Source organism: Manis pentadactyla, chromosome 13 (assembly GCF_030020395.1).
Source record: "Manis pentadactyla isolate mManPen7 chromosome 13, mManPen7.hap1, whole genome shotgun sequence".
In the NCBI taxonomy this organism is placed as follows: Eukaryota; Metazoa; Chordata; class Mammalia; order Pholidota; family Manidae; genus Manis; species Manis pentadactyla.
In genome coordinates, this window is record NC_080031.1 from 57,622,068 (window position 1) to 57,737,879 (window position 115,812).

Genomic DNA, 115,812 nt, shown 5'->3' on the forward strand with positions numbered 1-115,812 from the left:
GTATAACACAAAATAGACTTTGAAACAAAGATTGTAACAAAATATACAGTAGGAAATTATATAATCATTAACAGTACAATCTAGCAAGATTACATAATAATTGTCAATATTCATTCATCCAATAGAGCTCCAAAGTATATATGCAAGGAGAGAGATTGACAGTAACAGAATAATAGTAGAGGACTGTAACACCCCACATGCAGCAATAGATCATCTAGACAGAAAATTAATATAGAAACAATGGATTTCAGTGACACATTAGGCCAAATACAATTAACAGGTATATACAGAACATTACACCCAAAAACAGCAGAATACACATTCTTCTCAAGTGAACATGGCACATTCTGCAGAATTGATCACATTGGGCCACAAAGCTAGCCTCAACTAATTCAGTCAGAGAAATCATATCAAGCATCTTTTCAGACCAGAATGGTATGAAACTAGAAATCAGTTACATGGAAAAAGTACAAACACATGGAGGATAAACAGTGTGCTATTAAACAACCAATGGGTCATCAAAGAAACCAAAGAAGAAATCAAGAATTGGAAAATAATGCAAATAGAAATACAACAGTTCAAAATGTTTGGAATACGAGAAAAGCAGTCCTAAGGGGAGAGTTTATAGCAATACAGGCCTACCTCAAGAAACAAGAAAGTTTTAAAATTAACAACCTAACCAAACACCTAAAGGAATGAGACACAAATAAATAGAAATCTATCACCACTACTGGATAGGAAGAATTAATATTATTAGAATGGCCATACTTCCCAAAGCAATCTACAGATTCAAAGAAATCCCTATCAAAATATCAGTGGAATTTTTCAATTAGCCAGAGCAAATGATCCTAAAATTTGTATGGAACCACAAAAGACCCCAAGTAGCAAAAGCCATCATAAGAAAGGATAAAACTGGAGGAGTCATGCTGCCTGATTTCAAACTGTACTATAAAGGTACAGTAATCAAACAGTATGGTATTGGCACAAGAACAGACCCATAGATCATGGAACAGAATAGAGAGCCCAGATTTAAACCTACACACACATGGGTAATTAATATATGATAAAAGGCAAGAATACAGAATGGGGAAAGCACAGTCTCTTCAATAGTGGTGTTGGGAAAACTGGACAGCTACGTGCAAGAGAATGAAACTGGGCCATTGTCTTATACCACACATAAAATAAACTCAAAATGGATTAAAGACCTAAACGGAAGACCTGAAACCATCATACTACTACTAGAAAACATAAGCAGTACACTCCTGAACATCACCATTAGAAGTTTTTTTCTGGATATGTCTTCCCAGGCAAGGGAAGCAAAAGCAAAAAGAAACAAGTAGGACTGCATAAAAGGGAAACGCTTCTGGGGAGCAAAGAGACCATCAGCAAAACAAAAGCCTACTGGGTGGGAGACTATGTCTGCAACTGATATATGGAGAATGTGGGAAAGGGGGATTCCTCACACTGCTGTGGAATTACAAATAGGTACAATCACTATGGGAAACATCATGGAGGTTGCTCAAAAAACTAAAAATAGAAATACCATATGACCCAGCAATTCCACTTCTGAGAATCTAAGCAAAGAAAATGAAACTATTGATTTGAAAAGATATAGACATCCTTATGTTTACTGCAGCATTTTCTTTTTTACAAATATCCAAGATGCGGAAGCAACTGAAGTGTCCATCAATAGATGAATGGATAAAAAAGGTGTGGTACATATACACATGGGAATATAATTCAGCCATTAAAAAGAAAGAAATCTTGCCATTTGCAGCAACATGGGTGGACCTATAGCATATTATGCTAAGTAAAATAAGTCAGTCAAAGAATAATATATCATTTCACTTAAATGTGGAATCTCAAAAACAAACCAAACCAAACAGAAATAGACTCATGAACACAGAGAACAGACAGTTGGCTGCTCTGGGAAGGATAGGGAGGATGAAATGGGAGTGACGGATGGAGAAATGAAAGCTTCAAATTATGAAATAGTTCAGTCATGCAGATGGAGGTACAGCATAGGTAATAAACCTCCTACTGCTGTGGTATCTTTGTATGGTGTCAGATGGTAACTCCAGCAGTCATGGTGAGTATTTAGCAATGTACGAAGTAGATGAATCACTAGTTATACATCTGAAAGCAATATTATATTATATATAAATATTCCAATAAAAATGAAATAAAAATATATATCACACAATCTTATAATGAGATGTCAAGACACACCCAATTACAGAAGAAAGGGATTTGTGTTGTATGTTTTTAAATGAATATTATATAAGCATATCTTATTTTTAATTATGTAGTTAGAAATTGAGACTAATATTTAATGAATTTTACTGATTTACACATTTTAAGTAGCACTAATTGCAATAAGCTCAGAAGGTTGCTCAATGGGCTTAACACAGAACAGATCACACAAAGACGATGTTTTTCTTGCCCTGTGGAAGGCTGGCAGCGAGTTTGCCCTCCTGTCCTGGACACTAGCTAGTTTCAGGGAGGGGATAGCGTCCTTTGATGGCATGGGGGAGTGCAGGTCAAGATACTTGTGATGGTAGATTTGATGTGTCTGCAGGTATGATAGACACTGGCATGTACATGTGGGGCAGAAGGAAGCCCTCCCCAGAGCATGTGTGGTCAGGTAGCAAGACCCAGGCATGGGCTGTGTGACTGTAACAGGGGGACAGAGAGAGACTGTTTGCCACAGTTCAGGCTGGGATGTCAAGCATCAGTAACAGTTTATGAGGCCCTCATGCAGCTGAGACATTGTGAACCTGGAGATGCCGCCCTTGATTCCTCCCCCGGTCAGGAAAGGGCAGCTGACAGGCTGAGGACCAGGGAAGGCAAGGACCACATCGGTGTTTTTGCCTTTGCCCACAGTGAGGGCTGCACATGGTCTTCCTGGGGACGATGGCCTCAGGGAGAGAGGCTGCGCTGCCCTCCCGTGCCTGACACCAAGGAGGAGGTAGGAGGCCCAGGTCTGGGCGGTGCCCATCTCCCAGACATCCCTCGGGGGGCACAGCATAAGTCCGTGGTCCCTCCTGCGTGAGGGACACTCACTGCCCAGGGCCACCAGCAGGATCTCTGCTCCCCCACCCAAGTGTGTCCTTTCCTCCCCTTGCAGTTCCCCTCAAACCACCAACCCCCCGGGGAATGCGGAGGGAGGGAGGAAGGCAGAGGGCAGGGGCGGCCTTCCTGTCCCTGCTGCAGGTGCCTCGGGTGGAGGAGGGACTGAGCCAGGCCAGGCGAGTCTCCTGTCCCATGTGTGTGAAGGCTGTTTACCAGCCCAAGAGGACCGCTGCTTATCTGAGTGCGGCCAGGAGAAGGGAGTTTCCTGAACCATTGTTTCCCTCACCCAACAGGAAGTGTCTGCTTTGTCTCTGTGCATTTCAGGGGCCACACCTATCTCCGTATAACTGCGCCTCCCTGCAGAGCCGCACCCTAAGTGGATCAGAGGGTTCATTTTGCAATCACCACCAGAACAGAGCCCACCGTCACGTTCACAGGACAAAGAAAGGACCACACACACTTCCACTTCCCATTTGCTTGTGTAGTTAACTGGCCTGCGGAGGGTTTCCTAGACAAACTGTCTCAAACCCGCTGGTGCCCACACCAACTTGGGGGCTCTGGACTGCCGTTTTATGCCACTCCTCCTTCCCTGCAATCTGTCCCTGCTTGGTTACCCAGAAGCCCGTCCGGTCTGACAACGGTTCACGCGGAGACCTGGTGTCAGCTCCTGGTTGAAGGTCCAGGCCTTCCCAGTGTTGGTGGGTGACGGGACCCCCGGGAACGTATCACAGGAGGAGTTGAGGTTTCTTGAGAGGATGGGAGATGAGAGGTGGGGGGAATTAGGCTCTTTCCTGGACCTTTTTAACTCTCCTGAGCTTGCTCCCAAACCATTTCAGGTCTCTAGGAGAGAGATTAGGCCCAAGAGAAGAATGGAAACCTAGGAAAAATTTCAAAGTGTGGCCCAAAGTGCAGTTGGAAACCTTTCTAGGCCTCTGGGGGACTCGTTCCAGCCTCACCACAGGTTCCCACCCAGTGAGGGGAGGAGACGCCTCTGCAGAAGCTGCCGACGTCCAAAGCGCCGGGGAGGGTTTGCCTGCAGAGACAGAAGCTGTGCTGGTGTCCAGGGTACCCTCACCCGCGTCCTGAGGAAGGCCCCTGTGCGCCCCAAGGGCCCAGGACCAGAGGTCTGACTGTACACTGTGGGTATGCATGCAGGGCATGAGGCCCTAGACCATGAGGGCTGTGGACGCTCCAGACTAGAGAGGTAGAAGGAGCCAAGGGCCTTGTCTCAGCTGCAGAGCTCTGTGCAAACGGGCAGTGGGGCTCCTGCCGAGCACCTACGTCCCTCTCCTCATCATTTCCAGGCCTTCCACAGTGTTTTCGCTCATGGGTGTGAAGATGGGTGTGAGGCTGCTGAGCGTGTGGTCAGTGGGGCTGGGTAGCAGGTGGGTGAAGTTCCAAATGTTCTCCATGACCTTCTGTCTCCTGCCCTCCTGGGCCTCTCCTGGGCTCTACTCCTGTTTATTATTTTCATCCCTCTCCCCAGTCTCTTCCAAACTCTCACCTGTGATGTTCATCCTTCATGATAAATTTAACACTTAAATTCCAACCTGAAGCTATAAAGTTTTGAAACGGTAAATAAATAAGGAATTCGTGCATGAGAACCGACATAATGTGTGCATGCTTAGTGTGTGTACATGTGCACCCAAATACATGGTATTCTCATGATCAAGCCGTTATTCTGTGTGCATAGATAGGTGCTATGCTCTGGGAATAGAAGCAATTAATTTCCCTTTCCTCTAAAGATAGAGATCTTGATGATATCTTCATAAATCATAGGCCTGATCCTAATACTGACTTAGCAGCAGAGGCCTGTCTTTGTGCAGCGTGAGGCATACATTCAGGGGCAGCAGATCCCTGCCCACGGCTGCTGGAGCCGCTCCAGACCAAAGTGACTCTCACAACAGGGTGCAGCGGGTGCCCGGGGAGCCCTAGAGTGGGTGGGGCTCTCTGTCACCCACCACCAAGGGCCTCATCACTGCAGGTGTACCTGAGACTCAGAGGCATTTCTTATTTTACTCCTGAGAGCTGGGGAGGCTGTCAGTGTGTGTTCATCTGCATCCACGTGTGGTTGTGAGGTTCATTCTGAGCTTGCACCTCGCAGTTCATTCTCCCGGGAGCACCAGGCTCTTTGGTTCCAGCCTCCTCCCTAAGGATTTCTCAGCATTGATTGTCCTCCTAGTCAGACAGAAGATATTTGCCTGGTGTCCCCAACCTATGGCAGGAGGGACAGATTCAGGTCTGAATGCAGACAAAAGAATGGCATCGATTGGAAAGAACAGAGATATTTTCCTTTTAAAATATTTTAATTATTTGCATATAATTATGATCACCTGCACACTGAACAACCATCCCAAGAAATAGAACATCTCCAAAAACTCGCACCTGCTTGTGTGTCCTATTGACTCCATGCTCGGTCACCAGCCCTTAGGTGACAATCTCATGAAGTATTTGTTTACCATGTTTACAATTCCTTTCCTTTATTTGATGCATCACTTACAGATGCATGCTTAACATTATATTGATTACGTTTTCTTGAAGCTTTATTTAAAGGGTTTTCCAATCGCTCTCAATTTTTAGATTCAAGCTGTGCTAAAATATTCAGTCCTTTCTTACAGCTCTGGTTCTTCCCTTTCAATGCCGCGCAGCTCGCTGTGTTAATCCCTCTCCGTCGGTGGCTATGCCGTCCTCCCCACACCAGGAAGAATGCTGCCAGGAGCACACTACCAGGGGTCTCCTGTACGTTTATGTAGAGTGACTCTGAGGAGTGGATTGCGGGCTTCTAAGGTGTTTGCACATACAATATACCAAGATTAAGCTGCATTGTTTTTCAGTGATGGTTCTCGTTTACATTCCCAGCAGCCCTGCTTTGCAGACACTACAGGTGTCTACAGTCTGACCAATACCCAGTATTGTCCAACTTCTTAATCTTTCCAATTGAAATTATGGACAATCTCATCTCATGGTGCACAGATGAGCACTTTCCTCATTATTAATGAAGCTGCTAAACCCCGTGTATGCTTTTAGGACATACATGTTTCTTTTTCTTAAAAAAGGCATGTTCATGTCATTTGCCCACTTCCATACTGGATTGCTTCACTTTTTCTTAGAGATTTCAAGGAGTTTAAAACAGAATTATGCTTGCAGAATGAAGGCGGATGGGGTGTTGACACCATATGCAGTCAAAAAGCCAATGTATAATTTTCATTTTCCAAAATGTAGCTACTAACTACCTACTGTTGACCAGAAGCCTTAGCCTTAATGTAAACAGCCAATTAACATATTTTGTATGTTGTATGTATTTTATGCTGTGTTCTTATGATAATGTAAGTTAGAGAAAAAAGTATAATTTAAGAAAATTATAAGGGAGAGGAAATATATTTACAGTAATGTACTGAATTTATACATAATGTAAGCTTATGTCATCTGTTTTCAGCATGAGTCTTCTGTCAATATCTACATTAATATTCTCTTACATGATACAAAACACTGTAGTTGTCAAACATATGACTGACACTAGACATCTGAAATGGAAAGATAATGTGAAGAATAAACTCATATTTATTTGCAGATATTCATTCATATATAATTAAAAGCAGAAACAAAATGATTGCTTTATGGTAACCTAGTATAATCAATATGATTGACTCCCTGTGGCGTAGTCTATACACTATTGACCAAATCATTACAAATTTTTCATTGTATACAGTATTACAGTCACATTCATTATACGGTATTAGAGTCATTGTTACATTTTTTAAAAATTGCTCACCTATGAGGCTGATACACAGCTTGTTCAATTAGGAGAGAGGTATACTCTAATTAAAAGATGAAGTAAATTAATTCTTTGATAGCAAAGTTATAAAACAAGAAAGCTAACACGTTATTATATTATCATAGTTTTTATTTTTTTAATTTTTTGTTGATATACTTTTTATTGAAGTATAGTTGATAAGCAATATTATATTGGTTTCAGGTATACAACATAAAGATTCAACAGTTATATACATTATTAAATCTTAACCCTAATTGGTGCAGTTACTATCTGTCAACATAGAAAGATGTTACAGAACTATTGACTATATTATCCATGCTGTTCTTTCATTCCTGTGACTAATTTATGTCATGACTGAGATTTTGTGCCTCTTTATCCCCTTCACCTATTTCACCCACCCACCCTGACACCTCCCCCTTGGTAACCACCAGTCACTTCTCAGTGTGTATGAGTCTCCTCCTGTTCATTTTGTTTTGTTTGGCTTTTATATTCCACAAGTGAAGTCATATGGTATTTTTTTCCCACATGGCTTATTTCACTGAGCATAATACCCTCTATGTATATCCATGTTGTTGCAAATGGCAGCATTTATTATGGCTGAATAAATATTCCACTGTGTGTAACACCTCTTCTTTATCCATTCATCAATCAATGGACATCTTGGTTACTTCCATATCTTGGCTATTATAAATAATGCAGCAATAAACATAGGGGTGCATATATCTTCTCAAATCAGGAATTTTTATTTTCTTTGGGTATTTCCTAGAAGTGGAATTTGCCAGGGTTATAAGGCATTTCTACTTTTAGATTTTTGAGGAACCTCCTTACTGCTTTCCACAGGAATGCACCAATTTACATCGCCATCAACAGTGTAGAAGGGTTCCCATTTCTCCATATCCTCACCAACACTTGTCATTTATTGTCTTTTGGATAGTGGCCATTCTGACTGGTGTGAGGGGATGTCTCCTTGTGGGTTTGATTTTCATTTCCCTGGTGATTAGTGATGTGGAGCATCTCTTCATGGGCCTGTTTGCCATGTGTATGTTTTCTTTGGAAAAATGTCTGTTCAGGTCTTCTGCCAATTTTTTACTTGAGTTATTTGGGTTTCTTGGTGTTTCTCCTTTACCCAAACTATACCAGGCACTTCTCTCATCCAACAGCTGCACCCATGGCTGAGTCCCGTGAGGGCTCTGCGCTCTGTGCTGTGAGTTGGTTGATCTATTCATGTGCCTGCGCCATCTAAATACTATATAGCATGAACTAAATCTTATCTGTACAGCAAACCCTCCCATTTTCTTTTTGAAAGAAACTTTGTTATTTCCCCCATAAACTTCCTTCTTCCGTCTGCATGTGCCTCCTTGCTGTCTTGCCCTGTTTCCCCAAAGCCCCTCTTAGTAGTGTGACTCACTTTTCAGATATGCCCCTGTGACCTCTAGGGAGGGGTCTTCCATGCCCAAGTGTTGGTACTGTGGGGGTGCCCTGCTGCACTCCTGCAGAGGAAAGACAGGAAGACAAAGAAAGTTGTCTTTCCTCCCTTTCCGACAGGAAACGCTTCTCATTCAGAGGAGGCTTTGGAAACTTGATTACATTCTCCCTCCCTGTTCCCAGTGCTCCCCTGGGTGCATGGCTAGGTGCCTCCCAGGGCCCCTGGAGACTTGCCTTCTCCGGCCCTCAGTGCCTGTCAGCCCTCACTGCACTCTGCGAGCACCAGAAGTCACGACCCTTTTCCTAGAAATGCTTGTGCTGTGGAGAAAAATATAAACATGATTGTACCGCTTTCATTTTCGTTTCCTATAAATGTGGTCCCTCAGCTCTGGGCCTGTCTTCCTGAGGGTGGAGCTCAGTCAGAGGCTGTGCTCCTTCCTGCTGCTCACACCCTGGGCCGCACAGCCAAGGAGAACAGGGGCCGGTCCGCCCCTTGCTTACTGCAGCCACAGCGGGAGTACGCAGCGTCTGCGTTTCCCAGGAGAGGAGTGTTCCTGTGCCAGGTCTTCAGAGAGCACTTCACGAGATTCAGCATTTTCTGGTCTTTCACTGGAAACATTTGGATCTGACCTGTGACACCAGAGATTTCTTTTCTCTCCTGAGCTGGTGAGTGAGCACACTTTAACACCTGCAGTGATGGGAGGCTGGCTTTGTGCTGGGACGGCTGAGGGGCAGGGACGGCTGGTGGACAACTGTGGTTCGCTAGGGTGGCCAGGCCTCCCTCTCAGGGGGCTCAGAGAGTGAAGGATGGCAGAGAACTGGCCTGCGGCCAGGGGAGCAGGCCCCTAGTGATGCCTGGGAGGCCACCTAGCAAGGCTCCAAGGCACATATCTCAACCACCGAGATTCTTCACCCAGATCCTTCATCTGAAGGTGGAAATTGTTGTGTCATGTCCTTGCAAATCTATTAAGAGGAAATGAGAAGTATGTGTCCATAAACACATCTCACATTTTAATAATATGAATCTCCCACATTCCCACCAATTTCCACCTCTGCTCACATCAGTGGGTACACTCTCACTGGGTAAAAGACAAGGTCTGGAGATGCTGCAAGGAGCTCTGCCCCAGTTTTCCCACACTAATAATGCTGGGAAAAAAAACAAGTTTTAACAAAAGGCACACACAATCTATGGTGAGGTAGAATCTGAATAGCACAGGAATTAATGTGGTTGAAATTTGTTTAGGACATGGAATTTAGATGTCTGCATCCCTCATCACCCCTGCCCTGCATTCGGAAATCTTTCCTGTGGCCAGTTGTCCCTTGGGCTTCAATGATGTGCTTCTCCTCCTGTGTGGTGGTCACTCGCTGAACACACAGCTGGCCATCCTCCAGGGAAGGTGGCAGAGAGACCAGCCCACTGAGGCACTTGAGCTGCGGTGCTGGGCACACCCTTCAGGAACATGGTGAACGGGACCCCTGGATATGGAGGCAGGGGACACCAAAGTGTCTGGGGTGAGTCAGTCCACAGAGGGTAAACAGCTCCCTGCAGCAAGTGAATCTCTCCATTTGGGGCGACAGGAAGAGCCAAGGACCCTCTCTGAGAAAGCAACGGCTCAGCTTATGCTCCTCAGAACCTCGGCTCGTGCTTCCTGTACCTGGGGAGTCTTGAACAGTTGATGTTTGTGTGCATCTGCTATTTGCTGCCACTCAGACAGCTCCCTCTCCGTTTATCCATTTCGCAGGTATTTATTGATCACGTCCTTATGTACTTTTCTGGTCACAGCAGAAAAAAGAGGGGACGCAAGAGGCAAACTGCCTGCCCTGGTGGGTGAGGGAGGTGGGCAGACCAGAGGGGAGACAGACAAAGGAGCAAAAAAGAAAGGGAAAGCCATATTTTAGGGGAGGGGGAGTTTTGCATCAAGGTGCTGGTGGTGGGGAGGGCCAGGCAGAGGGGGCTGCAGGACTGGGTAGGGGGGTCAGGGAAGGCCCCTGAGGGGTGAGACCTGAAAGATGGCAGAGAGTGAGCCCAGGGGCTGCTTGGAGCCTGAAAAGCAGGGCAACAGAAGTGGGAACAGGTCTGGTCTGCTGGGGGCACAGCAGGGAGGTGATGGGAACAAAACAAAGCGAGAAAGGGGGAGGAGGACGTGCAGGAGTGCTGGCGGGGCACAGGGGCCTCCGAGGAGTGTGGCTGCTCTGCAGGGAGGTGGGAGCCCCTGGCAGGTGGTCCCAGAGCAGAGTCCTGTAGGTGGGTCGCTGGTTGCTGTTTGTGGTGAGACTGCCTGAGGGTGGGCCAGGGCAGAGGCGGCCGGGGAGGAGTCACTCTCCTCTACCAGTCCCACCAGGTTCCATACCTGGGTCCATGAAAGAGTCTGACAATGAGCAGATTAGCAGGAGAAAGGCACACAAACATCAATTTTTAAGGGACATGCATCAAGCATCACAGGAAAAATGTGAGCTCCCAAAGAGCTGTGAGATTTGGGAGCCCATCTGTCATTTTAATAGGAGAAGGGGCGGGGGATGCAGGCCTCTTGGAGGGAAGTAAATGTTTCTTCGGAAAGATGAATGCACCCTTGGAAAAGAAGATGGGAGACAGGATAGCTACTGAAGACCTTTGTGTGTGTGTGTGTGCGGACTTCTATTCTCTGCTCCTGTGATGATTCACTTTTCCATGCTGATGAAATCCTAGGGAGGGGATTTATGACAATTGAGTGACTTTTGAAGGATCTGCCTTTTTGCAAATACAGGGAGTTCAGAGAACTTCTCCACCTGCACTAGACTCTAGGAAGCTATCTGCAAGTCTCCCAGGAAGAGATGATGGTGGTTTGGATCAGGGCCCTAGTAATGGGAGTGGGAGAGGAGAACGGATTCTCTCCATAGACTTGGAAGGTCAAGCCAGAAGACTACGGATATGCAGCATGAAATGATGAAGAGTGTGTGGATGACCCCACATGCAAATGGAGGGTGACACTGCCATTAACTAGAAGGGAGGAGACTATGGGGGGAGGGGGAAGGGGCTCTGGATAGGTTTGGCCATGATCAGTTCCTCAAGACCAACCTAGAAATACAAAGGGAGATGTGGCATAAATGTTAGGGTGTGTGGGTCTGGATTCAGGGGAAAGTCCCAGGTGGAGATAGAAATGTGGGAGTTAGCAGATGAAGTGGGACAAGCTAATAACCAGGGAAGTGGATGTATGTGGGGGAGATTGGGTTTTGGGGGTAGAATGTGGTACCAGCTCCTCACCTCAACAAAGACTGAGGGCTTCAGTGGGAGCTTTGGGAGAGCAGCTTGGGGACAGAGAACTCTGTCATGACACTGAGAAATCAGAAGGTGAATGTCAGGTTAACAAGATGTGACAAGTAAACTGAAGAAGGAGCTGTAAAGAGTTTGCTCGGGGTGAAGGTGTGTGAAATGTGTGTACATATATCTGATCAGGACCATGTGCAGGAAAGGCCCCTTTGGGTCATCTCAATACCCTTCATGGAGGGCTGCCTGGAGGAGGACCAGTCTGCAGTGTGGAGCTCAGGGGACAGTGTGCAGTGTGCATGCAAATGTCTGAATGGTCTGTGGGTATGTGGTTCTGCAGGTCTTGGTTCTTCTGTAGGTCTCAGGAGCTGAGTAGGTGGAACAAAGGATGAGCCGCTCACCACTCTGAAATTCCCACGGGGAGAAGGTGTTTGTAAAGGGCTGCAGGGAAGGCTGAGCTCTCCCCAACCCCAGAATAGATAGTTTCTCTCCTAAGAAAATGACAGGAGTGCCCATTTTTTAATTATCTTGTATTTTTTGGCACTAGAGCCCACCTTAAAATGTCCTTCCCCCTATTCCATTCCTCCCCCCATGACAGAATACCACAGTATTTTTAATTTAATGTACATCCCACAGTTCATCTTCATTGTGCTTAGTAGTGTTTATGTGTATCCAGGAAAACTATGTGATAATGCATTCATGCTTATCTCTTAAAACGTCCACAAAATGTACTGTGCTTAAAGTCTGTTATAGTAAAAACTACATTTAGTGTTTGTTCCTATTTTCTGGAAGGAGCTCCTAAAGCCCTTGGGGTTTTCTGAGTGACAGATGGGATAAGGAAAAATTCAGAGATATTTCCTAAAATTAAGTGGTATAAGGGCTGTAGAATGGGGGAAAGAGACAAAAGAAGGTAGTCAGTCAATAGCCATGGGCCATAGCTGACCCAAAACTCCATATTCCTGGATGAAGTCATTTCAACAATTATCCAGAAGGTCTCCAAAACCACTCCATCTCTCCCGCACATGAACAGTGACTGACCATCCTCAACAACCAGTCCACAAGCCTTTTCTGTAAACTGACCGCCTATCCCTAGATTTTCCCCACTACCTGTTAGCCCACCTTCCTTATCTGATATGAATTTAAAGAACTTTCTTTCCTAGAGACCCTTATAAGTGTGCCCTGTTTCTGGCAGACTAGATGTCACTGTTAACGGACCTCGCTGCTGGTGAAGCAGTAACTTCCTGTCTCGGGACTCAGCCCTTTTTCTGGCTAGTAACTAAAGGTTCCATAAACCCTTTTACTTCAGAGATCTCTCGGCTTCTAGAGTTTTTGATTGTCAGGCATGTCTTTTGTATGCCAAGGAGATTGCTGGAGTGCGGAGCCTGCAGGGCTGCACAGCAGGGGCTGGTGGCCACAAAGACCAAGCCAAGGTTAGGAAGCTGGAACTTGTAGCCTCCTCTTTCCCTTCCTTCCCCCAACTTCCAGGGAGGAGAGGAGAGAGGAGACTGAATTCAGCCACTGCTAAGAAGAGAAATCAAATTGCAGGACCATAACCAGGTCACTTAAAGTTAGGGACCCACAAACCAAGGTTTACTACCTAGCCTAATTCCATGTTCAACACCCAAACTAGAATTTCCTGGAGGTAGTCGCCTGGAGACATTCCCCCTTAGAAGAGCAATCTTGTCTAAACAATGCATTCCTTGCTATAATGGTTTCCTTTCTGTGGGTGAAATGGAACTTTCTGACCAGGATTCCTGCCTGGCCTTAAATTTGCACATTTATGGAATGTTTACTGGCAGCAGAGCTGCTGGTCACTCATGGGATTGCTGGTCCAGGGTGGGGGTGGAGAGGACATGCCTGGTCCGCCTCCTCCCCTCAGTTCCTGGTATGTAATCAGTCAGGGGTCCGCCAGTCACTGGGGACCTGCCCACAGAGCTCCACCCTGACCACAGTAACATGGTGAGCATGCACTGGGAAGAGAGAGAGCAGAGCGCTGGGGTTTGGAGCGAGGAGAGACTGAGCCAGGAGAATAAACCCTTTCATTCCTAGCCTCTCACCCTTGTTTACCTTCGGTCTTGTCAGATTCGTAGAGAATTTCCCTGGGCAGGGAACCCACTCATCCCAGAGCTACATTTCTTTTTCTGAGTTTTGGTTTGTTTTGTTTTTGTTTATTTAGTAGTTTTTGTTGTTGTTGATTTGTCTGTTTCTGCTCTCTTTGTCGTTAAAAAACCTTTTTGTATCATGTTGGAGCAACTCTGCTCGCTAGAGGGGATGCTGCCTGATTCATGAGTCATTTAATAAAGCCGATTTGATCTTCAGATTTGCTTGGTTGAACTTTGTTTCTTAATATCACCAAAGGCCAATGATTTACTCAGTCATGCCTGTGTAATAAAATTTCCATGAAAACACCAAACATGGGCATCTCTCTTTGTTGACATGCATAGGTTTATTTTAATCCTTCTGACATAGTAGTCAAATGTGTATCCTGTTACTTATTAATTATAAAAATACAAGGTATTACCTAGAATACATGCAAAGCTTCTGTAAAAAAAAGGGACCCAGACACAGAGACAGAGCACAGGGCAGCCTCTCTCCCCCCGGGACAGTGCAGAGGTGAGCTGACCACACAGCTGGGAGCTGGGCACCTCTCTGGTCAGCCAGAGCCCAGGCCCCGCCCATCTTCGATCTACACCCTCTCCACCCTTGTCCGCATCTGTGTGTTTGTCTCTAGTGGAGCAACCTAGTGTCTGGCCCTGCTCTGCTGATCACATCAAGCTGGTCAACATTTCTCCAGGTACCTCACCCGCTCGCCTCTGCCCTGGAAAGCCAGTAGTATGAAATCAGGTGTTTCCTTTACTGGAGCTCCAGTGCTGGAACAGGGCCTGGCACACAACAGGCACTCAGAGGAAGAATTTGTCTACAGAAGAATTTTTTCTAGAAGAAAGAAATAAAGGGAGGAATCATTTGGCATTTCAGATGTTTTCAACCCCCAGGTGATTGCTTTGAGCTTATTGAGACCCCCTTCATAAGCAGGTGATAGTACTGAAAATATTAACCCAATATTACTGAAACTATATTTTGACAAGTTACTGAGCCTTGGTATAAGAGGGGATGTTTTACTCCATAAATGAGAGACATCCTTAGACACAGTTACTCTCTGTTTAAGCAGTTAAATCGAGGGAGTTTTTTAAGTAGGGTAATTCCCAGTGTGTGCGGTGCATTTAGGAGCCATGGTCCCCTGGGGTCCAAACCTAGGAAAATCAGATAAGTCAAAGAAATACCAGTTAAGGAGACACCTTTTTAAGCCAGCGGCTTGCTCGGTGATCTTAAGGAATTGACTTTCACTTCCCCAGAAGTGTTAATCCAGGTACAGCAAGTATTTTTTGCCGCAGCAGATACCACCTTGTTCAGTGAAATGATAATCCAGAGCTATTCTGTTATTAAGAACAACTTTGGCCTGAGAGTCTAATGATCTTTGTTGGTCAGTTATTGTCTTAGCAAGGGATTCTGAAATATCTTCAAGAGTTAAGAAGAGGTTTGTGATCAGGGTTTGCATCCAGGATTTGCATCCCTGGAATAAATCCCACTTGGTCATGATGCATGGTCTTTTTTGTGTATTTTTTAATTCAGTTTACTAATATTTTATTGAGGATTTTTGCATCTATGTTCAGCAGGGATATTGGTCTATAATTTTCTTTCTTTGTAGTGTTTTTGTTTTTGGTAGTAGATGGATGATAGCCTCATAGAATGTGTTTGGAAATATTCCCTCCTCTTCTACTTTTTGGAATACTTTAAGAAGTATGGGGTATTAGCTCTTCTTTAAATGTTTGTTAAAATTCGGCTGTGAAGCCCTCATCCTGGAATTTTAATTGTTGGGAGTTTTTCATTACCAGTTCAATGTCATTGCTGGCAAATTGTTATGTTCAGATTTTCTATTTTTTCCTGGATCAGTCTTGGAAGGTAATAATTTTCTAGAAATTTGTCCATTTCTTCTAGGTTGTCCAAGTTATTGGCATATCATTTTTCATAGAATTCTCTAATAATTATTTGTATTTCTGTGGTATCCATTATGACCATTCATTTTTTGGTTCTGATTTTGTTTATTTTTTCCTGGTAGGTATGGCTTTTTTATTGACAAATAAATTTGTTTATTTTCTCAAGGAATCAGCCCCTGGTTTCATTGAATTTTTTTCTATTGTTTTTTCTTCTCTATTTTATTTATTTCTGCCCTGATCTTTATTATGTTCCACTTTCTATTAACTTCAGGTTTCATTGGTTCCTTTTTTCTAGTTCATTTAATTGTGTGTTTAGATTATTTGGGACTGTTCTTGTTTCTTGAGGTATTGCTGTGTACTTCCTTCTTAGAACTCTTTTGCAGAATTCCACAGAGTTGTGACTGTTGTGTTTTTGTTTTCAGTTGTCTCCACATACCATCTGATTTCCTCTCATGTGTTTGTGGGCTTTTTTGTTTTCTTTCTGTAATTTATTTCTAGTTTCATATCACTGTGGTCTGAGAAGTTGCTTGATACAATTTCAATCTTTTTTAATTGGTTGAGGTTCTTTTTGTGACCTAGTATGTGATCTGTTTTGGAGAATGTTCCAAGTACATTTGAAAAAAATGTGTGTCCTGTTGCTTTGGGATGGAATGTTCTATAGGTATCTGCTAATTCCATCTTATCTTATGTGTTATTCACTGCTTCTGTTTCCTTATTTTCTGCCTGGTTGATTTGTCTACTGCTATGAGTGATGTATTAAAGTCTCCTCGAATGAGTTACAATCCATTTTCCCTTTAATTCTGTAAGTATTTGCTTTACATATTTAGGTGCTCCTATGGTGGGGGAATAGATATTTATAATGGTTCTATCCTCTTGTTGGACTGACCTCTTTATCATTGTAGAATGTCCTTCTTTGTTTCTTGTTAATTTCTGTGTTTTGAAGTCTATAATTTCTGATATAAAAACTGTTACTGATTTTTTTCTCCCTATTATTTGCATGAAATGTCCTTCTCCATCTCTTCACTTTCAGTCTGTGTATGACTTTGGGTTTGAAACGAGTCTTTTGTATGCAGCCCAGAGATGGGTCTTGTTTCTATATCCATTCTGCCACTCTATGTTTTGATTGGTGCATTCAGTCCATTTACATTTACGGTGATTACTGATTGGTACGTACTTCTTGCCCTTTCGTTGATTGTTTTCTTGTTGTTTGTGTGGTTCCTCTCTGTTCCTTTCTTCCTCTCTTATACTCTCCTCTTGTTGTTTGATGGTTTTCTTTAGTATTGTGATTGGTCTTCTCTTTTTTAATTTCTTGTGTGTCTATTATAGGCTTTAGGCTTGTGGTTTCCATGAAGTTCAAGGATAGCTTCCTAACTATATAGCAGTCTATATTAAAGTTTTCATTCCCTCCATTGCATGTTTCATTTCAGTTACTGTATTACTCATTTCTCAGGGGTTCTTTTTCAGCTCTTCATCTCTTTGTTAAAGCCTTCCTGAGATTTTCAATACTTTTCTACAAATCAGTAAGCATATTTATGACTTTTATTTAAAATATTCATCAAGAAAATTGGTGATTGATTTTGTATATGGTTGATTTTACTCCTTTTGTTTTTGTTTTTAACTTTATGTTTTATTAGTAAGTGATTGGTTCTTTACTGTGTAGCTGGTTTAGTAGTGATTAATTCTTTTAACTTTCTTTTATCTGGGAAACTTTTCATTTCTCCTTCATTCTGAATGATAACTTTGCTGGGTAGAGGATACTTGCCTGTAGGTTCTTCCCTCTCAATACATTAAATACTTCACATCACTCCCTTCTAGCCTGTAAAGTTTCTGCAGAGAAATCTGCTGATGTATGACTGTCACTTTGAAATCTTTATCAAGAAGATTGAATTTCATTTAGCCCTTTTTCTGATGTCTTGTGTTGTAATCTTGTTTTGAACATATTCATCTGCCTCTTCATTTTGTCAGGGTTTCTGTGTTTCTTCCTTTGTATTAGATGGATCGTCTATGTTTCCTGGTTTAGAGAGTCATGGCTTTATGAAAGGCATCCTGTGGTGCTCAGAATCTCAATACTCTACTCTCCTGTGCCTGGTGGAGCCCCAGTTGCTGTTGGTGGGCAGTGAGCAGGGCCGCCTTTCTGTCTTCTATCTCTTTTCCCTGAGGCTGGCAGTTTGCCTCAGTCAGCCCTTCTGTGATTAAAGCAGTAGCTTCTGCTGGGATTGTTGCAGGCAGGGCCATCCTCTGCCTGCCCTGCATTTGGTGGTGCAGCTGGGTTAAGGGGTGGATGGGGCAGTCACACAGCTCCGAAACAGTCCTGCAGTGAGGCAACTCATGTGGTGGCAGGGTGTGCGGCTGCATTGTCTTGGTGAGTTGCACAATGGATGTGAGCCATGCAGGTCTGCCCTGGTGGCAGCAAAACTCAGCACCAGTCTTGGCCACCCACAAGGAGGAAGGAGCCCTTGGAGCTGACTCCTGCAAGTACCTCTCTAATTGGGCTGAGACGGGGCTGAGAAAGCCGCCCTCTGCCTGCCAGGTAGCTAAATCTGACACCGCTGGGCTAAGTAAGCTGGCAGACCAGAGGTATGCTGAAAGCATCTCATGGCTGAGCCCCCAGTGAGGAGCTGAAGTGCCTGGGGCTCCTGAGAGTGCTCAACCTATTGGGCCAAGGGAGGGATGGGGAAGTATCATCCACCTGCCCTTTCTCCTGTGGAGAGAGCTCCATCCAACCCTCACCCCTTGGGCACCCCTCCAGTTGCTGGCACATATTTCAAATGCTTCCTCTGGGTCTCAGCAGGACCAGCAGAGCGTGTTTGTCCTCCACAAGCAACTGGAGTGGCTCAGCTTCTTAGAGGGTTCCAACTGTCCCTGGTGTCCAGCCCCACTAATCATCAAAACCCAGTGCTATGTGGCCTTGTGTTCCCAGAGTAGAGCTCCAGGGCCAGGTGTGCAGAAGCCTGAGCCCCTCCCCTCTCTCTGCTTGGTTCCTCTTCCTCCTGACTGTGGGTGGGGATGGGCAAGGGCTGGGTTCCCACTACTTTGGTGCTCTGCCCCTTTACCCTTCTCTGGGTGGTCCTCTCTACTCCCCCAGGTGTAGGTGGTCTGCTCTGCAGTCTGCAGGTCGTTTTCAGGGTCAGCTGTATTTGCTGTAGTTGCTTGCTTGGTGTATGTGTGTGAGGAGGTTTTTCCCTTGCCTTCCTGCTCCACCACCTTTTCCCCTCCTCCACTAACACATATTCTTAAGTAAATGCATTTTAATCTTAGCCAGTTTGACCATTATTAAAATTCTTTTCAAAGATTCCTCTTCCATAACCTTGTACAACTTTCTCTTTTGTATGTGACTTTAATTTGATCAACAGAAAATGGCCAGTTTATAAACACTTTTTCATAGAGGTATCAGTAGTACACATTTCTTTAAAGATATTTTTCTTGAAGTAGCCGAATAAATTTTTGTAACATTTAACTAGGAATGAGTAGAGAGTAAATTATTACTGATAAGTACTTGAAATTGTGGAAACTAAAATTTAACTTCAGGGTTTGTTATAGTTATGGTAACATGATTTCTTATCTAAACTGAACAGATTTATCCAAGCATAGCCTCTAAATATAAAGACAGGAAAATGTTTGTTGGAATTGGCAAACCACCTCCTAGTTCAGTAACTCTAAGACAATGTACTTCTGTCTTGCCTTTAATCACACATACATACCACAAGGGTTTGATATATATGACTCCCAGGTCTTTTGAAGTATTCAGTAACTCTTGAAGTTGTATCATATCTAAATGAAAAACAAAGACATAAATGTGCCTACATACCTCTTGAGTATGAAGTAAGGATATAATTAACACCTTAATTAGTTTAGTGTTAATAAGTTTAGTATTAACTTATTAACACCCTGAAGCCTAATTTTTCACATCCTGATGGTCAACATGCATACATAAAATACACATACATGAGGAAGACAGTGCTATGTTTTAATTTTGAATATCTGGAGTCATCTCCCTTGTTTCTTGTATAGTTTTGTAACATATTATTTCCTACTGGATGTGACTTATAATTCTTATATTTTCAATGTTTTAGCTTGAGTGGAAAAGTGTGTCACTTTGTTCTATAGGTAACCCAAACCTCTCCTCCCACCCATAAATACAGTCTGCAGATTTGCTATGAAAAATTATTATATTTTTATTAAGGGTTGTTCTCTCCACTATCTTTTCCTGTAATATATATATATATATATATATATATTCCAGTTGAAACTGCATAGGAAATAATGACAACAAAAGAACTAAAAACAAAACAAAGCACCCCACCAAACCTGAAATCCAACTATCTAGAAAACTAATGAGGACATTTTCATGAATATCCTTAACAAACAGATACTTTACTGACATTTGTCACATAACTACACCTTTTGGGTCTTCTTCCATCAAAAGGACATAAAGACTTTTATCATCTTTTTTGAGTGTATGTTATTCTGTGTTGGTTCCGCAATTACAGTTTTTGAGTTTGCTTAAATGTTTTGAGTTTGTATGTTGATGATTTAGAAGAGATAAAACAAATTCAGGGATACAGAGTCAGGATATTGCAAGTGTAGAAGAGCGTGATTCTGGATCCAGTCATTGTGGGGTCAAATACAAGTACTGACACTTTGTTGTCCATGACCTTCAGCAAATTACAAAACTCAGAGTTTCTGCTTTTTCACCTACAAGATGAGGTTGTTAATGATATGTTTATATTGTAGTGTTACTGTGAAGATTAACTTTAGGCACTTGGAATACATGGAAATGAATGCATACCACCTCCTAGTTCAGTAACTCTAAGACAATGTACTTCTGTCTTGCCTTTAATCACACATACATGTGATAAATGAAAACTATTTTTGTTCTTAATATGGATGTTGAAGATGCTAAGTTTTAAGTAAATATGTATTTCAAAAGTTTGTGCGTGATATTGGTTTTTTTAACATATAGCTGATGTACGGTATTATAGTAGTTTCAGGTGTACAGCTTCGGGATTCCACAATTATATGCATTACAAAATCTCACAGCAGTTAGTGTAGGTACTACCTGTCACCATACAAAGTTATTATAATATTATTGACTATATTCCATATGCCATTTACTTTTAATACCTGAAACATTTACTTTATAATTGGTAGTTTATCCCTCTTTAGCCCCTTCACCTATTTCACTCATCTTTCTGTCCCCTTTCTATGTCAACCATTGGCTTGTTCTCTGACTTTATGAGTATGTTTCTGTCTTGTTTGTTCATTTATTTTATTTTTTAGATTTCACACATAAGTGAAAGCATGTGGTATTCATCTTTCTCTGACTAATTTTATTTAGCATAATACCCTCAAGGTCCATTCATATTTTAACAAATGGCAATAGTTCATTCCACTTTATGGCTGAGTAATATTTCTTTGTATATATGCACACATATTCTTTATCTCTCAAAGAATACTTACGTTGCTTCTATATATTGGCTATTATAAATAATTATAAATAATGCTGCAATAAATATAGGTGTGAATTTTTTGAGTTAGTGATTTTGTTTTCTTTGGTTATGTTTTCAGAAGTAAAATTCCTGGATCATACGTTATTTCTACTTTGAAATTTTTTAGGAAACTCCATACTGTTTTCCATGGTGGCTGGACCAATTTATATTCCTACCAACAGTGCATGAGGTTTCCCTTTCCTCCAAATTCTCATGAACACTTATTTCTTCTCTGTTTGATGCTAGCTAGTCTAACTGGTATGAAGTAATAGCTCATTGTTTTGATTTGCATTTCCCTGAAGATTAGTGATGCGGAACATCTTTTCTTGTGCCTGTTGGCCATCTGTATGTCATTGGAAAAATGTCTGTTCAGGTCCTCTGCCCATTTATAATTGGGTTATTTGTTTGTTTTTGGTGTTGAAGTATATGAGTTCTTTAATATTTTGGATATTAGCGTATTATTACATATACCACTTATAAATACATTCTCCCTTTTAGTACGTTCCTTTTCTGTGTTTTGATAATGTCCTTTGCTTGAGGAAAATTTTAGTTTGAGGCCTTCCTACTTGTTTATTTTTACTTTTGCTTCTCTTGCTTGGGGAGACATATTCAGGAAAATAATTGTTAATGGCAATGTTCAAGAGCATACTCTCTGTTTTCTTTCAAGAATCTTATTGTTTCAGGTCTTAACATTTATGTCTTTGATCCATTTTGAATTTACTTTTGTTTATGGTTCAGTAAAGACTATGGTTCAGAGTAAAGACTATGATTCAGTTTCATTATTTTGCATGTAGCTACCCAGTTTTCCCAACACCATTTTTTTAAGAGGCTGTCTTTTCTCCATTTGTATTCTTGCCTCTTTTGTCATATGTGAATTGACAATATGAATGTGGGCTTGTTTGTGGACTCTCTCATCTGTTCTATTGATATACATATATGTATCGATTTTTATGTTTTGATTTTTATAGCTTTCTGGCATAATTTGAAATCGGGGAGGAGTATGATATCTTCAGCATTTTTTCTTTCTCAAGATGCATTAGCTATTTCGGGTCTTTTCTGGTTCTACACAAATTTTAGGATTATTTGCTCTAGTCCTCAGGAAAGTGTCATTGGTATTTTGAAAGGGATCACACTGAATCTGTAGATGGCCATTTTGACAAAATTAATTCTTCCTGTCCATGAGCATGGGATAGCTTGCCATTTATTTGTGTCTTCTTCAGTTTCTTTCACCACTGTCTTATAGACTTAAGAGTACTGATATTTTATCTCCTTAGTCAAGTTTTCTAGGTTTTTTGCCAGATCACATGAACCTAAAATTATCTTGAATTAAGTTACTATTTTATTTCTGAGAACATTTGTAAATACTTAATTTATATAAGTGCTTGCTTTCTTTAAGTCGATTAAATAGATCTCTTTTACATATTAGCTTTACCAATATTTTGGAGGTAGAAAATACTGTATATTCCCAATACACTCAAAACATGCAGACAGATACAGATATCTTGTAGTTAATATTGTGGAGGAGATATTTAAGTTACAGATTTGTCTTACGAGGCTTAATTCTGGGCAAGAGCCCTTTTAATAGTTTCTACTTTTAAAAGCCCTGTTTCCTTTTTTTTTTTTCATTCCCAGAGAACTGTGGCCAGTGTTTATGTTTCAAGACATTATAAGATTTATAACTTTAAGGAACAGAGACAGAATGCAAGTTCCTCCAAGAAGTACTTTAGTATTTTAAGGCAAATAAATTCCAGGCATTTTGAAATAAACAGGGGAAGTTTAGGGAATGGTAAAGGAATAGGTGGATTTCTAATTGCCTCAAGGGCTGCATTTAAGGTTTTGTAAAATTTTTTAAATAAGGACACTAGCTTTTTTTTCCATGTTTAACTTTTTTTAATTGAAGTATTATTGGTATATGAGCTTATATTAACTTCAAGTATGCAACACAGTGGTTCAACAGTTATCCATATTATTAAACCCTCACCCCCACAAATGCAGTTGCTGTCAATATATATTACAGAATGATTGACTATATTCTCCATAATGTACCAACCTCACCGTGACCAACTTGTAATATGACTGAGAATTTTTGTGCCCCTTTATCCCCCTCACCCTCCCCACTCACCCACCCAATGGCCTCCGCTATGGTAACCAACAGTCACTTCTCAGTGTCTATTAGTCTACTGCTATTTTATTCATGTTTTGTTTTGCTTTTATATTCCACAAGTGAAATCATATGGTATTTGTCTTTCTCCACCTTGCTTATTTCACTCCATATATGTTCTTGCAAATGCCAGGATTTCTTTTCTTTTTATGGCTAAATAATATTCCATTGTGTATATGTACCATATCTTCTTTATCCATTCATCTAGTGATGGACACTTAGGTTGCTTCCATATCTTGGCTTTTGTAAATAATGTGGAAATAAACATAAGGGTGCATATTTCTTTTTGGATCAGGAATTTTGGTTTCTTTGGCTTTATTCCCAGAAGTGGAATTACTTGGTTGAATGGTATTTCTATTCTTTGCTTTCTGAGGAATCTCCATTCTGCTTTCTTAGTGGCTGCACCAATTTACATAGCCATCAACAGTGTAGGAGGATACCTTTTTTTTTACCAACAGTGTAGGAGGGTACCCTTTTCTCCACATCCTAGCCATACTTGTTATTTCTTCTCTTATGGAGACTGGTCACTCTAACTGGTATGAGTTTATATCCCATTGTGGTTTTGATTTGTATTAAGGACACTTGCTTTTAATTCCTTAAATAATTGGGTTGTAAGCATATGGTAAAAGATTAATATACACATCCACCTATGTTGGAATATTTATTTACTTGTTTATTCATTTATCTACTTACCTCTATATTTATTTAGATCTTAGTTTTCCCTTGGATGTCCAAGGAACTAACACACCAGAAAATCTCTCACAGTCTCATCAACTCTGAGAGGGACTCATAAGGGGCCCTCCTTCAAAGGTAGGTGTGAAGGGGGTTCCAAGGTCACCAACATGGCAGACTTTTGTTTATAATCATGCTACAGCAGTTCAGACAAAGAATACAGAATGAGTATTCAAATAAAGGAGGGCACAGAGAAATGTTAAGAATTACATAAGTCTTCTGTATTAGGTACCTATTGTGTCTTCTTAATTTTTTATCTGAATTTTGCAATGAAATTTCAATGAAGCTATTTTTCAAATTTTTAAGTCCTTCTGCTTTTAAATGCACTTCTTAAGTGGTTTAACCCAAAGGGAACATTCTCATAATGGCATTTGCAATTCTAGGATGTTTTTTTAATTAATATTTGCTGTTATTGTAGTTGTTCAAAGCTTCCATGATCATAGATTTTAGACAAAAAATAAGCATGTGTGCCAGAAAGTAGAGTGCTTACCTCTATGGATTTTATCAACCACACTTTTTATTTATTTATTGTTTTTCTTTTAGCTAAGCCTTTATCACATGAACACATTAGGTCTAGTACCAAGGAAAACAGAGCTATGGACAGGTGCAGTACCCAAACGACCACAAGGCCTCAAAGAACGGGGACTGTGGACTGACTGCAAGTGAGGGGAGAACTGCGGCTCCTACCAGCAGTTCACAGTGTGAAGTCTGAGGAGAAAACCAAGGACTAGGGTTGAGACATTACTGTAGACTGGAGAATGGAAGGCCCTGGGTGCACCCCAGCGATATCCAGTATGGACTAAGCTAGCAGACTCCAGTAAAGAGGGTCTGGGGACTGGAACTCGGTAGGGAATTAAACCAGCAACACCAGTAAATGGGGACTTCAGATGGGATCAGGAGAGGCTTCCAAACAACTGGGAGATGTAGCAGAATCAAGGGCTAAGGACTGGCTCTCTTTCAGAGCCTACTGTCAGTCTACACTTACCCATGAACAGAGGAGTGGGAGCTTGAATGCAAAGGAGTGCAGCTCAGCAGACAGGAAGTCAGTAACAGACCTTGGAAATGGTGACGAAGACAGTGGACTGAAAAGAATTCACAGGATTTCATGCCTGTGTTTCTCATCATCCCCGAATACCATCAGAGGTCCACTTCATATCCCACTGCTGCCACAGAACCTGTTAAAAACACAATTCAACCAAGTAAAGATGGAGACCTAACTGGCTTTGTGCATTGAGGAATCTGGCAGCATCCCATCTAGCAAGCAGAGGGGAGCACCAGCAAGCTTCAGAGAAAGGTTTATAAAGGCAGAGAGGGGCATTTAGAAGATGGATTTGTTAGCAGGAAAAGCATTGTTTAGGCAAGATCACCCTATTGGGGGGGAGTGGATCTCAGGGGATTTTCTCCAGGAAATTTCAGTTTGGCTGGTTACAAGTTATAGTCCACAGGAACTGACCCGTTCTTCCAGGTGAAGACACGGGTGAGTGCCCATGCCTTCCCAGCTGCTCCTCATGCTGGCTTTACCTTCTCCCTCAGCCTCCAGGAGACTGAGAATGGGACATATCAGCCAAAATCTGGCCTTCCCAGTGGGGGTTTCCTTTCTCAGGCCCCACCAGGCCAACCCCTAGGTTTAAAGAGGGCATGGGCATGTCCTAAATGGATACAATGTGCAGAGGCTGCTGCCCATGCAAGGAACAGACTGTTACCTCCAGCTGCACATCTCCAAGAAGATCAGAGAAGGCTCATCCTCTGTCAAGGTTCCGCCAGGAGAACTGTCCTGCAGTCTCTAAGTCCTCTCACCATGGACATATGCCCAACACCAACTTCTCTAAAATAGACCAAATTTAGGAAGATTTTCTGCTATGGACTGACTGTCTTCTCCTTTGAGCAGACAAGAAGTATATTTCATTTTTCTTTATTTTATTTGTATTTTATAGAGGTATACTTGACACGTAACATTAAATAGTTTCAGTGTACCACAAAATGACTTAATATTTCTATATATGGCAAAATGAGCAGCACATTAGGAAAAGTTGCACATTAATTTTTTGTGACTAAAATTTTGATTTTTATTTAATTTTTTATTAAGGTATTAATGATATACACTCCTATGAAGATTTCACATGAAAACACAATGTGGTTACTACATTTACCCATATTATCAAGTCCCCACCCATATGCAGTCACTGTCCATCAGTGCAGCAAGATGCCACAGATTCACTATTTGCCTTCTCTGTGCTACACTGTTCTCCCTGTGATCCCCCACACCATGTCTACTAAACATAATACCCCTCAGTTCCCTTCTCCCTCCCTCCCCACCTGCTCTCCCATACCCCTCCCCTTTGGTAACCACTAGTCCTTTCTTGGAGTCTCTGAGTCTGCTGCTATTTTGTTCCTTCAGTTTTGCTTCGTTGTTATACTCCACAAATGAGGGAAATCATTTGGCACTTGTCCTTCTCTGCCTGGCTTATTTCAGTGACCATAATGTCCTCCAGCCCCATCCATGTTGTTGCAAATGGTAGGATTTGTTTTCTTCTTATGGCTGAATAATAGTCCATTGTGTATATGTACCACCTATTCTTTATCCATTCATCTACTGATGGACACTTAGGTTGCTTCCATATCTTGGCTATTGTAAAAAGTGCTGTGATAAACAAAGGGGTGCACATGTCCTTTCAAAACTGAGAACTTGTATTCTTTGGGTAAATTCCAAGGTCTGGGATTCCCAGGTAAAATGGTATTTCTATTTTTAGCTTTTTGAGGAACCTCCATATTGCTTTCCACAATGGTTGAACTAGCTTACATTCCCACCAGCAGTGTAGGAGGGTTCCCCTTTCTCGGCATCCTCGCCAGCATTTGTTGTTCTTAGTCTTTTTTTGATGATGTCCATCCTTAATGGTATGAGGTGATATCTCATTGTGGTTTTAATTTGCATTTCCCTTATGATTAGTGATGTGGAGCATCTTTTCATGTGTCTGTTGGCCATCCGAATTTCTTCTTTGGAGAACTGTCTCTTCATATCCTCTGCCCATTTGTTAATCGGGTTATTTGCTTTTGGGTGTTGAAGCATGTAAGCTCTTTATATATTTTGGAAGTTAATGCCTTGTTGGATATGTCATTTACAAATATATTCTCCCATACTGTAGGATGCCTTTTTGTTCTGTTGATGGTATCCTTTGCCATATAGAAACTTTTTAGTTTAATGTGGTTTCATGTGTTCATTTTTGCTTTTGTTTCCCTTGCTCAAGGAGATGCATTCAGGAAGAATTTTCTCATGCTTATATTCAGGAGGTTATTGCCTATGTTGTCTCCTAAGAGTTTAATTGTTTCATGACTTACATCCAGGTCTTTAATCCATTTCAAGTTTACGTTTGTGTATGGGGTTAAACAATAATGCAGTTTCATTCTCTTGCATGTAGCTGTCCAGTTTTGCCAACAACAGCTGTTGAAGAGGCTGTCCTTTCCCAATTGCATGTCCATGACTCCTTTATCATATATCAATTGACATATATGCTTGGGTTTGTATCAGGGCTCTCTAGTCTGTTCCATTGGTGTATGGGTCTGTTCTTGTGCCAGTACCAAATTGTCTTGATTACTGTGGCTTTGTACTAGAGCTTGAAGTCAGGGAGCATAATTCCTCTTGCTTTATTCTTCCCTCTCAGGATTGCTTTGGCTATTCAGGGTCTTTTGTGGTTCCATATGAATTTTAGAATGATTTTCTCTAGTTTGTTGAAGAATGCTGTTTGGTATTTTGATAGGAATTGAATTGAATCTGTAGATTGCTTTAGGCAGGATGGCCATTTTGACAATATTAATTCTTCCTATCCATGAGCATGGGATGAGTTTCCATTTATTGGTATCTTCTTTAATTTCTCTCATGAGTGCCTTGTAGTTTTCAGAGTACAGGTCTTTCACTTCCTTGGTTAGGTTTATTCCTAGATATTGTATTCTTTTTGATGCAACTGTGAATGGAATTGTTTTCCTGATTTCTCTCTCTGCTAGTTCATTGTTAGTGTATAGGAATGCCACAGATTTCTGCGTATTAATTTTGTATCCCGCAACATTGCTGAATTCAGATATTAGATCTAGTAGTTTTGGAGTGGATTCTTTAGGGTTTTTTATGTACAATATCATGTTACCTGCAAACAGGGACAGTTTAACTTCTTCCTTGCCAATCTAGATGCCTTTTATTTCTTTGTGTTGTCTGATTGCCATGGCTAGGACTTCCAGTACTATGTTGAATAGAAGTGGGGAGAGTGGGCAACCTTGTCATGTACCCAATCTTAAAGGAAAAGCTTTCAGCTTCTCGCTTAAGTATGATGTTGGCTGTGGGTTTGTCATATATTGCCTTTATTATGTTGAGGTGCTTGCCCTCTATACCCATTTTCTTGAGAGTTTTTATAATGAATGGATGTTGAATTTTGTCAAGCGCTTTTTCAGCGTCTATGGAGATGATCATGGGGTTTTTGTCCTTCTTTTTGTTGATGTGGTGGATGATGTTGATGGATTTTTGAATGTTGTACCATCCTTGCATCCCTGGGGTAAATCCTACTTGATCATGATGGATGATCTTTTCTGTGTATTTTTGAATTTGGTTTGCTAATATTTTGTTGAGTATTTTTGCATCTATATTCATCAGAGATATTGGTCTGTAATTTTCTTTTTTTGTGGTGTCTTTGCCTTGTTTTGGTATTAGCATGATGCTGACCTCATAGAATGAGTTTGGAAATATTCCCTCTTCTACTCTTTGGAGAACTTAAAGGAGAATGGGTATTAAGTCTTTACTAAATGTTTCATAAAATTCAGCAGTGAAGGCATCTGGTCCAGGAGTTTTGTTCTTAGGTAGAAATTGAATTTCCAGTTCAATTTCATTGCTGGTAATTAGTCTGTTCAGATTTTCTCTTTCTTCCTTGGTCAGCCTTGGACAGTTGTATTTTTCTAGAAAGTTGTCCATTTCTTCTAGGTTATCCAGTTTGTTAGCATATAATTTTTCATAGTATTCTCTGATAATTCTTTGTATTTCTGTGGTGTACATAGTGATTTTTCCTTTCTCATTTCTGATTCTGTTTATGTGTGTAGACCCTCTTTTTTTCTTCATAAGTCTGGCTAAGGTTTATCTTTTTGTTTATTTTCTCAAAGAACCAGCTCTTGCTTTCATTGATTCTCTCTATTGTTTTGTTCTTCTCAATTCTATTTATTTATGCTCTAATCTTTATTATGTCCCTCCTTCTACTGACTTTCAGACTCATTTGTTCTTCTTTTTCTAGTTTCATTAATTGTGAGTTTAGACTGCTCATATGGGATTGTTCTTCTTTCCTGAGGTAGGCTTGTATTGCAATATTCTTTCATGTTAGCACAGCCTTTTTTGCATCCCACAGATTCTGTGGTGTTGACTTATTGTTGTCATTTGTCCCCATATATTACTTGATCTCTGTTTTCATTTGGTCATTGATCCATTGGTTATTTAGGAGCATGTTGTGAAGCCTTCATGTGTTTGTGGGATTTTTCGTTTTCTTTGTGTAATTTATTTCTAGTTTCATACCTTTGTAGTCTGAGAAACTGGTTAGTACAATTTCAATCTTTTTGAATTTACTGAGGCTCTTTTTGTGGCCTAGTATATGATCTATTCTTGAAAATGTTCCATGTGCACTTGAGAAGAATGTGTAGTTTGTTGCTTTTGGGTGTAAAGTTCTGTAGAGTGCTGTTAGGTCCATCTGTTCTAATGTGTTGTTCAGTGCCTCTGTGTGATAAGACCTTTTAGATCTACTCTCTTAGCAACTTTCAAACAGACAATATGGTATTATCAACTATAGTAGCAATGTTATACATTCCATTCCCATGAATTATTCATTTTATAACTGGACATGTTTACCTTTGTGTCCCCTTTATCAACTTCAATGGTGCCTATCCCCCATCTTGGGTAATGCCAAATTTGATGTCAACATCCTAAACTTTGGTTTATTTGTATAGGGTTCCACAGATAAATGAAAGCATGGTATTTGTCTTTGTTTGACTTATTTCATTTAGCATAATGCCATCAAAGTGCTCCTCCATGTCATCACAAATGCCAAGATTTTGTCCTTTTTCAACTGAATAATATATGATAATATTTCATTGTGCATATGTACCATATTTTCCTTATCTATTCTTCCATCAGTGGCACTTAGGTTGTGTTAAACAATACTGCACTGAACACAGGTAGGCATACATGTTTTGAAGGGGCTGTTTCCCTTTTCTTTAGGTAAATATCAGAAGTGGAATTGATACATGATATGTAAGTTCTAGTTTAAAATTTTTAGGAACCTCCACACCATTTTCCATAGTGTCTGCACCACTTCACATTCCCACCAAGAGTGCCAAATGGTTCCCTGTTCTCCACATCCTCGTCAACAGATGCAATTCCTGGTCTTTTCCACAAGAGCCATTCTGACATGTGTGAGGTGGTATCTCATTGTAGTTTGGATTTGCATTTCCCTGATTAGTGATGTTGGGCCGCATTTCATGTACCTGTTGGCCATCTGTAAATATTTTCTATTTACACCCAGATTGTTTATAAGGGATTTAGTTGTTTGAGCTCACTATGTGTTTTGGACAGTAACCCTTTACCAGATTTATGTTTTGCATAGAATTTCTCCCCTTAAGTAGACTGTACTTTCATTTACTGATTACGCATTTACTGATATGCAGAAGCTCTTTAGTTTGATGGAGTCACAATTAATTTGGCAACACTTTTGCTGCCTTTCCTTTTCATGTTAAGACACATGACATTGTAGAAGACTAGAAACCAATGCTGGCCAAATGGGATTCAGTTGGCACTTAACTCCTTACTAAGGCACTGCCAAGCAATGCCCAATGGACATGTGTCTTGGTCACTGCTCCATCTGAGGCATGTGTCTTCAGTGTGGAGAGGCCCAGGAACCAGGTCCAGCTCAGTTCTGCTTGGACTGATGGAGGTGACAGGAGATCCTGCTATGTGCAGAAGATTCTCTGGGCCCTTGTCACTCTGGGATCGGAATTAAGAGTTACAAGTTCTATTCCATCATTACGGGCAGGGTTTTCTCTTCTCTCAGATGGAGACACTAAAAAACAAGTTGTAACTCCAGGGTGAATATCCAGGGGTAAAATACCTTTGAAACCAAAGTAAGTCAAAGGCAGACATAAAGTGGGAGAAACCCATTTATTTCTTACAGAAAGTCCACTTCTGCTGCTCCATGTCTCTCACAACCCAGCTGCAGAAGAAGAGCCCCACCCCCACCCCTGCCAACGTCTTCAGTCCAGATACCCCCTCAGCTCGCCTGTGTAATTGCCTATTCATATGGACATGGACTACTCCTCTCCACACACTGGAAATGCCTATTGTATGGAGATACACTAAAGCCAGGCAAGAGATTCTGGAAATATTGCAATTTTACCCTCCGGCCACACCTCCAGAAATCTCACCTCACAATCTATTGGTTCCCCATCTTCCACAATGGCTTCTGTGTGAGAAAACTGGAGCATTGTAACCAGACTAATAACATAAAGTTATAATAATCTTCAAGCTGGAGAATTCAGCTAGGTTCAAAGTCCTCTGCAGATTAAGTCCATAGTCTACCCATTCCACAGGCAGTCAGTATTTGAGGAGGTAGGGAGGTCAGAGTAATAATCTAACAGCAGCTGCAGGCAGGAACACATCCAGGCCAAAAGAATTGTAGAAGAAAATAACTTTAAGGGCAATAAGCTACATGTTTTAATGACACCAGCATAGGCAAATCTTGTCCATTGGGTAGGATGCATGCAAGGAAGCGATCCTGTGATAGGACACTGGCAGGAATGGGATCTCGTCCTGATCTAGTATACCAGATTTTCAACCCCCTCCCTGTGGGAGTTGCAGATGGGTCAATATATAAGGCTACAGGAGATGCATGCACTGGCCATAAAGGCAAAACAAAACTTCCCCGAAAGATGAACTTACCTCCCAGTCATTTTGAGTACACTACCATGATCTTCGGGGCCACTCTGCTGTTACTCCAGGAATACACATGAGGCCAGCTTCCAGGCCTTTTCTGCAAGGTGCCAGAAGGGCTGGCCATCACTGGTCCACATGTCAAAATGTCCAGAGCCATGTCCATTCAACAGTGTCTCCAGTGTTTATTGCATTTGGGGCTGACAGCAGGAAACATTTGTGCTGCTGGACATATCCTGGCTTCAATAACTCTTCTTTGGTTTGTACATACAGTTGTATAGGAGAGGCAGCAATGTGTGTTAACAAACACTGATGTAATCATTGGGCTACATCAGAGGCAGGCTCTCATGCTAGCCAACGCACCTGAGCCAATGTGTCTGCTTCATCATTCCCTGGGGATGCCAAAGGCAAATGGCCAGTCACATGATATACGGTAACAATCTTAGTCTGACCAGAGGCCCATAGGTCTTTCCACAACTCTTGCCCCCAAAGCAGCAAGTGACCAACCGTTCAGTTGGCATGGTACCATATCGGTAGCCACAAGGTCAAGCCCCAATACACAGCCAAGCCATTGGTGCAGACAACTATAGGGGAGGGCTCCTGGGTGATCACAAGCTGTACTGCCTGCAACTCAGCCCATTGGCTGGTCTTCCCCTCTCCATCCTCCATCCACATTGTCTCAGTCTTAAGATGGAAAACCACAGCCCTTCACTTCAGGGACTGTCCAAGACTGGAGCCATCTGTATTATACCAAGCATCTTCGGGTATAGGGGCTTTTCCCTCTTGATAAGGACTCTCAGCTACCAATGGCTCAAAAGCAAGTTCTTTCTGCTTTCCACTAGAATAGGTCACTGGCCCTAATAAGTGTTGGAGTTCTCCACATAAGGAGCTAGCTAGTAGAGAGGGTACTATGCTGCTGTAAATATGCACCCCATTTGGCCAGTGTACGCATCTGTGCCACACCACTCCATTGCATTTTAGTCTCGCACCCACCCAGCAATGGAATAGGTAGTTATTACCTTGGTCAGAGCTGTTCCGGCGATGGACTCCATAGCCAGCAAGGTGTGATACACAGCAGTCACTTGATTCTCTATCAAGGTGCACTGGACCTCTGCTCCTTTCCACAGTTGTGACCAGAATCTGATAGGTTGGTGTGTCCGTTCAAGCTGCTGCCAAAGACCCCAACCATAACCATCTTGGGTTACATGAACATCTAGCTCACAGGGCCTTGGTGAATCCATTATACTCAAGGCCTGGATGGCCTTGAATGCCCGCTTGGCAGAAGTAAAAGCAGCTGCACATGTCTCATCCCAGTCCCACCTGCTGCACTTTCCTGCCAACCAGTAAAAGGGCTTCAGAATTTGTGCCAAGTGCAGGATAAACACTCTCCAGTAGCCCAAAAGACCCAAAAAGTCTTGTAAGACTGCCACAGTGGTAGGGGTGGGGAAAGTCTGGACCTCGTCTATGACTGCTTCTGGAATAACTTTAGTTTTAGCCAACCAGACAACCCTCAAGAATTTTACAGACAAACCAGATGCCTGAGCTGTGGTGCTGTTCACAGCCCATCCTTTCTCCTATAGATGTTGCAGCAGTCTAGGAACTGCCCCTTCTAAATCTGAAAAAGAATCAAACGTGAGCATAATAACATCAATGTAGTGATACAACCAGACCATTTGCAGTTTCTTCCATGTGGCCAAGTCCTCGGCCACAAGTATGTGACAGATGTTGGGACTGTGGAGGTATCCCCGTGGAAGGACAGTGAATGTCTACTGCCAGCCTTCCCATGTGAAGGCAAACTGTTCCTGACTTTCCTGTGCTATGTCAATAGAGAAGAAAGCATTATTAGCAAGGTCTACTACATAATGATATGTTCCCAGCTCCTGGCTGAGGGTGTCCACAATGGCTAATATAGAGGGGACAGCAGCATGCAAAGGGGGTGTGACTTTATTCAATTTCCTGTAGTCCACAGTCATACTCCAGGAGCCATCTGGCTTTTTCACTGGCCACACTGGGGAATTAGAAGGACTATGAGTGGGCTTTATGATGCCCACCTTCTCCAACTCCTGTAGAGTTTCTCCAATTTCCTTGTGCCCCTCAAGCAATTTATACTGCTTAGTATTTGTCACTCATCTGGGTACAGGCAGAGCTACAGGTGGTTGCTTAACATGTCCCCTCAGTGCTGCCTTTAACACATGTACCCTTAGTCTGAACTCACCTGCAGTGGTCTGTAACCACAGGCCCTGCAGGATATCTACCCCCAAAATATATTCAGGGATGGGAGAAATGTACATTGTATACTCCTTTGGGGGTAAACGCCCTATCCTGAATGGGAATAGGGCTTTCTTCACTCTAATTGCCTTACCCCCATAGCCATCTATCACAGCAGGGGTCCCAGAAAAACTAACAGGGTTGCCATAAATCAGAGAACTTTCAGCTCCTATGTCCACCAGTGCCAGGGCACACTGTATATTCACAGGGGACCAATGAATTGCTAACTCTACATGTGGCCTCTCATCCCTACCATGTCCCCCAAGGTGGGGACCTTGACCCACCCCATCAAACCACAATGCCCGATTGTCCTCCTGTGGGGGTGAGGGCCCAGGCAGAGCCTGTGTATTGTCCCCCAGGAAGTCTTGCAGGGACACAGGCTGGACATGGGGCTTTGACTCTGGCCTCCATGTCCTGGACCTCAATGGCTGAACTGCTGCTCTGGCTTTAATGGGTGCCACACTTCTAACAAGATCCCATTGGGCTTCCCATCAAGTTTTTCTTTCACTATCCCGGCCTTTATCAAATCAACCCACATCTGGGTCCTCAAGACCTTCACAGGGCCTTTTGCACCTCTCCTTTCAGTGGTAGCCCGTACTTCCTTCCAGACTCTTATTGTTTCAACCTCCCCCAGATCTGCTAAGTACGAGTAGCCTCACTTATGGGATGCCCTATGTCGGGGGCAAGAATAGTCACTAGGGACCCGAAGAGAGAAGGGGGAGCTGTATGGAGCTCCAGATTTCTCATTCCTATGGAGAACACCTCCTCATCAGGGCCTTGGGGGTACATTTTATAGATGATATTTTTCATGCCCAATTCCTGTAATACCTGCTGGAGCTCTGCATACATTTTTCCAGCTAGTGGGTAAGGATGGTAAATCACCTTGATTATGGCAAACTGCCCTGATGGCAGCTGTCAGCCAATCCAGAAGCACCTGATTCCCTGAGGTGTGATGGGCACATTGCAGCCGCTGCAAGAGGGAAGGGTGAGTCACCAGGGAAGCCAGTCTACTCACTTCAGAACCCAGCATAACAATGTTTCCCAACCCCATATCCCAGAGACATAAAAGCCATGTAGGCAGAGGTTCTGATGGCTTCTGCCTATACCAGATGCTCGTGTCCACCAGCTCATCATGCACATAGGGGCGGGGCATGGAGTGCTCCACAGCCTGGGGAGGGGGCGGCTCCTCCCCCTGAGGAGCCTGCGGTTGTCCCATTTTAATTTTTTTATTTACAACGAGGCAGGCCTTTAATACGGGAGAGGCTGGTGCCTTACACAGTGGCCTCGGCAACCGATTGGCCCTCAGTCCCACCCCCACCCTCTCCCGACACCTCTCTACCACCTACAGGTCTGCAGGCACCGCTCTTTCCTCCCCCTCCCCCACGGCCTCCTGCAATGCGGACTCTCTGGCTGCCTCTCCCATCACTGCTGCTAAGGAATCTTCCAGGAGCGTGACCCATCTTCTCAGTAACTGTCTCTCTTCCTTAAGGGCATCCCATAGGTCATCACCCAGCTCCTCCAAGCGATGCTGACGTGTGTCTCTCTGGCCAAAGTCTCTCTCTCTCTCCTTGATAACTCTCTCTCTCTTCTCAATAACATTTTCCACTATCTCGAGGAAAAGGGACCCTACAATCCCAGCTGCTGCACAGCCACGCAGGCCCTCTGAGCAGCCTTCTATCTCACGGAGGGCTAATTCAGCAGCTTCCGGTGTCTCCACCTTCCCCAGTTATGGGGAAGGCTCCACCCTTCTAGGAGGTGCTCTAACCAGACCAATTCCCCACTAGGGGCTCCCCAGGTGGAAGCCCCACAGGTAGCTCTACTATCCTCTACTGCTGCAACCACTGGGGCCTCCCCACCATCCACAGTGGGGGTTCTGGGCATCTCCCCACCATCCCTAGGGGCAGCCCTCCCAGGTCACACCTTGTGTAGACATATTTTGGGTTCAGAGGTCCTGCCAACTACCAACAGCTTTAATTCCAGGGGAAAATTCCCGGACAAAATAGCTTTGAAACTGAAATCAGTCCAAGGGAGAAATAAAGTGGGAGAAACCCGTTTATTTCTTACAGGCAGTCCACTTCTGCTCCCCCGTGTCTCTTTTGACCTAGCTGCAGAAGAAGAGGCCCCCACCCAATATCTCCACTCCAGATAAGCCCTCAGCACGCCCTTGTAATTACCTATTCATATGGAGATGGCCTACTCCTCTGAACCCCCTGGAAACACCTATTGTATAGAAATGTACTAAAGCAAGAGGAGAAATTCTGAAAATATTGCAGTTTCACTCACAAAATGAAAGTAGTTTACAAACAGATTGAACTCTGAATCAAGGTGCTTTTCAATCCTGAGTGCTATAACTGTTTTTCCACATTCCCAGTTGGTGTCCTTGCTTACTTTTGAATGTTAGAAGACTCTTATGTTCAGGTATGAAAAAACATCAAGGAAATCCCCTTCACTTCTCACCTAAACTCTTGTATCCCTTATATAATATCAGGCGGTGTGGATAGACAAGGGGCCCTAAGAAAGTCCGGCCAAAGCAGTCTGACACAGATGAACCTAGGAGGTCTCTTAAATATGCAAAGTATGTGTGTGGAGGTTACCTCCAGAATCCAGAAAGGAGCCCACCAAAACATCCTGTTACACCTAAATCTGCGTAGATGAAAAAGCATTTTGTAGAAAATTCGCAGTCACATTAGATTTCAACCATTGACAAAGACATATAATACATCTTCTTGGAAGGAGATGAGTCACATGCAAAGTGAAGCCTGTCAAACGGAGATGTCAGATGTCTTCAGGTCCTTCAGGGATTTTCCTGAGGGTCTCACACATTGATTGGGGAGAGGTACGGTGGGGTGAGCATACTTTTCATCAGGAGCTAAACTGTCCCATTGAATGGTCACTGTGTGTGCCCACTACTTTCTTAAAAATGAAACTATTAAAGAATCCTTAAATGAGGTAAGGAACACCAGTGGGTAAAAAGGCTGAGCGGAGTGATCAAGCTTTGAATTTGGTCCTGAAGCACTGAGAGTCTCTTAAAGGAGGAAGACATTCCACAAGATGGTCAGACCATGAATAAGGGTGTATGTACGAGGGGGGAAAATGTCTAGAACACCATGCTCAAAAACAAAAAGGGCAGGTGCCCCCTGGTACTGTGTGGGGTGAGGGCTCTCCCACAACCACGCAGCCCAGGCTGGCCCTGCACGTCCTAAGTTGCTGACCTTCCTTCTTCTCCCTTTCTCCAGCACCTCTCCTGAAACCAGCCATGAACCAGTCCTCCTCCTCCAGATCACCTGCCCCAAATGCTCATGATTTGGCCTTCAAGTTTGAAAAGTTTTTTAAGGCATTCAAGTTAGAAAGTAAAATCCTCTCTCAGGAAACAATCAATTTGATTCATTCATGCCTGGTGATTGGGAACCTTCAGACAGCAGTTTGTATCATCACTGAGGCACTGAGAGAGATCGAGAATGCTCCACTGAGCATTGCTGTGACTGGGGAGACTGGGTCAGGGAAGTCCAGTTTCATCAATGCCCTGAGGGGTATTGGGCATGAGGGAGAAGGTGCAGCCCCCACTGGGGTGGTGGAGACCACCATGGAGAGAATTCCATACAAACACCCAAAGTTTCCAAATGTGACACTCTGGGACCTGCCTGGCATTGGTTCCACTACATTTACACCAGAGATATATCTGAAGAAACTGAACTTTGGTGAGTATGACTTCTTTATTATTACCTCTGATACACGCTTCAGGGAAAATGATGCACAGCTGGCCAAAGCAATTGGAAAAACGGGGAAGAATTTCTACTTTGTTCGAACAAAAGTGGACAGCGATATACTTAATGAACGAAGAAGTAAACCTCAGACCTTCGACCAGGAGAGAATCCTACAAATGATTCGCAAGAGCTGTCAGGGAAAACTACAGGAGGTCATGAGTCACCCTCGGGTCTTCTTGGTCTCCAACATTGATGTGTCTGACTATGATTTCCCAAACCTGGAGATGACACTTCTGAGGGAGCTCCCAGCACAGAAGCGCCACATCTTCATGCTCTCCCTGCCCAGTGTCACTGAGGCTGCCATTGACCTGAAGAGGGACTCCCTGAAGCAGAAGGTGTGGCTGGAGGCACTGAAGTCTGGATTACTGGCCACCATCCCTTTTGTGGGTGTGATCAGTGATCTGGAGAAGCTGGAGGAGACCTTAACCCTGTACCGGTCTTACTTTGGCCTGGATGATGCATCCCTGGAAACCATGGCCAATGATTTGCATGTGTCAGTGGAGAAACTCAAGTCACACATTCAGTCTCCACATTTGCTGTCTGTTGAGAAGGAAAAAGATTCTCTAATGAAAAAACTGTTGAAATGTATTAAAATGGTTTTGTCAGCCATGGGGGGGCCCCTTGCCACTGGACTGTACTTTACAAAGACCTTCTATTTGCAAAATTACTTTCTTGATACTGTGGTTAGTGATGCTAAAGCTCTCCTTAAAAAAGAAGAGCTTTTCACAGAAAATACCAGTCTTTCCTAGTTCTACACCTAGGCCTGGTGCTCCTGTGCCAACTCAGGCCTCCTGAGCTTTCCATGCTCCCAGCCCTGGATTAACCTCTTCCTTTAGTACCTTTCCTGATAAAATGTTGGATTAACTGTAAAGGCTTGCTCAAAATCTCCCTATGGAAATAAAGGAAGGGAGTCTGGCATTCTATACTGAGAAATGAGACCATCTCAGTGGCCCAGCTACTTTGTGTCCAGGGCTAGACTTACTAACATTATATTAATGGCAAATTGTTTATCTCAATGCCTGGCACCCAGTAGGTGCTCTATAAATGTTTGATGAATGGTCCTATCCCATGCTTAGTAGTCATTCCCGACGTGCCCCTCTGATGGATCCTCTGTCTCCATCCAGAGCCAATTGTCTTGTCTGACAAGCCTCTGCAATGTAACAATAAAGAACACAGTAGTATAAGCCCTGACAGTTGTTTTCCTTTTTTTAATTAAAGTGTCTGACTTAAGCTTTGGTTGTCATATCATCCATTTCAAAGATGGGTAGCTCACATTGACACATCGCCAACATGTGCCTTGAGGCTCCTTTGTTTTAAAGATCTTGGTTGATTTCAGTAACTGACTGTTTGGGCCATTTGTTCGTTGTCTTCCCACACTTTTAAATTCACCAGCAGAGAGTGAGCTGTGAAAGCCTAGGCCCAACACCTGGACCTCAAGAAAAGCAAAACTCAAACTCCCTGCTCTCTCTGTCCTTCTCTCTCTACCTGAGACCTTACTGTGTGGCCACAGGTGTGCTATGCAGTTTGCAAGTTTGAAGTAAAGTCTTTTAATTTTTTTCAAGTTTCCTTGCTCACCTGACATTGCAAAATAAGAAGTCTCGCTGGCTGGTTGGGAGAACCCACAGTGGTGTCTATCCTCACAGCAAAATGGGCATAGATTATAGGACATTAGAAAAGGTAAGAAAGAACCTGTTCCAGATAATAGTACTAGTTATGTAAATTTTAAATAAAAACACAAACTAAAGCACAGACTTTTCAAGGATAAAAATGAATTCAACAATATGTATCCAAGAAGAAAAATGCCAGTACATGGAATGGAGCCAGAAGAGGGGACAGAACAGGAATGAGATTCACTAATGAGCTAAGACTAAAATCAAGTAATCTGTACACAAAACAAACACAGTGCTGAGCCATGATCTAGAGAGCAGGGCCTGTTCAACCTTCTGCATGGCAGGACCCAGAAAAGGAAATCATTTTCTCAAGATAGAAAAAGATAAGTTTTAAAGGAAAAAGGGAAAGGGTTCTCAGGGGCTGTGAGATCTGTGGTGGCTGCACCTACACCCCAGGACCTGAGAGGACTTCACTGCAACGTGGCCAGTTGGACTGTCAGCTGCCGAGCCGGCTAGACCTGAGCCCAGAAGCCGGAGCACGTGGGGTTTCCTCCAGCATTCTCACAAAGGGCATTCCCACTGACCACCCCCTTGCTACCCCAGGCCCTGTCCAAAGTAAGGGCTGCTTTGGACATAAAATGCTCCTTTGGTCTCACATCTGGTGACCCACATTCACAGCTCTCCTTTGCCCTGACTCCTCACTTGTCTTGTTCTCAAACTTCCTCCCTAGAAATTCCTCATGATTTTCTGCATGTTAGTTCTACCCTCGTGGGGATAGTGGGTGTTGAGGAAGGGACCGTGGTGCAGTAAACAGAATACAAACATCAGGAACGTACAACAAGACAGGAACCCCATTCTAGTTCCCAGCCTAGCACTGGCTGGATGTGACCTCTGCAGCCCTGGGAGGGGGAGGACATGGAGAGCATGGAGCCCACGGGGCAAAGGGGAAGAGGGAGGGAAGATCACACAGGAGACCAGCAGGGGCTGCCACGGTGCCAGCTGCCCAGCACCCAGCAGAAGGGCCTGGGCAGAGTCAGACATCCTTCCCCACAATCACCAAGCCATTACAGGGCCCCCAAGTGCTGAGCAGGACAGGAGGGCACAGGAGCCCTGAGAAGTGGGATTATGTCCTGCCGCACCGCCAGTCTCCTGCCACCCTCACTCCTCCAGGACTGCAGGTGAGAACAGAGGGTGCTCCCTGCTCTCCATGGAGGTCCAGGTCCAGGAGGCAGAAACAACCACCTATAAGTCACTGCTGTCAGTGGTTAAGAAGCTTATGCCTTTATTCTCATTGTGCTGCCCTCACAGCTCACATTTCTAATCAAAAGCATACATGCGAACTTTTTTGCCCTTCTGTTGTTTAAAGCCTGACTGGGCATTATAAATAAGGAAATGGCTCATTTTTCCAGCGAACAGGGCCTGGACATGTTCCTGCCAAAGACATCAGATCCACCTCCACCTCGTCCGGCAGCTTCTGAAGGACACACAATTGTGAACCCTTGACATCCTCCGGATCAACTCTCTACAGAGACGGCAGCTGCCCAAGGCCCCATCAGTGAGCAGCATTCCAGCTGGGACTCTCTACTCCTTGTTTTCTAAAGTAAAACCACCAGTGATAATGGAGATGCTGCATTTCTCTTGGTCTGGAAGGAGGGGGCCACACGCAGGGCCTTGCGGCTGCGGGGGCCTTAGGGAAGACACGTGCCTGGATCAGCCTTGGGATCCACAGGAGGGCCCGTCGGTGCTGCTCGGAGCGTGGTACCCAACCAGCAGCACGGACTGGTTAGAAATCAGACTCCAGGCCCACCTCAGAGCTCCTGAGACTCGGATGGCTCCAGCAACCTGTGTTTTGGAGCCCCCACACAGCCCTAATTTTAAAACCACTGTTGCAGAGGTGGTACAGTCAATGGTAAATGGAGTTTTCTAATCATCTATGGATAGACAATTGAAAGATAGAAACACTCCCTGAAGGGAAACATCAGAGTCAGCTCATGGCTGTTGCCTCAGGGCCCCAGGATGGCACAGGGCACAATGAAAAATAGCAGACTGACTGTGCCCCCTCCATTCCAAGGCCCTCCCAGCTACTCACACCCACACCCCTGTAGCTCTGCCCAGGATCTCAGTCCCCACCCCGTCCTCCAGGCCTGCATCACCCTCAGGAAGGGCCCTCTTCCTCATCTACATGGAGATGCAGAAGGGTGTGGGTTCTTGGCTCCTGGGAGGTAGACAGGGAACCCAGGTCAGGAACCCTGGAATCATCCTGCCGATTCTGGGCCCTTTACGCAGCCATGTGACTTTTATAATCAGCATGGCAATGTGCACTGAGAAACCAGATCTCCTACCCAGAGCAGGTAAGTCCACAGAGACAGAATGCAGCTTGAACTGCATCCCAGGGAGGATATGCTGCAGCCCAGCCCCAGTGCCTGTGAACACGGCTCATGAGAGGGTCTCTGAAGATGTACTGAATCAGGGTAACCCCTAAGCCAGTGGCTGGTGTCCCTGTGAAAGGAGAAAAAGAGTCACGGAGGGAAGGCGGCCACGTGAAGACAGCGGGGGGCAGACACAGGGGTGAGGCCACCGCATACCGAGGAGTGCCTCTGCTGGGGAGCAGGAAGCTGGGAGGAGGGTGTCCCAGGGCCTTTGGAGGGATCGAGGCCTGCCAATACTTTGATTTCAGGCCCCTGGTTCTTAGGGCTGTGGGAGTAGAGCTCCTGTTGCTTTAGGCCACCAGGTCATGGTTTTCTGTTACAGCCCACATAGGAAACATCCAGGTGTCACCAGGCTCAGGGCCCAAAACCCAGGGAGGGGGAAATATGATCAGCAGCTTACTGCAAGTGATGAATGTGTTTTGGAATGTTCCTCAAATTTCAATTCCGGTGCAATATTTGGAAGTAGAGGCTGACAACACTGACTGCACTAAGTACCCATTCACTGGTCATTTTAAAATGGTCAATTCTGAATATATACTAAAGACAAGCTGGTGGTTGCTGGAGGGGAAGGGGAGTGGAGATGGGTGAAATAAGTGAAAGGATGAAGAGGGATAAACTTCCAATTATAAAATAAAAAAGAGATGAAAAGTGCAGCATAGGGAACAGAGTCCATAAAACTGCACTAACCCTGTACAATGACAGATGGTCGGCATTTCATAATGTCCGTAATTGTCCAGTCACTACGCTGTACGTGTGGAACTAATGTGTATGTCAACTATTGCTCAAGTGAAAAAAAAACAAGAAAAAGCAAAAAATAAAATGGTACATTACATAATGTGGTTATCTCCTCAATTTTTCCATTTTAAATAAGTAGATTAGATGGATAAATAAATTAGTACATACATACTCCAGGGGTTCTGACTGAAGTTCAATTGAATTCATAGAATAATTGAGACCTGACAGCTACAACGGGGAAGCTTCTGGTCTGTGAATATTGCATAAGTCTTTTTTACATAACAGCTTTAATATCTAATAAAAATATTTTCTGTAAAAAATGTTTTAGAGATGTTTTCTATAGTTTCCATATACATAATCAAGGAAACACATAAATTCTTATTTCCTCTGAAAGAAGTACCATAATAGACATCCATTTTCACTAAACCATCTATTGAGATCTTTCCAGGTCAGTACCTAAGAGCGTTCTCATATTTCATGCTAAATGTTTGTCTGTGTACACAGATACACCATCACACGGGCAGCCAGCTCCCAGGGATGGACTGTGGGTTGGTTTCCATCCACAGTGAAGCTGCAATAAATGATGCTGCACATACCCCACCCTGCAAAGGCACAAGTCCTTGTGAGCAGCCAGCTCCGACTCCCCACTCCTCCTTTACCCTGGAGTGTGGGCCACAAACCTTACGAGGGGCAGGGGCTCAGGAAACAGGGTTTGGCTCTGGAAGAGGTTTCCCCTGATCAAGCCCCTCATTGTCCAGCTTGTGGGAGTGGGGACTCCAGGGTCCAGCCCTCCAGTCTGTCCCTCACCCTACCCTTTTTCCACAGTCCACTTTCAGTTCCTCATCAACGCAAGTGCACCCACACACATGCGCACACTCACACATATGCGCACTCACAGTCATGCATACACACGCACATACTTGCAGTCATGCACGCGCACACTTGCAGTTATGCAGTCACACATGCACACTTACCAAGATGAAGAAGAAACCATTTTCACGTGCTGAGCTCTTGACTCCTTAGCTCAGGACATCATGCTTTGATGGCTACTAGACAGGGAAGAGCTAGCCCAGGACATAGAGCATGTGGATCCTGGTCTGGGAAATTCTCCAGACTCCAACTCACCTGCCAGGATGAATGGCAGGGGGGCCGTGTCCCTGGGGAAGAGCTGATTCCACCTGCCTGGGGACACTTCCAGGCCTGTAGGATGCTCTGGGCAGCCTGGGGATGGAGGGTGAGAGGTAGGGTTCTGGGAGCGCAGTGAGGCCTGGGCCAGCCCCTGGGGCCCGGCTCACTGTCCCACCCTCCCCAGAGCCACCCTGTGCCCTTCTCCAGCTAGAGGTGCCTAGAGCTGATGGTGGAGGAAGCAACTGCAGAAGCAGTGAGGAGGTGAGGTGGACTGGGAGGAAGTGCTGGACCTTCCCTGCAGGTCTGGGCACCTGGCGCCCTGCTGGGGTTCTGCACTCCACTACCATGGCTCATGGAGTAGCCGGAGGGGCAGAAGTCCCCTGGCCTTTGACCACCCTCTGAGCCACATGAACCCCACTGATCTGAGCCTGACTTTCCCAGTGCTGAGGTCAAAATACATTTAACCCCAGAGTGGGACCAAGCCTCCAATTCAGGGGAGTTGACCCATTTATAAATTTCCTGCATGTTCAGGCACAGCGCATGCTCTCACACCTGCACCTCTGAAAGCGCCCCCCGGGTACATCTGTGCTCCCTCCCACAGGCCAGGAGAGGATCCAGCCATGGAGGGAGGGTATGAGATGCCCATGAGTGCCACAGTGGAGCCCCTAAAACCCCTTCTCCATCCAATTCCTTTTCCAGCTTCTATAGATATTTTTTCTCCCAGAGAGGAGGAAAACAAATACCCGAGAACCAACGGAATGTTGGGGAGAAGTTCAGTTCTGTGAGAACGAAGGGGTCAGGTGTTTGGCAGAGCCGAAGCATGTAATGGCGCAAAGGAGGGAGGAATCATTTTTGCTCTCTTGCTTGGCAGACTCTGTGGTCAGCTGGCCGCTTGTGTGCTCACGAAAATGAGTTAACACGCATGACTTACACTGTTCTCTAGATTGTTGGGACAAACCCAGCCTGAGCCTGTGACGTGCTTATGTGTCACTAACGCGGTGACTAGGATTAATCTGGCTGGTCCAGCCTGGCTTCAGCCTCACTGGACAAGGTGATTCCTGCGGGGCCTGCAGGATCCTGTCCAGGCCTTGGCGCTGGGACTGGATTTATCCTCTGCTGTCTCCAGATGGGCACAGCCCTGAAACCCAGGCCGGATCCCAGGAGCCTGAGATTGACAGGGGATTTGACCTCTGCCAGTGCTGTGAGGAGCTGAGGCACGGCGCCTCTCTGCCTAGTAACTCTCGCCCCTCAGTCTTTGTCTCTGTCCCTACCCACCTCCTTCTACCGTGTCCGCAGTCTCCTTCCTCTCCTTCCTCTATCACTGGGATCCCTGACTGGTCTGCCGAAAGGATCTGGGCAGCACCCTCTAAGCCTTTTTGTGGCCAAAGGCACTTTGAGAATTGTATTAAACCTTTAAGCAACATTCCCCACCACCACCCAAGAAAAAAGCACAACTCAACATGTGACACACAATTACAGGGTTGCTAGTCCTCCAGAGGCAGAGAGCCCAGGAGACCTGCTCTGACTCCAGTCCGTCTTTTTCTCACATGAGGGAAACATCTCCAGTTATAGCCTCAGCACTTCCAGGGACAAGAACCTTGCTGCCATGCAATGACAAACAGCAGCTGGGTAAGTCGCAAGAAATGCAAATCTCCTTCAATATCAATGAGTGTTAGAAAACAGAAAGCAAAGTGGACTCCAGAGCTAATTTCCATGCAGAAGAAACACCACAGATGGAGAAGCCAGTTCAGTGATGCTCCAGAAAAACAGAGGCGTATTTGAGAACAGTTCAAGCCCAGGACCACTGAGCCATGTCTGATACAAACCCCCAGCATGTGGGATACGGACAGAAGGGGGACTGAGTGGGCTTTATTTGGATCCTTATTTCAAAGTCTAGCTCCACAAGGACACACGAAAGTCCTTCATAGAAATCTAATCTTACCCTGGGTGTAAAGCAATACCAAGGATTATAGTTAACTTTGTCAGATGTCATAAGGTTCTGAAGCTCTGTAAGAATATGCCACATTTTTTAGAGTCTTCCTCTTGAGAGATGTAGGGGTGGAATGCCCTGGGGTTTTCTTTGGGATTAAATTTAGCAACACTATGAGTGTTTAGACAAGGGGAACCCAGAGGAGAGGGGCCTGTGCAGGTTCCTTCCCCAAGAGATAGCCCCTCTCTGAGGCCACATCTGGTCTTGTCCTGAGCGTGTGGGGAACTTGAAGTGTGGCTTCTGTTCCCCTCCCTGTTTCCTTTCCTTTTTACCTGGTTTCAGGTGCAGGAACATATAGAGGGATATGAAGCCCTGTGTTATTGCCCCAGGACCCCCAGTTCCAGGGGAAGCCCCAGAGCCCAGCTAGGCTGTTAGAGGCACATCTCCATTTGTGCAGCCTTGTGCACACCCACCTCTTCCAGCCCCAACCAGCCTTTTACCCACATCACTGCCCATCCACTAGCTTTCCAGAGTGAAGAGATGCAGAATCTCTAGTGCAGAAATGGTTGTCCAGCTACCATAATTAGCAAGGCAGGCCCCAGGCTGGATCCCAGAGCATCTTTGCCCTCCAGCAGCAGGTGCACAGTGGCAGGATGAGTGTGGTTTCCCTTCGGGCTTGCAGGAGCCCTCTGTGTGCTCTGAAGTCTCATGGCCTGGCCTTCGACCCAGCTCCATGGCTTCCATGTGGCCAAGGGCGGATACAGCCTCCCTGTGCTTCTGTGTCCTCCTCTCTGTCCTGATGCAGGGCATCAGGGAAAGGTCTTGAGGCCAATGAGCTCAGGACACCTCAGGTCATTCATAACCTAAATACAGGACCCTCTGCCCTTCCCAGGGTCCCACACTCTGCTGTTCTTGCACATGTGTATGTGATAGGCTCAGTCAGGCATCCTGGGTAAATTACCCTTATGTGTCTAGAGGACCAGATGGTCACTAGTCTGACAGGGGGTGGTGGAAAGTGAGTCCCTGATGCAGTAGATCTGAGATGGGGAAAACCTCCTGGGAGGGGAACTGTACCCAGGTGCTGGGCTGGCAGGGCTGGTTCCAAGGCTACCTGTGCACCCTGACGTGCTGGTTCAGCGGGAGCCAGGGTGAGCAGCAGGCAGCGCTGTGTTCCCTGCAGAGAGCCCAGGCCTGAGGCCCAGAACAACCCCCTCACCCAGCAGTTCGGGAAGCATGGCAGTCTCTGCCTTCTGGCCTGGGCCGGGGCCCTGGGGAGGGATAGGCTGCCTGGGCTGGGGTCCGGAAACCAGCCCTGAAAAGAGGCAGTTCACATAAAGGCAATTGTAGAGAATCATAAAACAGACACACTCAGAGATGTCCAGATCACCCAGTTCAATGTCACTGAAAAGCACATACACAAACTTCACATTTTGAAAAGTTCTCAGGATTGGGACAGAAACCTATTGTGTGATGTAGCTTGTGCAGTCCCTGGCTCTGCACTCAACCCTCAGCCCACCCTGCCTCCCACCCCTGATGAGGATGGATGTATTCCAGGGGCCCGCATTTTCCTGCTGATGGGTGGGTTTGAGATTCCAATGATGGCATCATTGCAGGCTTTCATCAGTTTGCTATGGTGAGGAGGACACTCAAAGTCTTAATAAACTTAAGAAGACCTAAGTAATTTTGGTCACTTTATTCAGCCACAATGATATGAAACTAGAAATAATTAAAAGAAGAAAACTAAAGAAGGCAAATGTGTGGAGATTAAGCAACATGCTCCTGAACAACAAGTGAGACAACAAGAAATGAAGAGTGAAATTAAAAATATTTTGAGGTAAACAAAAATGGAAACATAACATGCCACAATTTAAAGGATGCAGAATAAGCAGTTCTAAGAGAAAACTTTGGATCTGTAAATGTCTACATTAAGAAAACAAAAAGATCTTAAATAAACTACTTCATGCCTTGAGGAAGCAGAGCAAGAAGACCAAACTGAGACTAAAGTGAGAAAAAGGTAGGAATTAGTGAAATTTACAACATACATTATTATTAGAGCCTAGAAATCCAATAGAAAATATCAATGAAACTGATTTTTCTCATGAGATAATCAAAATTGGCAACCCTCTAGCTAAGAGAAGCAAGGAGAAAGAGAGACGTATGGAAGAAATACAATCAGATATATAAATACAGAGTACCATAAAAGACTACTCTGAGCAGTTACATTGGATAACCCAGAAGCAAAAAAATCTGGATAACCTGGAAGAAGTGAATACATTTCCAAAAACATACAGCTCACCAAGAAAGAGTCATAAAAAATGGGAAATCTGAACAGAATATTTACTAGTAAGGAGACTGATATGGTGATCACATACCCCTCAACCAAGAAAAACCTAGATGCAGAAGGCTTCATTGGAAAATTCTTTGAAACATTTAAAGAAAAATTCACACCAATGTATCTCAAAATTCTCCAACAAACTGAAGAGAAGGAAACAGTCTCAAACTTATTTTAAGAGGGCAGCATTACTCTTTACCAAAGCCAGACAAGAACCCTACACAATGAAACAAATTGTAGGTCAATATCTCTAATGAGCATTGGTGCAAAATTATCCACAAAATGTTAGTAAACTGAACTTCACAGCACATTAAAAGGACATGTCCAGCTAAATTGGAATTTACCCTGGGATCCAAGGATGGTTCAACATGTGCAAATAAATGAGATATACCCAATTATCAAAATAAAGGATATAAATCATACATTATCTCAATAGGTGCAAAAGATGTATTTGACAAAATTCAACATCCACTTCTTATGAAAACTCTCAACAAGTTGGTATAAAAGGAAAGTACCTTGACGCAATAAAGGCCCTGTATGGCAAGCAAGCTCATATATGACTCTCATAATTTGCCATGGTAAGAAGCTGAAAACTTTTCCTCCAAGATCAAAATCAAAACAAGGGTGCCAGGGCTCTTCACTTTTATTCAAGATGGTATTGGAAGTCTAGAGCTAGAGGAAGGAGAAATACATAAACAAAAAAAAGAAGAGGAAAACTGTCCTCTAAAGACATGATCTTATATATAGGAAACCCTAAAGACTCCACCAAAAAAAACCCAAATAATTAGAACAAATAAATGAATTCAGTAAACATTGTAGGAGACAAAATTAACATGCAAAGATCAGTTGCATTTCTATACATTAACCCAAACTATATGAAAAAGAAATAGAGAATAAAATCCCATTTCCAAATGCATCACAATAAGAAGGTACTTAGGAACAAATTTAACCAAGCAGATGAAAGGCCTGTAAACTGAAAATTTTAAACTTTGGTAGAAGAGGACAGTGAGAAGATGGGGGAGTAGGACGGCAGGCAGAAATCTACCACATACACATTGAGGAAGAAACTACAGCAAATACAACTAACCCTGAAAAAGACCAAGACTGCAGAACAGACAGCCTACACCCGGGAGAGAGACAAAACATGGAGCGTCGTGATGATCAGTACCCAAGTCCTTCCCCTGTCCCAGCCCACAAGCAGGAGGGAGAGGAATGGGGTGGAAAGGGGGAATAAACTCAGCAGTCCCGCACACCTGGCCCGGGAGATCTGCTCTGGGAACACGAGTCCACGTGGCATGGGGTTCTGGTGATTGACTGGCTGGACACCAGGGCCCAGTGGAAGCCTCTCTGGGAGACGCCTGCGCTTGTGGGGGACCGGCACGCTCCGCTGGCCCTGCTGGGACCCCACACAGAGGCGGCAGTTTGAAAGATTCACCAGCAGCAGGAAGGGTGCCAGAGGGTGGGGGTCAGAAGGGGGTCAGAAAGTGAGGGCGGGATTCCCCGCCCCGCTCAGCCCAGGTGGCCAGGCACCCGCGCAGCCAGCCCCAAACAGTCCACCTCCCTCGCGGGCGGCTCAGCGCAGGTGGCGCTCTGGGCGGGCGCACACCCACCCTGCACGCCCCGCTCTGCAGTGGCCGGATTCTGCTGACTGGCAGGCAGGCAGGTAGAGGCCAGATGGCACTTCCCTGGATCTCAAGTCCTTCCCTCAGCTCAGCTGGCCTGATGCTCGCGGAAGCCAGCTCCAAGCTCTCCACCTGCCGCCTTGGCTCCACACCAGGGCCCCGGGGGGCACCCACCCCACCCCATACTCTGTCCCAGCCGCAGTTCACCGGCCAGGACAGTGTTGGTACTTAGTAGTCAGGCTTCCTTTCCATTCATCAACTTGCCAGTCCCAGTAGCAGTGGCCCTTGAGTCCTTCTCCGTGTCCTGTTGGGATATAGATGGTCTGGGGCATCTGATGAGGGGAGAGTCAAGGCAGAGCTTTCCAGGCAGTCGACCGGCCCCAGCATTCTGGCTCCACCACACAACACTTCTCAGAGAAGAGCTAAAAACACATTCTCCCCCAGGGATGCTCTCCCCTTTGCACCAGACGTGCCTCAGTGAGTCGAGGGAGTGAGAGGTGAGGGGTGAAGGAGCAGGGCACGACCAAGATGCCTCAGGAAAATGACATTAACATTGTGATAAGGGGATGTCGGGAGCAGATTATGTCGCCCTGTGCAGGTCCTTTCTCCCATATTGGATCCCAGCTAATGCAGTTATAATGCAACAAATGACAATGAGTAGAAACAGTGTCTGCTGATGTGGGTACAAAACGAGCACACCAGCTCATTAGCCTCAAGGATCTGAGAAGCAGTGGAAGTGGAGATGCTGAGGCCTGTGGAGAGTTCAGAGGGCCCAGTGCTCAGGAGGGGACCCAGACGCCCTGATTCACCCAAGAAGCCACCTGCAGAACCGCCAGCTCTTCAGACAGTAGAGTCTGTCAGGACTTCCCTCAGGATGTTCTTGGTGTCCTCGGCAACTCTTTCAAGGAGGTATCTGTGTCTCCCCTCTCTGAGGTGCTGGGCAACAGGGTCACCCAAGAGCGAGAAGTAACTAAGGACTGAATGTAAAGAAGAGGCTGCCTTACAACATCTAAGGAGGTGTCCACTTTTCTGAGAGGACAGTGAACAGATCTTGGGACTTTATGGTGGCCCTGTACTCCTCCAAGGAAGTCCCCAGGGTCTGGGCCACCTGCTGGAGAGACTCATCATTCACCCCAAAGAGCAGGCGGTAGGCATTCAGACACTTCCCCAAGTCATCTGCGTCCTGGATGCCTGGTCTTCTGGGAAAGGCTTTGAGGCCATTTTCTCCTGCAGAGAGGCCACTTTGTTACAGTTTTTCTAAGGCCTGGTGGCACCTGATGTCAGAGAGGTCCCTGCACAACGTGTCTCTCAGCTCTGGGAAGTCATGCAATGAAGGTTCGAGGTTGGACACCAGGAATGTTGGGGGTTCATATATCCCCTTCTTCTGGAGATTTTCCCTGATATACCCCCGGATGTTCTGCAGAAGCTGGTCCTCTGAGAAGACACTTGTGCTCAGGTCCCTATCCAGCTTGGTCCACACGATGGAGAACCTCTTTCCCAGGCCCTGGATGGTTTTGGCAAGCCTCACGTGATTCATGCCAAACTGCTCAGATGCCGTGATGATAAAGAGGTCATATTGGCTGAACGGCATCTCCCCCAGATGGTTCTCCAGGCTTTGTGCAGCAGCCCCCATGCCGGGCCTGTCCCACAGCATCACATTGGGAAGGCGGGAGGATGAGTAGCTGGTGGGAATCTGGGTGGTCCTCACCACCCCAGTGGGAGCCGAGATCTCCTCCTTGTGCCCAAGGCCCCTCAGCACATTGACGAAGGAGGACATGCCATTGCAGGAGTCCCCTATCACCGCAACGCTCACCTTAGCACTGCATGCTGCCTCCAGGGTCTCCCTGACCACAGAGACCACCTCCAGCAACTTCCCTTCCTCCAAGGCCTTCCCCATGCTCCTGGCTCCTGACTCAGGTGACATGCTGCAGCCCATGCTGTGCCGCCCAGCAGAGTCACAGGCTGCAGGTAAGGGCGTGGAAGGGGACAGGGCAGGCGGTGTCACATCTCTCAGCAGTGGAGTAGCCTGCACAAGGAGGAAGAGCAAGGGAGTGAGGGCCAGGTGTGCAGGCAGCAGAGGCACCATCTGAAGGCCAGGCTCAGATCCACGCCCACAACCCACAGAATGGACGTTTAGATTAGAAAAGGCCAGCCTTTGGGAAACTGAAAGTTTCCCTTAAACATATATTCACCCATAAGTAATGAGGAAATCCTACCATTTGCAACAAGATGGATGGACCTTCAGGGCATCATGCTAAGTGAATACATCAGTCAGAGAAAGACAAATACTGTATGATCTCACTCATAAGTGGCAAAAAAAAAAAAAAAAATTCCAGAAAACCCAAATGCATAGAAAAGGAGATCAGACTTGTGGTTACCTGAGGCAGAGGGTGGGGGAAGGGGGAGTTGGAGGAAGGTGGGCAAACGGTACAACTTTCAGTTGTAAGAAAAATAAATTCAAGGGCTGTAATGTGGAGCCTGATGACCACAGTCAAAGCTGCTCGGTGGTGACAGGAAAACTGCTAAGTGTGTGAATCCTGGGAGTTCTCATCAAAGGAGAAATGTTTTCTCTTTCTGCCTTTCTTCTTCCTTTCATTGTATCTGTATGATACACTGGATAAACAAACCTATTGTGGCAATTGTTTCACAGTATATATCAATCGAACCATCATGCTGTATGCCTTAAGCTTAGACAGTGATGCATGTCAATTGTTTTTCAATAAAACCGGGAAAAATTAAGCAGAGTTACCATATGATCCAGCAACTCCACTGCTAGGTATGTATGTACCCAAGAGCAGTGAAGACATAACTACATAAAATCTGCACACAACTGTTCCTAGCAGCATTATTCATAATAGCCCCAAGATCAGCTTCATTGTCCATCAACTGGTCAATGGATAAAGAATGCATCCTATCCACACAGTGGAACAGTACTAATGCAGTGCTGATTCCTGCCACAACGTGGGAACCCAGCAACATAATGTTCTGTGAAAGAAGCCAGTCCACACAGCCATGTACGGTGGGATTCTACTCTTATGAAATGTCCAGAATAGTCAAGTCCATAGATAGAGACATATATCACAGATTTCTTAGAGGTGAGGGGCTGTGACACAGAGAGAAAGACCAGTGACAGTCAAGAAGACCAGAGCTTCCTTTTGGAAAAGGATATGTTCTAAATGTGCTTATAGTGACGGTTGCATGACCTTGTGAATATGCTAAAAGCCACTGAAAACTTTAAAGGGGTGAACTGTGGATGTGTAAATTTTATCCCAATAAAGTTGTTTCACAAAAAGGAGCAGAGATGCTCCATCGGGAGATGTGCACCTTTTGGGACTCAGAGGAGACCCTAGAGGAATGCCCTGCAGCTGTGGAGCCTGCAGTCGGCACCGAAGCAGGACTGCGGACTTGAGCAGACTTGAGCCACAGAACATCACGAACGTCACTCAGTCAGGAGCCAGGAAGGTGCACGTCCCTCATCCTCGTCCGCCCTGACTGGGTGAGCAGGACAGCCCACAGGAGGTGCCTGCTGGGCAGGGTGAGCTCGTGCGCCTCTCCTCACCCTCCCTTCCTGAGGACCTGTGTGTCCTCACTGCATTCCTCTTCTGAGTCAAGAATCATGTATTCACATTAACAATGAAAAGTGAATTTTTTTTCCTCTCGAGTTTCTTCGTGAAACATTCCCGCATGTACCACCACTAACTGCACACCAAAGGTCCGCCTGTCCCTCGTCACCTTCAGCCAAGTCACAACAAGCTGTCCAATCTCCTGGTTTTACAGTCAGCACACGTCTGCACATGGTTGGCATTGCCACTGTTGCTATAAATATAAGCATTTAAGCTCTTCTGTGAATGGAGGTTTCCTTTGTAGGCTGAACCCTGCAGTGAGACTTTAAAGACTGCGGGGCAGGAAGGGGAAAGGGAATTGCTTGGGATTACCTGGAGGACGCTACACACACATTGCCCCTGGCTGGTGGGCTTTCATAGTCCCCAAAGCTGTGAATGCCTGCTGTGATTTCCCTTGAAAGTCCACTCTCATCTGTATGCATGGATGCAAGTTTTTTTTTTTAAGTTTAAATTTAAGACTTCCTCTTTGGTTGAGGAGTTGCAGGCCCTTCTGTTCTGTGATGGGCACCTACCAGACCCACCCCTGGAGTCCCCTGATGCTGCTGGTTGCAGTCCTCACACCCAGATGCCGCATTTCTGCCCCAGAAGTCCTACTGCCCCCACTGTGGGACAAGTTTCACACCACTTCAGGTCCCGTGGTGCAGATTCTCCTCCTCCTCCTCTGGGAACCAGCCCCACCCCACTGCCTCTCTGGTGGAGGGCCATCCTTGCCTCACTGCTGCCCAGGCTTCTCCAGCTGCTTTCATCTGTCATAAGGCCCCTGGCCTCAACCACTGCAGGAGGGAACACACTGAGAACTCCACCTGAATTTACAAACAAACTCCACCCCAGACAATACAGACATGTTCACATTGAAAACCGAGCCCTAGTGTCCTGCCTGTGCGGTGGGGGGTGGAGTCCTGCTCCCCACCTCCCAGGCCCTGGGTGAGGATTTCCTTGTGCGATCCAGGTGAAGCCCTCTGCAGAGCTCCCAGCTGCCTCTCCGTGAATGCCCTATGGTCTTTTAGGAGCCCTGAGGAAGTCTTTCCTCTGGTTCTTTCTCCAGTTCTTTCTCCACCCTCCAATTGTACAAAGGTCTGTGTCTGTCTGTCTGTGCTGATCCTTTGGAAGCCCTATACGTCAGTGTGGACCAAGCCCCGAGTTTGTCCTGCATTTCATCATCGTAGGAAGAAGCTGGAGAAAATCGAAGTGCTGATTTATTCCAGAAATGTATAATAAACCTGGGCATGAGCCCTAAAGGACAGGCTCTGGGAAGATGGTGAAAGCTGCACCTCGCCGACATCACCCGCAAAGGGCAGAGCTGGTACCCTGCAATATAGACAGTTTCTCCAGAGGAGACCCACGTTTGCATTGAAGCAGACTGTGTGGTCCCCTAGGCACCCCATCCCTGAAACCCCGCTCCAGGTCCCTATTCCAGGGCGTTCCCTCTCAGGTCATTGATAGACACAATTCCAGGCTGTTCCAGAAATTGTCCATGGCTGATTCTCCAGCTTAGACTGTAAGAAACCATGGGCAGCAGAATTTGCAATCACAACAGAGGAAGGTCACGGGGAAGGCAGTTCAGCATGCTGCTCATGTGAAACCTTCGTAAGATTGTCTATCAATGATACCTTAATTAAAAAAAAAGAAATTAAGAGACCCATGGGAAAAAAAAGAAAAAGAAAACACGAGCGGCACATCCTGCCCTCCTTCCCTACACGTGGTCTCCATCAGAAGACCCGTGGGTGCCAGGAGCATGGAAGTGAGGGGCACATGTCTCCACACGGAAGGCTGGATGGGTTTGGGGCAGCAAAGCATGTGGGTGCTGAGTTTGGTCCCTGAAATGGACTAGCAAGTCCCCAGGCGCTCCTGGCCTGGTGTCAGGCTCCACCTTGGACATCTATACCATAACACAGTTACTATTCAGTTCAGGTTTTAGGAATCCACTCCCATAGGCACTCCAGGAAGCAGATAGTGATGGTGGTCAGATAGATGTCAGTGGTCCTGCCGGCAAGTCACCACGCCCTGGGGTAGAGTCCTCTCCTAAAGCAGAGGCATTGCCCTCTGGACTGTCCAAAACTGGGCGGCATGCCCATTGCTCCAGAAGGAAGAACAGGGGTCAGGTTGGTTTGTCCTGGCAGGGCTGAGAGAGAAGGAAGGAAGGGGAGCCTGGAGGCCAGTGCGGTCGCCCCGGGTTCCTCCCCCAGAGCCTGCTGCTCCCTCCGCTCTGTTAGTTTAGATCTAAGTTGCGGTGCAGCTCACGAGGGAGGGGACACAGGGTGAGCCAGTCGGTTTCAGTTTCTATTCCTGGAAATGACTAGTTCTCAAGAAAATGGCCTTCCTGGCTCACGTTTTCCATTCCTGATGGTGAGGGTACTGAAGCACCTGCCTGAACCCAGCCCAGGACATCTGAGCTCCTGTCACCGAGAAGGCCCAGAACAGGGTCAGGGTGTCCTACGACCAGCCCTGCCACCCCGTTCAAGCTGCATCCTTGGAAATCAGGTTTCAGCCCGGTACAATGTCCACATTCAGCTCCCATGATGCCAGCTGCTCACATCATTCACAGACTGCCTGCCAGCTGCTCCCTGTGGTTGCCCAGCTGCCAGCTCCAAGGCTCATGGGCTCTCACCCACTCAGCTGGGAGGGCAGGTGCTCCACCACGGAGCCCCCTGCAGCCCCCAGCTGTGACCTCTCCCCAGTGTTAGGGCCCCTGCTCCCAGCAGGAGGAGGCTTGAAGAGTCCCCAGGCTGCTCAACAGTGGCCGCTGACCCTGGGCAGCTGCTCACCTCTGAGTGACTGTCCTGTCCACGTTCTCATGCGGGGCAGAAGGAAGCCCTCCCCAGGGCATGTGTGGTCAGGTAGCAAGACCCAGGCATGAGCTGCGTGACTGTAACAGGGTGACAGAGAGGGACTGTTTGCCACAGTTCAGGCTGGGATGTCAAGCATCAGTAACAGCTTATGAGGCCCTCATGCAGCTGAGAGATTGTGAACCTGGAGATGCCACCCTTGATTCCTCCCCCGGCCAGGAAAGGGCAGCTGACAGGCTGAGGACCAGGGAAGGAAAGGACCACATCAGTGTTTTCGCCTTTGCCCACAGTGAGGGCTGCACATGGTCTTCCTGGGGACGATGGCCTCAGGCAGAGAGGCTGTGCTGCCCTCCTGTGCCTGACACCAAGGAGGAGGTAGGAGACCCAGGTCTGGGTGGTGCCCATCTCCCCGACATCCCTGGGGGGCACAGCGTGAGCCCGTGGTCCCCCGTGGTCCCTCCTGCGTGAGGGACACTCACTGCCGAGGGCCGCCAGCAGGATCTCTGCTCCCCCACCCAGGTGTGTCCTTTCCTCCCTTTGCAGTTCCCCTCAGCCCCCAACCCCCCGGGGAATGCGGAGGGAGGGAGGAAGGCAGAGGGCAGGGACGGCCTTCCTGTCCCTGCTGCAGGTGCCTCGGGCGGAGGAGGGACTGAGCCAGGCCAGGCGAGTCTCCTGTCCCATGAGTGTGTGAAGGCTGTTTACCAGCCCAAGTGGACCGCTGCTTATCTGAGTGCGGCCAGAAGGGTGTTTCCTGAACCATTGTTTCCCTCACCCAACAGGAAGTGTCTGCTTTGTCCCTGTGCATTTCAGGGACCACATTGGTCTCCATTAATTCCTGCCCCTCCCTGCACAGGTCAGGCCCTAAGAAGAGCAAATATCAGAGGCTTCATCTATCAACCACCACAGAACAGTGAGCAATACAAGCGAAGAGCTCAGGAAACACTTGTTATGTAAGAAAAGGACCACAGCCATTTCCATTTCAGCAACAGCTTGTGTAGTTAACCCATTCCTAAAGGTCTTTCTAGGACCTGAAAACTGCTGGTCCAAACACCAGCCTGTGGGATCTAGACAACCCAGTTTATGCCTGTCGCCCTTTCCCTTCCTCCTGTCTCTGCTTTGCTTCCCAGATCCCCACCCCTGGTCTAGTGCTCAGACGGAAGCCTGGCCCTGGGCCTGCCGGTCTGGCCTGCAAGGACTTCCCAGCACAGTGGTGAAGGGATGGCTATGCATACACCACATGGGCTTGGACTCCTCCAAAAGGTGGGCATAGATGAGAGGTGGTACACCAAAGATACTGAGTTTGGCTGCCTGCCTGGTCCTTGTGAATTCCTCTGGACCCAGTTCCAAACCTTTTCAGGTGTCTGAAAGACAGATCAGCCTCAAGAAAAAAACGCAAACCTAGGAAAGTTTTCAAAGCATAGCCCAAAACACAATCAGCGCCCTAGTAAGCCTCTGGACTGATTCTGACCAGATTCCACCATGGATTCCAACACTGTGTGGGGCGAAGGCACCTCTACAAGGGCCTGAAGGCCTGTGATGGGGCCAGGCAGGAGTTTCAACCTGCAGAGGCAGCTGCTGTGCAGGCATCCAGGGAGAAATTCTGCTTGGTAGGTGCCCCACAGTGGCCATCCCAGGTCTGCCCTCATGAAGGTTCATGTGACCCCAGGGCACTTAGGGCCAGACAGTCTGCCTGTGGACTGTGGGTGTGCATGCAGGACACCAGACCCCAGCTGTAGCTCCAGGAATAAGGGGTTTCCCTCCCAGGGTAAGTTCCCTATGAATCCAGTGAAACTGAAGTAAGACAAGGGGAAGGACAGGTTGGGTGAAGGGGTTTTATTTCTCACAGTTTGCTTGGGCTTGCTAGCCAGGCTCCACACTGTCTGTCCCCTCCAGCCACGGCTGTGCGCTCCCTTCCCCTGCCTCTCCTTCCGGAACTCAATGGGCGAGTCCCTGGTTACTGGCAGGTGCCAGACCAATTGTACCAGAACTGAAGGGAGGAGAGAATGTCCGTTTTCTCTCCACCCCTTGCTAGTATGTAAATGGACTAAGGCCAGGCAGGAAATTCTGGAAACTCTGGGTGAAAACTTCCATTTACCCCACATCAGCCCTCTCTGCACAGCAGCCACTCCAGGCCAAAGGAGAAGGAGCCAAGGACTTGGTCTCAGCTGCAAAGCTCTGTGCAAACGGGCAGTGGGGCACCTGCCAGGAACCTATGTCCCTCTCCTTGTCACTTCCAGGACTTCCACAGTGTTTGCACTCATGGGTGTGAGTCTCATAAGTACATGGTCGGAGTACTGGGTGGCAAGTATGTTTGAACTTCAAAGTGTTCTTTGTAATCTTTCTATACCTGCTCTCCTGGGCCCCTCCTGGTTCTACTTGAGCTTATTATTCTCATCTCCCTCCTCAGTCCCTTGCAAACTCCCCCTAAGATGTTGATCCTTCAAAATATAACTGACACTTAAATTCCAAACTGAAGTTGTAAAGCTTTAAAAACAAACAAATGAAATGTCAACAAATATCTCTGGGAAACAGTAAATTTAATCAAGGAAGGCTTTGTCTCAGAAAAGCTTTGCAAATCATGGAGACACAGCTCAGTACAAATGGAAAGTGGTCTCTAAGGGAGATGGAGGGGGGCTGTTCTTTTAAAGTCAGAAACCACAAGCTTAGACAATTGTATCCGATTGGCCTCATTGCTGCACTCATCCAGGTAGTCTGTTAGGGACTGTTCACATTTCTGGTCACTTTAACAGGAACTGAAGGCATAATAGTGGTCATGTGGTTTTTCTTAGAATGCAGAGTACATGTGTGAACCACGTCAGCAAATGGTAACCTTGCTGTATTTTGTTTCAGTGCTCAGTTAGACCAACCAGGTCCGTCTTGTTTTCCGCTGGGCTTTGGGGGTCTGAATTCAGAGCAAGTTTCACAGAACAAATAAGGGATTCAGGCATGAGGCTCCGTTTAATGTGTTTATGGGTTAGTGTGTGTACATGTGCACTCAAATATGAGTGAATCCCATGATCAAGTCGTTTTTGTGTCTGCATAGATTGGAGGCCCACTCTGGGTATAAAAAAATACTTGACCTCTTAAATAGTGATGAGAAAACTGGCCAGCTACGTGCAAGAGTATGAAACTGGATTACTAACTTCAAATGCAGAAGTAAACTCAAAGTGGATTAAAGACATATATAAGATATGAAACCATAAAACTTTTAGAAGAAAACATAGCCAAAAATCTCTTGAACATAAACATGAGAAAGTTTTTTCTAGATACATCTCCCTGGGCAAGGGAAACAAAAGCAAATATAAACAAATGGGACTACATAAAACTAAAAAGTTGCTGTACAGCAAAGGACACCATCAAAAAATGAAAAGGCAACCTACGTATGGGAGAATATATTCATAAAGGATTTATCCGATAAGGGGTTAACATCCAAAATATATAAAGAATTCATATGACTCAACACCAAAAAGACAAGTATTCCAATTAAAAAATGGGCATAAGTCCTGAATAAACATTTTTCCTAAGAAGACATAGAGATGGCCAACAGGAACATGAAAAGATTCTCCACATTGGTAATCAACAGGGAAATGCAAATCAAAACCACAGTGAGACCAACTTTGGCCAGAGAATCTAACCATCTCTTGGGGGTAGCTATTATCCTAAAAATGGATTCTGCAATATCTCCTAGAGTTAAGGGGAGGTTTCTGAACATATTCTCATTTACCTTTATTCCTAACCAGGGAAGTGTATCCCTGCCAAAGGAAATGAATCCTGAGCTAAGAGTGCCCCCTGGCAGGTCGTTTTTTTTCCAAAAAAAATTTTTATTGGAAAAAAGTTCATATACATTACTATGTTGGTTTCAGATGTACAGCATAGTGATTAGATAATTGTATACATTACTAGATGCTTGCCACAATAGGTGTAGTTACCCCATTATCATACCAAGATACTACAATTTTATTGGTTAAATTTTCTGTTGTATTTGCATTCCTGTGTTTAACTTATTTTAAATTTGCAATTTGTACCTCTTTATTCCCTTCGTCTACTTCATCCATCTTCTCACCACCTTCCCTATGGTAACGCTCCTACCTTCTGGCCGTTCGGGATATACTACTGTAACCTTTGGCGGCCACTCTACTGTTATTCCAGGAATACACAGAAGGACAGCTTCCAGGCCTTGTTTCCAAGGCGCCAGGAGAGCCAGCCATCGTTGGTCCATGTGTCGAAAGGTCCAAGGCCACGTCCACTCAATGGAGTCTCCAGGGTTCAGTGCAGTTGGTGCTGGCAGCAAGTTATGATTCTGGTGGCTGAACCTCAGCTTCAGTGATTCTTCCTTGGTTTGTACTTACAGTTGTATAGGGGAGGCAGCAGTATGTGTTAACATGTCTACGGGGCTCAGGGCTCCCTTTCGAGGTCTCTTGTTCAAACACCATAGCACTGTCCATAAACAGACTGACCATCCCCTCAGACTATTGGTATCTGACATTAGTCCAGATTTTAACAAGCCATTGTGCTTCTCTGTCATGCCTGCTGCAGTACGACTGTATGGCACATGAAACTTCCATTTGATTCCCAGCTGTCACACCTATTCTTGCAGTGTATGTCCAGTAAAATGGGTGCCCTGATCATTTTCAATTACCTGTGGTCAACCATAGGTGGCAAAGAGATGCTCCAGGCCTCTTTTGGTCATCTGCTGATCTGCACAACAGATAGGAAAAGCAACCAGAAGTCCAGTAGCTGTGTCCACACAAGTCATAGCATACCGATATCCTTTTGACACAGGTAGAGGCCCAGTGTAGTCTATCTGCCTCCTGACGAGGGGTATAGGCCCCTTAGCTATTGTCCCATGTTGCTGTGGAACTAAGTGTAAATCCCTTTTGGAGCACATGACACACTCCTGCTGGGCTCTACCAACTTCCTCGAAGGTCAAAGACAAGCCCCACCGACGGGACACAGCCCACATTGTCTTTTGCCTTGCATGCAACAAATGCTGATGTAACCATTGGACTACATCAGAGGCAGGCTTTCCTTCTAACCAATGTATCTGGGCCAATTTATCTGCCTCATCATTTCCTCGGGATGCCAGGGGCAAATGACTCGTCACATGGTATACTGTAATTATTTTAGTCTGACCACAGGCCCATAAGTCTTGCCACAATTCTTGCTCCCAATGGGGTTGGTGACCAACCAGCCAGTTGGCATGGTACCAGGTTGGTAGCCACAGGGTCAAGCCCCGATACACAGCCCAGCTGTCAGTGCAGACAACTAAAGGGGAGGGCTCCTGGCTGATCACAAGCCACACACCTGCAACTCTGCCCATTGTCTGCTCTTCCCCTCACCGTCTTCCATCCATATTGTCTCAGTCTTAGGATGGAAAGCTATGGCCCTCCATTTGGGGGGTTTCCCATGGCTGGAGCCATCTGTGTACCATGCATCTTCGGGTATAGGGGCTCTTCCCTCCCAATAAGAACTCTCTGTTACTAATGGTTCAACAGCAAGTTCTTCCTGCTTTTCACTAGTACATGTCACCAGGCCAAATAAGCATTGGAGTTCTTCACTCAAGGGGCTACCAGAGAGGGCACTAAGCTGCTTTAGGTAAGCATCCCACTTGGCCAATGTGGGTGTTTGTGCCACACCACTCCTTGACTTTTGGGTCCAGTCTTGTACCCACCCCAAGATGGGATAGGGGTTATTACTTTTATTGGGGCCATTCCAGTGATGGGTTCTGTAGTGAGCTAGGTGTGATACACGGCAGCCAGTTTTTTTCCTATCAAAGTGTATCATACCTCTGCCCCTTTCCAGAGTTGTAATCAGAATCCAATAGGTTGACAAGTTCGTTCAAGCTGCTGCCAGAGACCCCAACCATAATCATCTTCAGACACATGAACATCCAGCTTACAGGGTCTTGATGGGTCCATCATGCTCAAGGACTGCACGGCCTTGACTGCCCGTTTTGCTGTAGTAAAGGCAGATGCACATGTCTCATCCCAGCCCCACCTGATGCCCTTTCATACCAACCGGTATAAGGACTTTGGACTTTGTGCCAAGTGCAGGATAAACACTCTCCAGTAGCCTAGAAGACCCAGAAACTCCTGTAGCAATGCTACAGTTTAGGGGATAGGAAAGGCCTGGATTTTACCTATAACTGCTTCTAGTATAACTTTGGTCTTACCTGACCAGACAACCCCCAAGAATTTGACAGACAAACCAGGTCCCTGAACCTTGGTGCTGTTCACAGCCCATCCTTTCTCATGTAGATGTTGCACCAGTCTAGGTGCTGCACCTTCTAGATCTGAAAGAGAATCGGACGTGAGCATGACATCATCAGTATAATGGTACAGCTGCACTGTTGGTGGTTTCTCCCATGTAGCCAAGTCCTGGGCTACAAGTCCATGACAGATGTTGGGGCTGTGGAGTATCCCTGTGGAAGGATGGTGAACGTCCATCCCCGTCCTTCCCATATGAAGGCAAACTGTTCCTGACTTTCCTGCTCAATGTCAATGGAAAAGAAGGCATTAGCAAGATCTACCACATAATGGTATGTTCCTAGTTCATGGCTGAGGGTATTCATCAAGCCTGCAATAGAGGGGACAGCAGCATGCAAAGGGGGTATGACCTTATTCAGTTCTCTGTAATCCAGTCATACGCCAGGAGCTATCCAGCTTTTTTACTGGTCACCCTGGGAAATTGAAAGGACTATGGGTGGACTTTATAATTCCCACCTTTTCCAGCTCCTGGAGAGTTTCTCCAATCTCTTTATGCCCTCCAGGCAGTTTGTATTGTTTGGTATTAGTCACCCGCGGAGGCACAGGCAAAGCTATGGGTGGGTGCCTAGCACATCCCCTCAGAACTGCCTTCACCACACGTACTCTCAGTCTGAACTCGGCTGCAGTGGTCTGCAACCATAGACCCTGCAGGATATCAACCCCCAAAATATACTCTGGGATAGGAGATATATACACAGTATACTCTTTTGGGGATAGATGCCCTATTCCCAAAGGGATTTGGGCTTTTTTCACTCTGATAGCCTTACCCCCATATCCATCTATGATAGTGGGGGTCCCGGGGAACTGCTCAGGGTTACCATGAATCAGTGAACATTCAGCCCCAGTGTCCACCAGAGCCAGGACACGTTGTATGTTCACTGGGGACCAATGGATAGCTACTTCAACATGTGGCCTCCGGTCCCCCCTGGTCCCTCAGGCAGATACCTTGACTTTTCCCTCAGTCAAACCGTGTTCCCCAATCACCTTCCTGTGTGGGCTTGAGTGAGGTTGGCTTGCTCTCCAGCAGGAAGTCTTGTAAACACACAGGCCGGACTTGTGGCTCTGTCACTCACCTCTGCCTCTTTGGCCTTAATGGCTGGAACTGCTGCATTGGTTTCAGCTGTTGCCATAGTTCTAGTAAGATCCTATTTGACTTCCCAACTTATTTCCTTCCATCTGCTCCTGCCCGTATTGAATCAACCCACATCTGGGTCCTTGTAACCTTCATGGGGCCCTTTAAATTCTTCTTGTGAACTCAAGAATAACAGATTTTATTTCTTTCTGGGTTCTCATTGCTTCTGCCTCTCCTAAGTCTGCTACTGTACGTGTCACCTCGCTTATGGGATGCCCTAAGTGAGGGGAAAGAATGGCCACTAGAGACCCAAAGAGGGATAAAGCACAATATTTATCATCCCAATAGTGAAAATCTCTTCATCTGGGCCATAATTCTCTGGACTATAGATGGCATTTCTTATGCCTAGCTCCCATAACACCTGTTGGAGCTCAGCATACGTCCGCCATCTAACAGGAGAGGATGGCAGATCACCCAGATTGGGCCACACAGCAGGAAGTGCAGCCATAGGCCAATGGAGGAGGGTGTGACTCACTGGGTCTGATGTGCATTTTGTAATCACTGCCTCAAGGCAGGCTGCACTGTCAGGGAAGACAGCTTTCCCATCTCTAATCCCAGCAGAACAATTCTATCCACCCCTAAATCCCACAGACGCAGGAGCCAAACTGATATTGACTCTGAGGGCTTCTGCATAAATCGGGAGCCCAAATCCACCAGCTCAGCCTGAGTATAGGGGCAGAGCATAGAGTGCTCCATGACCTGGGGAGGGGGCTGCTCCTCTCCTTGGGAAACTTTCTGCTGCTGGGTCTTTATTTTCTTTACAACCACTGGGCGTGCTTTCAATACAGGAGGCGTCAGTGCCTCTGGTACCATCCCTTCATCCTTCCCCAACTCCTCCATTTCCGGGACTCATGGCACCTTTCTCTCCCCTCCCCCGAGTGCCTCCTCTGCTACAACCTTTACCTTTTCTACTGTGCCTCGCAGCAATGCTACCTCAGTCTTCAGAAACTCTCTTACCTTCACCTCAATGCTTCACAGCTGATGTTCTCATGCCACCTCCACCTGTGCTTCCCTCAGGAGTTCGTCTTTTTCTTTGATGGCTTTTTCCTCCTTCAGAGCACCTGGCAGTGCCGCCATTTCGTTCTGTAAGGAACTGTTTACCTCTCCAATGGCAACTTGCTGTCGGCATTCTCATGCTGCCTCCTCTCGCATCAGTGCCATTTCCTTCTTCAGGGAATCCACAGATGTTTGCAGCTCACGTTCTCGTGCCACCATTTCTTGGGTCTTTTTTAGGAGCATAACATTCTCTTCTGTAGACTTTTGTAATACTGTGAGAAGCAGCCAACCCACAGTCCCTGCTGCCTCATGGGCACTCTGTCTCTCAAAAGACCTACTTACTATACCAAGGGCACCTCTACTGCCTCAGGTATCACCTCCACTTGCCTCCAGTCCTGGTGTGGGTCCCAGTCCTCTAGGAGGCAGGCCACCTTGGACCACATACCCATTGGGGGACAATCCACTGTCTCCTCATTCACAGGGGCAGCCCGCTGAAGCACCCCTCCCATAAGGGCAGCTTGTCTTTGTATTTGGAACGAACCCTGCCAACTTTTGCCAATTGTCTTGCCAATGGGTTTCAGCCCCGGGCAATTTTTGCTATGGATTCAATGTGACCAAAGAAATTGACAGCAAAACGTTCTTTCAGGTGAAAGGGTTTATTACCTGGCTTGTTCTCCTGGCAGTAGGTTGAGCACTAGCGTCTCTGCCTCCTCCCAGAGCACTGGGCTGAGCTCTCTGTATAGTGGAAAAATAGCTTATTGCCTAAAGGTGTGGAATCGGTAGCCTAGCAACAGTCTAGTAACATCATTAGGTGGTTTAAGTTCAGTGAGGATCCTGGCCATAGGAACCCCAACTTCCCCACACTGGTGTACAGCATGTACTGCCACTGGCTGAATGGATGGGTGCATCTAGCTACTTGTACCATTCAGTGACCCTCTAGAGCCTTGGGGTTGGCATCCAGATTCCTTAGCTCTGCACTCAAGGCCCTCTGTAGTTAGACTTTAACAGTCTGCCCAGCTGTGTGGCTCCTTTTCCCCCCACCAGCTCCCTTTGCTCCCCACACACCTCTCTGCCTACCTTGAGCTACACGTACATTTACCTGCCCAAAACGGCTTTTCATCCTGCACCTTCATCTTACTTACCCTCTTTGTCAACACAGGCCAGCTGTCACCACCTCTGACAGACTCTCACCTGCCTGGCCCTCTTCCTGCCAAATGTCACCTGTGCTGGGTGTGGGTGTGTGTCAGAGCCCTGTAAGAAAAATGCTCCTTATTCAAAGGTTGTATCATCCTTTCCTATCCTTAAGGGAAAACCAAAAATAATTTCATCTACATACCAATTAAAATTTTAAATTAATACAAATGCCTTAACTGTAACAAAAAGTATTAAAATTTAAATTATAATAATGTATACTTCAATATGCAAATATTAGCGTGGTGTGGGGAAAATGGAATTTCCTATGGCCAGGATCCTCACCTGACCCTAAACTACTTGATGATGTAACTGGCCTACTGCTAGGCTACTGCTTCCACACCCGCAGGCAATGGGCTGTTATTGACTGAATCACTGTATAAAGAGCTCTGCCCAGTGCTCTGGGCAGAGGCAGAGGTAGAGACGGAGGAGGATTAGGGGCCTGCAGACTGCCAGTTGCAGACATTCTAGTGCTCTACCTACTGCCTGGAGAATAAGGCGGGGTATAAACTCTTTCACCTCAAGAACTTTCCATTGTCATTCCTCTATCTCACCAAATCCATAGTGAACTTGCCCGGAGCTGAAACCCTCAGGCAAGACAGTCCCCAAAGGAAACCACAGGTGTTTTAGAATCACATGACAGTTGTCAGAGACCTTTGCCTGACTTTTCAAAGGACAGTAATGCTAGCTCCACTGCCGTGTAGAGCCAGTGAAGCACATTAGCGATATTTCACAATTACCAACATTCTTGGTTTTCTTTTTTGTCTTTGGTTTTCTACTTCGGAGGCCCAGCATGGGGGACCATCGAGGAGCTGCGAGACGGAGCTAGGGGCGCTGCGGAACCCGGGCGGGGCGCCACTGGAGAGCCTAGACGGGGCAGAGGGCCACCTGGCGAGACCCCAGCGGCGGCCGGGGTGGGACTCGGGGTGGGACGGGGGAGGGGCGGGGCCGGAGAGAGGGGTTGGGCGGAGCTGGAGCTCCTAGGGGCGGGGCCTAATGTGGGGCTGGGGCCTGGGGCGGGGCCTGAGTCGGGGTGGGCGGGGCGAGGAGCCGGGGTGGGACGTAGGTGGAGCGGGAGGTGGAGCCGGAGTCCACCGGGGCCCTAGTCTCAGTCGGAGTTAAAGACCTAGCAAAAACGGGGCGGGCTGGGGCCACTGCCGGCCGACTTTCCGAAAGCTTCTCCCTCGCGCCCCCGGGGCCCGTGAAGGCGCCGGCTCCAGGCGGCGGGCCCCACCGCTGCAGACAGGCTCCGCGGAGGTCGGCGCCCGGGGCAGCGCGCAAGGCTGGCGGCCAGGAGTTGGAGGAGCCCCAGGAGCGCGCGCGCCGGGCCACTGCCGGCCCTGGTGCTGCTCCTGTTCGTGCTGGGGCTGGTGCCGGAACGTGCGGCAGGTGATGAGGCGGAAGGGCGAGGGGACCCGGGGCAGGACCGTCGTCCCCGACCGGAGCGGAGCGCGGCTGAGGGAGCCTGGGGACAGAGCGGGCCTGGGGACGGGGAGTCGGGGGCTGACCCGGGACTGCTGGGGCGCCGAGCCCCGGGTGCGGCAGGCCCTTGTCTGTCGCCTCCCGCTGCGGATCGGGGCGGCGGGGTCCGGCGGCGCCCCCTGCGCGGCCCAGCCGACGCCGCAGCTTCTGGGAGTTCCCCGTGCGCCCCTCCGGAGCACGCTGCTCGCGCTCGGCTCCCGGGCCTGGGTCCTCCGAGAAGGCCCCAGGGTGGGGGGGAGGGCTTTTGCGGGCAGTAACCAGGTGGCCGACACGCCCCCCTGCCCGCTATCGCTCGCCGCGGGGGGTCTCGCTGGCCCCGTGCGAGTCGCTCTCCGGTTGACAGTGCGGCCCCTGGAGGAGCTAGAGGGTGAAGAGGGGAAAGGGGATTTCGCTGACCCGGCTCGGAATTTCCATTCCGTCTCGGTTTCAGTTTTGCGAGCAGAGCTGGCCGGGCCGTATCCTGGGTTCCCACGGCTCGCTTAGGTCACCGCCCAGCCCGGCCAGGTGCACCCAAGCGGGGACTTTTATTAGCACAGGCGAGGAGGTGTCCGCCATCGCTCTGGTAGTAAGAGCTGGTGTGCTTTCTGCCAAGCTCTATTCTAAGCGCTTCACAAGCAACGACGCCATTTCGTCTCTCAGGACACAGCCTCAGTTTACAATTAACGGATTTACAGAGTAGACGCTAGGTGGCAGGATAGAATAGGAGTTCTTGACCTTTTTTGTGCCTTGGACCCCCTCTAAGAGTGTTTTTAATGCGTAAAATGAAATAAATACATAGGATTACAGAGAAACCCAATTGTGTTTCTACAAAGCCATTAAAGTTTTGAACTAGAAATATGTATATGTGATCTGTAATGTATGTGCTCCTAAGCTAACACATTAAATAATGCATTAAATAGCAACAGTTCCCTGAATTTGGAAGGAGGGTGAAGCACATTTCCAGGTGTCTGCAGCAATTGTCATGTGATTCGAATAGAACTGTGGCCTTCTATGGGGTATCAAGGTACAGGTCCTGCTAAACCTGATGAGCCTTGTTGCAAACTCCATTCATAATGGGAGAAAGGCTAAATTTCCCCTGGAGGTAAGTAAAAATAAATGTTATTTTTCCCTCCAAGTTGAGGCTCCTGAGCTCAACAAGTTGCCGGTGCAGGAGGATTCAGCCCTCAGCTGCCCAAGGGAAACACTTGATAGAGAATTATCCTGGATGTCTGCACATATCAGGGTAGAGTTTGGCCAACATCGCTAGACCTGGAACCTGGGGGGAGTAGGCCAGTGTCTCTGGGCCAGAGCTGTGTAACCAGTCTTGGTTTTCAGGTTCACACAGCTGCTGGGGATCCTTCTCACAGCCCCTCTGGTGCAGTAGGAGCACACAGATGATTCCAGTTCTGCATGGCAGGGATGCTCATGGATGTGTGCACATGGGCTCTATAGCCTTTTGGGGGCGAGGGGTGTCAGGGCTGGCCCAGGGTGATGGGACCCTGAGCCAAGGAAGAGGGTAGGAGTGGTAGGATAACCCCAGGTGTGTGCCAGATTGTAGGGAGATGGCCTGTGATGGGGAAGTAGCCAGGGGCTCCTGGCAGGACCCTCACAGTGCTCCTGGGTGCCAGTTTCCCTTCGGGAGGTAGGGAGGGAGGAAGTGGCCTCCATGGGGCAGATTTGAGTGCTGCAAGAGGGCGTGCTGAGCCTCAGGGTGCCCTGTGATGGACGATTCATTTATTATCCCCACAGTAAAGAGCTGGGGCTTTAAGAAGCTAACCAGCTACCCAGGATTGCACAGCTGGTTAGGATTTGGACCCAGCTGGCATCATGTGAGCATCACTGGGGAGGTTTCAATGCTGCCAGTGTACAGGCTAAACCCACGAAATGCCTGTCAACAGCAGGGTTGTCAAAGCCCCAGGCAGTGCTGGGGCAGCCAGGTGGAGACCTTCAGGCAGAGGGGGAGGCAGCCCAGCCCAGCGTCCCTCCTCTCTAGGTGGTTGCAGTCAGGGCCTACCTCACAGGAATGCGGCGAAACACCATGGAAGGCCCAGAACCATGCCTAGCACCGAGGCCCAGAACTCAGGCCAGCTGGATTTTTGCCTGTGTGCCAGAGAAGGTTCCAGTCTTCTGAAAAAGTCCCCCGTGTCTCTCTCCCCATTGTGCTTCTCATCACTCTATACTGTTATCATTCATGCCATCCCTCCCAGCAGACACAAGGATGTGTAGGGTACTCATGCCTTGAGATTCATACTTCCTTTCTCCATTTCCCCCTTGCAGAAAGTCCCTGGGGACTGCCTTTAGTGGCAGATGGCCCGGTTCCGTTAGCAAAGGTGTTGATGGCAGAACTAGCCAAACTGCAGCTGGAAGACAAGCCATGGCCAAGAGGTAAGGCCTTGCCCACCTGTGGAAGGAGGGGCAGGGTAGAGGGGGCCAGGAGCCCCCGGCCTGCAGGAGGGCATGTCACAGTCTGGGAACCTGGTGGACTGTCCTGGGATTGGGGGACTGCCAGGGTAGGAGACACAGAGGCCAGAGCCTCTGGAGGTGCCCCAGGGCCTGAGGCCTGGCTAGGACCCTCCCAACTCCAGTTCTTTCTTTCCCATGCCTGCCTCTCCTTCAGGATAGGAAAGGTATGAGGCTAAGATGATGTCTGCAGAGACCTTCCTGCAAGCCTGCACTTCTCCCTTATGTTCATTAGTTCTGTGAATGCTCCAGCGCCATGGAGCAAGTCAGTTAATTGCCCCCACTTACAGATAAGAAAACCGAGGCTGCGAGCTGTGCAGGAACTTCCTCAAGGCAACACAGAGTGGCAGTGCCAACGTGGGCTCTGCGGAGGTGGGGCTGATGCAAGCCAAGTCTCCAGGGCAGGCCCTGCACCTCCCTCCCCCATCACAGTCAAAGGAAGAGGGATGTGCTTAAGGGGGTCAGAGCTGTCCCCTACTGGGGACTGGCCACATGGCCCAGTGACCAGGAAGCGGCAGTGGAGGGGCGATGATACAGACTGGCCCTGAGGCAGCCATGGGCATGTGCTACCTTCTTAGGCCATGTCACAGCAGAGATTAATCTGGAAGCCCCCGTGTGGCCCCCACGTCTCCTGCTATGGTTCCACAGTAGCTGGCATTTACCCAGCCAGCCAGGGGTGTCACCTCCAAAGACAGAGGTAGCCTGATGATTGCCCCCTCAGCTTCTTTTGCCCCCTCTGGGCAGGAGCCCAAGGCACTGATGATCCCTCCTGGGTCCAGTGAGCAACTGGATGTCCAGGCCAAGCTCAGACTGTCTTCCTCTGGCAGAAGAGGGGTATGGGCAGCTTGTGAGCCCACAGAGAGCAGACAGCAGAGGATTTTTAGGAAAGGAGGGATGGTAGGCCCCTCACTGGGTACATGGAAGGCAGTGCCTGGAAGTGAGCTGAATGAGGGGTCCACAGTCATGTACTTGTCTCCCAAATAGGTGCCTGACCCCCAAAATGGGCACGGGGTGCCATAGCGCGGGCCGTGGGAGAGGCAGCCCAGGGTGAAGCAGGGAGGACTGGGCCAGAGGCTGCATCCAGGCCATTCCGGACACTGTCTGGAAGAGGATTTGGGATCAACCCCTTCTTTCACCGCTACTGCCTCCTGCTGCCAAATCCCAGCACTGTTTTATTTTTTCCCTTGCATAATTGTGGCAGCCTACAAATACCCGGAGCACACTCCTGCCTCAGGACCTTTGCACTGGCTCTCCCCGCTGCAGACCTAGAATACGCTCTCCCAGATCTCTACATGGCTGGCTCCTTCAGGGTTTTACTCCTTTTGGGAGAGGCCTTCCCTGCCTGTTGTAACCATAATTTTAAACCTCTCCGCTATCATTTTGCATATTTCTGCTTTATTTTTCACTCTCAGGACTCATCACTGTCCATCCTGTCGTCCTGTGTTGTTTATCTTATTTATCCTACATTCCTTTAAGCTTCCTGAGAGCAGGCGAGAGGTGGGGGTACATTATTCTGCCTATCCCAGCATCCCTAGGGCCTCAGAGAGGGTCAGACAGTTGGTGCTCAGAAAGTACTGGCCGAGTAGAGCAGCGGGGAGGGCCCCAGGGGCCATGTCATCTAGGCTGCCGGGTAGGTAGGGCTGAGCTGGCTTCACCTGTAACCAGGATGGTGTCTAGGGAGGGCAGAGAGTGGGGAGCTACCATGCAGGGGGGCGTGCTCACCTGTGCCCAGCCGCACAGTGTCTGCAGGAGCTTGTTCACTGAAGGGCCTCCTGGAGAGCCTGGGTGTGCCATCTGGCCCTGTTTTTCGCTGCTGGTATGAGGTTGGCAGGTGACTTTGCCTCTCCATGGCTCATTTTTCCATCCGTCTGAGGTACCACAGGACCTGCCTGATGAAGTTGTTATGAGGGTCAGCCTAGCCAGAATTTTGTAAAGTGCTCCACATATGGCCCAGCACCTAAGTGCTTTGGAATTCTTTTGTAAATTTTAAAAGGAGCATATTGATAGACTTCCCCTTACTTTTAACCCAAGATAACTGGCCATTAAAGCAGCTGACATTAACAAACACTAACATTACACACTAAGCAGTTAGCATGCCAGCCCTGGTGTGTTGCTTGGCTTCCCACCATGCCCGGCCTTGGGATCGCTTGGTCTTCAGCACCTTCCCACACCTGGGGACGAGCATGTCAGTACCTTTGGGGGCTCTCTGGTGGTGGGAGCACTGGGGTCCCTGGGACCCCACTCTGCATCTCAGGCCTTGGTCCCAGCAGTGGCTCAGAGACTGGCTGCAGCTTTCAGGGGACGTCCTTCTTCCCAGACTGTGCAGCCACCTCCCTCCCAGTTTCAGGGCAGCAGCAGCCGTGACCTTCAGAGCTTACGGGTTTGAACTGGCCACCAATCTCACAGGACACAACAGGCTTTAGTCTAATACTACATGTATTCATTTCTGATAGCTGCTGTAACAGATGACCACAACTGGGTGGCTTAAGACAACACACATTTATTTTCTTACTTCTGGAGGTCAAAAGTCCCACGTGGGATTCACTGGGCTGAAACCAAGGTGTCAGGCAGAGCTACCGCAGATCACAGCCAAGGAGCAATAGGTCACCATGATGCAAAGAAGCCTCAGCCTCTGTTCCCCCAAAGCCTCTGTGCCTGTTCACAGCACCCAGACCAGGCACGCCCCCACTGACTTTCAGTGGGTGGTTTGCAAGGAAACGGCACCCTGAGAGAGGTTCCACTCATTCCCAGAGGCTCACCACAGCCCAGCCCTGGTGGCAACCCTGTGCACAAACACTTTCAGTGCTGACCCTTCTCACCTCCTATAAGGAGATTCCTCCAACCTTGTGCCAAGAGTTCATCTTTTCTGATCTTAGATGAAGGCAGCAGGCTCTGGGGAGAGAATGCAGCCTCCCCACCTTCTAGTGCAGGACTCAGCCTCATCTATAAAGCAGGGTCAGTCACACTGACTCCTGGGGTTTATCCTCAGGATCAACTAAGATGGTAAATGAAAAGCAGCCAGACCAGGGCAGGCTGTGATCATCACTGCTATTCATGCTCTTGTTTTTTGTCCAATTCAACAAACACAGGAAGTGAGTGCCCACTGTGCACCAGGCGTGGTGTTCCCCCAAAGGCCTGTAGAAACGTCAGTGACACAGATGTGTGGCCTGCCCTCATGGAGCCCACAGCTCCACAGCGAGCACAGACGCCCCTCTGACAGATGTCAGGGTGGAATGAGGAGGGCTTCCTGGAGGAAGGGACACCTGAGTTACAACCTGAGGGATGAGGAGACATTGGCCAACACAAGAGAGGAGAGGGGAGTGCTGGGGCAGAGGGCCTGGGCAGAGTTTGGTGTGGCTGCAGTGTAGGTAAACAGTTGTGAAGGTGTTTGAGCCCCTCCTTTCACATTTCAGTGTTCAGACATCGAACACCTACTGTGTGCTAGATGCTGTTCTTGGCCCTGGGGAAACAAGAACAATACATACAGGAATCCCAATCCCTGGGAGCTGACATTGCAGGGGAGAGACACATTGTGAACAAGATAGACAAGTGAAGTGCATATTCTTTATGAACTGGTTGTGCTCTGGAGAAAACACAATGACAGGAGTACTAGGAAGGTAAATATTTCATGGGACAGGCAAGAAAGGCATCACTGATAAAGTGGCACTTGAGCAAAACCTTTTTAAAAAATTAAGGGAGTGATCCATGGAGATCCCTGAAGCGGGCTGAGTTTTTAAAGATATGTTTGTTTTAATAACTTGAGTCAGAACTGGCTGCAAAGTAGATTTCACTTCCAGCACCAAGTTGAATGGGTGAGCTGGTGCTTCTGGAGACAGTAGAGAACAACCATGAGGCTGCTTTTGCACTTAAAGAGAAGAGATCAACTAGCCACGTCTGCGGGAGCGGGAGGAGCAGGGAATGGAGTTGGGATGCCACCCGCTTGTCAGCAATGATTCAGGCTGAAAGTGATGGCTCACCTTTATCCAGCATCTCTGGGGAATGAATAATTCCCTGTAAGTTAAGCTTCCAAACCTACTTTTTAAAAATTACACTCTTTTTAATTGTAAGATGGGACACCAGAGAATCACACTGAACTCCAGACATGAGTGCAAAGCCTGAGTAAGTGGGCCCTGAGAGAGGAACTAGGAAACCTGGGAATAAAGTCCACAAACCTTCACGCATGAATTTGGCCTCAATGTCTGATTATCTTTTTAACCTGTTTGGATGCCCTTGCTTTTATGACTGTAATTCCCAGCTCCTGCACTCCCTGAGAGCCAGCACTCCTGACAGGTTTCCCCTGCCCCACCCACCATGTCACACCATCCCTGGCGCAGACCCTGGCAGTGCCAGTGAGCCCAGGGCCACTTTGTGTTTCCACAGGGACTCACTCCCTCCGCTACCACTACCTGGCCCTGTCAGCGCCAGGCCCGGACCTCCCCCAGTTTCTGGCTGTAGGCTATGTGGACGACCATCCCTTCATCCAGTATGATAGTCGTGTGGACAGGGCTGAGTCCCAGGTCCCATGGATGGCGCCCCTGGATGCCCAGTACTGGGAGACAGAGACCCAGAAGCAGAGGGTCTGGGCGAAGGTGCAGCAGGTGGAGACATGGATGGTGATGGGCTACCACAACCACAGCAGCGGTGCGTTGGGTGGGCCCCCGGGCCCCGCTCCCTGCCCACCTGCATGCTCATGCTCCAGGCAGCTGCGTCTGCCAGGGGACAGGCTGCCTCCTGGAGCCTCTCAGAGGGTACAGCGTGTGCTCCTGATGCGTGGCTCTAACACCACAGCCAGGCAGGGCCACCGGGCCTCAGAGCGCACTTCCCCTGATCCTGGCCTCTCCCTCCGCCACCAGGTGCAAACTGGCAAAGCTTGTTCTTCCTCACCTCCCACCCTCCCCAAACGCCTCATATCACACCAACCCCCAGGCTCCGACACCATCCTGCCTCGTAGGGGAGGGAGGCCAGATGAACTTGAACTAGGTGGACAGTTAAGGGTGGGAGAGAGCCCAGGTGAGGACCCTGCTCTGCCCAGCGTCAGCAAGGGCTGGGGGCATTTCTCAGCCTCCACATCCCGGTCTCAGCAGTGGTGAGTTCACACCCACTGTCAGGGCGGCTGCCAGCCTGGATGAGGTGCCTGTGGGGCACAGCTTGCCCGCACAGCACCCATCCCCCACGTGCCTGGACACCCAAGTGACTGGAAGTCTCAGGTCCCCAGAGGCCTTGGAAGGAGTAGGTGCAAAGGCCCAAGACTGGGAAGAGTTGTGCAGCAGCCCAGGGCCCCCGGGATGACCACCACCAGCCCCCAGTGGCCCCCATAAGCATCAGACTCACCAGAGTTCACATTTTAACATCACTGAAATTGGGGCATGACTTAGTTCTACCACTGAGGACATCTTACACCTGTAAGTAGCTGTTTTCCCTTCAAGTAACAATGTGTCTAATGAATTCAGGCCCTCTTCCCACATGAGAGACTTAGCAGGCTTCTCATGAAAATTACCTGGGGAGCATTTCTTTAAATGCTAGCACCCTGCCCCCCACCCCAGAAGCCCCTGTGGTTGGTGGGTTACCCGTCATGACCCCAGGCATCTCAGGCAGCCTTCTTGCCCGCCTGCAGGCACGCACAGCACGCAGCGCATGTTTGGCTGTGAGGTCCAGGAGGACGGCCGCTCCAGCGCCTTCTGGCAGTTTGGCTTTGACGGGCAGGACCACCTGTCTCTGGATCTGGACACGCTGAGCTGGGTGTCAGCCAAGCATGTGGCCATAGGGACCAAGCGCTGGTGGGAGGCCGAGCGCTGCTACGCAGAATATGACAAGGCTTACCTGGAAAGCATCTGCCTCAGCTCCCTGCGCAGGTACCTGGAGCTGGGAGGCCAGACCTTCACTCGGAGAGGTGAGGCCCCTTGGGAAGTGGTTCCAGGCTCCCGTTCACAAGAGCCATCCTGCTTCACAGAGAGGCCCTGGGGAGTGAGGGGACAGCTCTGCTCTCCTGGCCCAGAAAGCCAGCCAGCCAGTAACAGGTTCCTCATGCAGAGCAGGACAGAGCCCAGACCTCGGGCCCTTGCTTCAGGGGGGTTGGGGAGTCTCCCTACACAGTGGTCTTGGGGAGTAAACCCCTTAACTATGGGCCTCCCTCATCTATAGGTCATAAAGTGCTTTTATAAACTCCTTGGGAAACAGACCCCAGGCTGGTCCCTGGGCCACTGAGGACTGTCAGGGAGGTTGACACCCTTCTCCCCACTCCTCCCACACATGCCCTCTGTCCTGACGCTGGCCAGCAGGGCTGGGACAGACATTAAGCTGGCCAGCAGGGCTGGGACAGACATTAGGGAAGGTGGGTGCTGGGCGGCTGAGACAGGGCCTCGCCATGTGTGTCTGGTGTGAGTGGTGCATGGTGCCTTGGCTGAGGCGATGGGGAGGTCACCCCCCAGAGGAGGCCAGGACAAATACCATGAAGGGGAGCAGCGTGCACGCAGTCAGAGCCCAGGCTGGAGCCCAGCCTCTGGATTCACATCCCAGCCCCAGGACTTCGGGGGGTGTGATCCTCAGTATCTTCCTCAGTATTGTAATCGCCCCTCCCTCCTCAAAGCACCTAAGCCTGTCCTAGATTATTGGGTGTTGAGCTCTCACCCGGCACTAGGGGGCCTTTTGCACCCTTCACCTGCCGACTAGGCATGGTTCTCCACAGAAACCAACCAACAGCAGATAAGAGGAAGAGAAGTAGAGAGGAACTGGCTCACAGACAGGAGGCTGGGAACTCCCCAGATCTGCAGTTGGCAGGCTGGAGTTCCAAGACAGCCAGTGTTTCAGTTTGAGTCCAAAGGCAGGAAAAGATGCCCCAGCTCCAAGCAGGCAGGCAGGAGTCCCCTTTCACTCAGCCGTTTTGTCCTGTTCAGACGTGCAATGGTTCAGATATGACTCTCACCCAGAAACACAATTGCACAAACACCCAGAACACGGTTTGACGAATGCCTGGACACTGCATGGCCCAGTGAGGCTGACACTTAAAACAAACCCTCAAATCCAAATCATTATGCCATTTGGAACAACACTTGAAAGGAAGTAATGATAGACCCCCATTAGGCACTAAGAGATGGGGGCTGTGCACAGGAGGCAGGCTGGGTGTCCAACCCAGGCTGTCCAGCTCTAGAGCCAGGCTTGCAACCACCCTCATTCCAAGGTGAGGGAAGGGCCATGGGGCTTGCTTTCATTTAACAACCTCTTGTTAGGTACCTACCTACTGTGTGCAAGAAGTCACAGTGAAATATGGAACATCTCAGTGGTGAGAAGCAGGTTGTCAGTACAGGATCCTCCTTGGAGTTTGGGGGCAGGAAATCACATCTCTGCCATGGGAACCCCCAGGAGCAGCCCCTCTGGAACAGTTGCCAGTGGATCATCCCTGCCTCCAACACTGGTCAAGTGCCTCCCCTGGAGAGACCCTGTCTCACACCCTGGAAGATATCGGAGGAGGCCAGGGTCAAGCGTGAGGGATGGCAGAGAGCGGCTGCTCACCAGCTTCGCTCCCCCATCTCTCCCTGCAGAGCCACCTAGAGTGCACGTGACAGGCCGCACAGCCCAGGCTGGGGGCACCATGCTGAAGTGCTGGGCCCTGGGCTTCTACCCACAGGACATCTCATTGAGCTGGTGGCTGGGTGAGGAGGAGCTAGCTCTCGAAACCGAGTATGTGGAGACACGGCCCAACGGGGATGGCACCTACCAGACGTGGGCGGCCGTATGGGTGCCGGCTGGGAAGGAGGCCTTGTATGCCTGCCACGTGCAGCACTCCAGCCTGGACCATGTGCTCACTGTGGCCTTGGGTGAGGAGCTGGGCTTGGCTGGAAGGAGGGGAGGTAGGGCAAGCCGGGTCCCAAGGCACCCAGAGGTAGTCCCCCGGCCGGGGGTGGTACCCCCTTTTCTCTGCCTTCCTTAGAACTGCCCTCTCACCAGTGGATGACCTCCATCACCGTTGTTATCACCATTCTCTTGCTGGTGGCTGGAATTGTGTTCTTGGTCAGGAGGTGCTGTCAAGGTAGGTAGGGAAAAAGAAAAGTGATTGGGAGGCCGTGTGGCTGGCCTGTCCCTATGGGGGAGAGGGTTGTGCTCCCACCCCTTCAGCAAAACTGTTCCTTCTGGGGGAGAAGCAGCCACCGCCGAAGCTGTGCCCCCTGTCACCAACCTGTGGGAAAGCCCAAGCACCCTCACCCCATAGCACACACTGCCTGAGGACCCTGCGGACCCCACAGTGAGGGCAGACCACTGGGCCTGACCGTGGAAAGGCCCCAGAGGAGGAGAGCAGGGGGCAGGGAAGGTGGGGACCCCACTGCCAGGAAGAAGGAGCCCCAGGCGCTCCCCAGCTTGGCTGAGATGCCTGAGAACCAAAGACAGAAGCCAGGCAGCAGGCAGGAGCAGACCCTGCCCCCTTCCACGCCTGAAACCAGGCCCCAGGAAGCCGCCGCCCAGAAGCAACTGGATCACCTCCCTCTCTCCTCCCTGCAGGTGGAACAGGCCCTCGCTGTTACCAAAGTCCAGAGGGAGCAAGGGCTGCTCAGCAACTCTGCTGACAAGTCCACCAGCTCAGCTCAGCAAGGTGTTCTGGAGCCTGGAGGTCCCCTGCACTGGCTGGCTGACAGGTGTGATCTGACTGTGAAGGGCCCACCCTGCCCCAAAACAGCCCTCAGCCCCACCAACCTCGTTGCAGCCAGCCTGTGCTGCCAAGATGGCTTTGCATTTTCCTGAAATCCTCTGAAAATGCTTAATAGCTTCCAGTCTGGAGTGCAGTAAAAACACCTCATGTCGGTTCACAAATGACAATTTGCAGAATGACTTCCCATTAAGCGTTAAGTCCTGCTTAAGAGTGTTAAGCCTGTTACATTGTACTTTGTAGGCAGTGTTCCTCTCTTCCCCACTTCCTCAGCACAGAAGCCAAGGCTCTGGGCAGCTAAGGAAGAGCCAGAAAAACAGCTTAGGGACCTGTGAGGGTGGCATCCTGCATCCTTCTGCAGTGCAGGGAAGAAGTGGCCAGAAGTCTGCCTCTCCGTATGTGTGTACATATGCTCCCGTTTGTAAAATAGATCAGACTCAGGGGGAAGCGAAATGTGTGGGTGTCTGTACGTCCAGGGAGAGAAAATCCCAGGGTAAAATACCTCTAAAACCAAAATTAGTCAAAGGAGAGAAAGTTTAAAATCCGTTTTTTGCATATAAACTGCAGTCCAGGGCCATTTCTCTCTCCTACTCCAGCAAAAGCAAAACCAGAACTACCCCTAACCTCTCAGGTTCAGACACGCCCTCTGTTGCCCAGGTAATTACCCATTGACTTGGAGATGAACTCTCCAACCCTGAGGATATGCAAATGCACTAAAGCCAGGTGAGATATTCTGGAAATGTTACAATTTTACCCACAGGCCACCCCTCCAGAAATCTCGCCTTACAATCTACTGTTCCCCTTCTTCCGTAATGGTCACTGGGCAAGAAAACTGGAGTATTGTGACCAGACTAATGACATATAATAGCAACAGCAATAAAATTATGACAATCCTCAAGCCAGAGGATTCAGCCTATGCAGATTAAGTGGATGTGCTTTACAGCACAATCTCTCACCAAGCACAAAATATTTAATACACTATTATTATCACTTGCTACACTTGTTTACTCATTCCTAACAACCATGCTAGATTACTCACAAAACTTTTACTGAACATTAGACAAAGTTGAGCCTTTTAAGCATTTTTTCTTGACAACAGCAATTAAAATCATGATAATCCTCAAGACAGAGGATTCAGCTGGGTTCAAAGTCCCATGCAGATAAGTATTTATTGACTGATAAAATGGGATTACAGAAGCAGGGAGATGGGGACCCTAGCCCTCTATAGAAGGCCTAAAAGGGCTTCCTGCAGTGATGGAACTGTCCTAAATTTGTGCTAACACAGTAGGTACCACTACATGATTTTTGCTCTCTTGAAGTGTGGCTAGGGCAACTCAGGAACTGAATTTTAAATTGTATTTTGATTAATTTTAAATAGTCGCTACCAAATCATACTGAACTTTCAGTTCCACACAAAGAAGGCACGTTGAATTCTGGTCCTTCCTAGGACCCTCAGGAGTAGCATAGCAAGTCCAAACGAAAGATGAAGAAATGAGACAAGTTTCTTTACCCAATCAGGAGAGGTGAGCTCACAGTTAATATTTTTAGGCATAAAAGGAGGAAATATTTAAAAGAAGGATTTCTTGTATTTTTTTCCATCTGACCAAAATGGCCTTGTGACGGGAGAACACTAATGGAAAGTAGCTAAAAAAAACAAACTTTATTACTCCTTCCCAAAAAGAGCTGGGGCTGGGGCCTCAAAAGAGTCTATAAGTACAAACAAGGCTTTATTTGGTGACTGACTCTTTGGAAATGGGGTGTAAGGCAAAATCTAGTATTGAGGCAAATCAAGTGGGTTTTTCCCTTTCTCCTTTCACACCATGTCAGTGGTGAAGAGGTCTGGGAATTCTGAAAGGGAAAACAGTTTGTGCTGGCAGTGTTAGTAAGAGAAGAGGAAATGAGAGGTTCTGTAAGGGAATGCAAGAAACACCCTAGAGCGAGAGCCACCCAGTTTCCATACCCTAAGGGGGATGAAACTCGTGGGGACGAGACTCGTGACAAGACGTTAAGGGATGCTCAAGCAAAGGTCAGGCAAGCGGCGGGTCCCTGTTTCAACTTTATTGGTTAAAGCATGGGGTGTGTTTTAACTTCATTGGTTGTAGTAATGTATGGGCGTTGGTGTAATAGCTGTGGAAATCCTATATAATCTATACCTAAAGTTGCTTGGGGGTCGACAGCTCGGACTCGACCTGCGTGTCAGGGGAGGTGCTGTCGGCCCCAGCTAGCTGGCTGAATAAAGACTTTGCTTGGATTTACATCTCCGTGCCTGTGTGGTTTGTTCTCTGGAGAAGCCCCGGAGTCCCGAACCCTAACAGTTCTAGGAATAAAAGGGCTGAGAAGGAGAGAGAGAACAGTGGTGGTAAATTTAACTTTAATGATAGTCTCTGTCCATAAACCAGTCTTCAGAGGTACGGTATGAGGATCACAGGCTTGGGGGCCAGCACATCTCTGTGTGAGATGTGAAGATGGGACATGCCTCCTGTTATCAGGAGACCTGCAGAGACAGAAGGAAAGGGCCTTCAAGTTGCTACTTTCTCACCCTCTCCCACTCCCAAAGAAGGGGAAAAATGGATGCATCAGGGATCTGAATTAAAAGTAGCCTCGAGGACACTTCTGTGTAGCTATCCCAGCTACTGAGCGTCATGCCCAGGCCTTCCTAACTCCCCCACCCCCTCACCAGCCCCAATCCTAAAGGACTCAGATGTCTGGGTAACAATTCCACTTGGCACTAAGCAGGGTCCCACAAAAATAAGAGGGATCCAGTTGTCCTGGATAAGGATCTCTAGAAGTCACACACCCCTTTTGTCTGTGATTTATTTATTATTTTATTTATTTTTATTTTATTATCATTGATAATCCTATGAAGGTTTCACATGAGCAACATTGTGGTTACAACATTCACCCATATTATTGAGTATCTCCCACACCACATTGCAGTCACTGTCCATCAGCGTAGTAAGATGCCAGAGTCACTATTTGTCTTCTCTGTGCTACACTGCCTTCCCCGATGACCCACCTGTATTATGCATGCTAATCATAATGCCCCTTAATCCCCTTTTCCTTCTCCCATCCTCCCCAACCCCTTCCCTTTGGTAACCGCTAGTCCCTTCTTGGAATCTGTGAGTCTGCTGCTGTTTTGTTCCTTCAGTTTTGCTTAGTTGTTATATTCCACAAATGAGGGAAATAATTTGGCACTTGTCTTTCTCCACCTGGCTTATTTCACTGAGCATAATACCTTGTAGCTCCATCCATGTTGTTGCAAATGGTACGATTTGTTTTCTTATGACTGAATAATATTCCACTGTGTATATATACCTCTTTTCTTTATCCATTCATCTATTGATGGACACTTAGGTTGCTTCCATATCTTGGCTTGTAAATAGTGCTGCAATAAACAGTGCATATGTCATTTCAAAACAGGGATCTTGTTTTCTTCAAGTAAATTCTTAGGAGTGGGATTACTGGGTCAAATGATACTTCTATTTTTAGTTTTTTGAGGAACCTCCATACTGCTTTCCACAGTGATTGAACTAATTTACATTCCCACCAACAGTGTACTGAGGGTTCCACTTTCTCCTCATCCTCACCAGCATTTGTTGTTCCTTGTCATTTAGATGTGGCCATCCTAAATAGTGTGAGGTGATATCTCAGTGTGGTTTTAATTTGCATTTCCCTGATAATTAGCTATGTGGAGCATCTTTTCATGTGCCTGTTAGCCATCTGAATTTCTTATTTGGAGAAGTATCTGTTCAGATCCTCTGCCCATTTCTGAAATTGGGTTATTTGCTTTTGGGGGGTTGAGGGGTGTGAGCTCTTTATATATTTTAGATGTTAACCCCTTATTGGATATGTCATTTACAAATATATTCTCTCATACTGTAGGATGCCTTTTTGTTCTGCTGATGGTGTCCTTTGGTGTACAGAAGCTTTTTAGTTTGATGTAGTCCCATTTGTTCATTTTTGCTTTTGTTTTCCTTGTCCAGGGAGAAGCATTCATGAAAAAGTTGCTCATGTTTATATTCAAGAGATTTTTGCCTATATTTTATTCTGAGTTTTGTGGTTTCATGACTTACATTCAGGTCTTTGATCTATTTCAAGTTTACATTTGCATATGGAGTTAGACAATAACCCAGTTTCATTCTCTTACATGTAGCTGTCCAGTTTTGCCAATGCCGGTTGTTGAAGAGACTGTCATTTCCCCATTGTATATCCATAGCTCCTTTATCGTATATTAATTGACCGTATATGTTTGGGTTAATATCTGGACTCTCTATCTTGTTCCACTGGTCTGTGGGTCTGTTCTTGTGCCAGTACCAAATTTTCTTGATTACTGTGGCTTTGTAGTATAGCTTAAAGTTGGGAATCAAGATCCCCCCTGCTTTATTCTTCCTTCTCAGGATTGCTTTGGCTATTCAGGGTCTTTTGTGGTTCCATACGAATTTTAGACTATTAGTTCCAGTTCATTGAAAAATGGTGTTGGTATTTTGATAGGAATTGCACTGAATCTGTAAATTGCTTTGGGCAGGATGGCCATTTTGACAGTATTAGTTATTCCTATCCATGAGCACAGGATGTATTTCACTTATTGGTGTCTTCTTTAATTTCTCTCATGTCTTGTAGTTTTCAGGATATAGTTCTTTCACCTCCTTGGTTAGGTATATTCCTATGTATTTTATTCTTTTTGAATTGTTTTCCTGATTTCTTTTTCTGCTAGTTCATCATGTATCCTGCAAACTTGCTGAATTCAGTTATTCTAGTAGTTTGGGGGCAGATTTTTTATACAATATCATGTCACCTGCAGACAGTGACAGTTGAACTTCTTCCTTACCAATCTGGGTGCCTTTTATTTCTTTGTTTTCTGATTGCCGTGGCTAGGACCTCCAGTACTATGGTTGAATAAAAGTGGGGAGAATGGGCATCCTTGTCTTGCTCCCGATCTTAGAGGAAAAGCTTTCAGTGTTTTGCTGTTAAGTATGATGTTGGTTGTGGGTTTGTCATATATGGCCTTTATTATGCTAAAGTACTTGACCTCTATACCCATTTTGTTGAGAGTTTTATCATGAATGGATGTTGAATTTTGTTGAATGCTTTTTCAGTATCTATGGAGATGATCATGTGGTTTTTGTCCTCCTTTTTGTTGATGTGGTGGATGATGTTGATGAATTTTTTAATATTGTACCATCTTTGCATCCCTGGAATAGTCCCAGTTGATCATGATGGGTGATCTTTTTGATGTATTTTTTAATTTGGTTTGCTAATATTTTATTGAGTATTTTTGCATGTGTGTTCAGCAGGGATATCAGTCTCTAATTTTCTCTTTTTGTGGTGTCTTTGCCTGGTTTTGGTATTAGAGTGATGCTGGCCTCATAGAATGAGTTTGAAAGTATTCCCATCTCTTCTACTTTTTGGAAAACTTTAAGGAGGATGGTATTAGGTCTTCTCTAAATGTTTGGTAAAATTCAGCACTGAAGCCATCTCGTAAAGGACTTTTGTTCTTAGGTAATTTTTTGGTTACCAGTTTAATTTCATTGCTGGTAATTGGTCTGTTCAGATCTGCTATTTCTTCCTGGGTCAGTCTTGGGAGGTTGTATTTTCCTATTTCTAGAAAGTTATTCATTTCTTCTAGGTTATCCGACTTGTTAGCATATAATTTTTCATAGTATTCTCTAATAATTCTTTGTATTTCTATGGTGTCCAAAGTGATTTTTCCTTTCTTATTTCTGATTCTGTATATATGTGTACACTCTCTTTTTTTATTGATAAGTCTGGCTAGGAGTTTATCTATTTTGTTTATTTTCTTGAATAACCAGCTACTGCTTTTACTGATGCTTTCTATTGTTTTATTCTTCTCAATTTTATTTATTTATGATTTGATCTTTATTATGTCCTTCCTCCTACTGACTTTGGGCCTCGTTTATTCTTCTTTTTCTATTTTCATTGATTGTGAGTTTAGACTTTTCATATGGGATTGTTCTTTCTTGAGGTAAGCCTGTATTGCAGTATACTTCCCTTTTAGCACAGCTTTTGTTGCGTCCCACAGATTTTGCGGTATTCAGTTATTGTTGTCATTTGTCTCCATATATTGCTTGGTCTCTGTTTGTATTTGGTCACTGATCCATTGGTTATTTAGGAGCATGTTATTAAGCCTCCATGTGTTTGTGGGTTTTTTGTTTTCTTTGCATAATTTATTTCCAGTATTCATACCTTTGTGGTCTGAGAATCTGGTTGGCACTATTTCAATCCTTTTGAATTTACTGAGGCTCTTTTTGCCTGCCATACTGTAGGTATACAGAACTCTCCTCCCACTGGCCTCACCCTGCAAAGGATGGCATTTCTCAGCAGGCTCTGGCCATTTAACCCAATTATGAGCAGGGAGGACTGTCTCCTCTTCCGCCTTCCTATTTTGTGGTGAGCCAGCCAACCTCAAGTTTCCATTTCGACATGTTCTCCCAATCCTGGTTGCTGTGAAACTCTCTTCCTGGTAAGAAGCAGAGAATAAGCTCCTTGGGTCACCTTTTGCTTTTCCCTACCACCTAATGCTACTTTAAATCCTTTAACAAGAAGGCCAGAAGCTTGCCTTCTCCCAGCATGTCTTACAGTTGTGCCTGGAACATGCCCACTTCCACAGCCTGACTGCACATCTGAAACACCCAGGGCCTTGGGAATCCCACAGTCCGGTTTCCAAAGACCCAACAGAATGCCTTAGCAGCTTTCCATCAACTGTCAGAACTCAGATTTCTGCCTGAGATGTACACTGAATATTATCAAGAGAGAAAAAAATGGCACATGCTTTCTTTGTAAGAACCTGTTCCCAGCTTTGCTTTCATGCTGCATCTCCCCCTCTCTCTAGGAAGAATGGAACAGAACCTATCACAATATCCCATGTTTCCTTGTATCCAACCTTTTTGAGCTTAATTCTTTAGGCCTCAGTCAATAATTAGTTTAATTCTAAATTATAGAGCCTGATTCTGGCTACTGGAGTGGAGGACGTGGAGTAGGGAGGAAAGAGATGGATTAGAAGATGTTCAACCCCTTACTCTCAAGGCCTTTGGCAAGTTCTCAGTCCCTCCATTCATAGGGCTCTCACAACCTTCTTAGATACCTTCTTGTCCAGCTTCTGAACTCGTTCTTGTTTCTAATTTTATTTCTGCAACCTCACCCTCCATTATGGCAACAAATGCCTTTCAGCAAAATCCAGTCTAGGCAGGAGAGGGATGAGAGAATCCTGAAGAGGCTCCCTAGGCTTCATCATAAAGTCTAGATCCCTCACAGGAGGGCACACTGCCCACCTCAGCTCACACTCTGTCCTACCTTCCCAGTGGAAACAATCCCTCCTGACTTGGGCTGCAAACCACTTGTATACCCCCCACGCTGACCTCTCTGCCTGGAACAGCCTCCCTTTAACTGCTTGCCCCTTACTACTCAGCCTGTGCAGCTGCCACCAAGATTAGACTCTTCCACATGCCAAATCCTCTACCAAGGACTGGGAACGCAAAACGTCAGCAGAATCAGACCAGTCCATCTTTGGGCATCTGAGTCCCAAGGGGTTTAAATGGCAACATGAGCTAAGTGTTGTGAAGGTCCTGCGCAGAGAACCTAGACCTGCAGGTCACAGAGGGCTTCCCCAACAGGACAGCCTGAGCTGAAACCCAAAGGAAGCCTTTGGTGGGATATGTGGTCTTCCAGGCAGAATAGAGGGTGTGTGCTGTGTAGGGGAGAACAGATGCACTGAGGAGGAGGGAAGGGCCAGTGTAGCCACAAAGACGAGTATGGGGCACGCCACCCAGCCGCAAAGAAGCTTCAGAGGGACAGGGAAATGAAGGGAAGCCACCTGCTGAGTTTCAGCTGGCAGGCAGCAGGCCCTCTGGTCCTGGCCACACATCTTTCCCTCAGCCCCCTCACCTACCCATACAGTGGCCCTCACCTCAGCATCAAGTGAGAAGACCTGTCACTTCCTGAGAGCTGGCAGGAGGGGACAGAGGTCTCTGTTCCTGAGAAAGACTTCATGTGCCTGTCCTGGGGGCTCCCCCTCAAAAAAAGGTATAGTATAATGAGACAGACTTCCCTAGAGCCCCTCCAACTTCTCTGGGGTTCTTGTGTGGAATGGAGGTGGTGCCCATGGAGAAGCAGGTGAGACCCTCTTGAACTCAGGCCAGGAGCAGTGGACCCAGCCAGAACGGGTTCTGTGTACAGCATGTGGGCAGCTGGGAGGAGAGGGAAGATTCTGCAGAGGCTTCCCCAAAGGCCACAGAAAAGATGCCCTGAGGGAGAAAGAAAGCTTGCGGGCAGGCCTGTGCCTGGTTCTCAGGCGCATCCCGCAGCTTGGGGACTCACCCTGCTGAGGCCGCGCTCCCACTGCTGACAAGAGCGAATCCACCGATTCCTCCTCCAGAGGAGTGAGGAGCCCAGGTGGGCCCCTGTGCCCAGCAGGGAGCCGCGGGGGCCTGGCGGGAAGCAGGCAGGGATGGGCTCAGCTCCAGCTGAGGCAAAATGGGAAAGGCAGCCGCTGTACCGTGTCCCTGCCCCTAACTGCACCCTCAGTGGGCCCAAGTCATGGACTCTACACAGAACTGCCCCTCTGGCATTGTGGCCTGCCTGCATTCCCAACCCTCCGAGAAAGGAAGGCTGGGCAGTGGTTGGAGGAAATCTTGGAAGTGGAAAGCCCGAATCCCACATGGTCTGGTCAGCCTGGTCATCCAAGAAGTCCACTGTATTGCGTTTCTCCCGCTCCTCCGCTGGCACCGCCAGCTCAGTCCTGGTGGACAAAACCCTAATTCTCCCTCGGTCCCATAGAAGGGGGCACTGTCAGAATGGTCTCAGAGGGTAAGAGCTGCCGGAGACAAAAGGCACCTCTGAGGCCTCTGGCCAGCTGAGAGGCGAGGATCGGGCAGGAGTGGGGTGAGCTGGGGGAACCAGAGGGCAGGGCTAGCCTGGGAACCAACTACTTCTGGAAAGGGGTCTGGCCATACAGGAGGATCCCACCCTTTGAGCATCCAAGGAACCCAGGATGTTTGTTTTAAACCTGGGCTCCTGGCCCTACCTCAGGCATGCTGATTGCACAGGGACTCCCTGGGCAAAGTTCAAGACAGACCAGTGAGGTTTCTCCAGGGGGAAAAGATGTAATAATGTGGCTGAGTGAGGATGTCTCTGGGGAGTAAAGGTTGGAGGAGGTGGAAGAACAGGTGGCCTTGAGGGCAGCAAGGAAATCCTCTGCATGTACAGGCAAACAGCCAGGGAAGCACCTGCGCAGCATATCTACACGTGGAGAGGGGGTGGAGTCGCTGGCTCACCCCTCCATTTGTGCCAAGTGCCCAGGGAGGCACTGGCATGACCAAGTAGTGGGCAGCAAGCAGGATATTGAGGTGAACGAAAGAAGGGGTCTCCCATGACCACAGGAGAAACAAAATACGTAGGTCAGGGTGGAGTTCTGTGTTGGAAAACCCTGTTAGGGGTGCCAAGGAGGCAGGTGATGTACATGCCTGTGACCCTTGGAGGTAAGTCATCAGGCTGCGGAGCACAGCCAGGACAGCGCCCTAAGGAACCACAGTCCTTCCGCAAGCCTGAGAGGCACCCTGTCAACTGCCGTCCAATCCCACTGTGCGGTCTTCAGTGCCAATTCTTCAGCTCAGGACTTTTCCACAGACTCTTCCCTCCAAATGAAACATTTCCCTCCATATACCTTCCTTCCTTCCTGTGCCCCGCCCCCTTTAAAAACTATTTCTGGACGGCGCGTGCAGCACGGTCCCATCCCCCCAGGGACGTGCGGGACCGCGAAGCGCCACCTGCCGCGCACCCTGCTAATGAGAGGGAGAATTAGGGTTTTGTCCACCAGGACCGAGCTGGCTGTGCCAGCGAAGGGGCGGGAGAAACGCAATACAGTGGACTTCCCGGATGACCAGGCCAACCAGACCCTGTGGAATTCGGGCTTTCCACTTCCAAGTTTTCCTCCAACCACTGCCCAGCCTTCCTCTCTTGGAGGGTTGGGAATGCAGCCAGGCCACAATGCCAGAGGGACAGTTCTGAACATTATCCCCCCATGTATCTACAGGGCTCTCTCCCACCTTTCCTTCGTGTCTTTGCCCCAATATCTCCCTAAACCTCTCTTCCTCACCCATTGAATGTTAAACTTCCAAGAGAACAAGCCGTCTCTTTCTCGTTTATAACTCTATCCTCAGGCGGGGCTCGGTACCAAGGCGGGTGCTCAGTAAGTTGCTTGTATTTACGCTGCCATTGTTCTGAGCGCTTCAACTCTCTTTCTTCACTCGTCTACTCTCCGCAAACACCATGTGAAGCTAGCTAGTACTTCTAATCTCTTTAAGCAGATGAAAAACTAAATACGTTACAAACAGAAAAGTAAATACTTCTGTATGATCCCTCATTTATTTTGCATATCTGACAGGGCTGCTATCATCCTGATCTGTGCCCCGCCCCATTTAAAAACTATTTCCGGACGGCGCGAGCAGCACGGTCCCATCCCACCGGGGACGTGCGGGACCGCGAGAGGCCACCTACCCGCGCACCCTGCGAATAAGAGAGGTCGGCGGTCGGCCAGGCAGCCTGCCCTGTGTGGGGGCATGTCCTTCAGGCGCCCCTGGGGTGGCCAGGCCCGAAGTCCCCAGATTTCAAACACGGAGGTCCTCCCTCTCGGGGCCTGTAGGCCTCCGCCGAGCTCCGAGCGCTTCTGTTCTGGCGGGCGCGGGGCGGCACGTTCCTCTCCGCTTCTCAGCTCCTGCCTTCGTCCCTCCGGACACCGAGTGCCTTAGCTGCACAAACCAAGGTTTCCGTGCTCTCTGCGTATGGAAATGTTTGCTTAAAAATTCACCTGAGCACAGTTTAAAGTTTTAATAGCGTGCTTTTCATATTGCCCATCGCTGTTCATAGACGCTCCCGGAAACCGGGCGCCTCTTCGTCGCGCGCCGAGCCGCCAAGCGAATGGGCGGAGCGGCGCTGACCCACGGCGGTCAGGAAAGCACGGACGGTCCTCCGGGAACGTGCCAGGCACGTCCTCTTCCGCTTCTCGGACACAGGCCGCGTCTACGTTTGAGGGCCTTTTTAAAACACTCGGTCGTGTTACTTTCAGGATGTGTGTGTGTACGGCGCTGCCAGATTACGTGCGTGGCGGAGACCAGGTCTTCTTACTTCATTTCCTCCTACGCACTACATGGCGACACCATTTTGAGCAGACGTGGAGCCCGGGGGCCGCCATTTGTACGCGGGGGCGGTATTTCCGGTTCCGGCGGGAGGCTGGTCTCTCTTTTTCTCGGTCGGGCCGCGGCGGGAGAGTCTCGGTGCTCGTCTCTTCGAGCTATCCGGGCCCATCCTGGTCGCTGCGGCGACACCCGCACCCGTCGCCGCCATGACTGAGCAGATGACCCTTCGTGGCACCCTCAAGGGCCACAACGGCTGGGTGACCCAGATCGCTACCACGCCGCAGTTCCCGGACATGATACTGTCTGCCTCGCGAGGTAGGGCCGGGCCGCAGGGCCGCAGGGGACCGTCGGGTGAGCGCGCGCTAGCACCCGTCCGGCTCCGTCGGGGGCGAGGTGGGCACGGGCCGTGCGGCGCGGTGATGACCCCAACATGCCATCTGAGGACCCGTGCTGAGACCCAGAGGCTGTTTCTGAGCTGCCGCTCGGCGGGGAGTGAGTGGGCTCGGGGCACCTCGGGAGTCCGGGCCCCGGCCTGCTCCTCTGCCGCCAGACCGTCCCCGGGGGCCGCCTGCCGTTCGCGCCGCGCGGTTACAGGCCGTCCGCGGCCGGAGCGCGCCCGCTGCCGACTCGGAGAGCCTGCTGAGTGGGGCGCGTCTCAGTAGAAAAGCGCTTTACGCGCCACAGGCTCCTTTTCTAAGCCCACTTGTGGTGGCTCCAGCTTGTTTACCACCCGGATCTGCCCCTGCGCGTTAGGCCTCAGGTAAGACTCGGAATGGGCGTCAAGCGGAGTGGCGGAAGGGAACTCCGCAGGCGCGGGTGGCGTTGTGCACGCCCGAGCTGGTGCGTGCGGCGCTGCTTGGCTGTGCCCGCCTCCTGAGCAGTGAGTCACCGGGCGCGCAGTTCTCCCCTCCCGAGTGTCTGATGGCTTGTCCCATGAGACCGCCAGTGACCCTGAGGCGCCCTCCGCTACCCAGTGTCTACAGGTGGGCCGTGGTGTCCTCACCCGGTTCCTTTCCGTTTCCCTCTTAGACAAAACCATCATCATGTGGAAGCTGACCAGAGACGAGACTAACTACGGCATCCCACAGCGAGCTCTGCGGGGCCACTCCCACTTTGTCAGTGATGTGGTCATCTCCTCGGATGGCCAGTTTGCCCTTTCGGGCTCCTGGGATGGAACCCTTCGCCTCTGGGATCTCACAACGCAAGTAGCTGCTCACCTGGCTCTGGGGCATTCGGGAAAGCAGGGCAGAAGGGAGAGAGAGGCACTGTCGGGAGACTTCCCAGGGGCGATCAGGTCCGCGGTGGGAACTGTGAGGCAGAGTGTGCCTGGAGAAGAGCATTGGGGATGTTGATCTCCATCCTTGCTGCTTTTGATGTGCTATGCACAGAATGGCTGAGGTCGTCTAAGCAGCTCTAGGTCTGGGTAAGCAGTTCTGCCATATACTGCATTTGGGAGTGGGTGAGAGTTTGAACGTGGTGTGTGGTGTGTCTTGGGAGCTGAGTCTTCGGTTGGTCAGGTGTAGGGAGGATTCTATGATGACAGACGACATTGTCAGCCAATCCCCTGTGGGAGTGAGGACATGTCCTGCAATTCTGAAGGGATTCTCTAGCGAGTTCTCAGCCATGTCCAGGGTTGTGCGCAATGCAGCTGCCCTGAGACAGGTGTAAGACCAGAGAGAGTCGAAGGAATGCTTGCAGGGTCTGTCTCAAGAGTGATCAGGTCCTCCCTTTCAGGGGCACCACCACGCGCAGATTTGTGGGCCATACTAAGGATGTGCTGAGTGTGGCCTTTTCCTCTGACAACCGGCAAATTGTCTCTGGTTCCCGCGATAAAACCATCAAGTTATGGAATACTCTGGGTGTATGCAAATACACTGTCCAGGTAACATGAGGGCACAGGTAGAGAGCCCGTTTTTGAAGGTTCTTTCTCATCCAGAATCTCAAGGGGTTCTTCTGACCTTCAAGGTTAGGGTTCAGGGGAGTGGGAATACAAGGCTGTTGATAAACACCCCCAAGTAACAGGCAGGGGTGGGAGTCAACTTTTATGGGACAAGACAGTTTCCCTTTATTTCCTTTTCATACTTTGTAGGATGAGAGCCACTCGGAATGGGTGTCTTGTGTCCGCTTCTCACCAAACAGCAGCAATCCAATCATTGTCTCCTGTGGCTGGGACAAACTGGTCAAGGTGAGCTTAGAGCCAGGGTGTCAGATCTTTACCAGACAGAATAGGTTCCAACTTGGAGAGCATTGTCCTTCTTTTGCTGTTTTCTTAGTATAAGGCAATTAGTTTTTGAAGTTTGTTCTGAAGTAGCTAATGGATGAACCCATTACTGTCATTAATAAGACAACACAGTTACCTGTTTTAATCCTAATTGTCCTTATGAAGCCAAGACAGATTCTTTAACTTCTTGTTAACTGATGGATTCAAGTATGGCTGCCCCATCCTGGAATGGTTTTAAACAATGGTGTTCCTTTTTTGTTTGGTCTGAGCTCTTCTGACCCTGGCTGATCCAGAGCCAGGTTCTTCACCTGTGATCCCCTGCAAACATAGGTATGGAACCTGGCAAACTGCAAGCTGAAAACCAACCACATTGGCCACACGGGCTACCTGAACACAGTGACAGTTTCTCCAGATGGATCCCTCTGTGCTTCCGGGGGCAAGGTATTCATGTGCCAGAAGTCTCCTGAGTGGGAGCAGCATCTTAAGAGTACTTGAGATGATGAGGTAGCAATCTAAAAAATGTTCCTGAAGATCACTTAATGAAAGTGACATAGATAAGGCATACTGTTTACAAGAGAAAGGTTGTCTTCTGTAAAGCTGGTTTATTGAAGCTGTTTAGATTAGGATCTTGTATTTTCATCACTGTGCTGTTCTATGTACAAGTTATCGGACTTGGTAGTGTTGGTGAGGTGTCATGCATTAAAGGAAAGGCATATAGGAAGTTGAAGCTGGGGGATCGGGGAGTTAAGAATTAAGACAGAATGTGGGATTAAAGTCTGGAAGAGGTCATACTGCCCTGACTCACCTTTCTTGGCTGCCCAGGATGGCCAGGCGATGCTGTGGGACCTCAACGAAGGCAAGCACCTTTATACACTAGATGGCGGAGACATCATCAACGCCCTGTGCTTCAGTCCCAACCGCTATTGGCTCTGTGCCGCCACAGGCCCCAGTATCAAGATCTGGGTGAGTATGGGCTGCAGTTGAGGCCAAGTACCTCAAGGTTCTACTTGAGGATGTACTGTGAGCCTTGGCAATGTTATGATTTCCTGGTATGTCATCTGATTCACTGCTGGGACTCTAGCCTCCTGGACAATTGCTCTCAGGCTGTCAGTGGTGGAGACCCAGAAAGCAAGTTAAAACTTCCTAGGACTAGTTTTTGCACTGCCTAATAAAAGGGATGACCAATTATAGCAGCTTAACCTCAGCAGTTGACACTTTGGTCTGGTAATTGGGGTGGGGATAGGTAAGTCTCATGCTTTTTAGACTTAACGTTAGCATCCCTGGCTCCTCCCACTAGATGCCTGTAGCCTACCCCCTTGTTCCTTAGTGACAGCCAGAAATGCCTCTAGGCATTCCCAAATCCCAGGGTGGGGAGGAGGGGGACAAAAAAAATCATCCTCTGGTGAGACTTGCTGCATTACAGATTTAGGGGCCTTTTGAGAGGGCACCTCTTGGTTTTTCCTCATCTTGCATCAGTGTTGGTAGTGTTGAGAAAGTGTCCTTGTCCTGGTTTTTGCCCGTGCCCCAGGACTTGGAGGGCAAGATAATCGTAGATGAACTGAAGCAAGAAGTTATTAGCACCAGCAGCAAGGCAGAGCCACCCCAGTGCACCTCTCTGGCCTGGTCTGCTGATGGCCAGGTAAGTGAGTCAGCCCTCAGGTGACTCGATGTCTGCCTTTCCTCTCCTTTTCTGATGCCAATTCCTTTGAACATAGTAGAATGAGAGGGTATCTGGGTTGATGAGGGAGGATCTAGTTGGCTGTGCCAGTGAACGCAGTATGGGAAGAAAGATAATGTGATCTGCAGGGCAGTGGTTACCTACCTCGAGTTGACACCTTGATTAGCAACCTGGTCACAAACATGAGTCCCTGCTGCCAGCTGGCGCCTCATCTGAGGGCTGTCTGCGCTGTGCTGGTGGGGCTGCTGTCCGCGGCTCTAACCTGCCAGTTCTTTCTTCCTTGCAGACTCTCTTTGCCGGCTACACGGACAACCTGGTGCGGGTGTGGCAGGTGACCATTGGCACCCGCTAGGAATGTGTGGCAGAGCTTAAGAAATAAACTGGTTTTCTGACTTTCAAAAAGTGTCTTTTTCTGATGAACTAGAAAGCTACTTCCTTTGCTATGCCGTATATAGTTTTAAAAGTCTCGAGATACTGCATAGTGGAAGCAAGGTGGGCACCAGGTCAGCAAGGCTTTGGGGAGGTGTCCGTCCTTTGGGTTCTCTGGGCCTCTGGCATCAGATGCAACCTCATGGGCAGTTGGACAGGGTAGTCGTCCCAGGTGGCCTCCTGATGCCCCATTTTTGAGGTAGACTCCCTTACTCCTAGAGAAATTGTTTTTGAGTGGAAGGAACTGATTAAATTCTATATGGTTGCAATCAGTTTAGACAGTAGAAACCTCAGGTCCAGTTCTCTTTAACACATAAGGGTGTTAAAGATAATGTGGTTCCTCCAAAGGTAAGATCATTACTTTGAAAACTTGAACTCAGGCCGGCGCAGCCTCCTAACGGGGTCCCATTAAAATGGAGATTTTAGAAAATCACTTTTCTGAGGCAAGACAACTCTCAACTGGAGAGTTGCTGCTTAGTAACATTTTTCTTCTAAATGAGATTTAAAAATCACATAGAGCCAATCATCTGAAGGTATTCATAAATCTAATCATTGCTGGCTTTTCCTCACATGGTGGATGAATGACAGCATATTGAAGCTTGTACATACTCCCTCAACTCATAATGCCAAGTAACGAGGCTTCTTTGGCTTCAGTGCCAACTAGGTAAAATGACCCAAGAGTTTGGGAGTAATAGTGTTCCTAGGTCTTGGGCTTTCACAGCACGGGTGTGAACATTCTCAGGAAAACTAGTCCTAAAGCCTCAGTGATAGATGGGAATTGGCAGGGATCAGGTACACTCCAGAGAGTGGGAATAGGAAACTCCAGGGTATTCAAATGGGGAAAGGGGGAGTTCCTATGTTGAAACAGGATCATGCCTGATAAAAGCTCACCAAATTGGCAGAGCATAGAAGACAGATATGGGAGAGTACAGTCAACCTGTCCCCACTTCTGTGCCATCTTTACTGGAGGGACTGGCTTACTAGAAATCCAGTGGCGTCTACGCTAAAGCTTAGTTTCTGCTCATCTAAAGGAATGGATTCCACAAGAGCAGCAAATAAACTTTATTTCCACAACACAACCCATCTTTTCCCCCAGGAACATAAACTGACCTTGGCCATCAAAGCAGAGGTCAAAAGCTGTTAAGTGACAGAAGGCAAGGGGTTACTAGAAAAATAGATTATACCCAAGGCTCTCCTGGGGATCCAACCAGTCCCCAGGCTCCCTGTCTGGGCCTGCAAATGGAGGAACTAAAGGCATAGAGGCTGGACACTGACCAACGGGGGAAGGAGCCTGGCAGTGAAGACCTGAAAGGGTGGGGTGGGGTGGGGTGGGGTGAGCTTTGCTCCTAGACTGAGTGCTGGAAAAGGGGAAAGAAAATAACTTATTGGGCGATGAAATGGTATGTGGTTCCATCATGTTGACCATTCCAGGTCTTGCTGAAGCTAAATTCCAGCCCGTCTATGGAGGTAGAAGTTGAGGATGGAAGGACAGTTTAGAATCCCTCCTTCCCCCAAAAAGTAGACATTTTATTACCCAGCTCTACCCTTTTGCCCAGCCTGCTTCCCCAAAAAAACTTCAAAGTCCCAAGGATAAAATTTCTACCAGAAAATGGAATTAGAGTGGAGCTGTCATGAGCCTTGCCCAAATCCTCCAGCCTGGCAGCTGACGGTGAACAGCAGGGACAGGGAGAGAGATCTCTCATCCCCTACTCAGACCCAGACCCATGGGTGGACAGGGAGGAAAGACCAAGCGGCTGTTGGTCAGAGACCCATGCAGACCTGTTGGGACAGGCATAGTAGGTGAGACAAGGCCGACTGGAGGCCAGGAGGGTTCTTGAGGCTCCAAAGAGGAGGAGCAGGGGCCTGGGGTCAAAGGGAGCAGGAAGCAATGCAGTAACAACAGTGGGAGGAGCGTTAGGGCCACCCTCCACCACCACCCGCCCCCCAGTGCCATCCAGAGAGGCCCCTGCGGGTGGCAGGCTGATCAAGGGCAGAGCTTGATGCGGGTGCCCTTGGAGAGCACCCGGAAGAAGGGGAAGACGCGCTCGCCCAGGAAGGCAGCCGAGAAGGTGTGCACGTGGGCCAGAGTCTCCGCGTTGTAGAAGCCGAGGCGCCCAGCCTCATAGTCCAGGTACACGCCGAAGCGCCTTGGTTTCTCACTGGAGCTCAGCAGCGTCTGCTCCGTTGAGCTCTGTGCCTGGTAGCGTTTGCCATTGGTGCCCACACACCAAACTTCCCGCTGGAGCAGGGGCTTCTGGGGCAGGTGGAGCCGGCGGCGGCGATGGTGATGGCGTGAGGAGCTAGGGTCCCCACTGCCCACAGAGGATGCCCCAGGGCCCACTTTCTCCTTATGATGGGTCGATTCACGGGCAGCGCCCACTGCCCAGCCTCGCCGCCCGCCCACCTCTACCTCCCAGTAGTGCCGGCCAGAGCGGAAGCCCTGGGCCCCCAGGACACAGCAGTCAGCTGCGAAGCGCTTGGAATGATCAGCGACCTCCTGCCGCCGCTCGGCCAGGCGGACCCCCCGGCGGTCGGGGGACAGCATCAGGGCCGGGTGAGCTGTGTCGGGGTCCAGCGTCAGGTCCACTTGGGAAGGGAGGGAAGGGCAAACAGACCAGGGCTGGAACAACTCTCCTGATCAGCAGCCAATTCCAAGGTCCAGCCTCTCCTGCTAACACCCCCTTCGCCTCCCTCCCACCCCACCCTAGAGGCCAGGTCAGATTCCTGTGGGCTCCACCACTCTGTCCCTATTCCTGTCTCCAGGACACCCGACAGGCCATCCCTGACCCTGGCTCTTGCCACCTTCCCACCCCCAACACCGACCTGAGCGAGAACAGATACTACTCTTGGCTTGAAGCCCCAGGCAGCCTACCCGTATCCTCCACCTCAGCCCATCCTCTTCCCCTGGTGCCCAACTCCCCTGGGAACCCAATCTTAGGTCTGTGAAGGGAAAGGCAAAGGAAGGGCGTACGGGCGTCCTCCCTACCTCGGGCAGCCTGACAGAACATTCGGCTCATTTTCCTCACGATGGCGTCCGTCAGGAAGTCGTGGCTATGGGGTTGACACGGGTCAGGGGACCAGACCTCTGGGGGCTGCAGCTGTACCTCTTCACACCTGGAGGAGGGGGACGGGGCAGGGGGTGGGACCACGATATTCCCAGAGGGAAGAGTGGAAGCCAAGGGAAAGGAGAGGAGGGTCCAGGAAGCAGGAACTCGGGTCCTGGGGAAGGAAGGAGAGGAGCGGGATATCCAAGAGAGGCAGGGGTGGGGAGCCCGACGCCACTGGGTCACAAAGGATAAAGGTCACAACACACCTATTGAAAGTCTCCTTGATGTCCTGGGAACAACAGAAACAAGAGGAGAGAGGGAGAAAGAGACAAAGAGAGAGTCAGCTCCTTTCTCCCAATCTGACTGCAGCCAGAGAAAGGACCAACCTGAACTGGAGTGAGCAAGTGCATAAAGCCCTCCGTAACCATCAAGTCTGTCACCCCTGCACTGAGCACGCCTAACATCTCATCCTGCTGGAAGCCCACTGTAATTTCACAGTATGACTTGTCATCTTTTCCAGGATGTCACTGTCCAAAATTCTTTTCTCAATTCTCATTTAAACTGAACTGAATCTTCTTTTCATTGGGTACACACGGGCCATATTCAGCATTAACCCTGACTGCAGCCTCAGAACACCTCTTGGTCTTCAGTGAAATCACTGTGGGTTCCTCCCAATGAGCAGAGGCAGCTCTGGATAGGTGTTTGGTAAGTACTGCCTGGCAGAACAAACACAGAGTACAGGATGCACACAGGGAAGGGGGTGCTCACCTGCAGCAGCCGCAGGCCCCCTTGCTGGCTCCGCTCCTGGGCCTCGGCCAGTAGGCGGCTCAGCTGGGCAGCCTGCTCCGCCAGGCGGCTTGCCACTGCTCCTGCCCGCCCCAGCTGGGCTTCATGCATGTCTCGGAGGCGCCGCTCCAGCCCTGCCTGCTCTTCGGCCAGAAACCGTGTCAGCCGCCCGAACTCTGAGGCCACAGCGGCCAACTCTGACTTCATCTGGCTCTGGGATGATGCAAAGGGGATGGTGGATACCACCTCAACACACAGAAACATAAACCTCCACTTTAAGGAGCCCTATATCCCGAAAGGAAAGAGGCCCCTGCCCCCTTCCCTGCCTCCCGACCTTACCAGGCCCCACTCCCTTGCTCCCCATACACCAGTCCCAAACTCACCAACCTATACCTGCAACTTATCTCCAGCCTGGCTACCTAAGGTGACTGTTCTTCAGGTTTCAGCTTAAATACACCTTGAAAGAAGGCTTCCCTCCCCTCCAGATCTAAATCATGACTACCCTGCATAAATGTCACTCTATCTCCTCAAGTCATATTCAGTTGGAAATGTTACGTGTACACTGAAGTGTCTTGTAACATCCTGCCCATCCTGCCCCCGCCCACCATTACACCACAAGCTGCTTGCCACAGGTCCCTGGACCCTGTCACAGCACCAGCCAGAATGGGTGCTTGGTAAGAATGTTTTGAAGTGAATAAATAAAAAATTCAGGAATCAAGATAGGAAGTTAGGGTCCTGATGATACCACTAGTAACCTTGGGCAAGTTCACCCAATCCTCCTAGGTCAGGAGTCAACAAATTTTCTGTTAAGGACCAGATACTATTTTACACTTCAGGGACAAGAGGCAAAATCATGGTATGTGCTTCTATATATAATGAGTGAAAATGTCTGCCCACTCCCATCCCATTTGCCTGGCTGGGCTTCCAAATGGTGGGCCTACTTTTCACCCAGACATTAACTGGCAACATACTTAGGACGAAGTGTGATAGGCCAGGGTGAGAAGGGAGTCATCTGGCTGGCCAAGTGGGTAAAGAAAACAGTTTTCTGTGTCAGAATGTCACTGGCGCTCAGATCCTGACACCTCTGCACGCTAGGAGCCCAAAAGTCCCAATTTGGGCAGCAGGCTGGAGGCAAGATGATTCCCTGACTCCCAGATTCAAACTCCACCACTTGGTGCCTGGCAGTTGCCAGCAGCAGAGCTCCTAGTGTGTAGGGGGCAATGAGTGAGCACGAGCCCTTGGAAGTGAGAAGGCCTGGCATGGCCAGGATGGCAGGCGTGGCAGAGATGGGGGAAGAGGCCAGACAGGAGGGATGTCCTCCAAATGCTCAGTACCAATCCATCCCAGGGCCTGCTGACCTTACAGAGGCAGGCCCAGGTGAGGGGTAGGAATTAGAGGAAAAAAATCTAAAAACCCTCCTTGGGGAGGGGTGAGTGATCATGAAAAAAAGGCTGAGAAACACTACCCTAGAAGATACCAAGTCTCTGCAATGTAACATTCCCTAATTCCTCCCCTCCATTAAACACTCTGACCCCTCTCATGCTCCTGGCTGCTCTGCCCGACACCTACCATCTATCCTGGGGCCTGGGGCTTCTCTGGTGGCTGCTACATGAGTTTTCCCTTGCCTCCTGCCCTCTGTGCCATCCAGCATGGTGGGCACACAGTGGAGAGCACTGGCTCTGGGATTAGGTATCCAGGGTGGTAAGCATGCTCCACAGCTGTCAGTACCCAACCTCTCCAAGCCAGGCCTGTTCTCACTCCATTTGGAACCTAAGAACAAACCCACCTCCTGACCGTCTAAGGCCCCTCTCTCCTCAGGACCCTGAGAATATGTCTCCTCTCTCCAGGCCTCAGCCGCCCCTTGTGAGAGCGAGCAGCCCACCCTCCCTGTCCTGACCAGAGCCAGTCAGCCTGTTGAGGACATTGACCTACCTTCAGCTCCATCACCCGCCTCTCCTCCTTGGCCTTCATTTTCTGCACAGCCTCCAGGTGCTTTCTCAGTGGTTCCACATGCCCCTGCAGTTTGGCCTACAGAATGAGAAGGGGAAGGTTAGAGACCAGGGCTGGGAGACACACCTGCCTCAGAGCCCACTCCCCCACCCTCCAGTGGGTTAGGGCTCAAAGCTTGACCCCATCACGGGTATTAATGGGCATCACAGTCCCTCTGCCCCTTTCTTCTCTTCACATGACAGCAAAGGTCCCTGACCCTCCACCTGCACTCATGAAGAGTAGCCCTGGCTCTGCTCCTCAACGGCAGGACCCTGGTACACAGTCCCACACTCAGAGCTAGAGTGGACCTGGTGAGACACCCCCATCACTTGAGTCCTCCCATATGAATGTTCCTGCCTATGGTGCCTTCCCCCTCATAAACAGTCTTCCTCATAAATTTCATCTTTAAATGCGTTTCTAATGATTTTGTGCCCGTGCTAAAAAGCTTTCAGTGCTTCACCACCACTTGCAAAACAGGAGGCTCTCACTGCCTCTATGTCTCACCTCCTCTCCTACACCTACCCCTTCTATTAGTTACAGCTACATAAAACCACTTGCCTTTTCCTGAATTCCATACCTTTATTCAGGCTGTTCCCTTGGCCTGGAATTGCCCTTTTCAACTTGGCCCAAAGCATTCTTCCTTTAAAACTCCAATACCTGACCAACTATGGCCCTGATCTTCCCCAGCCCCAGCTTCCTCTGTGATCCCAAGGAACACGCGTACAACCTTCACAATATTTTTCAGGCACCGTTCACTGGTGTGCCTCCCCTAGGAGACAGGGGAAACTGCGTGGCCCCCAGGGGCTCCACTTTACCTCTTTTAACTTCTGTGCTTCTCTCTGTTCACCTGCTTTCTCTCACACTCAATTACTTGCTAAGTGGAAAACAAAAACCCCTTCCTACGGTTTAAACTTTCACGTCAAATACACACTTGAGCTCTGTGTTCCCATCATTTGTAGCATCTTTTTATTTAAAGGGCTGTTAGACTAGAGTGAGTGAGGTAAGTCTGACCTATTTGCTCTTTTCTGTCTTATGTCTTCTACTGCTTCACATTTCTCCCTCCTTTTCCTGGAGGAGTAATACAGGGCAGAAGAGCTCAAACCTAGACTGATCTGAACCTGAAGGCAGCCAGGTGACCTGAGGCAAAAGCCATAGTTCCAGTTTCCTCAACTTAAAATGGGAACTGGAAGTAATAGAATCTACCTCAGTGACAGTAGGCTTATCACAACATCTGATGTAGCAAAAGATCAGAAAAGGTTTTAGTTTTCCCAGCCTAGACCTAAGCTGCCAATGACAGCCTGATAATGACCCTTGAACTAAAGAGGTTACTGACCCAGAATATTAGAAGCAGTTGTTCCATAGAACAAGTAGTTGTAGAAAAACTTACAGTAGTAATATTACAATCAATCCATTACATGAAAATAGCACAAACGACACAAAATTTTGCCTTTTGATGTTACTTTTCTCCAGAAATGTTAATAATTTCTATTAATTAATGTCAATAATGTCTATTAACTCAGAATTTATGCTTAAATTTCCCTTTTAACATTTTTCCTAAATTGTTGATAAAAAAAAAAACTCATGAACACAAACCCAAATAGAGTACTACTTAAATTCTCCAGGACCTTTTTGGGAGCTTTATTTATATGTCATTTGTCATTTGTGTGTTACTACCTATTCATCAAAGTATTTCTACAAAACGACAACTGGGGCAAGCTAGGGCTAGTCAGTGTATGCATATAAAAGGAAAAAACCATCTCTCTATACATAAAAAGCCTATAATTTAGAAAGGGAATCACCCAAATTAGTTCTACAGAATAAAACGTATGTATTTATATTTGCTGATCAGTTAATATCAGGTTATTTGTGTCTATGTGGCCTCCCCAAACTGCAGAGCCCTTTGGGGCTGGCATTGAATAAATGTGGCTAATATGAACTAAAATCCAGTCTCAGAAGCTCTTTGGAAGTCTGACATAGGTGGAGAAGGAGTGGAGAAGGGGTGGAATGCCCAGGGACGTCCACCCTAGAATCCAGTTAGCCAAGTGACTGCACACTGACAGGTACAGCTACCTAGGACCCAGAGGGATAAAAAAGGAAGAAAAGGAACTCACAACCTCCCCTAGTAATGTAGGGACTAAAAGGCAGGTGATGTTACCAATGCAGTGATTCACACACTAGGCTGGGCTTTCTGAAGATACTCTCCCCATCATTGATTCAGAATCAGTAATGGTAGAGCCACTGTACTTCTGAAAACCTCCCCTAGTAACTGGGACAATCAGACATGTTTGACAATCCCTGTGTAGAAGAAATAGTTGCTTGTCATGAGGGAAAGCGGGTTTGTCTTGAGCTGTAGCACTCACTTTAAACACTTTACTCTAAAACTGGGATAATGATATGATACCCAAATGAGGTTACTGTAGGAATCAGGAGAGGGTGTGATAACACAAGTCATAAAACAAGCTCAGACCACACAAAAGCAGCTACCCTCTCCTCTCCCAAGTCCCACTGCTGCAAACCCATCCAGGCCTCTGCTAAAGTAGTGCTATCTGCTATTGTCTCACAGAAAATCTCCTTTACGTATGTCCAGAGAGAGACAGGATCAGAAACAGTGGCAAGATATTAGCCAAACCAGAATCAGACTCCAAGAAAAGTCACATATCAGAAAAGTCAGACAATAGACATGTAAATGTGGTGACACTGTTAACCGTGTAGGCCGGGGGCAAGGAGGTCATAACCAAGTCCCTCACTAACAGCCGTGCGGCCCTGTATTTTACTACTTAAATCTATTTCCCAATCTATAAAAGGGGAATAGAAATCATATGAAACTCACAGGGTTGTTCTGGGTTTTAAATGAGATAGTGCATGCAAAGTGCTTAGTACAGTGTCTGGTGTACATAGTAAGTACTGGGTAAATAGTAACTTTTAATCCTGGTGAAATTAGAGTTCAAAGACATTCAGAGACATCCAAGCAAGTGTGGAGCCAGGTCTTCTGACTTAATGGCCTCTCCCTTTTGTCTCATTTCCCAGGAAAAGCAAATTTTGGTCAGTACATCAGACTGATGCAGAGCCAACAAAAATCCTCAGGGGGACAACCAAGCTCTGTCGGGGTGGGTAGGGAACCCATCGGAAGGCAGGTGCAGAGCACCTGGGTCTGACACTAGTGATTCCTCACGCCTGCTCCTCAGACCCCAAGTTCTTCCCAACTGTAGAGGTCCCAGCCCAGCAAAGACTCGAGACTTAGAGGAAAATGAGACCAGTAGTAAAGCCTCAGGGGCCTGTCGCCTGCAGCCCTACACCCAGGTAAAGTGGAAGTGTGAAACGGCAGCGACTTTTCTCCAGGAGACGCAGCCCAGTGACAGGGCATCACCAGCTTTGCCCAATTTCCTCTGATGAAGCCAGTCTTCACTGTGTCTGCCTTCTCTGGGTAGCCTCCTCACTAGAATCCACCTGGGGCCAGTAAGCGCTCAGATACGGCTACTCAGCCCAGCAGTACCAGAGGTTCTTCGGGGGAAAGCCGTGCTTCCTTCTCCCGGCTCCTCTGACCGCCTCCCCACCCCAGCAAACCCCGGCTTCTGCCTCTCACCTTGTACTCCTGCACCACCTCCTCCAGCGGCACCACACTGTGCTGCTTGTGGCTCCGGGACTCTCGGCACACCACACAGATGGCCTCTTCGTCCACCTCGCAGAAGAGCTTCAGGGCTTCCTGGTGCTTGGGACAAATGCCCTGCTCGTTCCCTCGGCTGCCCCGACCAGGGGCCGGGTGCATCTGCCGAATCACCTGGACCATGTTGGCCAGCTGCAGGTTGGGGCGGAAGCTCCGCCGGGGGAAGCTCTTTCGGCACTGAGGGCAGGTGAAGCACCGCCGCGGGGCCGGAGGCGGGGGCAGCGAGGTGACGGCGTCCAGCTCCTCCTCCTCCTCGTCCTCCTCCAGCACTTCCTCCTCGTCCTCCTCGTCCTCGCCCCTCAGGTCCTCCTCCATGTCCCCCAGGTAGTAGTCCAGGTCCTCCTCCTCGTCGTCCTCCTCCCACACGTAGTCCATGCTGTCCCAGTCGGACCCACCCACGCCACTGGTCCAGAACACAGCCTCCTCCTCCTCCTCCGCCTCTTCCTCCATGTCGCCCTCGTAGTCTTCATCCCGCATGGGGGTGTCCCAGCCCCCACCGGCCCCCACGGCCTCCACCTCCTCCTCCTCGCCGTCCTCCTCCTCGTCCTCCCGGTCTAACTCGTCCCTCTCCTCCTCATCCTCCCCTCCCCACAACTGCGTTACACACACTCGGCAGAAGTTGTGCCCGCAGCCGATGGACACGGGGTCCGTGAAGTAATCGAGGCAGATGGCGCACACCGCCTCCTCCTGAAGGGTCTGCACAGGGTTGGGTGCCATGGCAACGGCAGCCATCTTAGTGTGCAGACAGCCAGGGTAGGTAGGCGGCGGGGGTCTTCCCTCCTAGGCGCCCTGAACGACCCGGCCCCACCCCCAGCCCTGTCTCCCCACGCTGCCTCAGGCGTAGCCAGAGAAATGATCTCCCGACAGCCCACCCTCCCCCAAAGTTCCCTGCTCCCAAGAGGACAACCGTGTCTCTGCGAAGGGGAGGGGACACAGCTGTGAGTTAACCGCCAAGTCCCTCAGGTGGCCCTGAGTGCAAATCTGCCCCAAAGCTCCCTCAACGTCCCCCTAAATCCCCGCCCCTCACTTCCTGGCCCCGCCCCCTCACTTCCGGCCTCGCTCCCAGTACTTCCGGAGCCCGCGAGCCACCCAAACTCGCGAGTTCTCTCTGTCGCTGCGCTACGCCCTTTTCCCCTCCACGAGCTCCTGCGCGACAGGAAACGGCAAGGAGAGGCTCTAGCAGGCGCTCGGGAACAGGGTGGGAGGACTAGAACGACGGAGGCCCGCGCATCGGTGCGGGAGACGGGGGAGCATACACAAGACAGAAGGGCCGGCCTCCCCCATCCCCTGCCATGGAGGATAGGCTTAGGGGAACGGTGGGAGCGTCTGGCTGCCGTACGCTCTCGGTGCTAGGACCGCATCGGCGCGGCGCCATCCTACCGAGCAGACGCGGAGGACTGCAGCAGGGACTCCCCCAGCGGCCGACGCCGGAAACGGAGGGGCGGGTCCAGGCTAGCGCCGTAGGGCACTTCCGGCCTTTCTAGGCAGAAGACTTTGTGGTTTGAGGTCTCAGAGCGGCCGCTGGGGACAGCTCGGGGGCGGGCCTGAAGAAGTGCGGGGGGGTGGGACCGGAGACACTCCACCTCCTACCCACGGTGCCGGGCATTTACAGGCCCTATTAGAAGCCGTCAAGTCACTTGCTTCGTTTATGAGCATTCATTCGTAACTGCCCATCAGGACAGGAATAGTGACAGATCCCGCAGTTCACACTCACACAGTAGAGCGCTGGCCTTAAAAAGGGGATCCTCTTAAAGATGTATTCTTAGGTGAAAAAAGCAAGATGCTGAGCAGTGTGTAAAGTATCATCTGCGAAAAAGACGGAGGAAGGATGTTAAATATTTTTGACACCCTTACAGCCCTGTGTTTACTCCTTTTAAATTAAGGATAATAGTTCCCATCTCAGAGTGTTGTGTGAAATTAGAGTTAATGTCATGCAGAGCGATTAGAATTTTGCTAGCACTTAAGAAAGTGCGATTATTAGTAATAGTATTAATAATATTAATAGTAAGTCCTATTATTACCATCATCGCTGTCTCTGGAAGAATACTAATGGCATAGTTTATCCGGGAAGGCTAAAGGTCCGGGATAGGAAGTGCACCTTTCCGTATACGTCGTTCTCTTATCTTTTGAATTTTGGACAAAATCTATTACCTTAAAGGGGAAAAATAAAAGACCTCTTTTTCTAAGAGCCATAAACACTCAGCTCTTTCTGAGCTGTGCACCATGCATACTCCGCGCCCAAAAATTTAAAGGTCTGTCCTCGTGGAGTCTCAGTCTACAGCAGGAGCTCAGCAGCTTTGTGGGTATTAATTTTACTTGAGAGAATCCTATCTGGGCTATAGAACTGTGCCTGTAAAGATGCCTCTATGGTATCTAGAGCATCTTTGCCAAAGATTTGTGCGACAGAAATACTACTTAATGCTTTTTTAAGAATGAGTCGTTTGACTTAAAAAGAAAAATCGCGGAGTATGTTACTGGGCCGTAATTCGGGTACTGAACCCCACTGAGTGCCCGACGCTGCGCGAAGTCAGGCCTGAGCACGCAGAACTTACGTGCTCTCGAAGCGCTTCCCGCCTGGTGGAGAACCTCCAAGAGGGCGTGAGCTTCCTCAGAGGGTGGTCCGGACACGCTAGAACCAAGAATGCTCGTGAGTGAGCAGCTTAACTAGGCCAAGCCAGGAGCTGAGAGCGCTGCTGTGGCGGAGAGGTGCGGCCACAGACCTGAATACATACAACTCGGGCCAGCGCAGGGAGCTTCTGGAACCCAGCTTGGCTCAACAGCCATTCCGCTGTGTAGGGATGCAAGGAAGTGTCAGGAAAGAGCCAACAGAGGTGGTTTCCGTAGTGTAGTGGTTATCACGTTCGCCTCACACGCGAAAGGTCCCCGGTTCGAAACCGGGCGGAAACAGCTTTTTGACTGGTGTGTCTTTACAATGACCCCTTTCTCCTCGCTTTTCCCATGTCCCGAGAAGAGGGGGCTGTCCACGTGGAGGTGATGAATTGTGTATGTCCATCTGTATTTCTTTTCCCCCGAGACCGGCAGGGCAAAGGGACCGCAACAGAACTGCACACCCTCTGTAAGAGCTCCTCGCATCTCAGCTACTGTGCTCTTCTCGGAATCCTACATGGCCACCTCCGTGTAGAGGGTCCCTAGGCTTCTGGTTTCTCGGCCCTAGTAACTAGGACAAAGCCAGGCGCATAGTAGGCGCTGCGACTTTACCCCAAATTGTGCCCCCATTCCCGCACTATGCCTCTCTAGGGAGGACAAAAAGGAAGCTATGGTTGCCCGGCTAGCTCAGTCGGTAGAGCATGAGACTCTTAATCTCAGGGTCGTGGGTTCGAGCCCCACGTTGGGCGGAGCTTATTTTGGAAACGGACCAGGGAACTTTTGAAGCAAAGGCAGCGAGGTGGTCTACAGACCGTGGACTTCCTTGTTCCGGTTAGTGCTTCCCAGAACCCGCAGGTAGTCGGCGGCGGATCCAAAGACCGCGCACAGCCGAGGGCCCTTGCAGGCCTTAGGAAGGGAGGGGAGGGGTGGCGGCGGGCGCATTCCTGGGCGCTCCGCCTGCTGAAATCTGCCTACCCACTTTCGACACGCATTAGGCGCCCTGTGCTTACCGGGAGGGCAGCCCGTGGCCCGGAAGACGCAGTGGGCTCCCAGGGCCCCGGGTTCTCCTCCGCCTCCGCAGGCGACTGGAGGCCAGGACTCCACGATGTCGCCGCCGCTGCCTAGTTTCGAGTTCCCGTCTTAAAAAAAAAAAAAAAAAACATATCTTGAGACCCTCGACTTCAGTACATTCTCCTTTATGCTCTGTTTTAAGCGTCGTTCTTTTATGAGATGTCGCCCCTCACATTTCGGCCTCATTCCCCTCACACACAAAGGAACGTAAAAATGTCCTTTATTTCGAAACACCGGAACCGGTCCTCAGTTTACCGGGCCTATCACACAACTCTTCCTTAACGTCAGGTGCAATTCATTCATTCAGGTTGACTGTTTCCTTGGTCCTGCAAATTCAGCACGTCTTCTGCTCTCCGTCTGCAGCAATCTCTCACACACGTCCTCCAGACCTCAAGGAGAGTCTGTTGACCATACGAAGCCCTTTTAAAGGTGAGAAGGAAGGATAGCATCGCCTTCGGTCTTAGAAATATGTGGAAGGGGCGAGTGAGGCCGGGCTCAGCGCGACACCGCAGGAGGCAGCTGGACGGGTTTGCTCGGAGTCCGCTGAGCCAGCCCTGGATCGCTCGTGCGCCTGGGGAGCCACTGCTTCTACGGCCTCACCTCGGAATTTACGGGCCTCGGAATAAACGAGCTGGTGTTCGAAGTTTCAACTCTGACAGTTCGTCTTGCACAAATGCTTACTGCTTCGTTTGCAAATTCTGGTTTCAGAATCCTTTTCTACCACCTTCACCAGAACTGGAAAACATTCCTGAAAAATTCGGGCTTTTGGTTAAGGGGCAGCCGAACCCAACCCACAAGCCGGGGGCACGGTCACCTGAGCTTTGCTGCAATTCCCGCTTCTCTCTCCTCTCCACCCCTTCCGCCGCCGCCCCTCCGGCCAGGCCGGCTTTGGGATCCCGCTGCGGGTAAGGGGCCTGCGCTGCTCCCGGCGCAGCCGAGGCAAGCGTTCATCAGATGGGCAGCCCTGGCAGGACCTCTGGTCCTCTCATTCTTGGTGGTGGAGGCCAAAGAGGCATGGGGGCTCACTCTGATTTGCCTTTCGGGGGGGTTCCTTCAGGGATGTTAAGCAGAAGGTGCGAGGGAACCGTGAGACTGCGTCAGGCAGAGGGGCTGGAAGGCCATGGCCACGGCCCAGACGGGAGGCGGCGGCCGGACCAAGCACGTGAAGGAACTGGGTGCGCGGTGTGTACCCAGGCAGGAGCAGGGCTCCGGGCTTCTGCTTTAGATGGTTTACCAACCAAGCCAGAAACTGAGGACTGGGGGGTAGAAGGTGAGAGGAGAGAGAAGTGAGTTCAGTCTTGAGAGGTCTATAAGGACATGAGCAAGACACGGAGGAGAGCGGCGGATGCTGGAGTCGCGGAACCGGGATAGAGGGAGGGTCAAGCTGTGAACCCCGAGGTGACTCTCCAGGGAGGCGTCTGGGTAGTTGGAGGAGTCAGAACAGGAGGGAAGCGAGCCGCGAAATTTCCACCGAGGCCAACCGAGTGGAGAAGTGCAAAAAAGGAGGGACACATCTGTAAAGTCCAATCGAGCACATGGTCTAGAAAGGGAAGGTGGTAGGTACAGTGTCTATGAATTGGGCCACCTGCAGACCCTCGGTGACCTTGATCAGAGAACTAGACTCAGGTAAGAGGGCCTTCCGCTGACGGAGAGGTGCTTCGGGGTCACAGACCGTCCAGGATCCCTGCTCAGCAGGACTCAGCCTCCTTTCCAATTCCCAGCCCCCAGGTCTTCCCGTGACAGCGTAGGCGACTGAAAAATATTTTGCAACATTAAACCATCGACATTACTCTTAAAAATCTGCATTTATGTAAATCTACATGTAACACGTGTTAAGCCTCCCAGTTCTGGGCATTGAACTCTAGGACTGATGAGTTTTATTTTTATAAAATACTTAAAAAAGATGTGACATTTTCAGAATTTCACATTTTCAGCTTTATTTAAATAACATAGGCTCAAAATTTGATATTCATTTCGATTTCTCCTTTATTTTAGATAATTTTGCATAATTTAGAAGAAATATGTAATTATTTTTAAAGTATTGGTAAAATTGATTTCATTTTTGGCTTTTTATATTTAATTTATTTTTCTACGAAAGTATATTCAAATCTCATGCTTTGAATGCTGCATTTCTTTAATCCTCTAAGGTTTTAGTGTTAATAGAGCGCAAATTATGTGAAAATTTAAACCTTCCGTCTGTCTCTGTAGAAGAAAGAAAAAAATTGATAGAGCTATCCAGTCTTAAACCTCCGAAGCCATATTTACCGTTCCGCTTGCGAGGCCTGCTGCTTTCTGTCACTCCTTTTTTTATAATTTCTGTATGTGACTGATTTCACGACCCAATAACTGGCGGTGCTCAGTAGTTGGACAAACACTAGACCCGGGCGGCGGGGTAGACCGGTGCTCCAGGGCGGAATAGTTTCAAGGGCTCTGGTTTAACAGGTGGCAGGGGACAGGGCGACACCTGGGCGGTGCCCATTAAGTCTAAGTCTCATGAACGAAAGTGAGTGTAGGTTTCTGTAGTGTAGTGGTTATCACGTTCGCCTCACTCGCGAAAGGTCCTCGGTTCGAAACCGGGCGGAAACAAAATGGTAAGAGTTTTTCTGCTAGGTGGGCTCTTTTTCTAACCAGTGAGTTTTTCTTTACTTCAGCCACTAGTCTTTGGGATATGTATGCGTATATACACACGTATTATACTGTAGATCTTTCCACACTCCTGTCCTTGCCGATCCATTTCCAGTTCACTTCAGCTAGGATGTTCCAGGTGCCCAGGGCTGGGGCACAGAGAAGGCGGTCTATGTCATTACCACCCGCCAGCAAAGAACTTACAGTCCTGGCTAGTTAAAAAGAGAAAGAAGACCCATAGACCAATGGAACAGACTAATATAAACCCAACCATATATCGTCAGTTAATATATGATAAAGGAGCCATGGACATACAATGGGGAAATAACAGCCTCTTTAACTGCCAGTGTTGGCAAAACTGGACAGCTACATGCAAGAGAATGAAACTGGATTATTGTTTAACCCCATACACAAAAGTAAACTCAAAATGGATCAAAGACCTGAATGTAAATCATGAAACCATAAAACTCATTTTTTAAAATTTTTTATTAAGGTATTATTGATATACACTCTTATGAAGGTTTCACATGAAAAAATAATGTGGTTACTACATTTACCCATATTATCAAGTCCCCACACATACCCCAATGCAGTCGCTGTCCATCAGTGCAGCAAGATGCCATAGACTCACTATGTGCCTTCTCCTTGCTACACTGTTCTCCCCATGATCCCCCAGAAACCATAAAACCCTTAGAAGACAACATAGGCAAAAATCTCCTGAGTATAAACATGAGCAACTTCTTTCTGAACGCATCTCCTCAAGCAAGGGAAACAAAAGCAAAAATAAACTCATGGGACTACATCAAACTAAAAAGTTTCTGTACAGCAAAGGACACCATCAACAGAACAAAAAGGCATCCTACAGTATGGGAGCATATATTTGTAAATGACATATCCGACAAGGGGTTAACATCCAAAATATATAAAGAACTTACACACCTCAACACCCAAAAAGCAAATAACCTGATTAACAAATGGGCAGAGGATATGAAGAGACAGTTCTCCAAAGAAGAAATTCAGATGGCCAACAAACACATGAAAAGATGCTCCACATCACTAATCATCAGGGAAGTGCAAATAAAAACCACAATGAGATAGCACTTCACACCAGTAAGGATGGCCAGCATTGAAAAGACTAAGAACAACAACTACTGGAGAGGATGCAGAGAAAGGGGAACCCTCCTACACTGCTGGTGGGAGTGTAAGCTAGTTCAACCACTGTGGAAAGCAATATGGAGTTTCCTCAAAAAACTAAAAATAGAAATACCATTTGATCCAGGAATCCCACTCCTTGGAATTTACCCAAAGAATGCAACTTCTCAGATTCAAAAAGACATATGCACCCCTATGTCTATCGCAGCACTTTTTACAATAGCCAAGATATGGAAGCAACCTAAGTGTCCATCAGTAGATGAATGGATAAAGAAGAGGTGGTACATATACACAATGGAATACTATTCGGCCATAAGACAGAAAAAAAATCCTACCATTTGCAACAACATGATTGGAGCTGGAGGACATTATGCTTAGTGAAATAAGCCAGGTGGAGAAAGACAGTGCCAAATGATTCCCTCATTTGTGGAGTATAACAACAAAGCAAAACTGAAGGAACAAAATAGCAGCAGACTCAGAGACTCCAAAGAAGGGACTAGTGGTTACCAAAAGGGAGGGGTGTGGGAGGGCGTTTGGGGAGGGAGGGAGAAGGGGATTGAGGGGTATTATGTTTAGTACACATAGTGTGGGGGGTCACGGGGAAAACAATGTAGCACAGAGAAGGCAAATAGTGACTTTGTAGCATCTTACTGTAACTGATGGACAGTGACCGCATTGGGGTATGGGTGGGGACTTGATAATACGGGTAAATGTAGTAACCACATTGTTTTTCATGTGAAACCTTCATAAGAGTGTATATCAATAATACCTTAATAAAAAAAATTAAAAAGAGCAAGACGCGGGAATGTCACGTAACGACAAATGAAATATTAAGAGTGCAGGGAGGAATGAGTTGCAAATGCCTGATGGAAGACAGGCGGGGAGAAGTCACAGGAAAAGAGCTGCGGTGGGAGGACCACACCATCCACAAAACATGGGGCAGGTGTCTCCCTCCAGGAACCTAACACCCCCGCGAGGAGGGTATCGTCCCCGGTTCGCAGGTGAGGCCGCCGAGGCTGTGTCACGTAAGGTGAGGAAATAGCAGACGACCTACAGGATGGAGAAGGGGAAAGAAACAGGGAGCCGAGAGAAACTCAAGTCAGCGCAGCCGGGAAGGTAGCTGGGTGGAGGCCCGGCCGCTCCCCACCACGCTGGCCGCGGTCGGCAACCTCCACGCGACGACACACCGAGCGACGTTCTCCCACCGCGGCTGGGTGCCCGCCGTCCCCGCGGCCTCCTCGGCCCTTCAGCGGCGCCTCGCGCGCTCCCGCGGCCCGTGCGCACCCACGCGCCCCACAGCACCCTCACTGGCGGCGCGGCGGCCTCGGGCCTGTGGGACGCCGGGCGTGCTGGGAAGCAGGCTCCAGAGGCCGGGCAGAGGGCAGCGAAGGCTTCAGAGGGCAGCCCAGCGGCGCTCGGGCCCCAGGAATAGCTCCTGGCCCGTGAGACGTCAGCGGATTTGCGCCCCGCGTGGACCTGTCAACGCAGCCGCCTCTCCTGGAAATGCGGGCCTTCACACAACTGACACACGCGACAAGCAATTTCTTTCCCAGAGCGTCTGTCACACTTGAAAGTCACAGAAATAAAACATCAAAGTACTAAATAAAATTGTCTTTCAAGTGTCACTCATCTTGAATGGAGACAAAACATAACCCAAAATAGCCCGGTGACGGCAAAACCTGTTAGGCCACCTGTATTTGCATAACTACACACACACACACACACAAACACAATCAATATCGTGCCTATTTATTTACCAGTGCTCTTCTACACGTCTGTGCGTACATTTCCTGAATTTAGACTCGCTCACTCAAACCAGGGCCCAGCCATGGAACTCAGAGACCCAGAGTAGAGGAGAGTGCAAGATTCTGGACCCCAATGGAAAAAATTATCTGGATCCACGTGCTGACCCAATTTCTTTTTATTCCTCAGGCTGACAGATTATCCGCTGCACCCTCTCCGGGATGACCTACTCGGTGGCCCCAGGATTCTGGGAGGCCAGGACCTTCATATCTCCCGTCACTTCTCTCAAGGTGGATTTTGGTTTGTGCCCAGGCTCAGGCAAGAAGCTGCAAAGGAGCTGACTTGTGTGAGTCATATTTTTTTGAGTTACACTTAATGCCAACTTGTCATTATGGCTTTATAGCTTTCCTAGACTCATCTTGTTTCACTTAATGCCAGTAACTATTAATCTCTTTTTCATGCGTAAATTGTAGCTGCTTTTCAGTGGGAGCTGCTTTACTGTAGCCCCTTTGATCTTTCAGTTTGAAAGCATCCTTGTTTCCTGGCAGCTATTCACACTCTGGGCCCACCTGTAATTGTGTCTGCCTTAGGATGCAGCGGGATATTCGGGGAGCTTGAATTTTTTTCAGTGAGGAGTAAAAGGAAAGAGCCAAATCTGGGCACCAGAGCAGTGCATGGAGCCCAAGGCCTCTGGCTCCCCCACTTCCAAGGGCCTTATGGAAATTTAGTAACTTTAATTCATGAAGGAATTAGTGGAAAGGATTGTTCCAAAAATTGTTTCAAAAATTGTTAGTGTTATAAGAAAAACATTTGTAAGCTGAATTTAAAATCTCGAAAAAAACTAGATTTTAACATTTATAACAGTGATAAATTGATTAATCACAAAACAAGTATTTCCATATTCATTTCCATATTCACAATCCTCCCCTTGATCCTAGATACTAAATCTCAATGACAGCAGAAATGGTTTCCCAAAATACCCAGTGATTTTAATCCAGTTGATCCTGACACCAAATGCAGGAGCAGGTCATTCTGGGTCATCTTTTTTAGCCAATCTTTCTTTGGCAAGCTGTCCTCCAGAACTAGGTTGCTCTGATTGACATTTTATCTTCCTACTTACCCCAAATTCATATATCCCAGGACACCAGCTTGTCACTGAGACTTGCCTTTTATCTGGGGGACTTGCACCCTGACACCAATGTGATAAACAGCTATGAAGTAACAGGGTGAGCATTTGATGATGGTTAAGCCATCTCTTCTGATGATACACAGAACCTGGGAGAATGACTTTGTTAAATGAAGGGACAAATAAAGACCTGATACTGGAGTATTTTTAGACTCATTACAAAATAGCCGTAAATATATTAAGCCTGAAGATAATTTTCTGCTTCAGATAAGGTTTCTAAATGAAAACATTCAAGTGGATGGTTGATTAATAATTTATATGTAAATTATATATAACTGTTATTGTAGAGCACCAATGACATGCATCATTTAATAATTTATATATGGCCTGTATGACACCTAGACCAAATAGAAAAATCACATACAAATTTAATTTCTTATATCTGGTTGGATTCTTCCTAACCAAGGGAGAAAATTTTCAGACTGAGAAATATCTGAGTAGGCCTTTACAATGATGTCAAGTTTTGCAAGTGAAGAAACATGATAACCTCCATAAAAACAGACCTGAAAAGAGAAGAAAAAGTGGTGTCCTATGTAACTGGACTAGAAACCATAAATGAGAGTGGCACTGTGTTCTTCAGAATCTTTTGCCAGAGTAGGAACTTGTGAGGGGCAAATGGGGTACCTTCCTGGGTCCTGCAATGGATATTATCTTGTAGGATAGGCAGTGAGGGGCCCTGGCAATATTAAGGGGGTAGAGTCACGTGATAGATTTATCATTAAAGCAGCCCATTGCCACCGGGGCAGTGGAGAAGCAGGCAGTCTCATTCATGGCTGGTGGAAGGGAACATCATCCTGTAGGGCCCAAGTCTAGTGACTTGTCTATTCTATAAAATTACGAATCACATATAAACCTAGACCCAGCTATCTCACTTCTGGGAATTTGCCCCACAGATATGAATACAAAGTACAAAATGATGACATATGATTATTAACTGAACATTGATTATATTAATAAGAGGTTGGAAACAGTATGGGTGTCCACCAGTAAGGTGGAATGTCATACAGCTGCAAAAAAACAAAAACAAAATTGGGCAAATTTTGTCTTGAAATGGAAAGATCTTCAAAATATAAGAGAGTTGTAATAATCTTTTTGTATAACTCTGGAAGATTATGTATGCAACTACAAAAGGTGTTACCTAAAGAAGGAGGGTAGGAGTTCAACAGTTTACACTGGATATTTTTATTGATGGTTCAATTTTTGAACCATATAGTGTATTACCTACTCAAAAGATGTTTTATTTAAAAACTCACTTTATGAGAAAATGCTATGGCAATTCTTCAAAAAATTAAACATGGAAGTACTACATGAGCAGCAATTCCACTTCTGGGTATATGCTCAAGAGAAGTGAAAGAATGATCTTAAACAGATATTTACACACTCATGTTAATAGCAGCATATTTCACAAATAGGCAAAAGGTGGATGGAACCCAGTTGTCTATTGGCAGATGAATAAACAAAATGTAGATATACATACAATGGAATATTATTAGAATTAAAATGAAGGGAACTTTGACACATGCAACATGGATGAGCCCTCAAGACATTATGCTCAGTGAAATAAGCCAGTCACAAAAGGACGGATATTGTATGCCTTATATGAGATACACAGTAGTCAAATTCATAGAGACAGAGAAGTAGAATGCTGGTTGTGCGGGGCTGGGGGAAGGAAAGAATGGGGAGTTTCCTGAGAACAATTTCAGTCTGCGAAGATGAACAAATTTTGGAGATGGATGGTGGTAATGGCTGTACAATATGAATGTGTGTAAAACCACAGAACTGTACACTGAAAAAAATGATACATTTTATGTATATTTCAACAATTGAACAATTAAAAACTAATTATACATGAAATTCATTGTTAGCAAATAAGGGATAGATTAATCAATACAGGAAAGGCCGCAAACAACTGGTCCAACTGAACACTGTCACCAGAAATCTCTACAGGAGGTTTTCTAATTTTTTTGCTGGATATATGGTAATGAACTGTTTACTGTGAGCAAGTTTAGGGACAAAACTGAAAAAACCCCCACGCCCAATATAGGGCTCGAACCCAAGAGTCTGAGATTAAGAGTTTGATACTCAACCAACCGAGCGGGCCACATAAACTGCATCGCTGGTCCCCACATTTTATGCCAAGGTGTGATTCAGGATATATCAGGTACCGAGATGAAAGTCGGTGTAAACCACAGTACGATCGAGCCAATAGGGCTCTTCGCAGCCTGAGGATCTCAAAGTCTGATGATTGTGCCTCACCG

General features: G+C 47.9%; 5 protein-coding genes, 1 long non-coding RNA gene and 4 other non-coding genes across 15 annotated transcripts; 8 read left to right on the plus strand and 2 right to left on the minus strand.

The window, feature by feature from the left end:
• Positions 1-8,640: 8,640 nt before the first annotated feature.
• On the plus strand, positions 8,641-39,058 carry LOC118923811 (T-cell-specific guanine nucleotide triphosphate-binding protein 2-like). Its single transcript, XM_036908008.2, has 2 exons — positions 8,641-8,938; positions 37,340-39,058. Exon 2 carries the CDS (start codon positions 37,360-37,362, stop codon positions 38,614-38,616), a length of 1,257 nt encoding a protein of 418 aa, XP_036763903.2. The 5' UTR covers positions 8,641-8,938; positions 37,340-37,359; the 3' UTR covers positions 38,617-39,058.
• An 11,391-nt stretch (positions 39,059-50,449) lies between these two features.
• Positions 50,450-51,693, minus strand: LOC118923789 (immunity-related GTPase family M protein-like). The gene is given in 2 exon segments (XM_036907974.2): positions 50,450-50,659; positions 50,661-51,693. Coding segments are annotated over 2 exon segments (1,095 nt in total). The 5' UTR covers positions 51,590-51,693; the 3' UTR covers positions 50,450-50,493.
• Positions 51,694-66,725: 15,032 nt separating this feature from the next.
• On the plus strand, positions 66,726-80,461 carry LOC118923805 (H-2 class I histocompatibility antigen, Q10 alpha chain-like). Of its 2 annotated transcripts, none has more exons than XM_036908001.2 (7): positions 66,726-67,036; positions 69,386-69,493; positions 73,949-74,209; positions 75,183-75,458; positions 77,107-77,382; positions 77,496-77,594; positions 78,062-80,461. In XM_036908001.2, the coding sequence occupies exons 2-7, from the start codon at positions 69,445-69,447 to the stop codon at positions 78,124-78,126; spliced, it is 1,026 nt and encodes a 341-aa protein (XP_036763896.2). In that variant the 5' UTR covers positions 66,726-67,036; positions 69,386-69,444; the 3' UTR covers positions 78,127-80,461. The 2 variants fall into 2 exon arrangements, with proteins under 2 accessions (XP_036763896.2, XP_036763897.2); XM_036908002.2 differs by having other exon boundaries at positions 77,107-77,245.
• Positions 80,462-89,428: 8,967 nt separating this feature from the next.
• Positions 89,429-93,657, plus strand: RACK1 (receptor for activated C kinase 1). Its single transcript, XM_036908004.1, has 8 exons — positions 89,429-89,671; positions 90,386-90,557; positions 91,091-91,238; positions 91,446-91,541; positions 91,908-92,018; positions 92,400-92,540; positions 93,106-93,216; positions 93,542-93,657. Exons 1-8 carry the CDS (start codon positions 89,563-89,565, stop codon positions 93,605-93,607), a joined length of 954 nt encoding a protein of 317 aa, XP_036763899.1. The 5' UTR covers positions 89,429-89,562; the 3' UTR covers positions 93,608-93,657.
• Positions 89,767-89,834, plus strand: LOC118923816 (small nucleolar RNA SNORD95). The gene has a single exon (XR_005029340.1). It is a non-coding gene; the product is annotated as a small nucleolar RNA SNORD95 (small nucleolar RNA).
• Positions 93,658-94,731: 1,074 nt separating the features above from the next.
• On the minus strand, positions 94,732-105,041 carry TRIM41 (tripartite motif containing 41). Of its 5 annotated transcripts, none has more exons than XM_036907997.2 (6): positions 103,090-105,032; positions 99,450-99,545; positions 97,500-97,763; positions 96,998-97,020; positions 96,671-96,903; positions 94,732-96,270 (listed from the first exon to the last, which is right to left on the minus strand). In XM_036907997.2, exons 1-6 carry the CDS (start codon positions 103,900-103,902, stop codon positions 95,669-95,671), a joined length of 2,031 nt encoding a protein of 676 aa, XP_036763892.1. In that variant the 5' UTR covers positions 103,903-105,032; the 3' UTR covers positions 94,732-95,668. The 5 variants fall into 5 exon arrangements, 4 of the variants coding, with proteins under 4 accessions (XP_036763892.1, XP_036763893.1, XP_036763894.1 ...); XM_036907998.2 differs by having other exon boundaries at positions 97,500-97,730; positions 103,090-105,026; XM_036907999.2 differs by having other exon boundaries at positions 96,671-96,798; positions 103,090-105,025.
• Positions 96,278-103,081, plus strand: LOC118923808 (uncharacterized). The gene is made up of 4 exons (XR_005029336.2): positions 96,278-96,558; positions 97,034-97,436; positions 99,365-101,237; positions 101,282-103,081. It is a non-coding gene; the product is annotated as an uncharacterized LOC118923808 (long non-coding RNA).
• A 963-nt stretch (positions 105,042-106,004) lies between the features above and the next one.
• On the plus strand, positions 106,005-106,077 carry TRNAV-CAC (transfer RNA valine (anticodon CAC)). Its single transcript has one exon. It is a non-coding gene; the product is annotated as a tRNA-Val (tRNA).
• Positions 106,078-106,453: 376 nt separating this feature from the next.
• Positions 106,454-106,526, plus strand: TRNAK-CUU (transfer RNA lysine (anticodon CUU)). The gene has a single exon. It is a non-coding gene; the product is annotated as a tRNA-Lys (tRNA).
• A 2,835-nt stretch (positions 106,527-109,361) lies between these two features.
• Positions 109,362-109,434, plus strand: TRNAV-CAC (transfer RNA valine (anticodon CAC)). The gene has a single exon. It is a non-coding gene; the product is annotated as a tRNA-Val (tRNA).
• Positions 109,435-115,812: the final 6,378 nt, after the last annotated feature.

Coding starts and splice junctions, on each gene's coding strand:
- LOC118923805 (XM_036908001.2), top strand. CDS start 69,445: ATGGCAGAACTAGCCAAACTGCAGCTGGAAGACAAGCCATGGCCAAGA. Junction 69,494..73,948: donor AGACAAGCCATGGCCAAGAG/GTAAGGCCTTGC, acceptor GTGTTTCCACAG/GGACTCACTCCCTCCGCTAC. Junction 74,210..75,182: donor CTACCACAACCACAGCAGCG/GTGCGTTGGGTG, acceptor GCCCGCCTGCAG/GCACGCACAGCACGCAGCGC.
- TRIM41 (XM_036907997.2), bottom strand. CDS start 103,902: ATGGCTGCCGTTGCCATGGCACCCAACCCTGTGCAGACCCTTCAGGAG. Junction 99,546..103,089: donor AGGTGGTGCAGGAGTACAAG/GTGAGAGGCAGA, acceptor CTCATTCTGTAG/GCCAAACTGCAGGGGCATGT. Junction 96,271..96,670: donor GTTCTGTCAGGCTGCCCGAG/GTAGGGAGGACG, acceptor TCCCTTCCCAAG/TGGACCTGACGCTGGACCCC.
- RACK1 (XM_036908004.1), top strand. CDS start 89,563: ATGACTGAGCAGATGACCCTTCGTGGCACCCTCAAGGGCCACAACGGC. Junction 90,558..91,090: donor CGCCTCTGGGATCTCACAAC/GCAAGTAGCTGC, acceptor CCTCCCTTTCAG/GGGCACCACCACGCGCAGAT. Junction 92,019..92,399: donor TCTGTGCTTCCGGGGGCAAG/GTATTCATGTGC, acceptor TTGGCTGCCCAG/GATGGCCAGGCGATGCTGTG.
- LOC118923811 (XM_036908008.2), top strand. CDS start 37,360: ATGAACCAGTCCTCCTCCTCCAGATCACCTGCCCCAAATGCTCATGAT.